At 38.7% G+C, this 129,560-nt stretch overlaps 7 protein-coding genes and 1 long non-coding RNA gene across 10 annotated transcripts; 5 read left to right on the top strand and 3 right to left on the bottom strand.

The window, feature by feature from the left end:
- Positions 1 to 27,352: 27,352 nt before the first annotated feature.
- On the bottom strand, positions 27,353 to 42,268 carry tmem59l (transmembrane protein 59-like). The gene is made up of 8 exons (XM_056256370.1): positions 41,963 to 42,268; positions 39,735 to 39,840; positions 36,855 to 36,949; positions 36,619 to 36,771; positions 29,985 to 30,093; positions 29,671 to 29,785; positions 27,994 to 28,111; positions 27,353 to 27,763 (listed from the first exon to the last, which is right to left on the bottom strand). Exons 1-8 carry the CDS (start codon positions 42,125 to 42,127, stop codon positions 27,605 to 27,607), a joined length of 1,020 nt encoding a protein of 339 aa, XP_056112345.1. The 5' UTR covers positions 42,128 to 42,268; the 3' UTR covers positions 27,353 to 27,604.
- Positions 42,269 to 43,186: 918 nt separating this feature from the next.
- Positions 43,187 to 51,528, top strand: crlf1b (cytokine receptor-like factor 1b). Its single transcript, XM_056256367.1, has 8 exons — positions 43,187 to 43,516; positions 44,823 to 45,101; positions 45,193 to 45,322; positions 45,424 to 45,590; positions 46,367 to 46,524; positions 48,558 to 48,726; positions 50,344 to 50,522; positions 51,085 to 51,528. The coding sequence occupies exons 1-8, from the start codon at positions 43,387 to 43,389 to the stop codon at positions 51,106 to 51,108; spliced, it is 1,236 nt and encodes a 411-aa protein (XP_056112342.1). The 5' UTR covers positions 43,187 to 43,386; the 3' UTR covers positions 51,109 to 51,528.
- Positions 51,529 to 51,994: 466 nt separating this feature from the next.
- Positions 51,995 to 53,282, top strand: LOC130089183 (uncharacterized). Its single transcript, XR_008807544.1, has 2 exons — positions 51,995 to 52,186; positions 52,953 to 53,282. It is a non-coding gene; the product is annotated as an uncharacterized LOC130089183 (long non-coding RNA).
- Positions 53,283 to 53,367: 85 nt separating this feature from the next.
- On the bottom strand, positions 53,368 to 63,552 carry rex1bd (required for excision 1-B domain containing). Its single transcript, XM_056256371.1, has 5 exons — positions 63,415 to 63,552; positions 61,507 to 61,589; positions 54,286 to 54,490; positions 53,703 to 53,791; positions 53,368 to 53,494 (listed from the first exon to the last, which is right to left on the bottom strand). Exons 1-5 carry the CDS (start codon positions 63,415 to 63,417, stop codon positions 53,422 to 53,424), a joined length of 453 nt encoding a protein of 150 aa, XP_056112346.1. The 5' UTR covers positions 63,418 to 63,552; the 3' UTR covers positions 53,368 to 53,421.
- Positions 63,553 to 64,838: 1,286 nt separating this feature from the next.
- On the top strand, positions 64,839 to 101,014 carry cpamd8 (C3 and PZP like alpha-2-macroglobulin domain containing 8). Its single transcript, XM_056256360.1, has 43 exons — positions 64,839 to 65,351; positions 68,854 to 69,005; positions 69,358 to 69,380; positions 69,454 to 69,619; positions 70,155 to 70,207; positions 70,610 to 70,627; positions 71,264 to 71,318; positions 71,504 to 71,617; positions 71,825 to 71,909; positions 71,990 to 72,098; positions 72,559 to 72,786; positions 72,893 to 73,063; positions 74,693 to 74,821; positions 74,912 to 75,107; positions 75,956 to 76,131; positions 76,268 to 76,417; positions 76,503 to 76,661; positions 76,752 to 76,894; positions 76,998 to 77,060; positions 78,036 to 78,267; positions 79,240 to 79,393; positions 80,331 to 80,470; positions 82,312 to 82,363; positions 82,483 to 82,781; positions 83,994 to 84,219; positions 84,330 to 84,506; positions 84,644 to 84,725; positions 87,503 to 87,659; positions 88,030 to 88,104; positions 89,152 to 89,317; positions 89,401 to 89,487; positions 89,572 to 89,708; positions 90,013 to 90,168; positions 90,425 to 90,487; positions 91,117 to 91,364; positions 91,471 to 91,558; positions 93,801 to 93,875; positions 94,050 to 94,155; positions 94,327 to 94,437; positions 94,524 to 94,736; positions 97,408 to 97,482; positions 99,683 to 99,875; positions 99,995 to 101,014. Coding segments are annotated over exons 1-43 (5,592 nt in total). The 5' UTR covers positions 64,839 to 65,262; the 3' UTR covers positions 99,996 to 101,014.
- Positions 101,015 to 102,142: 1,128 nt separating this feature from the next.
- cimap1d (CIMAP1 family member D) lies at positions 102,143 to 107,051 on the top strand. Its single transcript, XM_056256364.1, has 4 exons — positions 102,143 to 102,383; positions 103,817 to 103,927; positions 105,509 to 105,622; positions 105,769 to 107,051. The coding sequence occupies exons 1-4, from the start codon at positions 102,335 to 102,337 to the stop codon at positions 106,245 to 106,247; spliced, it is 753 nt and encodes a 250-aa protein (XP_056112339.1). The 5' UTR covers positions 102,143 to 102,334; the 3' UTR covers positions 106,248 to 107,051.
- A 194-nt stretch (positions 107,052 to 107,245) lies between these two features.
- cks2 (CDC28 protein kinase regulatory subunit 2) lies at positions 107,246 to 108,470 on the bottom strand. The gene is made up of 3 exons (XM_056256366.1): positions 108,294 to 108,470; positions 107,900 to 108,027; positions 107,246 to 107,716 (listed from the first exon to the last, which is right to left on the bottom strand). The coding sequence occupies exons 1-3, from the start codon at positions 108,356 to 108,358 to the stop codon at positions 107,673 to 107,675; spliced, it is 237 nt and encodes a 78-aa protein (XP_056112341.1). The 5' UTR covers positions 108,359 to 108,470; the 3' UTR covers positions 107,246 to 107,672.
- Positions 108,471 to 110,734: 2,264 nt separating this feature from the next.
- On the top strand, positions 110,735 to 125,929 carry shc2 (SHC (Src homology 2 domain containing) transforming protein 2). Of its 3 annotated transcripts, none has more exons than XM_056256362.1 (14): positions 110,735 to 110,910; positions 114,460 to 114,690; positions 118,376 to 118,446; positions 120,654 to 120,714; positions 120,812 to 120,931; positions 122,002 to 122,055; positions 122,173 to 122,224; positions 122,511 to 122,637; positions 123,715 to 123,892; positions 124,348 to 124,438; positions 124,594 to 124,761; positions 124,860 to 125,149; positions 125,536 to 125,689; positions 125,771 to 125,929. In XM_056256362.1, exons 1-13 carry the CDS (start codon positions 110,860 to 110,862, stop codon positions 125,662 to 125,664), a joined length of 1,623 nt encoding a protein of 540 aa, XP_056112337.1. In that variant the 5' UTR covers positions 110,735 to 110,859; the 3' UTR covers positions 125,665 to 125,689; positions 125,771 to 125,929. The 3 variants fall into 3 exon arrangements, with proteins under 3 accessions (XP_056112337.1, XP_056112338.1, XP_056112336.1); XM_056256363.1 differs by lacking the exon at positions 110,735 to 110,910 and adding an exon at positions 112,522 to 112,692; XM_056256361.1 differs by lacking the exon at positions 110,735 to 110,910 and having other exon boundaries at positions 113,420 to 114,690.
- Positions 125,930 to 129,560: the final 3,631 nt, after the last annotated feature.

Below are 129,560 nucleotides of genomic sequence, written 5' to 3'. Positions count from 1 at the left end.
ATAAGCTAAGAACTAGCTCCCATCTAACCCACAATAGTCACATGCTAACCTCTTAATGTTTTAGTTTGATTATAGATGATCCCAAGTAAAAGTTTAACTTAGCCATTACTTTGTTAGAAATCTAGTTCTGTTAGAAACGTTGTATGTGTTGTTCTTGGCCGAGTTTTGGGGTTAGATCTGCCTTCTTCACCATTGAAATACTTGCCAAAATGGCATCCTCAAATAAATTTCTGCACAATTTCTGGGTTTCAAGTTTCACAGGTTTTTATCAGCACTCCTGGAAATCCATGTTTACAAGTCACCAGCTACTGCAGCACTTACGAGGAAAAACTTGTCTTTAGTTTCTGAGGTTCGTGGCACTGAATCTTTCAAAGAAATTCAATAGTTTCATTTAAGACACTTGGTAGTAAGTAAACAAGATATAGCTTGTTGATTCAAGTCTGGATTCTGATAAGTGTCATGTAAAAAGCAAATCGTGATTAGTAATTTACATGTCAGTCAGAGAGCTGTTTCCTGTATAAGTGGGCGGTTCTTGGCCAGAACAAGATGTTATGCTGATACTCAAGAATCTGGCTTCATATGGCTTTGAGGAACATGCTTCTGCGATCACTGGTCAAATTCATCAAACACTAAAGTTGTGGTTAGCTTTGCATGTACATAAGCTCGATTCCGAAGCAACTAGTTGCATGTCCCTGTGGATTCATACATTCGTGTTTGACAATATGATTTTCAGTTCATATTTCTACTTATTTTTAGGCAGTTGTGGCCTAATAGTTAGAGAGTCGGATTTGTATCCAGAAGGTCACAGGTTCAATTCTCAATAAATTAACATGTAGGTGGGGGGAGTGAGACAGCGCTCTCAATACCCATGGCTGAGTGCCTTTTCAGCAAGGCATCTAACCCCTGATCGCTCCACGGGTGCCGCGGTGAACGTGATTTCACCAAGTACCACATGTTCCTGGATCAACATCGTTGTTGATCCTGGATCAACTTTCCAATCAACCAATCAGATTTGAGGGACAAGTTTACAGTTTATGTCAAGTTTAGGCTTAGAACCAGGGTTAAGTACTTAAACATCAGTGTCATTCACCTTTCATTACCCTCTGATTTTAGGGAAAAGTTATGGGTAGGGATTGGGTAAGGACTACATTTTGGGACAGGAATGTTGATCCAGGATCAACAAAATATGTTGATCCAGGACCATGTCTTACTTGGCAAAATCACGGTGACCCGGGTGCCGCAGCATATGGCTGCCCAATGCTCTGGGTGTCTGTGTGTTCACTACTCACTACTCCTAATGTATGTGCACTAACTTGGATGGGTTACATGCAGAGGACAAATTCCGAGTATGGTTTACCGTAATTGGCCTTCACGTCATGTTACTTTTTAACTTCATTGCACTGCCTGGTGTACCTTTATTGTAGGTCCTGTGCTAAATTCTCAGAGGAGTCTACAATAGGGATGCACCGAATCCAGGATTCGGTTTCGGATTCGACCGAATATTGGGCTTTTTAACAGGGTTCGGTTTCTGCTGAACCTTAGAATTTTTTTCCACCGAACCCTAGGCTTGCACTACGCGCGCTACGTCGATGTCACGCTGCCGTTGATTACGGGAAGGTGTTTCCCTTAGGCTTGTTCAACTTGAACCGGCGCTGCACAGACCGATTGGTGAATGACATCAGAGTATATCATCAGTATGACATCAGAGCGAATAGAGAGCAGACGGCTCCTTATGCTTTTGAAATGCTCTCGCGGTACTTTGATGTCATAAACCGATCGGTCTGTACAGCGCCGGTTCAAGTCAACCAAGCCTGTAGTGTTACGCGTTGTGTCAGGAAGAAAACAGACTCACGGAGGCGACTGGCATCTCACAACTCGCACTTTATTCCCCAATCGAACTCGTGTAACTGTCTGTCACACGTTCTACCGTCACAACGTTACTTAACAAAATAAGATAAAAATGAGCATCAAACAGAAATAACTCGCATACATGGGGTGTTTCGAGGCGCACGGCACATACAATACAGACTGCAGACAGTTCAATAGGGAGCGCGCAGCTCTTAAAGGGGACACATCTTATTTCCACTCGTTACAGTAGGTGGACCGTTTTAATGCAGTAGGCTGTGAGAAAGTGAAAATGTAACTTTTGAGCAGAAAAAGTGTTGTTTGGCAGTACTTTGAGTCAAAAGAAGGCAATTCAAGACATGTCGAGCTACATGTTCAATTTGCAATGCCAATTTGTCTCATGGTGGCAAGGACTCTAAACAATACACATCATCGCCGCTGTTAAAATGCATAATGTTGCTTATTCTTTTTCTTTCTTTCTTTTTTAACAGTTAAAATAAAATAAAATGAATTAATGTGTTTACTTTGTTAATGGACTGAGGAGAGTAGGATTCGGTATTTGGTTTCGGATTCGGCAGAATCTTAACCAGTGGATTTGGTATTCGGCCGAACCCCACAAATCTGGATTCGGTGCATCCCTAGTCTACAATTTGGTTACCTAATTTCATAATCCCCTTGTCGGGTTGAAGTGTTTATCAGGCCAGGCTCAGCAAAAAGTTATATTGAAGGCATGTAATGGCTGCAAATGACAATTGGCACTCCCTGCATTTCTTGTGATCAGGCATGATTTTCATCTTAATTCCTTGCCTTAATTACACAATGTTATAATTATAGTCTTGTTTATTTTAGCAGGTTTGGTGATGTGTGTATGCAGAGCACTTGACCTCCCAAATAGACACAGAGTTCCCAATCCTAATACATGTAGTACTTTTCAGTAGTGGAAATAGTCGAGGTTCTTCGGGGGGACCCTAGTTTGGGGCATATGTTATATTTTTAAACCATAGATGCAGAAAGTCCCACTATATTTATGAATGAAATCTGCATAGTGTTTAGAGGCTATTATCTGGATAAAATTTGGAAATCTTCCACATTTTGAACTGGACCCCCAACCCTAAAAATTCAGTCCCTGGACTCAGTCCTGAGTCCCCTCCCCATTTCCAGCCCTGAAATCCCAGACATCCTGCCTCAATAATTGTCACTCAGATGTTGGTATATTATGAAAATCCCATTCGACAATTTGACTATAGGCAATTCAGAAAGAGTCAGTGTCGCTTCAGTTCTCTCATCAATATTTGCAGAGGAATTGCAGAGATCATGTTGTACCTGTTGAAAGACACATATATCAATATCTGTGTGTAAAGCTTTGCCTCTGTTGAAATGAGGCACTTGACTTTGACACTGTAGGATTCAAGGATGGACCTTGTGTTTGATGAATGTTCTTCTTCCAGTTTAACCTGTTCAGGACAGGAGTCATTGCTCAGAAAGTTGAGTTCTGAATGCTCTATTTGCCCTTGTCTCAACATGCAAGTCAAACATCAAGAAAGTTACTTGTCTTGCATACGATTTAGACCCAAAATATAGAGACATCTGTTTAGTCAAATGAAAGATTCAAAACCATTGTAATACATACAATAATATTAAACTAGTTATTTATTATTTGAAATTTTTATAATATAATGTGTAGCCCATTATCTATTTATTTATTCTGAATTAAAAAAAAGAGTGTTGTTTGCCAATGGAAACCTTGACTCTATAGTGTCAGGGTGTTTCCAGGTTTTCTAGGTGTTTGCTAGGGCATCGCTATGTGGTGACTAGGGTGTTCTGGGTAGTTATTAATGTATTCTGGATGATTGCTAGGTGTTATGGGTTGTTGCTAGATCATTTCTAGATGATTACTAGGATGTTCTGGGTATAGCAAAGTCCCTTTAAGGTGGCCATATTTGGCGGCCATCTTTGAAACGCCTCTTGGGCAGCTATTTCAGTCATGCAACTGCAGCTCTTACTGTATCTCTTTAAATGGGGAAACTTCCAATTCTCCGAAGCTGTTCACCAAGCTTACGAATAAATTTCATATTTGAAATCACCAATGAAATCAACTGTCTCATACATTTTGTTTCTCAAAATCATGACAAAAAAACCCCACAAAAACAAATCATGACCAAAAAAAAACTATTTTTGTCAGGCTGGTCCAGCCAAAGTCCTAAGTGCTTTTCTCAGAACACTGACTGTTTCTATAGCAACTGGCCCTTCTAATGGCAGCTGCAGTGATGAGATGACTTTACCAATCAGTGATTGGCTCTTTTATTTAGAAGGCGGGACTTATTCCACCATATTGTGGGTTGCACTTTCTCCCATTCATAGTAACATGAGTGCACCGTCTTTCTATATATAAAGTCTTTGGTAGTAGCCAGCATGTTCTGGGTGGTTGCAAAGGTGTTGCTATGTAGTTGCTAGGGTGTTCTGAGTGGTTGCTAAGGCATTACCAGGTGGTTGTTAGGGTACTCAGGGTTGTTGCTAAGGCATTCCTAGCTGGTTGTTAGGGTGTTCTGGGTGGTGCTTGGGTATTTTTGGTGGTTACTAGGACAATGTAACTACTAAAGTGCTCTGGGTGGTTGCTAAGGCATTGCCAGGTTGTTGTTGGGGAACTCTGGGTCAGTACCAGATGAGTTGCATGCTAAATTTTTATACTTAAAAGTTATAATTTACATATTGCATACTGAACTAATTGTTTTAATTCACCAAAATCTTTCCCTTTAGTTGACACTGTCATGGTACATTTTAGAAATTGTGAAAAACGCTTAATTATTCTCACCCTCCAGCTAAGACAAGAATATCAATGGGTTGTGAACTTGTCCAAAAACCAGTCTTCCTTGAGAGAGGAATAGAAAAGAGTATATTTATACTGCTTACTTTCACAGCATCAGGAGACAAGGACGGAGGTGGTTACACATTAGCGGGCTCCTAATTAATGCAAAATTTGAAGGTGGGGGAGGAGCTAGGGTAATTAGGGATTAAACAGGGGTTGTTATGTTGTTCCTATTTGATGGGATTATTTACACACCAGGTTTTAATCACCGCCGTCCAGATGTCATTGAAGACACAACCTTTAGCCATAGCCGAGTGGTTGTTGGAAGCAGACCTCTCAACCAAACCCTTTCTAATTACCTCATTTGGCCTTTCCTCTCCGGAGCTGTTCTCAGGTTTTAGTGTGTATGTGGTTCAGTGAGTTGGCTTCATTTCTCCAATGCTTGTTTGTTTTTAACACCTGCACGTTTTCTCAAAGGAGTGCTGATTGCGGTTGGATTGGTCTTGTACTTGTAAGCTGGACTACACTACAATGACTTTTCTATTTATAAAAGCTTGAGAAACATTGCAATGAAGTTGGTTGGCATGCTGACAAATGCATAAATGTCAGATCTGTCTCATAATTGATCAAAAATGACAATCATCTACAGTATTTAAGACATCTCACTTGAAAATACCTTTCATACATAACAGGGATGCAAGTGCTGATACGTCGGTAAGTTGATAATAATCGACATAACCAGTCTTGTTGTACTGAGTACTGACTACATTCAGTATCTAATTGATATTTGACTGTTTTTGAATACTCAACTGTATGTTGCAGTTTTGTGAGCGGTATGAACAAACGGTGGGTGGTCCGTATCATCTACAGGCGGGACGCCCAACCTATCCAATGTACTGAGTGGTTCTCTAGAAGTCCATTGTACTTCAATACCATGCTGTCGAACCTGTCTGTAGCTGCTTCTGTTTGTCAATATTTGCATGTAGGATGATGTTGCCAGCAACGCCCCCCCCCCCCCCCCCCCACCCCCACATCCCATCCCCCGCCCTCCTCCTTTCTCTCCACTGTATCGCATGTGTCAGTGAGGAGCTAATCCGCACAGTCTATTTGCCCCCTTGTTTTGTTTGGTTTCTAATTTCGCCGCTGTTGGAAAATTACACATAATTGCAGCCTACAAATGCTAATGCTCCCCCCCTTTCTTATTCACCCTACATCTTCACTGCTAACAGCCCCCCACCCCCCACTGCCTGTCTCTTCTCCTCTGCAGCCAGTAATTGTTAGTGTTGAAGAAATTCTTCATCCTATCCAAACACACTCGAAAACAGAACACTATAATACACTGATTGACAGTGAGTGGACATTGTAGGTTAATTTAGTTGTTGACGCAGCAAAACCACAATGTATTCACTGTAAGAGACCGAATAAAGGGAGATGCATATGTCGTCTAGGTGGAATCTCATGCACCTCACCGCACACTGGTGAGAAATGGCAATTTGAAATGGATAGTTCACCTAAAATTGACTGAAAAAACCTGGATGACTTTAGTTCTTCTGTGGATTACAAAAGGAGATATTTTGTACAGTGTTCACACTGCTGTTTTACATGCATGTCAAAAAACAGAACAACAAAAGCATCCAATAAAGTAGGTCATTATTCTAACTTAATAAAAAGTGTCTCACCTCAGAAAAATGAACTTTCCTGTCCTCTCAGACATTATCTGTGCTCGTAGCGTGCGTGCACGCGCAAATGTGGAGGCGTGCGCTGTATATCACTTCACTATAGTATATAAAGAGCTAAATAAATTACGAGCATGGAACATCGTAGTTATGTTGTCAATTAATGAAATTACCAAAAAGTGCCAATAAATTAGGTAACTTGACTTCATGTGATAGCTAGGAAGGATTTGCATGCAGGTATGTTTATTCTATTCATCAGGAGCAGTTTCCATACGTTTTCTTAACAGTTCATGTTAGTATTGTGTATTTCCTAAATTGTGAATTTAGGATAAAATTTCCTTAATTTGTTATTCGTTGGAATCTTTTTTGTAATTATCAAATCTCACTAGTGCTTGCACATATTCAAAACTTTTCATTTTACTTTTAATACATTTTAATGTGGGCCAATGTAAAATTTAGCTTGTTAAACTTAGCTTATATTAATGCATTTTTTTCTCTCACAAAAATTAGTTTGAGATCACAGAGTATTTGGTGCACCCCCTGCAGTATCACAGCAGACCCCCTATGGGTCGCAGACCCCCTGTTGAAGACCATTGGTCTATGATATTTTGGGCCCTAGATATCTCACTGACTCATGCATATTTTTCAACTTGGCATCACAATGGCTTTGATGTCAAGAATAATAAATTATGACCCATTAAGCTTGAATATATTGAACTAGTACTAATACTATTTGAGAGCTACAGCAGAGCCATTAACATTATATAAAAAAAGAGCAGTGTAAACGTTCTTCGAAACTTGTCCTTTTTTGTTCTCCAAAAGAAAGTCAGATTATAGAAGGGAGACTTAATGATGACAGAATTTTCATTTTTGTGTGAACTATCCCTTTAATTCACATAGATCCACAGGTCTAGATTCACATTAATAGGTTTTATAAATGAGAATACTGAAATTAAGCGCAAGACACATGGAAACATGGCCTTGGAAAAGAGCGGTTTTTAAAAGTGAGGTGTTGTGGGAGTTGAGTGAGGCCGAGAGATAGAGCGAGACAGTGAGGGAGGGCATAAAGAGGTCATGAAAGTGGTTATGAAAGCTGTTGTGACCTAATCTTCAGTGTTTATGGCTTTTTCAGTTGCAGAGATGCAGGCTGAAATTAGAGTGGGTGATGCCACAGAAGCACAGCAGAGACGACGGCAGACAAGAAGTAACTGCAGTTCACCGTCCCTCTTACTCCTACTGAATTAAATCACAAAACTTATTTTAAACAACGGCTGCATTACATTTCATTGCCTGCCTATTTAAACACTGTAATTTATGCAGAATAACCTTAGCAAAAGCTTAAATTTCAGATTGACACCAGGGTAGACCTCATGATATCAGGTATGGTGCGTTATAACAGCATGTTTTTACATTGCTTTAAAGGGATAGTTCACTTTGAAATTAATTTTTGATATGTTTTAGCTTACCTCAAGGGCATCCAAGATGTAGTTGTCTTTGTTTCCGCAGTAGTTTCAATTTTGATATTTTTAGGTCAAACCGTTCTAGTCTGTCAGTCATATAATGCAGGTCTATGGTCACCACCTCAAAGAGCATGTACAGAGAAGTCCAAATTAAACATGATTTAATGACTCGTAAATATAAGTACACATTGATGGCCTAAGACACGAAACGAGCGGTTTGTGTGAGAAAACGAACAGTATTTATATCGTTTTTTCCTCTTGTAACCACAGGCACTTCCAAGTGATCTGAGGGCGCGGGCGCTTCGGTCTGTGCGTTACAAGAATTTCAAAGTGAACTATCCCTTTAACTCATCAAATTAAGTTAAGCACATTTCAACTTTTTTTATAAGTTATACAAGATTCAACTAATTTTTAAAGTCAGTTTAATGCATTTTAAGTTGAAATGACTTAAGCATCCATGTTGATTGTACTTAAAAGTTTAAGGCAGCAACTTTTTTTTTATACAGTGTTGGCGATGTACCTTTTCTATAAAAAATACAGCAATGTTTTTAACTGTACTTCTACAGAATGATGAATAAAGAATGTGCTTCAGGTGTGTTTTTGCTTTTTTATGTTTTTAATCAATTTATGAAGGTGCTGTAACCTGAGTCGTTATATATTCTATCGCAATTATACCATATTATCGTACTTTGTACATGAAACTCATCTAGTTTTATTGTAAATAGAAAAAAATAGTCAATGTTTCATCCATTGCGTCTGCCATGTTTTCAAACTGATGCCCCCAACTCAGAAACTCGGGCCTCAAAGAAAATCAAAAGTTTCCCTCTTGTAGATACTACATTGTGGTGCTGTTCATGTGCGTTAACGATACAATCTTTCTGACATGACTTGAACACACCATTAGTTAAAACACAGCCATGAACTGATTTGTTACTTGCTAATCAGTTGCAGCTGGTATTATGGGAGGAGCATTCTCATTCTTTGAGAGCCTCTGATTGGACAAAATCGTTTTAGTGGAACATGTGTCATCAATGTTTTTGGTCCATTTCTAGGAAGAGAAAAAAATGTGTATTTTTGCTAAATTTATTTTGTCGTACTGACTCGTACACTAGCATATGGATATTGCAAAAAATACTTCTTAAGGTTTTAATTGTTTTTTTTTTGTTTTTTTTTTTACTTATTTTCCAATAAAATATCAAAAAATTCTTGCTCGATCTGTCTGCTGCTTTTGACACAGTTAACCACCAGATCCTCCTGTCAATCCTCAAGACGAAGGTCATCTCAGGAGCCGCACTCCAATGGTTCAAGGCTTACCTCTCAGGGTAGGTCCAGGGTGTCGTGGAGAGGTGAGGTGTCTAAGTCGCAACATCTAGCTACTGGAGTGCCTCAGGGCTCAGTGCTTAGACCACTTCTCTTCTCATTTACTTGTCATCACTAGGATCTGACATTCAGAAACATGTTTTTTCTTATCACTGCTATGCTGATGACATACAACTCATGCCTCTCATTCCAGCCAGATGATAGGACAGTAGCTGCTCGCATCTCAGCCTGCCTGACAGACATTTCTTGCTGGACGAAGAACCACCACCTTCAACTCAACCTTACAAAGACAGAACTGCTTGTGGTCTCGGCCAACTAAACACGTCATCCCCATTTCTCCATTCAGCTAGGCTTGTCAACCATAACTCCATCCAGGACAGCCAGGAACCTTGGAGTTGAGATTGATGATCAGTTGAACTTCACAGACCACATTGCAAGAACTGCCCGGTCCTGCAGATTTGCCTTATACAACATTAGGAGGATCAGACCCTTTCCATCAGAGCATGCTACACAACTCCTTGTCCAAGCTCTTGTTCTATTCAGACTGGACTATTGTAATGCTCTCTTGGCAGGCCTTCTAGCATGCAATGTCAAACCTCTGCAACTGATCCAGAATGCTGCAGCTAGAGTGGTCTTTAACAAGCCAAAGAGAGCGCAAGTCACACCTCTCTTCATAAACTTGCACTGGTTGCCAAATGCCGCTCGAATCGAATTCAAGGCACTGATGTTTGCCTTCAGAACAACCACTGGCTCTGCACCCCTATACCTAAACTCATTACTTCAGAACTACATGTCATCCAGAAGCTTGCGTACTGCAAGTGAACGGCACCCTTTGGTGTCATCCCAAAGAGGCACAAAATCACTTTCACGGACCTTTACCTTGACTACATGTTCCAGGCTGGTGGAATGACCTGCCTATCTCAACCTGAGCTGCTGAGTCTCCAGACATTTTCAAGAAACTGCTGAAGACACATCTTTTTCAACAACACTTGACCCATTAATACTAACACTTACTATTTAAAAAACAACAACCTTGCTACATGTACTGTGCTGGACAAACTGGGAATAGTCACGGCACTACATTGTTGCCCTACTGTCGGTTTGATTGCTTCTATTGCTCTCCTCATTTGTAAGTCGCTGTAAAAAGTAAATGTAAAATCTTTTAAACAAGATAAATTTACTTGAGAAGCAACACTGCATAAGATATAACACTAGCTTGGTCTGGGGGTTGGTAAGATTTTTTTTAAAGAATTCTCTTATACCCACCAAGGCTGCTTTTATTAGATTAAAAATGCAGTAAAACATTTATATTGTGAAATATTATTAAAAATGAAAAGAACTGTTTTCTATTTGAATATATTTTATGGCAAAGCTGAATTTTCAGCATCATTACTCTACTATTTAACTATTGCCTAATATTATTCAATACTCCACATCAGGGGCGTGGTAGCGGGGGGAAAAGGGGTACCGAAGGCCGAAGGGGTACCCGAGGCAGGGGGGGGGCCCTTAGAAGTCGCCGAGCTCAAGTCAAAAGTCCGCTCATACCCAAAATTTGGTACTACACCCCTGCTCCACATGGCTTAGGTAGTTGAGATCAGCAGAAAAGGAAAGTTGTTTTAAAGGTGTAGAGAATAAGATCAAGAAAATGTTATAAGTTAAACAGTGTCATATATTGATGTACCTACTGAAACAAGGTGCTTTCACAATGAAATTACCATCCATTCTTTTAAATTAAGTCATGCATATACTAAGATTATGAATAAGAGTAGCAGAATCGCATCTGCCTGTCTGGGGTTTCACTCAGCACTCGAACGCACCGTCGTTACGAACTAATCAAAAGCAGGTATTGCTAAGAGCAACAAGAAAAAGCCTATTCGTGCATGAAAAAAGTCCCACCACATTGTGGCGGACCATGCATGCCATTTCGGTGATGTAGATAGATGGAACAGGGCCTCTCCGACTTTGGAGCTGTCGGGGGAAGCAGAAAAAGAAACGATATTCTGTGACGAGTACAAGCTCATCTGGTTTTCTCGCATCAAATAGTTGATTTTTGAGCATTTCGGATGGGGACAAACAAACTAGACTGCGCAGCTTTATGGCGAATATATGGTAGATGACATTTGCGGCTTGATTGCACGGTGAGAAATGCCAGTGCAGGAATTTTCCTGTCTCTTTCTGTGGCGTATTGTCATCACATCTCGTCTTAGCGTGTTGCATTGTTGACTGTGTTTTCGTGGGTCAGGCCAGCTAACAAGATCTGCCTGTTCCCTTCCAAGGGCCTCAACACCCCTAAAACTGCGCATACAAACACACACACACACACACAACCCTCCCCCACTGCGAGCAGAGGAGGCATGTGGACAAACCGCAGGCAGGGAGAGGTACACAGGGCCAGGGCTATACTCTCCCTGATTACTGCAGGAAAAACACCATTGCCAAGCCGTTTCTCTCGCTTGCTCTCTCTCAAACTGCTGTCTTGCACAGATACGTGCACATTCAGCCTGTTGTTTTCACGCAAAACACACAACAACACTGACAGACACGTAATTGGGCACATACATATGCTTACCCAACAGGCTACCGGTATACACACACACACAAACACACACACACACAGACGCACCCACACAGAGATGTTCATTATTTCTCCAGAAACACACACACACAAACATTCGCTTGCACATAGTTCTTCAGTGACGTCCGCCACACACACCCTCCTCTCTGACATACTACTGCGGCTCTCTCACACATACACACACACACACACCTTCACACACTCTTAAACCCATAATACACTCAGACTCCTGTGAGATTCCCACACACACGGAAACGAGCTTCTTTTGTCAAATACTCACTCTTGCACGTTCACACTCAAACACATACACACAACGACACCTTTTTTTTCTTTTTTTCTAAGATTATCTTTCTTAGTATTTTTGTCTTGTTTGCCAGTACAAATATCTACTCATTCTTAAATAAAAAAAATATATATTTACTTGAGAAGCAAAATGATTAAAATTGTAATTCTTGTTAATGTATATATACTGTCAGAATTAAGATCAGAATTAAGTGAGCTTATGCTTAAAACACACACAAAAATGTCAATGGGAAAACGATATTATTTTCTGACACAAATGGCAGATATTTTTTCTTGTTTAAAACAAGGCTTAATATCTTTTGTCATTTTGCTTCTCAAGTAAATGTATCTTGATTTAAAGTCGGCATGACATGGAAGTTGGGATAGTATTTTGTACTCTATTGTGATGTATATCCAAGTGAAACGACTTCACGAACAAGAAAAAATATAGGGCGGGACTTGATTTGATTGGATGGTTGGATTGTTGTGGTTTGCTATTGGTCGATCTCATGTGATTGACAGGTTGTCCAACCCGATCTCACGGCAATTTGAACGTATTTAATGAGGTGGCTAATTTGTATGAATTGTACGACATCACTCGTACGAATTCGTAAGTTTTTTCAGAAGCGTCATCAGGAAGGACCACCCCTAACCCCGCCCCTAAACCTACCGATCACTGGGGTGTAGACAAATCGTACGAATTCGAATTTATTTGCCACTTTGTAAAATACATACGAATTACTGTGAGATTGCTTGGGTTGTCCTGCACCCGTGCCAGTAAACATGTCATCAGAGAAGAGAAGAGAAGAGAAGAGAAGAGAAGAGAAGAGAAGAGAAGAGAAGAGAAGAGAAGAGAAGAGAAGAGAAGAAGTTATTGATACAAAAGGGAGGGGAAGTTATTTTGATTAAATATTATGAGGCACATGAATTTAAAAAAAATGATGTGCATGGATAAATCATTTATAATAAATACTGCAATATCCCATAAAAACAAGAACTGTCCATTATGATTTCATGCGACTTGAAGAGACATGAAGTGTAAATTGTAGCAGCTATATGGACTCTGATGTAACTATGTATTTACTTTTGTCTTGATTTTGGAAGGAAATCTGTGGAATTGATTTAAACATGGTAAATAGCATTTTCAAATTAGGCAAAACATATATATTAATATGTCGCATTAGCAGCAGTTGCTCATTAACACAATACATCTTCATAAAGCGTTATGTCCTCCTTAGCATGCTTCCCACATACATATCCATGCCTGTTTACATATGCATGTAAATATCATATGTAAATCAGGAAATGCGTATATATATATGCACAAGGTGTGTTACACTGGGAATTACTGTCTGCTGAGTTTTCAGCCCTTAATAGCCTTAATCGTTTTCTTCCCCAGGACTTTTTATATATATTCAGTCTTGTTTGGCATAAAAGAAGATGATGAGCCTTCTTTTACGTTTTTGAATTCCCCAAATTTCTTGTCCTCCTGAAAGCTTCATGAAGGCTTGTTCTTCATCGCCATCTCAGAAGGATACCACACTTTTACGGGCTTCATTTATTTTCAGAGGAAGGAAAGTCCTGAATTCATGGTCTTAAATTTTGTTTTTGCTTTTTTTATACTTTCAAAGACTTCAAAGTTTCACAGCTGGAGTTATGAATTGGGAAGTGTGGCTCAAAGCATTAATTGCTAAAAAAAAGCTCATTTAACACATAAACATGTATAAGTTATATTCACTTCAAAAGTGACAGAGCACTCATAAAGACTATTAAAGAATAGAGTACATTTTTAACATTTCTTAAAACATTAGAGACACAAATTCCACGATTTTGTTGTGAGAACTACTAGATATTTTTTGATAAACTATTATCTAATATATACAAATAACTCAGCATGGAAATTAGCTATATTAAAACACCTTGAATGTATATTTGTTTCCTCAACCCCTTTTACCAATTCTGGTGTAATGTTTTTTTATTTAAATTATTATTAGTATCATTATTAAATTTACATTTTATTTAGATTTATAAAAAGAATACAGCTTAATTTTGACTAAGCCTGGCAGGCTCTTGTAATTTGCACTCTAATCACAGAAAGTGCCATTAATTGCTCATTTAACTCATAAACATTATAAATTATATTGACTTCAAAAGTGACAACCACAAAGACCCATAAAAAATATTGCCATCAATGAACAACAAATCCGTTTTCCTCCTCCTCCCATCCATTTTGTGCAATCAACACATCAGAGCAAGCTGTGGCTATGACAAGGATGATCCATTTAAAGACAACCGAGGCCCAATTGATTATCGTCTCATTGTCCAGGTCCCAAATAATAAGATTTGGCTCAATTAGGGTCCTTTCAAGGTGCGAAAGCAGAGTGAAGAGGCTAGTAGCGCCGGAGGCAGCTAATCCACACGGCTCTCGGACTGAGCGCAGTGGATTATACCCACTGCTGCTGTTTATCCTGCTCATACAGCAGCCATCCGCACCACAGACACCTCCTCAAGAGATAACATCTGATCTGGGCAGAGCCAATGTGTGTGTGTGTGTGTGTGTGTGTGTGTGTGTGAGGAGAGTCTGACAAACAGCAGGACTCAGGTTTCTTCTAGGACTCATCGCAGCCTATATGTCTGGATCCTTGAATGTTTTTGTTTTAGTGTTCATGTAGTATAGAGTTATAGCACTAGTGATACCAAGGCCGTGCACTGATAAAAATTATTTTGTGGTGAAGTAAATACTACAGAAAAAAACAGTGTGATTTACATAAAAAGTATTAAAAAAGAATTTAAAAAAAAAACTAGGTAAATTCTATATTAGTACTCAATTGAAGCGTGTAGAAATGAAAGCGTAAATTATAAAATTAAGTCAAATTACTCAACTTTTCTGACAATGGTGTTTCCATCATGCACTGGGGCTTGAATAATTAATAAGGTTGATTTTTCACTGTTTTCCAGCTGTATTTACACTGTTTTTTCATTGCTTTTGTTGTTAGGTTTAGTAACTTGCCATTTTGTGACATTTGGAGTTCATTTTCTACTCAAAATGACAAATTCACACAATATCTATTGTATTAATTATACTGGTGTTTATTAGTAAAAAAGTGTGGCTTAATTCAAAGTTTTATTATTTGAGTGAAATATATTGCAAAAGAAACTTGAACTAAATAGATATTACTCAACCTTATAATACCCAAGTTACAATTACTTATTTTCTTTGTTACTTACATTAAACTTAGTTAAGTAGAGTTGACTTTAATTCCATGTGTGAAATTTACTTAAAAAATATGCATGCAAAAACTTGCCATAAGTACATTTTACTTATTATTATTATTTTTTTTCAGTGTGGGATTCCCAGAGAAAACAAATACTGACTGAATGTGAGGGATTTCCAAGTGATTTTTGCTTGGATTTTGCTGTCATAGATGAACTTCTGGTTCAAGGTGTGCAACAAAAAAAAAACAGAGTATAGCCAAATCGGAGCTATGGTCGCTTTAAGCTTTCTGTGAAGTTTTTGTGTTATGAACAATTCAGTGACACAATCTCACAAATTTGAGTTCAAGAACAATGAAAATTGCTCCTTTTTTTATTCATAAAATGACATTTTCATTACTGTATTCTATGCAATAGAGTATATATATTTATTAACAAATGAAACCGTATTGCAAAGTGTTAACAATGTAGAAAAAGAAAGAATTGACGATTGACATGTTTTACATAACATTTAAAGTTGTCTTGAAGTTTTCTGGATTTTATGTGAGTTGTTATGCTCAAGATATGTCTTCAGGGATCTTGTAATTTGTTCACCTCGCATGTGCTCTTTTTTGTAGTATGTGTTCTGCTACGACAACAACATGACAGAAGACAGGAAAGATTGTGTAACGTGAGCTGTACAGCAATTTTGGTAGTCTGTCAGTCGTGTAGTGAGGGCACGGCCTTAGTTGCATTGGATAAAAGCGTCTGCCAAATAAATAAATGTAAATGGATGTTACATGAGCCGCAAGGACTGTGCTGAGGCTGATGGGATTAGATGCTCTTGATTGAGTCTTATACCTCTACTTGAACTCTTTTCAGTTGGTCCTACTAAGGAAATTACACCTACATCAAGGTTCATGCGGACACATACAGCGTGTGTGTTTGTCCTAGAACAAAGCCTACAAATATACACAACTGACTTCCCTGTAGGGGTTTTTGTCCAGTTAATTGTGGTTGAACTAGCCTGGCTGGCTAAACATGTTTAAGTAAATTAATTTCCACAAATATAATGGCACATTTAAACCAGTTGATAAAATATTTTTGGCTAATATGTTAATCATACAACATTTGTACTGTTAGCAAAATTAAGACATATTTAAAACCAATCTCATTCCTGTCGTTGAAACTGACAAAAACATTGCCCTTTTTACTTTCACTATCCAGCATATTTAAATTATCAGCTGGAAAACTGCAACGTCGGATGTTCAGTTATTCCAATATACAACGACACATAGGGTATTTGAAAAAGAATACAGTTAACCGTTTTTTGCTAATTCCACTGGGGTGCCTCAGGGCTCAGTGCTTGGACCACTTCTCTTCTCCAACATGCCATCACAAGGATCTGACATTCAGAAACATTCCTACCACTGCTGCTGATGACATACAATGCTCTCATTCCAGCCGGATGATAGGACAGTAGCTGCTCGCATCTTAGCCTGCCTGACAGACACATCTTGCTGGATGAAGAACCATCACCTTCAACTCAACCTTGGCAAGATAGAACTGCTTGTGGTTTCGTCCAACCCAACACTTAATCACAACGTCTCAATTCAGCTAGGCTTATCAACCATAACTCCTTCCAGCCACATTGCTTGAACTGCCCAGTCCTGCAGATTTGACTAAGATTCATAAATGAATGACTCTCATGAGCTGGCTCTATTTAGTAAATCAAACACACACAGCGCAACCAGTTTAGTCAGACTCCAGTATGACTCCTCAAAAGCCTCTTTGTATGTCGGAATGTCATAGTTTGATAAGTCTGTCAACCTCTTGTCCAAACCTCTACTCTTGACACAGCAGAAGTGAACTCATCCCAGCCTGGTTGGGTTGGGGTTTTCAGGGGAATGGGGGCCCTCTTTACTTTTACGGCCTGTGTTGCAGGCCTATGGAGATATGGTTTCATTTTCCCGGAGCGGGACAGATCCTGCAGGCCCCAATGCTGGCAGCAGCTTTTATTTGATGTGGACGTCTCGTGTTGGGTTTCAGCACCAGCTAAACATATGATCTTCATTACAGGCTGGAGCAAGAACGGATGGTGGTTGCTGACTGGTGATGCTGGACACATAGATTTGGAGTGAGGCGTTAATACAGACCACACGGACATCCGCTGCCAGGCTGGGGGTAAAAGTCAGCAGCTAAATCTGACATCAAACATGTATAGTCTCTTCAGCGAAATCTGAGATGCAGTTTTATCTAGGAGCTGAAATGTACCGTGAGATATCTGACAGGGTTTTGTAAAGATGAGGCGTGTGGCGTATAGGTCATTAAAATCTCACCATTTATCACCACTGTACACTGGGATTGCACAGTTCTTGCTAAAAAAAAAGACATCACAGAAATGTGATAAATAACAAAACTAAACAAAAACGCATTTCCATGCAAAAAGTCTAACTGAATTATCCATGGATCTTTGTCTGGGAGCAGTACAGATCGCACAGGATATCCAAGATTCAGGTATCGGCAGATTTATCCAGATTAACCTTGATATATAAGAGATGCCTGGCGCAGAGATTACCGATGCAATTTATGTAACAAGTGCAACTGATCAACTTGTGTGAACTGATGTAGAGTTCACTTGTGCCAGTTGCAAAGTCTCCTCTTTGTGTTATTTTTCCAATACGAATTCATGTTCGAGATCAGGGGTGTCCAATCATGTTCCTGGAGATACCATCTGTAATTATCAAGTGCCCCTGAAGATCTTTATTAGTGGTTCAGTTGTGTTTGATCAGGGTTGGAGCTGAACTTTGCAGGAAGGTAATCTCCAGGAACAGGATTGGGCACCCCTGTTCAAAATCGATTTGATGGTTTCAGGTAAAAGGCAAATGCATTAGGATTTATCTTACATTACCAACAATAAAACATACCATAATATTTTGTGTATGTGTGTGAATTAGGGATGTGCGATATATTGGCCTTCATATTGGTATCGGCCGATTTATGTTAATTGTTAATGTTATCGGCCAGATAAAATTTGTCTGATATCTTAAAGCCGATAAATAATAGATTATTTCCTTCAGCTGAGACACTTCAGATGCACACTGTTTGCCATTATGGTTTTGAATTGCTTGAAATATGATTGTAATCACTTCAAAAAAGGAAAATACAGTTAAGTGCAACATGTACAGTGCAAGTTTGTCATACGGGCTACATAAAATTATAATGAGAACACTATAATTGTGTGCTTGGCACATGGCTTTTAATGGTGAGACTTTTGTTTTTGCAATCAGGCTCTCAAAAATTATAGAAAAATTTGGATTTAGATTTGTCGGCCAATATATCGGTTAACGGCTTTCAAATATAAAGAAATATCGGTTATCAGTATTGGCTAAAATGTTCATATCGGTGTATACATATACAGAGGTGGGTAGTAACGAAGTACATTTACTTCGTTACATTTACTTGAGTATTTTTTTGGAAATTTTTTACTTTTAAGAGTAGATTTAATTGTGGGTACTTTTACTTTAACTCGAGTACATTTCTAATGAAAAAACGGTACTTTTACTTCGTTACGTTGGGCGACGTTCCTCTCGTTACTTTATTTTAATGCAATATGTTGTTAAAAGCGTAGTTTATTCTAAGCGCGCGCTCTCTCTTTTTTTCTGGGCATGAGCGATGCTCAATTCACAAATGAATCACTCTTTTGAGTCGATTCTGCTCAAAGACTTCATCAAACAAGTTGGGCAGATCTGTCTAAATCGGTTCGCGAATCAGTTCGAATGATCTGTTCAGTTTCCTGCACGCACTGAATCATCTCGGAGTCGTAACAGGAAGATTACATCAACATCAAGATTACATCAAGAGCGTTGTATGAAGTGGCAGTCCACAGTCTACAGTACAGTCTAGAAAGTAAATCTGCAAATGCATCATATTTTTTTGCCAGCGATGAAGATCTTTATTAGTTGAACATCTTCGTATGTTACTTCGTAAGCTGTCTGTGAATGAATTATTCCACACGACGATACATTCGATTTCATTTCATTCAGGTAATACATTTTACAACCAAACAGATTATTACGCCATATAGCACTACTACAAAGTATGACATTTCCCTTTTTTTGGACATATACATTAATTTATACATTAAATAAGCTATCGTCCAGTTTATGAATGTGTGTACACACACAATGTGTGTATTGCGCAGTGACGTGCGAACTCGACTTGAAAACGAATGCCTTTGCCTGCCTTATTAGACACAGTTAACCAGTTTAAAGATGCTTTCACAAATATAGCCTACATTTAAATACATTTTGGAGAACAGACAGAAGAAGATCCGTACATTTGATCGTTGGTTGTGTTTGGCATGACATGACGGCGGGCACATGTGCAGAGTTTTAACACTTTCTAATCTGTGTCAATGGTTCCCACCCCTTTACATGAATGCAAAACTCCATAGAGTCACTTTATTCCGACATTGTCTAATAATCCAAATGTAGTTGTATAAGTTATTATACTATTATACAAACCAAAGGACAGGCAATGGTTTTCGGGCTATAGATATAATATACAGAAATAATGTTTGTCTCTTCTGTTTTTGTTGCAAAGATGGCTTATCTAATTATGATCATTTTAGTCATTAAAATAAAAAAATATCTAAATAATGTCATGTTATATATATATATATATATATATATATATAGGCCTATGTGATCCAAAGTAACTAGTAACTAACTACTTGAGTAGTTTTTTCATTGGATACTTTTTTACTCTTACTCAAGTAACTTTTAAGATTATTACTTTTACTTTTACTTTGAGGAAATATTTCTATAAGTACTTGTACTTTTACTTGAGTACAGTTTTTGGATACTCTACCCACCTCTGTACATATAGCCTATATATCTCTCTGCCTCTCTCTGAAACTTCATCCACTTGTGTCGCTGTTGGACAGCGTTACTTTATAAAAATGAGCTATTCCTACATTATTCGATCTCATATGTAGTTTTTGTTTCATTTTTTGCACTGTCAATTATTTTATAAATTGATTTCTTCTCATTTTTGAGCCTCCTCTGAGAAAACAGCCCAGGTTAAATGAAAGTCATTTGGGTTAAGAATGACGGAATTCACAAAGATATGGTACCTCAAATGTTATTATATTCAAAAGAACACAATAACATTTGAAGGGTCATCAATTCAGTAAATTATGGGAATTCTTAAGATTAACCACATTTAAAATCTGTCATACCCAGAAGGTTTGTTTTATTGAGCCTATAATAGTGTGACTCTCTGTTTTATTGTCTAGGCCTTAGCATCTATTGTTCCCCCTCCGTTTGAGATTCAAAATATTTAGATCTCACATTTCCATAATATGATGGGACAGGAACATTCACATTTATTGCGTCTTTATCCTAAGTCCATTCTCTCCGTAAAATCATAACGGCACAGTATTTTATAACGCTCCCTTATCAGCTTCGGGGTTTAGTTATTTACTTTAAAATGGACTAATTTCTTATTCTAGCGGAGGGGGGAACGGCTGCTGACTTGAACAGCTGCTTCATGACCCAAAAAACTGTCAGTCTTTCCCTGGAATAAATTGTGGACTGTTCCATTTTCGACGGAGGGGGAGCGACTATGTGGAGAAAAACATGCGGAGGGGAAAACAGCGTTAATTACGTCAGGATTTGTTTTCTGAAACAAAATACGCATAACACACGTTTTTAAATACATATCTGATTGATTAGAGTAAGTATAAGGATGATGTTTGAACGATTAAAAGTTTATATTTGTGTGTGTTTACCTTAGCCTTTTCTCGCTCCGATTCGGGTAGGCTCATAGTAGAATCAATTCACAGAGAGGGGAGCTTGAAACCGTCCGCTCGTGCCCGCGCTCTGAGTTTGGTGAGCGGCGTGTTGGGTATCTCGGAGCTGAACTCTGGGTGTAAGATGTATGATAAGCTGTCCATCTCCAGGAGACATATTCATTTGTTTAAATGTTTCTAACATGAACGTACGCTTGAGAGTGAAAGAAACAGGCGTTGCGCGCGCATTTGTTTTGTTACGGAAATTAAAACATTCTTCGCGTTCTTTAAGTTAACTTACATCTTAAAGTTTCTCTTCAAGTCTGTCTGCTCTCAGGGCTTTAAAACGTTTATTTGTCTTTACCGCACCGTTGTCAGGTGTATAAAAGCAAACATTACTGTGTTAATTTTCTTCCTCAGGTCTGATTCACTTGGTTAATTTGATTGACAGGCGTCAAGTATTACTCATGCAACTCCTTTGTGACGTCACGCGCCGTTAAACTCATGAATTATGTATATTATACATATTTATGACATTGAAAGGGTGATATTGGATGTGTACTTTGTTTTAGTTTATTTTAAAATCACCAGATTTGTGCAGCCATTAACTGTCAAATTCATACAATAAACATTTTATATATTTCAAATAGCCTATTTATATTTTAATATTTATTGATTCAATGAAATATAGCCTACTTCAGCTTGAAAATATTTGCTCCTTGCTAAAGGGAGACAATTTCATTACAGAAAATTTTAATATGTTTTAATTCATAGAAGTGGAGTGACTATTACACACAAAATGTCCATCCAGACATTTTGATGTAAAAATTCCCATGTGTTTTGACACACGACTATTTAATACTTAATGTCTTTTTCCTTATTTTTGCTGTCTGCTAACAGATATACATTAAATAGTGTGAAATGAGGGCTGGCAATTCTCGCATATAGATGTTCATTTTTTTATTATTGAATCTTATTGTTTATTATTGCTATGCTACCTACACAGTAGGCTACATAACATAAAAGCGAGACCAAACAAATACACAAACATTTCAACGTCATACCTTATGCATATTTGGTTGCCCATAAATGACCACATTTGTAAAACATCCAGAAAGCACCTACTTATGCATACATGAGATGATTATGGAAAATAGGCGATATCACATTCATACCACTTAGTTTCTCTCACTGTTTTTCTCTCTTTCATTATTCTGTTCATTTCTACAGGCATGGCTATTTTCACAGGGCCCCGTGTGTGTGCAGCGGCTTTGGCTCTTCAATGCACTGCAGGCTGACTTTACCAGCAGGCTGGGACTGATAAGGAAGTCGTATATGGTTGAAGCGGAGTTCTCGCCCAAAGACAGTCTCTCGGTCTCTCTCCACACCTCAGAACTTCAGCTCGGCTCCACTGCGCCCCCTGTGACCACACATCTGAAGTGCAGGCAAAGCTTTGAACTGTGACACACGACTTGATTGACTTGTTAGTCACACTATACTTATTTTGAGGTATTACGGGTAAGCACGTCATACCGGCGTCACTTACAGGTTAGTGATAAGAATCAATGACATGGAATGAAAGTAATAAAATGATGTCCGTATGAACAAACTGTGGTTCTACAAAAAAAAATTGGTGTGTTTCTTCATACAGGTTTGGAACAACATGAGGGCGAGTAAATGCCAGTATTTTCATTTTAGCTGAACCATACTTTTATTTCTGCAACACTGGGATTACGGACCCCCATATTCCCTCCCACTGTAAAAATTCTCATCTAGATTAATTCTCATCGGATACCCAGGTGTGGTGAGCCACTGTTATTCAGAACCCAGCGCAGGTCTTCGTCAAGCGCAATGCACTGTGGGATAGGGCTCGGTCTGTGCGTAGGGGGGACAAACAGAGCAGAACAGGGTTCATGTAGGGTTGTTATAAGCTTTGTGCGTTAGCATTGAGTCAGATGCTTCGGGAACTGACCGTGTGAGTCATACACAAACAAATCTATCTTTAGTTGGGTTTCTGTAGTCCCCTAGCAAGCCTATTGTGTGGCATCGCAGTCCCGTCGACTATGTTAATGTTTGCACAGCCGCACAATGGTCTATCTGATAACATCATCTGCTACCTATCAGGTTAATACTAAACTGAGGTGACTAGATGGACCAGATCATGAGTAAAAGAGCAAGACTGAGGGAAGAAGAGAGTCGTAAGATTAATATGTGAATAAAAGGAATATGGTTCACCTAAAAAAAATTAATAATTATGATCTAATAAATCATTTTGTCATCTTTAAAGGCCCGTTCACACCACAGACGATAACGATAGTTTTCAAAATCTTTCTAAATTTAAAAGAAAAGCACCACACTACAAAGATAATAGCACAGAGGAACGATATAGAGTGCAACAGTGCCTGCTTTTTTTTCTATTAATTTTTCCTATAAGGATTATAAGAAAGTCTTTGTTAAACCATTATAAGCCATGAACCAAGCCAACCAGCTACGAGGTAAATCATAAAATTACAAACTTTGATTTGACGCGAAAAAGTATTAAGTACTGTGTAACTTTAGTGAGGGAAAGAACGGCAATCCCATGAAGCATTGCGAACTGCATAATCAAATTAAAAACGATGGAGAAACACACACACAAATATATGCTAATTCACCCTACATGAACCCTGTTCTGAACCCCTATACAGATATTTAAGTATTTTAAGACCGTAGGGAGATCGACTCGATTACATCATTTGCGGTGTTTCATGGGAGTGGGCGGAGCTAAAGAGCTCTTTTGGCATTGAACTTTGTTCGACTCTCTGATTGGTGGAATTTTCTGTACAGCATCATGGGTAATCTAGTTTCTCGACACACAATCCGCTGTTCAACACGATTACTTTAAAAAAATAAGTTGAAATAATGCGGGCTGACACAGAATAACTAACATATTTGGAAAGCAGCTACACTTAATTTCTATTCCAATGAATAAATTGAGTCTACGAGTTTGGAACGACATTAGGGTGACTACATAAGTTTAATTTTTTGGGTGAACTTTCGCTTTAAAGGAGAACTCCGGCGCAAAATGAACCTTTGGTCTAATTACACATTGTTACCTAATCAACCGTTATCTGAGATTTGTTTTCATGAGTATCGAATGTAAATAATTTTATCTCTAAAAACAGTTTAGCCTATAAAGCTAGTATAACGCTAGTATATTGGGCATAGTGTAATGACAAATAAAAATCGCTTGTTAATACCACTAACAAGGCTCAAAATAGCCCCACACTAACACGGTAGCATAATGAGGGTCCCTACCTTCAAACCGAAGCATTGAGAACTTTGTCAGTGTCCAGACAGTTTAATAAGAAGATATTTTATACATACAGTCAACTTCGCGTATACAGGCAGAAGCCATCTTTGAAAAGCAGTCTCTACCAGTTGATCTACGAACGCCGATCCAAGTGCGCTGGTGAGATGTGAACGAGCTATGAGTTGTGATAAGGTGAGCGCGAACAGCAGGCTTGGATCGGCGTTCATAGATCGACTGGTAGAGACTGCTTTTCAAAGATGGCTTCTGTCTGTATACGCGAAGTTGACTGTATGTTTAACATATCTTCTTATTAAACTGTCTGGACACTGACAAAGTTCTCAATGCTTCGGTTTGAAGGTAGGGACCCTCATTATGCTACCGTGGGGCTATTTTGAGCCTTGTTAGTGGTATTAACAAGCCATTTTTATTTGTCATTACACTATGCCCAACATACTAGCGTTATACTAGCTTTATAGGCTAAACTGTTTTTAGAGATAAAACTATTTACATTCGATAATCATGAAAACAAATCTCAGATAACGGTTGACTAGGTAACAATGTGTAATTAGACCAAAGGTTCATTTTGCGCCGGAGTTCTCCTTTAAATATGTACACAACAGAAAGGAAAAGACCATGCATTGACTTATTTAGGTATTCAACTTTTTCCACCAGCTCATTTCCATGTTCTAAACAAAAAATACAATTCTTGATTCTGATTGGGCACTCCAATTATTCGCTGTCGTCCATGACAACGTATATCAGCGCAAAGTCGGCGCTATCACGCGGACTCAACTCGCGCGATTTTCATGTAGCCTACATCGTAATTGTTTGTGGAGGTAAGATTATAATATGTAAATTCAATTCAACATGTAATGTTAGAGTATTTAATTATAATGTCAACAGACGTGCAATAAATGGGATAAAGTGCAGTCAGCTGGTCATTAACGCAAAATAAACATCGACAGTAATCTCTCTCCGCGGTATACCTCACTTACCATATTATGCACTTTTTCATATCTGTTGTATTTCATCATCAATACACAGACGACTTGTATGGATGAGGATCCATAGCACCAGGTGGGAAACGTTCTATCACAGCCGATAGGCACATGAAAGTGTGTGTGTGTATGTGACAGGGTGTGAAGGAAGTTATTTTTGAAGAACAGTCTGCTGGACATCTCGCTGACCTTCACAGGTTTGCACCTGCTTCACAGCACAGGTGGTTTGCTTTTGAAAAATACCTGCAAAAGGTAAGAGATGCAGTAGCTTTTTGTGCTGTAAAAGTCATACACCTCAGAGAAGCAGAGTCATAAACGGGGTTTGACGCTATATACATTATGCCGGGGTGAAATTGAGGGTATACAACCATATATTAATTTAAAATACATCTGTTTGCATGTAATAAAGGAACCCCCAGGCGTCTACACTAATCTCTATGTGAAAGTGCGCTATCTAGTGAGCATAGTGGGAATGTACACTTTTGCTCCATGTAATGCCAGTTATAATCCACAGCCATTCGTTTTGAAGTAGCCTACAGCTCTCTAGCGCCCCCGTGTGGTGTCTGATGTATAATTACAATTACAATGTATCTGGTTGCAGTGGATTGGGAAACACTTTTTCTTGCTATATGTAGTCACTAAAATTGTTATAATTACGTTATCTAATATTACCTGGCCTATAATGACATGCATATAGTACTATATTTCCCCAACGAAATCTACAAATACGCATGATGAAACATTAAGTTAAACTTTAGCTTTGGTTTAAGTTATTTTAATATTGTCAATTTATTTGAGATCAATTTGAACAGGATCTTGACCCACACCAGATTAATTACAACATGAAAACACTTTATTTGTTCAATATTATGGCGTATCGTATGGGAAACTGTTCAAAAGAGAGAAAAGGATATTACGGACTTGTATTTCATACAGTAATGATGAACCAGTAGATATTAAATGGCTTATTAAGGTATCGCACCTCTTGACTTAGTAATCTATGGTCATAATTACAATGCCTACTGAACATTAAGCAAAAACACAAAGATCACAAGCATACAGCAGTTTGTTTCCAAAATAGATGGGACGATATATTCAATGTCTCGTAGCGTACTAGCATGCACTGTGGCTGGGCTTAAATGGGGGAAAAAATAGCAGCACAAGACAAATAGTGCCATGAAAACTCCTCAATTCTACAGCCTAGTTTACAAAAGATATTTGTCAAAGCCTGGTGTTATTCATTCAAAACCCCCAACTGGTTTTCCCAATAGGCCAGGCAGAGATGGAGAATATAAGGGGAAAGGCATTGGAATAATACAACAATTCACATTCGGTCTGAACAGCAAGCGTTTTCCTCTCTACAACAGTTTACATTGGGAATGAATTTACAATTACGCATCATCAAATCCATGAGCTAAACGAGAGATGAAAGACTACAGGCGTTATATGCTGTTGCTTTAAGCTTTGAATAAATACATAAATAAATAAATACACATCATGCTTTTATGACGTGAATGTGAGTAGTTTAGTCAGGCTTAGTATGGATGCATAACTATGCAAATGAAAATCGCCCTCAAAATACCTGCCTGCGTACAAAATATCCTGGTTTTTTATTTACCTGTACAATTGAACAAAATCCTAATTTAGCTCTTCAAATTACAGGCATTCACAATCTGTAAAGTAATTAAGAGTCCTTGTCAGTTTGATTACATATTAGCTCAAAGGACGCATTCATGTTTTGTAAACATCGTTACGAAACCAGATCATTCGCTAATTGGCCGCATTTGATTTTTCTTTTGCTCGTTTCACATGAAAGTGAGAATCAACGAGTGCGACTCTCCAACGGATCACCTTCAAAGCTTCTCATCCAGTTTAAATGCTGCGCTAATTAATAACAGGGACTGGCGCTTTGAAAATATTCATCTCTAAACTGAATGTTCATCGGAGTATCTAAACGCTGGCCAAAGCTTGACAAATAACCCTGCTCTTCTTTTGAGGTTCTGAGCCCCCTGTGTTAATACTGTGCGTTTTTCAAGAATTCCATAAGAACGTATCACAACAGCAATAAGAAACTTGCTGCGAAGTTGTTCGTGAGCTCAAACGTTACTAGTGTATGTATATATTAGTCAACAATGCGTTAGTACATTATGTGAACAAGCACCTATACTACGATTCCATGAGGTTTTGAGAATTCAGTGGAGACTAGTATTCAGACAGGACGTACGTCGTAAACGATATAATAAATGGCGTCATGCATTTTTTTATTTATTTAGAAAAACAATGCAACTTTCCCTTAAATTGCGAGAAATAGCTCTGGAGATGAGTTAAACCCTAGTCTTCAAAGTATCGACCTCCTCTGTGCTTTTAAAGAGATGTTTTGCTGAGGTCGACCTTGACCGGGAGCGGCCCCGCCTCCTTGATCTCCTCCGATTGGCCGATTGTCATCGCGATCACTGGCGTCAAGTGGTAGGGGTTCACCTTCTGGGTGTCATCCATGAACTCTTTATCTCCATTGATGCTAAGCTGGAAGTATAACATTGATTATTGACATTTCATTTTTCTATTCAATTCAAATATTAAAGTACTTTATACTTTATAGTAGCCACACTCTTGAAGGAGTTCCCATGTGTGCTGGATACTTGTTGGCTGCTTTTCTTTCACGATTTGCTCCAACTTTTCTATTTAAAGAAATGCTCTCACATCAGCTGCCTTATATTTTGCTGGTAGTGTGTGTTTGATGAATGAACAGGTACCTGAGTCTTGATGTGCTGCTCGGGTGCCGTGACAAGACTGGCACAGCTCAGCCACAGCATCACCATGATGGACAGGAAGAGGCACGCAGCTAAAATCCAACGCGGCAGTCCTGAGCGCCTAGGGCACAGAAAGGGTAAGAAGTAACACACTGATGTATACATCCATTAAGACATTACAACACTTAAAAAAGCTCAGATCATGTTAAAAAATCTATTTAAAAGTGTATCAAGGCTTTTTTATATACTAAAAAATGTGTGTGTGTGTGTGTGTGTGTGTATATATATATATATTATATATATATATATATATATAAAACATTAAAAATGTAAAATATATAAATTAAAAGTATATTATTTAAAAGGTGCTCTATGTAACTTTTCTACTAAAATGAATCCTTTTTTTATTGCCTGTGTGTGAAGGGGTTGTAATCACACATTAAAATGATCCACTTGTCGAGTTTTGCTATTACCTCTGAAGGCCAGTATTCCTATTTCTATGTGAAGTCTCCGGGTCGGATTTACCGCGAAATCCAACGGATGTGACGTGCATGCGCGCTCCCGAGCCTCTCTCCTTATATACAGTCGGTCAGGGAGTTACGTCCGGTTAAAGGCGCACGTTTTTCGGCTTATATCTCAGTCAATCTTTGATCAATATTCCCAAGACTCTAATCGTTCGTAGTGCTGGACGGGGCCTTTTGAACGAGCCCACCCCCGAGGTCCAACTCGCCCAGCTCCCCGAGTTATAGCCGCTCGAAATCGGGGGTCCCAGCGAACGGCGATCCGGTAGGGGGCATCCCCGAGGCCCGCCACTCTAGCGTTCGGGCAAGGGTTCCCCTGGGACCTCCTCCCTCGAATTTGAGCTCTCTGGGTCTTTGCGTTCCAGAGATACGAGCGATTTTCTTCTGAGATCGTGATGTCACCGGCGTCCGCAATTTTGCAGCGCGCCCGATGGTTTTCTGCTAATATCTCCGCGAAAACACCACCAAAAACTATGGAACTTATATGGTTCTTTTCAGCTCGACTAGATGGTCCCAACGAGCTCGGTGCTCGCCGAATCCGTCTAGTATTCGCCGAGATATTTGCGTAATATACGGTATTGTCTATGAGTTCGAGCACGAGCGCTCTTGTAAAATTTGGTTGCAATCTGAAACATCACCACTAGAGGCCGCTAAAAGTTACATAGAGCACCTTTAAATATATTTATATAAATATATCAATTTAAATATGTAAATAAATGTATTTACATATTTATTTTTAACTTACATACACACACACACACGTGTGTATATAAAATGTAGTTAATGATTAAATTATATAAATTGCATTTATTAAAGTAGGTACATAAATGAAAAAATATACATACACAAAAGTATATTAAATTATATATAAAATAGTTTATATATTAATATATATTTTGTACAAATGAATTATATATGTATACAATATAAATAATTCATCTGTGTATAATACATTAAAATATATAAATTAAATGTAAAAATGAATGTACATTTAAAATATACATTGACAACAACTTTTATTTAATACATACAATAGTAATGATAATATGCATGCATACATACACAACACATTAACATTATTAAAACATTTTACTGTGACATAACCAAACTATTACCAAAATGCAACTGCTGGATTGATAAAAGCCCCTCTGACACACACCTTGACATGCAGCCCAGGAAGTCGTGCTCAGCAGCTGGATCCTCGACATGTTGGCTGACATGCTTTCCTTTCACCCCAGGTTTTGCCGCATTCCTCTCCCCATGTGACCTCCCACCTGGAAGGATGCAGAGGCAGCGCTTTCAGCATGCGGACATTGATTTTATGACCCTCAAGCTCCGGACAAACTAGAGCCAGCGCTGCACAGGATGTGTCGCAAATGAAAGTCAAAGCTCAAGCTCTGGTCCTTGAATGAGCTTTCAGAGGAAAAAGGAAAGCTGTCAGCAGCCATCTGGGGTGAAAGCGGTCACTCTTACCAGTATGTGGCCGCTGTGTGTGGGAGTTGACTTGGGGCCAGGGTTTGTCAACCACGTTGGAGCGCGGGGCTTGTAACTCAGGCAAGGAGTACTCGATCTCTGGCTGGCTCTGGGAGAATCAACAAACACACTGTCAAGGGCAGGAAACGGTATTAAGGGATTTACTCCGCAGAAAGGCTTCTGAATGAAACTGTTGGGTTTGTGACCGTTTTGTTGTGGTGAGGTTTTCAACACAATCATGCACAGGCTGGCAAAGCAGAAAATTTTTTTTGCAGAGTGACATACAAAACCTGTGATTCTTACAAACATACAGATGATGAATAGCACGGTTAAAAATGATGATGTAGAGGGCAGGTTTCAAAAACTGCTAGTGCAGCTCCTGTATGCGCCTGTATCATGTGGACAGCTAGAATTGGCAAAAAAAGATTCCCAAAAGGCAAAATTTGAAAAAAGAAAGACCTGACACCAGGCTGATTTGATTACGTAAATTGCAACATTTTATGGAACTGGGCGGTTCCTGTTTATATGGTAACTGCACCAGTTAAATTAAAATAAAATATATCAATTCGCCTTTGGCTAAGCCACACCCTAGAATGTAGATTGACCAATCACAGCGCAGCCAAGAACGAGCTCCCACAGAGGTCCGACACTTTTTCACAGCGCTCCATTGACTTTAACACAGGCGTCTCATAGTTTTGGTCTCGGCAGGCTATTACCGTCGTAGTTTTATCAAAAATATGGTTAAACGTTGTGCCTGGGGCATTTGTAACACAGATACGCGTTTCCCAGAGAGGTTGGAGGGGGGTGTCCGTTTTTTTCCCTTCCCAAACCGAAGTCAAATCCTGACAAGTGTCGTCTAGCACACCCTGCTAATAAATACAACGTTATACTCGCGTAGTCCGTTTGCTTTGTAATAACGATTATAGAAGTGAATAGAGACCTACCCAGCTTTGCATGAACAGTGTTGCTCCTTGATATTGTTAGTCCCAGCCTCCGTCTCGATTACTAGGATATGCGGTGGTTCATTTTTTGACTGTGACCGGTATGCTTTTGCCTCTATTTGGATGCCTTGTTGTTCCTTGCGTTTCACCTGTATGTCGTGAATATAGCCTTCGAACGTATATTGCAGCCCCTTTTGCCTACTTCTATCGGACACTTTATTTGCTGCTTTATAAAAGTTTGATAAAATTTCAGCAGGAAGAGCTGTCACAGCATAAGCCATGTTGATACCAGAGCCCAGATGAAGTTTGTTTGTCGGACGTAGCAACAGTAACTAAGGGGGGGGTGGGGCTTATCCAAAGGCGAATTATATTTATTTAATATATATAATATATAAATTATAAATAAAATATATTAAATGCATTTTAAATATTATAATCTACAACGGTGTTCTCACCAGCATTGACAAGTAGCACACAGGAATAGATACATTTACTTGGTTTCTATTTTTGTTTGCGTTGCACTTGGTAGCCCCGTCCACAGTGGAATCTGATTGGTCCAATCCTGCTCAACATATAATGCCTCTGAATATGGTTGTGTCATTTGCACATAATTTGTACTTTCACAGACAAATTACTTCCCACTTGACTGTTGTCACGTTGCACCTGGTAAGAACTTGGTGTAAGAAGGTCAAGTCGACATTTCGGGTTTGTTTGATGCCACCAAGATTCTTTAAAAGCTATTGTCAGCTGCTTCCAGTTCGAGAAACCACGCTGGAGCACCACGTCAACGAAGTCTCTCTTTCCACCGTCAAATACATGTCCGCCTGGCGGCGCTAAGCCATGCTGGTCAAACCGAGCACTAGACGGCAACTCTGACGAGAGCGAAGGGACAACTTGACTAGAATAAGAGCTTTTAAGAGGCCACTTTCAAACATAATCCAAAGGAAGTGGATTTGAAATCTGTCTCATTAGTCTACGACTGGACGTGTTCCTTTCTGCCCCTCCATCTCGCCCTGTATGTGTAAATTAGCACATGTTTTTTTAAGACTATGTTTCTTTAGTAGCCCCTTGAGATCTTATTAAAGAGAGATTTTTGCTCTCTTCCACTGAATTCTTCTAAAACGGGCTCAGCAGAGCAGACCTCTGAGATAACCTCTCCAGGGAGGCTCATATGAACCACCAAAATGACCAGAGAGAGGGAAACACATGATTTTTCATGTCAGAGTCGCGGTAGGCGTGAACGTGAGGAACTGTTTGGAGTGTCATGTTATTTCTATGGTCTGATAGTCTTTAACTGGAGGCAGAAGGGGTACATTGGAATTGTACATTTTACATATGTATAAATGACTGGTGTGTCCAATCCTAATTTCTAAAGATTAAAGGAATAGTTCAGACAAAATGGAAATCTTGTCATCATTTACTCACCCTCATCTTGTTCTAAAGCCATATGACTTTCTTTTGTGGGGAGAAAATCTGAAGTCTGTTTTCTGTATTCTTTTTTATGCAATTACAGTGAATTACAGGAATTATAGGGAATGAAGCATTCAGGCTTCAAAAGGGTAAAAGCATCATAAAAAAAAAATCCCCATATGACTTGAGTACTCAATTTTTGGAGACGTTGCATTGTTGGAGAAATTAAATAAGCTTTGTAGTAACTTTGTCACACATCTGTTTAAACCATGTTGCATATTTTGCAGAGAGCATGAACCACCTCATATAAATGGTAATGGAAGCACAATATATCTGCCACCATATCGGTATCGGCCGATATATGTTCATTTTTAATGTTATTGTTATCGGCCACGATAAGAAAATTTGGCCGATGTATTATAGCCAATAAATAATGAATTATTTCCTTCAGCTGAGACACTTCAGATGCACACTGTTCGCCATTATGGTTTTGAATTACTTGAAATATGATTGTAATCACTTCAAAAAAAGGAAAATACAGTTAAGTGCAACATGTGCAGCGCAAGTCTATCATATAGGCTACATAAAATTATAATTGTGCGCTTGGCACATGGCTTTTAATGGTGAGACTTTTTTTGTAATCAGGCTCTCCGAAACTATATACAAATTTGGATTTAGATTTATCGGCCAATATATTATCAATATACAAGAGGTTATCGGCTTTCAAACATAAAGAATGATTGGTTATCGATATCGTCCAAAATGTTCATATTGGTGCATCCCACCTCAATTGAACAAGAAACGGCTTCTAACCACAAGTCGAGAGCTTTTCGATGTAGTTTGCGAATGTTTGTTGGAACTATGTATCAGAATTTGTGACCATAGGTGGCTTTTGGGAAACGCTCCCAAGATTGGTTTCGTGAACAGGATCAACCAATTCACTGAAAAGATTACGGGCTCCAAAAGAATTGTTTTATACACTCATATGGATTTTTAACAACATGAAGGTGAGTACAGAATTTTATATTTTGGCGAACTAATTCTTTACATAGACATGAAAAATCCTGAGTCTCGCAGTTGCGTTAATTGAAAGGGATGCTGTCAAAACGATTGAATCCAGATGTCCGCAAGGGATGAGAATCAAAGGGGGAAAAATGAACATCTGAGGAAGTTAATGTTGACTGGCCACAGACCAATGGAATCTTGCCATTAGTGAAAGCGGTCTGATGTGCATCTGTCACGCATTACCGCAGAACTCGCCAAAGGTGATCAATGCAGCTTACGAGACTGCCAAGAAGACGAGGCAGAGATTGTTGACTTCATAGTAAACAATCCCATTTCCCTTATTAGGAATTTGCTTGCTTTCTCCAAACTTGTCTTTTCGCATGTAGCGGCCGTCCACATTGAACTAGCACCGAATTTAAACAAGATGGCCGACCTCCGTCCAAACAAATTAATTGCACCAATCAGTGGCTATTCAGCAAACGAGTCGTGTTTACCCTTCAGCTCAGTGGAAATAGTCTGATTCCTGTTGATTACCTCATCAAAACCCTGGACAGAACGGACAAACATAAAGCCCAGACTGCAGTATAACCAATGTCAAATGTCGGCCTGATACTGATGTGAAACTAGGCTGGAGATCATAATGTAGATCTGAGGAATGGGGGATTTAATACAAATGCTAATATCTGGGTTACAACAAGATAAGGTTGGTGGGACAATCTGTAAATGTTAAAATATATTTCAATACTAGCCACAAAACGTAAAAAAAACCTCTTACTAACCTTTTCTGTATAAAGTTAATTAAGTTTTACATATAAACCCTAAAATGACCAATTCTTCTGTTAAAACCTGTGTATTTTTTGAGCTGCATTTTTTAAGTAAGTGCTTTCAAAAAAATTATAAGCTTCACATTTCTGCTAGCCCCATTCACTTCCATCGTAAGTGCCTCAATATAACCTCAATTGTTGCTTTTTTAAAGAAAAAGAAAAAGGAAGAGAGAGAAATTCTGTTGATTGAGCTTAACTTGTACAGACTCCCTTTAATAAAATGTCCAAAAAATAGCATAGTGCTACTCCAATTCGCAAACACATTGCCTGTTCTTGAATAGTTCAGAATAAATGTGGCTAAAAATACTGGTTATGGTTTTATTTGGCTGTTGATGTATTCCCGCTTTGGCTGTTGATGTATTCCCGCAAATGTTCAAATGAATACTATTCTACCATTACAGATATTCCGAAAAGTTCCAGAGAAGTCACGGAGCGCTGGAAGAACTTCAGACATCAAATCAAAGAGCCGAATAAGCAGGTTCATATAGAATTTGACACCAATGCTTCTTACTAGGGATTGGATTTTTTCAAACTTCAGGGAAATTTGTGCAGTGCTGTGGGAAGCGCTTTCTGAAGTGCAAGAATTCCCTCCAGACCTCTCTTCGAAGATACGTTTTATTAGTTCCTCACAAAAATCAAACAGATTAGAACATAAATCTCGACTTTCAAAATCCAGCACACCCAAAGTTCTGTTTTCATGCCGTGCTATTTATATTCCAGTTGTGCGGTGGTTCACGTAACTGTGAAAACGGCATCATCCGGGCCAAATGCACACCACAGCAGGTCTGTTGAAAAACAATCCGTTTTTATTTCTCTGTTTAGACGCCCGAGGCAAAAAGCCCATCGTTAGTGCTCCACTTCCTCCAGAAATTGAGTCTCCCTATTTCTACAAAGGTCTAATTCCATATGCTTGATTTAATGGATTGGTAGCGAGATGCTACCGCTTAAACCTTGGGTTTTCACCCTCTGTGCAATCTCTGGCCAGTGTCAGTCCTTCACTTGGGCTGGCCATCTTCCAGCTGACCGCTAAATACAGGCCAGGCCTGCCGCAGGACGGCTGTGGAGGTTTTCTCTCGCCTCTTCTCCCGTCACGGCCGTTAAATGCACAATCATCAAGGCTGCGACTAAACTGAAAAAGCTTGTAATGTTTTAGGTGAAGCTTAGCGATTTTCTCTTGGTTGTCTAATTATTGTAGTTGGTTTAGAAACAGCAGGGAACTCACAAAAACATGCTAGGCTATGGATAAAGTTGGATGACCTCCAGGGAGAATAAGGTTTCTGATTAAACATCTTTGAAGAACCAGTCCCCTGCGCTCATATGATCCCAATACTGCACTAATGTGACCGCAACCTTTGTAAAACATACCAGATCTTGAAACCAAGAGCATATGAGAATCACTAGTGGAATCTTCTACACCAGTGATTCTCAACTGGAGGGCTGCAACCCAAAATGGGTCACAGGTTTGATCCGATAGGGAAAAAAACACAACGCTAAATGCAAATAATAAAACTCAAAACATTTGAAATGGAGCAGAAAATGCTTCCCAGATATTTTGTTGCAGATATCAGACGTTGAGTGCATGGCTTGTTTATCCTTAATTTATTAGTTTTGTGAACGCCAAGAACATGAAACCCTTGAAATTCAAAGACATTTAGAAAGCATTTGAAAGAATTGGGTCTATGTCAGGTTAATAATTAAATATTGACTAATTAATGTGTTTGAAATATTATTAAATAGTTTAATTAGTAGTAGTATTAATACTTAGTATATATACGGTACATAGTAGGTTTACGTTTCATTAAGTAACATTCAATATTTTAAGTTTCAATAAATATTCATTATTATTATTATATTTTCTTATTAATCATATTAATATTTTTTTTTAATAAAAGCCTGCTTTCATCAAAACAAAAATGATTTTTTTTAATTAATACAAATTAAAAAAAATTTTTTTGCAACTTTGTGATTGGTATTTAATTTCTCAAAGAGTATTGTATTTATCATAATTTATCATAAACTCATAAAAGTATAGGTTATTTTAAGCAATACCAAAATTACCTTTTTATTTTGAGGTGTAAACTGCAGTGTTGTTATTGTTGATTAAAATGAATACTATTTTTGTTAACTGAAATCGAATCAAATAGAAATATTAGATGAAAAACTTAAACCAAAAAACAAACTTGAATGAAAATTAGAAATGGTGCATTAGCAAATAACTTAAACAAGTTTAAGTGTTAAATTTCTAAGTACTTAATTTCAATACAAAATAACAATAACAATTAACATGTAGGCTATGTAAAAATACTAATAAATGTACATTTTCTATTTTCAGGAATTTTTTTGTTGAATTTAGTTAAATAAACAATAGGGTCCAATGTACAATCTTGGCTCATTAGCAAAACCAGTTGAGAACCACAACATCAGGTCTACTCAGAAGAGCAGAGATGGACTAACCTGGAACACAACGACCTTCCCATCATCAGCCTGCAGGTAGAAGGTCCAGGTGGAAGAAATGAAGCTCTGGGCGGAACTGACGATGTCATTGCACCAGCTGGACACGGCATCCATCACAGAGATGGGCTTGGGCCGGTTGGTCAGAGCCTTGAGCTGCAGATCAAGCCGAGGGAGCGATTTGATAGAGATGTCAAAACATCAGCGCAATCCCAAAAGGAAACAACCGAGAGTCTTACCTTTCTCCGTTTGATCTCCGGCTCAGCGGGTTGGCTGGCACACCCTGTGCTGCACGCCTCCTGCTCCAGCAGTTTACTGTAGGCCTCCTGGCATGCTGCGCACACACACACACACAAACGATACCTGTCAGGCGGCTCCATCTCCATTCAACCCTCCCCACGGTCAAGCAGTCATCAATATCAACAAACATCTGAGCAGCAGCCGCCCGCTCCAGAAAGCGCAGGATTGATTTTCAATAAAACAGCTTCCCTCATGCCTAGCAGCTTCCCACAGACAGCTCTGTTTGCCACTAGCACACAATACCATCTCCAGATAAAAATGAGTCCTATCAGCCTGTCTGCACACTCTATAGTATATGTCCTTGGGCTATGCGGCGCTTCATTCCCAAACATTAGCCGTGTCAAATGTTCATGAACGGTTACGCATTTAAAACAAAAGCTTTTCTTGCTTTCAATTTAGTACTAGCAGTCTGATATCTCTTACTGGTTCTTAAGCTGAGTTCAATTCCTCCAGTGAGGTTTGAACTTATAAGTACTGGAAACTCAATTATGACATGCGTTCAAGAGATTTCGGTCAGAAAAGTAGACTTAAGGTGCGGTCAAATTTACCATTGTTTGGCAGATTTTTGCCATTTCAAGATGAATCCCCACCAATTGAAAACTGCTTGGTTTGAAAGTGACTTCTGTCACTGTGCGAGTTGTGCTTTACTACCGACAATAGACAATGGACCTTTTTTGTCTGCGAACTTTCGCTAATGTGATCTCGCCTTTAGAGGGATAGTTCACTTTGAAATACATTTTTGATATGTTTTAGCTTACCTCAAGGGCATCCAAGATGTAGGTGTCTTTGTTTCCGCAGTAGTTTCAATTTTGATATTTTTAGGTCAAACCGTTCTTGTCTGTCAGTCATATAATGCAGGTCTATGGTCACCACCTCAAAGAGCATGCACAGAGAAGTCCAAATTAAACATGATTTAATGACTCGTAAATGTAAGTACACATTGATGGCCTAAGACACGAAACGAGCGGTTTGTGTGAGAAAACGAACAGTATTTATATCGTTTTTACCTCTTGTAACCACAGCCACGTCCAAGTGATCTGAGGGCGCGGGCGCTTCGGTCTGTGCGTTACAAGAGGTAAAAACGATATAAATACTGTTCGTTTTCTCACACAAACCGCTCGTTTCGTGTCTTAGTCCATCAATGTGTACTTACATTTACGAGTCATTAAATCATGTTTAATTTGGACTTCTCTGTGCATGCTCTTTGAGGTGGTGACCATAGACCTGCATTATATGACTGACAGACAAGAACGGTTTGACCTAAAAATATCCAAATTGAAACTTCTGCAGAAATAAAGACACCTACATCTTGGATGCCCTTGAGGTAAGCTAAAACATACCAAAAATGTATTTCAAAGTGAACTATCCCTTTAAGCAGCATTCAAGTCCTCCAGGGAAGTTTGTACATACAAGCACTGGAATTGGAATTACGACACGAGTTCAAAAGATTTCGGTCATATCCCATAATTTACTCACCCTCAAGACATCCTAGGTGTATATGATTTTCTTCTTACAGCCTAAACACATTTGGAGTTATCCTGGCTCTTCCAAGCTTTATAATGGGAGTGAATAGTGACTGATTTTGAAGCCCAAAAAGTACACCCACCCATCATAAAAGTAATCCATCCGGCTCCAGGGGGTTAATAAAGGCCTTCTGAAGAGAAGCGATTTGTTTTTGTACTTTATAAACTATAATGACTGGCTTCTGGTAACGGCCGTACACGAGTCGGGTTACGGCCGAAGAGTGAACTCTGACCCGACGGATAATGTATTGAAAAACACTGAAGCACAGAGGATAGAGCAAAACAAAACACCGGTCACAAATTAGAAGTCTAAAGCAAGATTTTTTTTTTAAAGAGAAATGTCAGAGGAGCTTGAGTTTGTTGCTCAGCCCTATTTGTTTGAACCGCGAGAGGCGTTAAAGCTTTCGCTACTCCTACATCATCCGCCAGAACCCGACTCTCTCGTGAACGGACGTTACAGGAAACTATTGATTACAGTTTATAAAGTTATAATTATGGATATTTTTCTTACAACAACGCATCAATTCGCATTTAGAAGGCCTTTATTAACCCCCTGGAGTCATATGGATTACTTTTATGATGGATGGATATGCTTTTTTTGGGCTTCAAAATATCAGTTACTATTCACTTCCATTATATATAAAGCTTGGAAGACCCTGGATATTTTTTTTCCCCATATAACTCTGATTGTGTTTGGCTTAAAGAAGAAAATCATATACACCTAGGATGGCTTAAGGGCGAGTAAATTTGGGGATAATTGTCATTTTTGGTTTAACTAACCCTTTAAGGTGATTCATACATTGCTACACTATTGACCTTTTTTTTACTGCAAAATTTCACTAATGTGACTGCATCTTAAATAGGTCATTTGAAAATGTAGCTTAGAAAGCTACAAAGCTAAAGGTCATTTGAAATAGTTAGCTACCGTACAAGCTGCTAACAAAAAGCTGAAATTAGGCTACTTATAAATGAATAAAATAACTATCCAATGATGTCATTTATAAGTTAAGCATAGTCATTTTTTGCTAGCACATAATGACCGATTGAATGAATGAATCTCAGAGTGACAACATCAAACTTGCCCAGGTACATTTATATAAATACAACATCAAATGTACATAACTGAGTCCAAATCATAGTGCAGGAGTTGAGTCAGTAAATCATTTGTTTTTAAATCTCTTACTGTCAAAACAAACCAATTCACTAGAATGATCTGAACGTTCCAATGCTGTGGTTAAGTTAATATCGTTGCTACATTCAGCTACTTCCCAAAACTGGTCAAAATAGGTCGTGTACCTCCCTGGCACTCTTCCTTGCTGGTATTGATGCCTGCATTTCCATTCACAAACTGGCAGATGGAGTAGAGCCGACAGCCACGGTGACAGGCATTCATGATGGAGTCCTGTAGGGACAAGGTAAAAGCTTCATTCAGAATGAATCCTTTTGTACGGTAATATATGTAATTCCAAGAATCGCTTTAATTGATGTTCGGATGTTTTTATACAGAGGGACATTGTAGATGTATGGAGGTGCTGTCAAAGGACCTTTTATGCAAAATCCATCTTGAGATCCTCAAAATCATTATGCAAGATGTGACATGCCAACGATTTTCTAAATAGTACGCCAGAATGGAGGATTGATTGTGGGTGGCGATAGCAGAGCACTGGTTGAGTTTTGAAGATGGAAGGGCAAAGTAAGATGATTCAAACCCACGCAAGGTTGACTCATGACTTTTAGAGTTACAGGAGTCACCTGACCCTGCAGTGACCTCCTTCAGTGAGCCACAATATTAAAGGTTACTCCAGAATTGACAGGGAGCTGAACAATATTTATATATATATATATATACACACACACACATACTATATATATCGCACAGTTGATGCTAACTGCTGAGGTGAATGCAAGGTATGGATTTTAATTCATCTTTGTGACTCAAATATTTGAATCCGTTCTCTAAAGGAGGTTGGTTCACTGATTCGTTCAGTGAATCTTTTTTACAAGTTGCACTGATTTGTGGCATGAGCGAGTCCTCAAATCATTCAAAGTGATTCGTTAAAAAAAACAGCGAGACACTCCTGAAAGAGAGTGATTCATTCACTTCGAAGATTTGGCCGTTCATTTACACGACAACAGCGTTTTGGTAGCCTGAAAATGCTAACTTTTAAAAACGGGATTAAAAGTGAAAGATTTTGAAAACGATACCGTTATCGTCTCGGTGTAAACTACAAAAACACGAATTTGTGAAAACAGTGACGTGATGTGCATTACGTGTTCAATCGATAGCCGCGTAGTGTTTCTTTGCAAAGTGACATCGCCAACTGCTGGCCTGGAGGGCAGGCATAATACAGCATTTTTAGTCATTAATTTTTAGCATTTTTTGCATCCGGGTGTAAGGTGATTGTTTTGACAACGTTGTCATTTGTAAGCGAAAAACCCAAAGAAAAAACTTCTCTGTTTTTAGTACATCGTTGTCGTGTAAACGTACCCATTTTTTTTTTACTAATTATCCTCAAAAGCATTTCTTTTTATTAAATCAAAAAGACTTCTGAATCAGTCGGAACAGTTATTGAATTGCAAGTAATTACTTTCGTTATATCCTGCTTGAAATTATGACCTTCAGTGTCATCAGTGGGATTTAATGAAAATGAATGAATGAAAGTTACAGTTAAAGGTCCACTTTTAAAGTCATTTAAAGTCTATTTAACAGACCTTTTCCAGTATTATTTGTTATATCTGTTCTGTTGAAATCTGAAATTATCTCGTTGTTTTTTAAGGCAGTAAAGACAACTTGAGTTGATGAGAATTAGAATCGTTCGCATCCCTTCTCATCCCTACAAACGAACCTCCACTAGTGCAAAGTGATGCAGGCTGCAGGGAAAATAAGGATTCCATCTCAGTTTCTCAATATTTAAATCTAAACGAATGTAGGCCTAATTGAATGACGACGCACACCACGGATATCGAGCAAATTTCAACCCACGTCTTTACGGGCCATCATCAAACAATGGACTGAATGGAGATGTGCTCGCGTGTTCGGCGAGAATTCTATTGCCGCGTTCCGTTTGGCGCATTTAATGCTTGCCGTTTAAACGCATCCGAATGACAGTTCCGGCCAGACAGCGCCTGTGTCTACATATTGACCGTTAAAATCCATGCGTCATAAAGTATCATTCTCGGCCTGTTCTTGGTGGATACAAAGTAACGTTTCCATGCGGTGACAAAAACTAGGACACAGAAATCCATGAATCGATTAAGAATTGGCTCGGGGTGCTGCCAAATTATGCTCCATTTTTGCGCAGTGTCTTTGCGCAGAACAGTTTTGTGTCAAAATGAAGGTTTGGTTTAGCCTAATCTCGCACGTTGCCTATAGTAATTTTCAATTGCAAAACGATTTTATTTATCCACATTTGCAAATGGCTGCGGCTCTGATGAACCACTAGTAAATGCAAATTAATATTAAATGTATTTTTTCCCACAGGCCGTTACAACATACTGCTGAGCATCTGGTACATGGCACTTACTTTGGCGGGGCTTTTGTTTTTGATGGACATCTGGCATTGTTTTTTGCAGTAATTGATATCGCCCAGTTGATTGTCAAACAGATCAGATGATGCCGCCGCCAACGCCACCAGAATCAGAGAGACGAGCGCGGGAACGCCGCGCACCCTGCCGCCGAACTGGAGCATCTTTTATTCGCAGGATTCGGTGCACTGGCGCGTCTGCGGTCGGTTCGGAGCGTCTCGACCTGTCCCTGCCGTTGCTGCTGCTTCGGTTCGGGCTCTATCAGCCTCGGCGATCTCGTGCCTTTGATGCGCCGTGTCGTCACTCCTCACATCATCACGCACGCGCTGCGCGTCTCCGTCCAATGCATTGCATTGCAGTAGATCGGGAGTGGATAGAAAGAATATAGCATATCCTACAGGGGAAAATATTTATAGTTTTATTATTATTCCAAATAAAAGCAACCACACAAATGTTTCATTTCTACATCATGAAATAATAAATTGACATGAGCAAAGAAACTGAAATAATAATAAAAATATATGGAACAATATGGGGATTTAACTTCTTAAAATTGAATTTTAGATTATTTTTAGTATTATTAACACACACACACACACACACACATATACATATATATATAAATGACAAAATGTTACATTTTAATTTAAAAATAATTTTCATTTTAAAAATCATTTTAATTATAATTGCCTGATAAAATGTTATTTGACTTGAGCTATACTATAAAAAAGTTGCTGCCTTGAATTTTTAAGTCAATTCAACTTAAATTACATTAAACTGACTTAAAATGAGTTTATAAAAAAGTTGAAAATTGCTTAACTTATTAAAACTTATGTTGTCATAACTTATTGATCATATAATTTGTGTGATCTGTGACCAGGAATAAACACATACTTACCCTAACTTTTCAATAATCTATCCAATAAACAAAATACATGTTCTAAGAAAATATCAGTTCATTTCCTAACTATTCAGCAATTACACAATTCAAATTGAACCAGCATGGGTGTGGATTTGCGCTTTATAAAAAACAGCCCATAATAAACTATGCATTGCAGATAAAAAAATATGGCCTTGTGTTTGTGCAAATAATGAATACGTGAGGAATAGCCGACACTTTTGGAAAGGGTTTATTTCGTTATTTTCTGTCGTGGCCAACTTAGCATTCGAGTAAAGAAAACACTGGCTGCAGATGCCCTAATAATGACTTGTGTTTGTGTGGTAATACATGGGAGGAGCTTCAGAAGAATCAACTTTTTCAGCTTTTGAGGCGTTCACTATATTGATTCTTCTCTAAAATTGAGAGTGAATGTGAATCTGAGCGTCCTCTCCGCATAATGGTGCTTTTCAGAACCAGCAATGATTTTCACGAAGCTTTCTGGTGATTAAGGCTTTTATTTTTCTGCAGTTTATGTGAAGGAGAATGGATTATTGGTACGCGCGCTCCCATCAGCATGACAAGAATCGAGTTGAGAGCGCGCGCGACAGACAAATGACAATTTCAGTCATTATGTTGTTTTTTGTTGCGCTTCTTCCATATGCACTCACAGCACGTAAGTACAATTTCATATCTATTTCAAGTTTATTTTGAATTAAAGCCATTTGAGAAGTCTACAAACTTCATCTTCATTTAAAGGTTATTGAGGCGTTTATGATGTTTTCATTTTCATCTCTACTTAAGAATGTCAAATTAGTGGTCATATTCTCCTTAGTTTTGACTAAAATACTACAGTTAAGGAAGAATTGTTGCCTTTAACAATGGCAATTATCCACTTTCATCAAGTAAATACTGAAATGTTCTTAAAGCTTTTCATACTGTTTGAAGGCGACCCTAATCGTTTAACTTGCATTTGGAAGAAACGGTAGTTACCAAGGTAAATTCGTGCAAAAAGACGCTATATTAAGATAATAACAAAACATATCTCTGTTAGAATAACGCAGTATTCTCTAATAAACAAGAAAATACGGTAACATATATATCGTGTTATTCACACACTGTAAAAAATATTGTTGGTTTAACTTAAAAAAGTAAGTTACCTGCTTGCCTTAAAATTGTTAGATAATTGCATTTAAAAAAAAAGTTAATACAATGAAGGAGATTGATTAAATAAATAGAATCTCAAAATTATATGTTATTTGAACCACATTAATTATCTAAGGTGATTTGACAAAATATAAAAAGTTGTGAAAACAAATCATGAAAATAATTTTTTACCGTTCAAAACAGCTCGTCCTTGAGTGCAATATTGCTTTTATAAAACAGTTGCCTCGTTTGTTTTTTAAAACAAATTCAGTAATGTATGCATCCTTCAGATAGAAGACAATAAAATGATGATATGCAACAAAAATAATCTGCTACATTCTGTTTTGACGAAACAAAAGCGTTAGAAACTGTGTCCTAAATTGAATATAAATGTGAATATAGTTGTTCAATCACCAGTTTCATTGGCCAGTATTTCCAAACTATGCTCAAGGAGAAAAAAAGTGTCCAATAAGTACTATAGTTTTAGATTAACAATTCAGTCTTGTTTCCTAACTCTTCAATGTTCCTTAGAGTCCAATGGCACGTTAAAGAGCTTGTCCGCCTCCCACCAGGAGCAGAAATGATCCACATCAACACTTGTTCTCCCTGAAGGCCAGAAGTAGTAGCTTTTCAAACCCAGCCATTGTTCCCTCTGAACATTTATCTTTAACATGAATAAATATGAGCTCTGTGGACACACAAGACGAATATTTACAAGATGGAAAACCACTTAAGATGCTGAAAAATGACCTTGTGCAACCTTTCCAACTGGCGGTCATAAATCCAGTTGTAAAAATTGCTGGAATCATGAAGTCTTCTCTTCTTCTGACCCCCAGACTTGGCTGTCATATCCCCCCAGGATCCAGTGCTTTGCATCGGCTCGAGCTTGACTGCAGTGTGTACTGTTAGTGCCGAGCTGGAAATAACAGCTAGGTCCTTGTACTGGACGCTGAATGGGAGACGCTTGGCCAGAAACACTTACAGAGTCCTGAGCCCAACCGAATCAAGCGTCACACTTCATCAACTCAATGGCTCCTTGCAGCAGTCAGGAGACAACCTGGTTTGCCACCGAAGCAACGGAGAAGTGTTGGCCGGATCGTGTATTTATGTTGGCTGTGAGTGTGTGAACAAGTTTTGGTGTTTTTTTGGTATGTGTTTTTGAATTTTCATGCCGTCCTCTTCTTTTTGTTTTAATTTGATGTACAGCACCCCCTGAGAAACCCGTCAACCTGACATGCTGGTCACGAAACACCAAAGATCTCAGCTGCAGATGGAGTCCAGGGAGTCAAGGAGAAACGTTCATCAATACCAAATACGTCCTCAAGTACAAACTAAAGTGAGATTCTGAGACCAAAAAACGTCATACTTTTCCAGATTTTTTTTTTTGTGCAAGAATCCCTTTCAGCATGCAACTTTTCCATTTTAACGTCCATCTAGATGGTACGGTAAAGAGAAAGACTGCGAGGACTACACGGGACAGCCGTATATGTGCTACGTTCCACGCGACCTTGCCATTTTTACACCATATGAAGTCTGGGTGGATGCGTCCAATCAGCTTGGCTCTGCCACTTCTGATGTGGTCACCTTAGACATTTTAGATGTAGGTAAGTAGCACTAAAATATGCTTGTTTGATGGAAAAATAGATGTTGGGATCAAGGTCACTTGGGATTACGTTTCCCAACTCACACATAGATGCACAAAACCATATGAACGTCTCGCATATGGCGCGCACACTCGTCTGAGAGAATAGATTTTTACAGACTGTAAAAGCACTTTCCAACAGCTGAAACATTTCCAAAAGGCATCTTGTGAAAATAGAAGTTTGAAGGTCAATGGGCAACTGAAAGTCTGTTGGCAATTGGTTAAAATGTATTATTTGACAAATTACTTTTTTGACATACCAATGAATTAATCGAATTAATCACAATTAAATTACTTCCATCATTCAGCTATTTTTGCAGAGAAAAGCAAAGATATAGCATTACTACACCAACTTCAAGCCCTCATTTCCTCATCTTCTAAAACAATAAGCTCTGGAATTCTCCATGATTGGCTTTGGCCTAAAGGCGAGCTTGATTAAAAAACGTATCAGTGGAGCACGTCCAATCGCAAACATCAATGGAAATGGGAGATTACATTTGCAGCGGCAAAATATCATCTAGCTAATGAGCAGCGATCAAGGTTTATTGGGAGATTCAATTACAAGCAGCTACATATTTTTCAACTCTTTGAAGGGATCTTTCCCTTCCAAGAGTTAAAAACTTGCTGCTTGTAATAGTTTAATGTATAGTTTGATGGTTACCATCTTTTGTTGGGTCTAATCAACAGTTCTGAAGCAAACTTTTCACAGTGTTAGATAATGCAAACATCTTTGTTCAGTAACTACAGATCCGCCTCCTGATGTCCTTGTGAGCCGCGTTGGAGAGCTGGAAGATCAGTTAAGTGTTTGTTGGGGCAGTCCTCCTGCCCTGAAAGACTACCTGTTTCAGGCCAAGTATCAGATACGATACCGTGTGGAGGAGAGCGACGAATGGAAGGTATGGCTGGAAGGGTTTTGTCCAACGGTCTCCAATCCTGCTCCTGGAGTGCCAACGTCCTGCTGAGTTTAGCTCCAACATGCCCCAACACACCTGCCTGGAAGTTTCTGGTAATCCAAGGTGTGTTTAATTGGGGTTGAAGCTAAACTCTGCACTATTGAAAATAATGGTTTCAAGTATTCATAGCGATGCCATAGATCAGGGGTTCTCAACGCTGGCCCTCGAGGTCCTGCAGAGTTTTGCTCCAACCCTATTCAAACAGACCTGAACAAGCAACTCAAGGTCTTCAGGATTACTAGAAGGTTATAGGCATTAGGCTAGTATTTGAATATTTCAGTGAACAGTTCTTAAAGGAACCATTTGATGAGGTCATGGAGCTCCAGACTTCCAGAGGGGAGGGTGGGGTTGGTGGGGTAGGTGGCTCCCGCTTGGCACCCTTTTGCCCCCTCCTCGACAATAGCCCGAAGGTCCGTTTTTGGACCATCTTTGCTCCAACTAGAGATCCGTTAGGGCCAACGAGCCTGACTGTGCCTGGGTGTGAAGAACATTTTAATAATCTAAAGAAGCTTTTTGCACTATATTGAATCTTTTGTGCAAAGGTTCAATAGATGTTAAAGGTTCTTCATGAAAGCATTGATGCCAACAAAAGAACCTTTATTTTTAAGAGTGTGGAGCAGGACTGGACAGTCCTGGGTTAGTCCAACAGAAAAATAAATTTAAAGCAGTGTTGTCCAATCCTGTTCCACCTTCCAGCATCTGAAATCATGCACTTCCCTTCCATATAGTAGGGGAAAAAATGATGTGATCAAAGAAATATGTCCAAATTCACAGTACTCATTAAAAAGTAGGCAAAAAGTACCCGGATGACCTACTACTTCCGGCGGGATTCTGAAGTGTCCATATGATAGACACTTTGAGGCCACGGGAGAGGATTTGTGAATGGCGGTGAAGCAATTGACACTGGTAGGTCATTTACGAGTTTAAAATTAATATTAAACTGGTAGTTTAAAATTACGAGTTTACACATTATAATTACAAGTTCTACAAGCACTTGAAGGCTTTTAACAGTTCAGAATCATTACTGTAATTACGACATTTAGGACCTTTAGGATCACTAGAAACTTCCAAGCAGGTGTTGGAGCTAAACTCTACAGGAAAGTGGCCCTCCAGGAGCAGGATAGGACACCCCTGATTTTAAGGTATAGTTCACCCCAAAATGAATATTCTGTTATTATTTAGGGTCCGTTTACACAACACTTTTTTAAACTAAAAACATCCAACTTTTATGCATTTTGGCCGTTCATTTAGACAACAACAAAATAACAAAAGTGCAAGTTTTTGAAAACAGTAGTGTTTCTTTACTAAGTGACATCGCCAACGACTGGCCTGGCATGAATAATACAGCAATTTGATTCGTTTTTGGGGATCTGTGTGAATTGGGATCATTTTGACGTTTGTCGTCTGTAGTCAAAAACACAAAGGAAAAACGTTTCCGTATTTAGTGCATCATTGTCATGTAAACGTACCCTAAATCAGCCTCATGTGATTCCAGAGGTTTCTTTGTTCTGCGAAATTATTGATTTGCGAAATTATTTGAGGAATCTCCTGGCCACTTTTCCTAACCCCTAAATGACATACTGACTCATAAAGGTAGTCCATATGACTCATGCATTATATAGTCTTGAGAAGTAACAAGATAGCTTTGTTTGAGTGAATGATTCGATCACTAATCTGATTGATCTGGTTCTCAGGTTCAACTCACTGACTCAATGATCCAGCAGTTAACAGCTCACTGGAAAGGAAATTTATCAGTAAATTACGACTGTAATTTCAATCTGTTCTTCACAGAAACCTTTAGAAGTTAGTCATATGGACCACTATTATGATAGCTTTGCACAAGAAAGTTATACAGGTTTGGAACGACATAAAGGGGAAAAACTTATGACAGAATTCACATTTGTGGGTGAACAGCTTTACCCAAATCGTCCCCAATATAATGTCTAGTGTGCAAACTTAATTGTATTTCCCCTCAGGTGATAGATGATGCTGGGAACCAAACGTCATGTCGGTTAGCGGGTCTCAGAGCCGGCACTGTGTATTTTGTCCAAGTACGCTGCAACCCAGTGGGCATCTATGGATCGAAGAAGGCAGGTATCTGGAGCGACTGGAGCCACTCGACCGCTGCGTCAACACCTGGCATTGGTGAGTTACAGCAAAATTCATAGCAGCAATTCAACGTCCCTTTACTTCACATTAGGCTTCTGCATCATGCGCTAATTAGATTCAAACCATATGTAAACACTGAAAAAAACATCAAGCTACTTGATAGGGATCTCTCATAAGCAGATTCAAAAGACTTCAGTAAAATGTCAAAGCGCTTTAGGGGACAATTGATGAATTCTTTGAGCTTGTCTCAGATTGATAAATTAAAAAAGTCTTAGAGCATGTTCAGATTAAAGGGGCGGTCGATCTGAAACTTAGTGGAAACAGATTCGGTTCATAAGAAATGATGTTACATGTCTTGCATTAAAGAGAGGATGTTATTAACCTCTGTTTTATGCCAAGCAATATGAGTTATGGCAAGTCTGAGCTCCTCTTCCTGCATTCTGTTTAATGCTCATTAGCAGAGAGATGGTAAATAGCCTATTATTCATGGGAATGTGCACATCGCTCAGGGCCACACTATACAATCGACAGCATTTAAGCAACTGTCGTCAGCTGGGGTTGAATTTAACAAATGTTTTACAAATGGTTCACATATAAAATATGTACACTTTAATGCAATAAAATACCAAATAATGGGTGCTAGATAGAGCTGGTGATATACTGAATATTCACAATATATTCGGGAGGAATTTTGTGGAATTTCAATGTCGTGGATATCACCTTTAAGTTTCCTATAAAAAGATTGTGTCATCAGACTTGTTTCACAATCCTTCCTTTTCTTTTATAAAAGCATTATAGCATTATATTTTTTTAAAGAGTTGGTAAGTCAGATTCATTTTCATGAATCAGTTCAAACAGTCTAATTCATGAATCATTAATAATGAATCAATTCCAAACCAGTGTTGTAATTGATATGAATTAAATGTATTAATATTAAATGATTTATTTAAATAATAATTAATTAAAATAAAGCTAGAATCAAAAAATTAGATGCAAAGCAAAAGTTAGAAATTATATATATATATATAAAAAATACTAATAACTATTATAATAGTATATAAATAATAATAATAAAAAAACTAATCACTGATAATTTTTTTTTCCATTTTTTAATGTATTACATATAATATGTTGAAATAAAAATGTATGTAGGTAAACATTGATTTTTTTTTTTTTACTATGCAATGATAATGGTGCAATATAAATTAAAAACAGGAGAAAAAAAATTAATGATTTATAAATATATCAAGATTAGGGATTCACCAATATAAAAATTCAGACTTTTACTGATAAGCTGATAATTATTTTGGTCATTTATTGGCCATAAAAATAAAGTTAGAATTCTATACCATTTTTGTCTAAATTCAAAATAAAACAGTAAAAACTAAAATTAATCATTTTAAATTCTACAATTGTATTTAGGAATCACAACATTATAATGAACAGTATGAAATATTATATATATTATATTCTTTTTGATAACTGATATATCATGCATCCCAAAATGAATTCTGTCAAAATGTTGCAAAATAGTAAACATTTTTATAATTGCCCAGTCCAATATATACGAGTTTGAATTTGTAGTTGAACATTTACAGTTATGATTTTTTGTAACTGCTCTCTTTAATGTCATTTTCATTTCCATTTGCCCAGCAGAAAGGTCCCATAGTTGCGATTCGAAGCCCAGCGAGCACAACTCAACGCTACGAAAGGAGCTCAAGCAGTTTTTCGGCTGGATGCGCAAACACTCTTACGGCTGTACGGACGTCAGCATCAAACTCTACGACCAATGGCGCGTCTGGCTGCAGAAAGCCCAGAAAACACACGACCAGGTCAGTAAGGACAAAGCGTACCCTCTATTGCGACGCATATCATGAGGGCAAATCATCACTCTCGGTACACATGAAATACAGCCACATTTAGTGGTTTTATGTGACCCACACAAAAGAGAACCAAAATATCCGTTTACGCTTTTGATCAATAGACTCGCATTTGATTGCGTTTGCTAATGGCGGAGCATCATATAATCTTCAGACGGTTACCACAACAGACGGCAACAGCCAGTCAAAGTAATCAGCCGGAATGCTAATAAATTCCTTTTAGGTTAGACTGTGCAGCAAAGCTTCAGCTGCGATCCAACCGAGCACGAAAAGTCTTGTGTGGCGTACGAGAATGCTATCCGACATCCGCTGCACGCTCTCTGAACCGATTCAGTGGTTACTGTTGCTCTGGCACTGACGACTGTTGGGAAACTTAGGCCGCTTCATTAGTCACACTGTCCTTTGAAGAACACGATATAACTGCCACAAGAATGGCTGGTACCAATTACGCTTCTCTGTCCCTATATATCAACTCATCACATTCACTTGTAAATGCCATTGTCTTGCCTTTCAGGTACTACAAAGCGGTAAATCATAGTGAAACTCTAAAGAAGGCTTGGGAGAGTTTGCGGGGGCCTGCGACAACAAGGTTTTTATCACTCTCCAGTGCTTGGGACGTTTCATCTGGATGAGCCAAGACTCTCTGAAGGAATCCGCAAGGAGACTGTAGTTTGGCGACATGATCTACTGCATCTCCTGCTATAGTCCCCGTCAAATACGTCAAAGGAAGTGCTTTTGTCTCAGACATGTTATTTATAAGGGCATTAAAGCATAAAGAAAGACTCAAAATGACGAAAGAGAGCATTAAATGTTGATAATGGGAGACTGTCATTCTCATTTCTCATCTCCCTATTGACCTGTCATCCAAAAAAGGACCTTTACAACTACACTGTAAAAAGTGAACAGTTGACTTAACTAATAGAAAAGTGAGGAAACCCGTTGCCTTAAAATTAAGTAAATAAACTTGAACAAATTAAGTTCTGTGGACTTGTCAAGTAACTTCTAACTTAATTTTAACACATTAAGTAACACAACTTAATTTTTTCAATTACGCATGAAGTTTATTTTTTCAAGTTCAGTTGAAGTTAAGTTGAAGAAAAAGATCTTTTAAATATTTCTCTCTTAAAGGGAAAGTTTACTAAAAAAGTGGTCGCACTATACAACAAGATCTCATTTGTTAACATTAGTTAATGCTTTAACATGAACTAGCAATGAGTATTATATTCTTCAAGAATTTATGAACCTTTGTTTGTTAGTTAATAAATTCATGTTCTGTGCATTAACTAATGTTATAGATACAACTTTTGATCTTAATGTATTAGTAAATGTTAAGATTAATAAATGCTGTCAAATTGCTGTTAACTATTGTTCATTGTTAGTTCATGATAACTAGTCAGCTAAAAGGGGCTTTCGCACCAGGTAGTACTAGTTATAGGAACTTGCCACCAGGGCAGTCCCTCGAGAACTAAATGTTAGGGTCATTTTCATGGTTGCATTCGCACCGTCAACAGGAACTCTGCAGTGACGTAAGCTGGCCGTCATTTAAACGTAGCATTCAACAACGGGAGGATGGAGGATGCCGTGATCGATTGAGAAATGCCTGGACTTCGGTGTCAGTCAATCAATCGCTGTTTTCCATGTTCGTGGAATTAGTTCATAAGTATATCTAAATTGTGTGTTTACACAGCTTTTTTAAAATGGCGGACGTCAGTGTTTCGTATGGCATGCGTTCGGCCAATCAGCGTACACTTACGTCACTGGTAGTTCCTATTTTGGTGGATTAGATCCTACTCTGAAGTATGAGTTAATTTAGTCCTATTACTAAAATCGTTTCTAGTTCCTGTGGTGCGAACACACCAAAAAGTGGGTACTTTCGCCAATAGTTATAGCAACTATGAAAACGCTTCTCCAGTGTGAAAGTCCCCAATGTTAACAAATGAAACCTTATTGTAAAGTGTTACCAAAAAAAGTTAATGAGGACTGGTTCTGCCAAGCTCGAAGATTAAAAAGGCCCTATAAAAGTATCATAAATCAGACTTGTGCTTTATAATCCAAGGCTTCTGGAGTCAGATGATAGTGTTATGTGACGAACAGATCACAAGTCGTTATTCACTGATAAGCATTACCTTTAATCCACCTTAAATCTAGTTCATGGGATAATTAGCGATCTGAATGAATCGTTCTTCGCTGGTCCAGTTTATGGAACTTATCTGAATGATTCAGTTAAAATGACTAAAATAACTGTTCCTCACACAAAACTATCATAAGTCTTCAGAAGACTTGGAATATCATCACATGGACCACTTTATGGTGCTTTTGTGTCCTTTTTTGAAACTTGAACACCTTCACATAAGGAATAAAGGCATACAGGTTTGACATAAGGGTGACTGAATAATGACAAACTTTTTATTTCAGTGTACTGTCCCTTTAATTGGTAAACACATTAAAAGTTTAGATCATTTAAGTGTAAATTGTAATGCATTTTCATGTAAATACTGTATCATTATGTAAAAAATAGTTTTGTCTGTATAAATGTCTTAAAAATATTTAAGGAATGTTCATATATTTTGTACCACACTATTATTATGCATATGATCATGAACAATATTTGAACAATGTTTTACACTTTCAATGAACTTTTGTTGGTTTAACAAACAAAATGTCAAGCTATTTCGAACATAAAAGAAATAAAATAAAAGATGCCAAACTCTATTTAATAAATATATGATTTGCAAAGCCTGCAGCACCAATGCAGTCTATCTTTAAAGCGCCCAAGACAGCGATTGATACCTTAGATGGAAAGTTCATAGAGGATCTGAATCCATCTCTGTCTCCTGAGACGGACTACATCTCACTCCGGCTCCTCCGAGTCATACTTGAAGTCTTGCAGAATCTCACTCAAAGCGGCCGTATTCTTTATTGTACTGACAGAGATGGAGCGAAACAGAAAGAGTATTTTTATTTGGATGTTTACAACAATAATAGGTTTTTATCATGAACTTGATATACAAAGTACATCAAAACCACCAGGATGAAACATTACTTAGTAATGTACTACACCTAACACTGGTTGCCAGTCTTTTTTTTTTTTCAATTTATTTGACATTTGTGTGTAGGAAACGTTGCACTTACTCCTGTTTGATCTCATGGACTTTCTCCTGGAAATCCTCATCTTCTGGGTGATCTTGGGCATTCTGCTTGGCCAACTGTAACTTAGCTGTCTGAAAAGACATCAATATAAATAAACATTAGGAATAGTACTTACAGAACTGATACATTCGGTTCAATACTATTTTAATTTTATGCAATAAATTTAGAGGAGCAGAATCATTTCAGTACATGCTAATTGGCTGACGCAGAAGTTGTGCAGGATAAAATGTTTTATCCTTAGTAAATATGCTTGACAGTGCACATCTTAGAATGGCTTCTTATGCATAAAAGATCAATACACTGACTGAAATGCTGTATCCCATGATGCAATGCACTCAACTTTCCATTTCCAAAGTGATGAATCAATTTCCAGCTATATTGTTTAATGTCTATGCTCACTCATTTTATCCGTCTGCCAAAAGTTACACAAATATGGAATTAAAAGCAAATTAGAATGATTTATTTATTGTTGAGATGATAACTGGATATCAAGCAGTGCACGTTTATATGTAGTATTAGCCAAAGTTTTTTTTTAAAACAATACAGTCTTGTGAAAAGTGCCCACCAGCTCTAGCTTTTCTTTCTCTTTAATCTGCAGTTTCTCAATGTGCTCTGAAAGGTCCGGCCGGTCGAAGTCTTGGTGCAGTTGCTCTTTAATCTTCAGAACTTCTTTGGAAATGCCACAGAATGCTTTGGTTATCTCATGTACCAGCTGTTTGTAGTGCTCGAAGTCATAGTGGGGCCCCGTCCTTAAATACGCCTCATGACCCCTGAGAACAACAACTGCATTACCTCAAAATACCCCTGATAGACAGACAGACAGACTGATAGATAGACAGACAGATATACAGTTGATAGATAGACAGACAGACAGACAGATATACTGTTGATAGACAGATAGACAGACAGACAGACAGACAGATAGATAGATATACTGTATACAGACAGACAGATAGATAGGTATACTGTTGATAGACAGACAGACAGATATACTGTTGATAGACAGACAGACAGATAGATATACTGTTGATAGACAGACAGACAGACAGACAGACAGACAGACAGACAGATAGATAGATAGATAGATAGATATACTGTATACAGACAGACAGATAGATAGATATACTGTTGATAGACAGTTGATAGACAGACAGACAGACTGATAGATAGATAGACAGACAGACAGATAGATAGATAGATATACTGTTGATAGACAGACAGACAGATAGATAGATAGATATACTCTTGATAGACAGACAGACAGACTGATAGATAGATAGACAGATAGATATACAGTTGATAGACAGACAGACAGACAGACTGATAGATAGATAGACAGACAGTTGATATACTGTTGATAGACAGACAGACAGATAGATAGATAGATAGATAGATAGATAGATATACTGTTGATAGACAGACAGACAGACAGACTGATAGATAGATAGACAGACAGACAATAGATATACAGTTGATAGACAGACAGACAGATAGATACACTGTTGATAGACAGACAGATAGATAGATAGATAGATATACTGTTGATAGCAGATAGACAGACAGATAGATATACTGTTGATAGACAGACAGATAGATAGATAGATAGATAGATAGATAGATAGATATACTGTTGATGACAGACACAGACAGACAGATAGATATACTGTTGATAGACAGATTGACAGACAGATAGATAGATATACTGTTGATAGACAGACAGATAGATATACTGTTGATAGACAGACAGACAGACTGATAGATAGACAGACAGATAGATATACAGTTGATAGACAGACAGACAGATAGATAGATATACTGTTGATAGACAGACAGACAGACAGACAGATAGATAGATAGATATACTGTTGATAGACAGACAGATAGATAGATAGATATACTGTTGATAGACAGACACAGACAGACAGATAGATATACTGTTGATAGACAGAATGACAGACAGATAGATAGATATACTGTTGATAGACAGACATATAGATATACTGTTGATAGACAGACAGACAGACAGATAGATAGATAGATAGATAGATAGACTGTTGATAGACAGACACAGACAGACAGATAGATATACTGTTGATAGACAGACAGACAGATAGATATACTGTTGATAGACAGATTGACAGGCAGACATATAGACAGATAGATATACTGTTGATAGACAGACAGATAGATATACTGTTGATAGACAGACAGACAGACAGACAGATAGGTAGATAGATAGACAGACAGATAGATATACAGTTGATAGACAGACAGACAGACTGATAGATAGATAGACAGACAGACAGATAGATAGATATACTGTTGATAGACAGACAGACAGATAGATAGATAGATATACTGTTGATAGACAGACAGATAGATAGATAGATAGATAGATATACAGTTGATAGACAGACAGACAGACTGATAGATAGATAGACAGACAGATAGATATACAGTTGATAGACAGACAGACAGATAGATATACTGTTGATAGACAGACAGACAGATAGATAGATAGATAGATAGATAGATAGATATACTGTTGATAGCAGATAGACAGACAGATAGATAGATATACTGTTGATAGACAGACAGATAGATAGATAGATAGATAGATATACTGTTGATAGACAGACACAGACAGACAGATAGATATACTGTTGATAGACAGATTGACAGACAGATAGATAGATATACTGTTGATAGACAGACAGATAGATATACTGTTGATAGACAGACAGACAGACAGACTGATAGATAGATAGATAGACAGACAGATAGATATACAGTTGATAGACAGACAGATAGATAGATATACTGTTGATAGACAGACAGACAGACTGATAAATAGATAGACAGACAGATAGATATACAGTTGATAGACAAGACAGATAGATAGATAGATATACTGTTGATAGCAGATAGACAGACAGATAGATAGATAGATATACTGTTGATAGACAGACAGATAGATAGATAGATAGATATACTGTTGATAGACAGACACAGACAGACAGATAGATATACTGTTGATAAACAGATTGACAGACAGATAGATAGATATACTGTTGATAGACAGACAGATAGATATACTGTTGATAGACAGACAGACAGACAGACAGACAGACAGACAGATAGATAGATAGATAGATAGTTGATAGACAGACACAGACAGACAGATAGATATACTGTTGATAGACAGACAGACAGATAGATATACTGTTGATAGACAGACAGACAGACAGACAGATAGATTGATAGATAGACTGTATACAGACAGACAGATAGATAGATATACTGTTGATAAGACAGACAGACAGACAGACAGACAGATAGATAGATAGATAGACAGATAGATATACAGTTGATAGACAGACAGACAGACAGACTGATAGATAGATAGACAGACAGACAGATAGATAGATAGATATACTGTTGATAGACAGACAGACAGACAGACAGATAGATAGATAGATAGATAGATAGATAGATAGATATACTGTTGATAGACAGACAGACAGACTGATAGATAGATAGACAGACAGATAGATATACAGTTGATAGACAGACAGACAGACAGACTGATAGATAGATAGACAGACAGTTGATATACTTTTGATAGACAGACAGACAGATAGATAGATAGATAGATAGATATACTGTTGATAGACAGACAGACAGACTGATAGATAGATAGACAGACAATAGATATACAGTTGATAGACAGACAGACAGATAGATATACTGTTGATAGACAGACAGATAGATAGATAGATATACTGTTGATAGCAGATAGACAGACAGATAGATATACAGTTGATAGACAGACAGACAGACAGACTGATAGATAGATAGACAGACAGTTGATATACTTTTGATAGACAGACAGACAGATAGATAGATAGATAGATAGATAGATATACTGTTGATAGACAGACAGACAGACTGATAGATAGATAGACAGACAATAGATATACAGTTGATAGACAGACAGACAGATAGATATACTGTTGATAGACAGACAGATAGATAGATATACTGTTGATAGCAGATAGACAGACAGATAGATAGATATACTGTTGATAGACAGACAGATAGATAGATAGATATACTGTTGATAGACAGACACAGACAGACAGATAGATATACTGTTGATAGACAGATTGACAGACAGATAGATAGATATACTGTTGATAGACAGACAGATAGATATACTGTTGATAGACAGACAGACAGACTGATAGATAGATAGACAGACAGATAGATATACAGTTGATAGACAGACAGACAGATAGATAGATATACTGTTGATAGACAGACAGATAGATAGATAGATAGATACACTCACCGGCCACTTTATTAGGTACACCTGTCCAACTGCTCGTTAACACTTAATTTCTAAGCAGCCAATCACATGGCGGCAACTCAGTGCATTTAGGCATGTAGACATGGTCAAGACAATCTCCTGCAGTTCAAACCGAGCATCAGTATGGGGAAGAAAGGTGATTTGAGTGACTTTGAACTTGGCATGATTGTTGGTGCCAGAAGGGCTGGTCTGAGTATTTCAGAAACTGCTAATCTACTGGGATTTTCACGCACAACCATCTCTAGGGTTTACAGAGAATGGTCCGAAAAAGAAAAAACATCCAGTGAGCGGCAGTTCTGTGGGCGGAAATGCCTTGTTGATGCCAGAGGTCAGAGGAGAATGGCCAGACTGGTTCGAGCTGATAGAAGGGCAACAGTGACTGAAATAACCACTCGTTACAACCGAGGTATGCAGCAAAGCATTTGTGAAGCCACAACACGCACAACCTTGAGGCGGATGGGCTACAACAGCAGAAGACTCCACCGGGTACCACTCATCTCCACTACAAATAGGAAAAAGAGGCTACAATTTGCAAGAGCTCACCAAAATTGAACAGTTGAAGACTGGAAAAATGTTGCCTGGTCTGATGAGTCTCGATTTCTGTTGAGACATTCAGATGTTAGAGTCAGAATTTGGCGTAAACAGAATGAGAACATGGAACCATCATGCCTTGTTACCACTGTGCAGGCTGGTGGTGGTGGTGTAATGGTGTGGGGGATGTTTTCCTGGCACACTTTAGGCCCCTTAGTGCCAATTGGGCATCGTTTAAATGCCACGGCCTACCTGAGCATTGTTTCTGACCATGTCCATCCCTTTATGGCCACCATGTACCCATCCTCTGATGGCTACTTCCACCATGTCACAAAGCTCTAATCATTTCAAATTGGTTTCTTGAACATGACAATGAGTTCACTGTACTAAAATGGCCTCCACAGTCACCAGATCTCAACCCAATAGAGCATCTTTGGGATGTGGTGGAACGGGAGATTCGCATCATGGATGTGCAGCCGACAAATCTGCGGCAACTGTGTGATGCCATCATGTCAATATGGACCAAACTCCCTGAGGAATGCTTCCAGCACCTTGTTGAATCTATGCCACGAAGAATTGAGGCAGTTCTGAAGGCAAAAGGGGGTCCAACCCGTTACTAGCATGGGGTACCTAATAAAGTGGCCGGTGAGTGTATACTGTTGATAGACAGACACAGACAGACAGATAGATATACTGTTGATAGACAGATTGACAGATAGATAGATAGATATACTGTTGATAGACAGACAGATAGATATACTGTTGATACATAGATAGATAGATAGATAGATAGATAGATAGATAGATAGATAGATAGATAGATAGATAGATAGATAGACTGTTGATAGACAGACACAGACAGACAGATAGATATACTGTTGATAGACAGACAGACAGATAGATATACTGTTGATAGACAGATTGACAGACAGACATATAGATAGATAGATATACTGTTGATAGACAGACAGATAGGCATACTGTTGATAGACAGACATACAGACAGACAGATAGGTAGATAGATAGATAGACAGACAGATAGATATACAGTTGATAGACAGACAGACAGACAGACTGATAGATAGACAGACAGACAGATAGATAGATAGATAGATAGATATACTGTTGATAGACAGACAGATAGATAGATAGATAGATAGATATACAGTTGATAGAAAGACAGACAGACTGATAGATAGATAGACAGACAGATAGATATACAGTTGATAGACAGACAGACAGCTAGATATACTGTTAATAGACAGACAGACAGATAGATAGATAGATATACTGTTGATAGCAGATAGACAGACAGATAGATAGATATACTGTTGATAGACAGACAGATAGATAGATAGATAGATAGATATACTGTTGATAGACAGACACAGACAGACAGATAGATATACTGTTGATAGACAGATTGACAGACAGATAGATAGATATACTGTTGATAGACAGACAGATAGATATACTGTTGATAGACAGACAGACAGACTGATAGATAGATAGACAGACAGATAGATATACAGTTGATAGACAGACAGACAGATAGATATACTGTTGATAGACAGACAGACAGACTGATAGATAGATAGACAGACAGATATACAGTTGATAGACAGACAGATAGATAGATAGATATACTGTTGATAGCAGATAGACAGACAGATAGATAGATAGATATACTGTTGATAGACAGACAGATAGATAGATAGATAGATAGATAGATAGATATACTGTTGATAGACAGACACAGACAGACAGATAGATATACAGTTGATAGACAGACAGACAGACAGACTGATAGATAGACAGACAGACAGACAGACAGATAGATAGATAGATAGATAGATAGATAGATAGATAGATAGATAGATAGATAGATAGATAGATAGATATACTGTTGATAGACAGACAGATAGATAGATAGATAGATATACAGTTGATAGAAAGACAGACAGACTGATAGATAGATAGACAGACAGATAGATATACAGTTGATAGACAGACAGACAGCTAGATATACTGTTAATAGACAGACAGACAGATAGATAGATAGATATACTGTTGATAGCAGATAGACAGACAGATAGATAGATATACTGTTGATAGACAGACAGATAGATAGATAGATAGATAGATATACTGTTGATAGACAGACACAGACAGACAGATAGATATACTGTTGATAGACAGATTGACAGACAGATAGATAGATATACTGTTGATAGACAGACAGATAGATATACTGTTGATAGACAGACAGACAGACTGATAGATAGATAGACAGACAGATAGATATACAGTTGATAGACAGACAGACAGATAGATATACTGTTGATAGACAGACAGACAGACTGATAGATAGATAGACAGACAGATATACAGTTGATAGACAGACAGATAGATAGATAGATATACTGTTGATAGCAGATAGACAGACAGATAGATAGATAGATATACTGTTGATAGACAGACAGATAGATAGATAGATAGATAGATATACAGTTGATAGACAGACAGACAGATAGATATACTGTTGATAGACAGACAGACAGACAGATAGATATACTGTTGATAGACAGATTGACAGACAGATAGATAGATATACTGTTGATAGACAGACAGATAGATATACTGTTGATAGACAGACAGACAGACAGACAGACAGATAGATAGATAGATAGATAGATAGACTGTTGATAGACAGACACAGACAGACAGATATACTGTTGATAGACAGACAGACAGACAGATAGATATACTGTTGATAGACAGACAGATAGATATACTGTTGATAGACAGACAGACAGACAGACAGACAGACAGACAGACAGACAGATAGATAGATAGATAGATAGATAGATAGATAGATAGACTGACTCCTCAAATAGTTTGTATGCCTCCACACGCTCAGCTTGAAGAACATAAAATCTTCTGACCAAATTTTTTAAATCTGTAGGTGCCTTTAAAAAATGAAAGATGCATAATAAAGTTAGAACAGACACAACTCACAAACATCAAAAAGACTTTAAGAAGAATATAAATCCCTTATTATATATATATATATATAGGCCATTAAACTGAATTGGTTCAGAGTTGAAAACATCTTGAATTATTTATTTTTTTCCACAAATTTTGTATGTATGCAAATTGTATAATATCCAAGGAACACATTTCTAGTAATTGTGCAGTTAATTCTCATATTGTATTCATTTATATTTCAGAAAGTTTGGGAATATTTTTCCTCGCCCCAAATCTGTCCCTACCGAAACAATAATAAATAATAAAATAAGAAGGCTTATATTGACCTATTAAGATTTTGTTTGCATCTACCTTGTAAATAATTTTTTTTTTTGCTATTTTATTAAAAAGTTTTCACAGGTAAATCAATAACAATTACAATTTTAACAATATTTTAAGTGCAATTTATGAGATTTGTTGTATTTTGAATCCAATCTTTCTTTGTAAAAGTCAAAGTTTATCATAATGATTTCTAAGTTAAGGATTCGTTAGTTTGGATATACATCGAACACCATAATAATATCTTAGTTGATAATTCAATATACTTTCTTTTGATAAAACATCCCATGTTTCGGTAGTGACAGTAATGTTTTGGTCGCGACCACATCACATTACAGAATTTTAAGTCACATACTAAAACACTAATGATTTGCATAATAAAAAAAATACTAAAACACTAATGATTTGCATAACTGTACTTTCATTTTTTAAAATCTTTTCTAAAAAACGATCATGTCTTCCCTTTTGTCACTACCAAAACAATTGTCACATCTGAAACTTTACCATGCACGTTTCGGTCGTGACTGTTTCGGTACGGTAGTGACAATTTTAGATACTTTTGAGCTCAAAGATGCTAATCAGCACATGGTTGGCTAGCACAGTTCTGAAAAAGTTGCACACACACAAAAACTACATTTTATGGAATAACACCCAAAGAAGTTCGCTTAATTGCAGAAAAAGGTGTTTGGTAGTGACATTCCTTAAAGTTACACACGGATTTTCAGACTTTTTAACACATTTACCTCAAAATGAAGGGCCCTATAACTACTCACTATGTAACTATGAGAGAGAGACACAGGAATATTAAAAAAACCAAAAAAAAAACCAATGGGCTAAAACATACACTGTATCAGAAGTGACATAAAAATGTGGCATACGTTTTTTTAACATAAAGTTTCATGATTTACAAAGAAAATATAAAATAAATATTTTTTTAAATCAAATATATATATAAATAAACATGGAAAATTGCAAAAATTATTTCAATATAATTTTCATAAGTTGAAATTTAGGAGTTAGGATTCAGGACAGCCACCTCCCAAATGAAAGTACCCAATAAATTATGATTTTATTATATATATTAAGCTTACTGATATTTTAAATATTTTTGTGGGATTCAATAGATTTTTTTTTGGTTGTGGGACAGTTTGAACCAATTCTGTAGAATGGCCAATATATCTATATATATAATATCTATATGTGTGTGTGTGTGTGTGTGTGTGTGTGTACCATATTACCATGGTAAATCTTCAAAACATGGTAATAATCAGTGATATAATTAGAATGTATTTATATACAGTATGTTGTAGTATTCATTTGTTAATACAAACTTTAATATTAATTTATTTACATGTAATATTCGTCTTCTGAACATACATTTGTTTCTGTATAGACTAGCGTTAGCAATTTCACGACTGTGTATATTTCTGGTCATTTCCTATTCCTGAATCTGATTATATGATACAGGCTGAATATTCAATAACTTACCATGATGCTGAAACTGCTTTGAGTGTTTTCGTTGCTTAGCTGAGATATCTAATCTACTCTCTCGCGCAACATGTGTATCGTCTCGTCTAGTCACGCTGTGGCATCACTTCCTGTTTAGGTTCGCGGACGACAACGTCATCAAGTGACGTAGCCGCGATGCTGGCGTACTGGGCCATAAAACTGAAAACGTATTATTTTGATATGTGGTTAATTTTAACTTGTCATATGTACACTCCTATTTATTTTCCTTTCTTTCTTATTTTTATTTAAGTACCATTTTTTCTTTCCTTTTTTTACATTATTGTGTTGTTACCCATTTGGTTTATGACTTTTAGCACAATGTAGCCTACTAATTCTGTCATCATTTACTCACCCTTAAGTTGCTCCAAACCTGTATTAATTTCTTTGTTATGTGGAACATAAAAGAAGATATTTGTAGAAGATGTTTGCAGGGTTCTCAAGTTTTGTCAAAAGCTTGGAGTGAGATCACATGCGGTTAGGGGAGGAGCCCCAACGGAGCCCCGCCCCCACCCCCCAATTTTACCCAACCAGCACAAATTGAAATTATAACAATTGGTAAATCTGATAAATGACAGAGCAATTCATCACATCAAATATACTCTTTAATGTTATATTTCAAAATTAAAAATATACAAAAATTACAAAAATATAACATATTGCTCCAAACAGTTTGGAAAAACAAATCTTTTTGCATTTTGAATGTGTCTAGTCGAAATGGTATAATGATTTATTGTGTGGTGGGACATTGTGAACAAATGGACATATTAGAGTATTAAGGTGTGTGTGTGTGTGTGTGTGTGTGTGTGTGTGTGTGTGTGTGTGTGTGTGTGTGTGTGTGTGTGTGTGTGTGTGTACAAGAGTACACACTCCAGCTTATGAGGGTGAGTAAATGACTATAAATGTATATTTATAAAAGTATATTTAAAATTCTATTTGTTATGCACAATAGTCTATATATTTCTTCTCCGTGTTAAATCCATTTAATAGATATTTATGTTCTAAAATAGGAAATTGAATACCGTTTTTTCATTGGGCCTATATAAAAAATACACAAAACGGTACATCAACACAAAAGCTCATTTTAAATGTCTAGTGCTAAAGCGCCACTAGGGGGCCCCGATGTCCTATATTTTCCCACCATTAATGTGCTTGCTTCCATATTAAAACGAATTCACGTCAGGTTAAAGTTTTACATTTTAACTACAGACTTTTTTATGTAAATAAATAGATATTTAAGATCTTTAATTTTATAATTATATTTATCACAGGCATCAAATAAATTTAACATTACACGACTAAAACGTTCGGATCTTTTCAGTCTCATTCAATCGGACCTGTAAAGCTTCCAATCCGCGTTGAGGGACAGTGCAGTCTTGTCTCTACTAGCTCAGAGGGGCTCTGTTTGTTAGACTTGTTCTGACACACCACTGAATGAGACAAAAGCCTGGAGAGTTCAAAGGGGCAAAAGCAGCCTGCCCTGTTACATTAGGCTGTGGAGCTCAGCTCAATGGATCTGATGTGCACTAAATACCGTGCTACACAAGGGGTGGGGTGGATGGAGATAAGTTTTAATGCTGAAATATGAGCAATCGGAACTAAGGCGGATAAATAAGGCACGCCAAGAGGGATTGTCTTTACGCGTGGAGAGGAGTTCAAAAATCAGTTCCACGGACACAACACTGGGAATTGGAATAAAAACGCAGCACGCGCTCCACCGGAGGCTCGTGCTTTCCCCTCGTGGATGCTTAAGTTTGCACTCGAAATAGTAATTATATATTTGTGGAATATACGTATTGTGGACTCATTTCAAAACAAACGAGGGACAAAATGAGAGTGTTGCATGTGCACCACAATTCCTGGACTCTGTGGACTGTGTTCATGTGTGTTATGAGTGGAGTTCATTCACAAGAAAGACAGTAAGTATGTTTGTAGCGCTATTTGATGGATGATATAAACCGCTTTTTCATTTCAAGCATGCATGTTTTGATAAGACTTCAGTCAGGTGATAACTCACCAGTATGATTCGGATTGTCGCGCGCATGTGGAAATGTTTGTGCATCAACAACAAATAAACTCAGCAGCACAGCTGTTTATGTGTGTGGACGTTACAAACAAATTACATATAACCCGTTACAAAAATGTTCATGGTCACCATAGTTGTTACCAAAATACTATAGTCACTGCATTTACTAGTATAACACACCGTGGTAAACTAATATGGGATCCTCTTCAAGGAAGCTTTCTTGTACTTACCTAGATACTAGAGTTTTGGGTAACTTTTTATTTTACAGTGTCCTTGTTACATAATGTTATATGTACTTGGCATAGTAATAACAGTAAATTATGCATAATTACATGCAACTAACCCTCAACCAAACCCTAATCCTACCATAACCCTATAGTAAGGACATGTTAATTAATATTACTCAGTACTTAAATATATAATTACACTGTAACACTTGACACCTTAAAATAAACAGTAACAGAGTTTTGTTGTAACAGTAACTGCTGTTTTGATAGAAACTAAGGTTGCCATGGGACATTTTTGTCAACTCCCAAGTGATGTTCTTTCAAAACAGGTCATAGTTATGTTTTATACATTGCAGGCATTTAAAGTTGGTTATGTCATTGTCTTCATTCCCACTATTAGTATAATTAAGAAGTAGTTCACTCCATTATCAGCTTCAATGCTGCCTTGCTGTACTGATCTTTACATTAGACCCAGTTTATTCTACTCAAATTCTTCTGAGGAACAACCTTCAGAACAAACTTCAGTTCACTTTCCCAAGGCTATATTAGAAGATTGTGGTCTATATACCTATAAAGATTATTCAGTGGTTGAGCAAAGCATATTTATCTTGTCAGGAAACGTTTTCATTGTATGGTTCTTGGGTCTACTTGGTTATTTGGATAAAGCTGTTGATGATTGTGATTTTTGCCAAGTTGGTTGTTCATTTTTATTAGTCCTGGAACCAGATTTCTGTAACAATCCGCATAACCATATAAGTTCTCAGCAACTACCAAGTCCCAAGCATAATTCTAACCCTAAACTTAAGTCAAATGATTGGTTGACAGGAATGTTGTTGGGTTAATTGACCCAGAAACTACAGAAGTCCACAAACTTCTTCATCCTTCATACCAGGGTTGGGCAGAGCTTAGTGCCAGTGTCTGTACCTGTTACACGTGGTTGTGCCAAGTATTTCGAACACCAGAGAAAGAGGTCAAAAACCAGCTTGACCTCTTTGACAAAGAGCTACATTCTCTCGAGTCAGCCTGTGGCTGTTCTTTCCCTCAACAAGAGAGTGCTATCATGTAAACACTGAATAGGTCTATGCCCACCGCACACATGAGACCATTGTAAGATAGGAAGGTGAGGATCAAATGCAGTCAATTCCGCATAGATGCCTTGGAAGGGATTTTCTCATGCCTTGAGACTTAAATTGCCTCTGGCCTCGCTGAACCGTAATGCCAATCACCTGATATCTCACACTCAGGCAGGCTATTAAACTCAAGGACACTGAGTTACCCGGGTTTATTTGGGCATGTAATGGGTCAGAGTCACCTTCCCAATGTTTCTCATCATTTAAGGTCACTTGAACCAAATTTGCAGTAGTCTAGACAATTTGGATTCAGAAGAGATGAATTAGGTTAATGTCGCTTAATTGTGTAATAATGTTCCCCTACACTTGTCATGATGTGTGTTTGAAAAAAGCCCTAATAGTTTTTATTACATTGACCCCTAAAATTGGATTTGTGAAGCCCTGTGACTTTTTTTCTTAGAGAAAAGGCCTACACATCAAACATCGAAAGAAATCACCAACAAATGGTCTAATCATTGCAGAGATTGAAACTAATATTTGTCAGATTGAACTAAGAATGTACTAAAAGTGGTGGACTCACACTGCTTTCAAAGGCAATGTTTCTATTTAATATATTCTTTAAATAGTCTTTTCTAGCTCAGAATATGCGGCAAAACAAGTGTGTCTGAAATTGCCCCCGATACCCTCATTCACTATTATTAGTTTACTAATATAGTCCACTTAAAGGGTTAGTTCATCCAAAAATGAAAATTATTCCATAATTTACACTCCCTCAAGACATCCTAGGTGTATAGGACATTCTTCTTTCAGCCATTTTGAATCCCAAAAAAGCGTATTCAATTTCATCCATCATAAAAGTAATCCATACGGCTTCAGTGGGTTAATAAAGGCCTTCTGAAGCGAACCGATGCGTTGTTGTAAGAAAAATATCCATATTTATAACTTTATAAACTATAATCACTGGCTTCCGGTAACGGTCGTACATGAGTCTAGTTCCGGCGGAAAAAAAAGTGAACTCTAAACTAACCCTTTAAAGAAGTTGAAAATAAGTTGGTGAATTCAGACACAAAGTGCTCCAAAATAGCTTCCACTTTTGTTTGTGATTTCTGTTTAATAGTAATAAACGCAGTGCTCATCTGGTAAGCTCCAATAGTTATGATTAATGAAACTAGAAACTGAGGGGGGGAAAACACGGAAGTGACTATAACCGGAAGAGTCCATTCTCTAGCCGCTGAGTTTACTGTACATTGTTTGTACATTTTGTTTTTGCAGTGCAGTGGGATTAAATGAGTGCACTCTTAAGGCTGATTTATACTTCTGCGTCGGACCAACGCCGGAGCCTCTACGCTATAGACTACGCGTTGGTTTTAATTTATACTTCTGCGTCGTTGTCCGCGTCGATGCACGCAGAGGGAACATGTTAAACCCGAGGGAGCGGTTCCGGCAGACCAATCACAGCGCTTGCGTCCGCGTAGAATTGACGCTTTGTTACATTTTTGGAGAGGTGCACGTCAGGGTACGCCGAAGGGTACGCGCGCTACACACAGCCTACGACGTAGCTACGGCGGGAGGTCGACGCAGAAGTATAAATTGGGCTTAAGGGGTGAGACACACACAACCCAGGTCATGGTCCTGCAAGTTCCGTTAGGAGCCCCTTGCCGTCCCTAGTCCCTTTTTGTAATTTAAGCCACAAGGCGAATTTGACAAATAAGGAAACATTTGGTAGACTAAATTGGGTAGTCATGACTCATGGCCCTAATGATCAGCCCTGGCGACGAATATTCACCTTACGGACGAATTAAAAAACGTACTATTGTTCTGAAATGTGTTATTTCGAGATCAGTCATAAGGTTCCGCCATTCTCATAACATCTAACTTGGGCAACAAAGAATCACAAAACACTTGCCAGTTTATGTTTAAACATGATATTTGTTTTATGTTTTCCCAAGTGGTAAGGTTCGGGATGCTTGTTTGCTTGATTTGTGTGCCCTATGATGTGGGATTCAGATGTACGCTCTAGTCTAGACTAAACAAAGTGTTAGCATAATTGCTACCTGGAGTCTTGTGGTAGAAGTCTCTCCCGTCCTTTGATTCACAGGGGTTACCTGATTGCCGCGCCATCTGTGTTCCGTGCCGGTGTGGAAGAGGCCGTGAGCGTGACCATCTTCAATGCAGTAGAAGACACACGAGTGCAACTGCAGCTCAGCGTTAAGGGCGAGATCGTGGCACATAGCCATGGCACTGTACGAGGTGAGGGTTACGTTGGGGAATTTACTTGCTTGCTCAATTTAGCATCTAAACGTAACGTCTGTGGTGCCAAGAGCTTGGGTCTTAAATATGTCATTTAAATTTTAACAACTAAAGTATAGTTTTCACCATGAAAAAAACAAACAAACATACCAAGAGCTTCTTTTGCAATATCTTGACGTACCAAAGGTGAATTCCCTTGGTTCAATACTTAAGCCTCATTTTCATTTGTGAGAAATTATATATGGCTTAAGGTTTTGTTCAATAAAGCCCCTTATATATCACAATAAATTCATGTTTTGATTCAGAAATCTGTGCTTGTGCAGGTTTCACTTAATTTTTTTTCTCATTTCAGATAAAGCCACCATCAAAATAAAGGTGAGCAAATCACATCAGCCAATTCTTCTGAGCTTAGTGTGACATTTATGCCTAATAACCACAATGTTCCCAGGTGCCATCAGATCTCAGAGGACAGGCACATCTGAAGGTTTGGGGGAACCGTCAGCTCAATGAGGGTGGCTACATCTTTCACAACCACACCACTGTGACGGTGGACAGCAAAGGCTCAACTGTTTTCATCCAGACTGACAAGCCAGTTTATAAGCCCCTGCAGAAAGGTCTCTACATTCACCTAACACAAATGGGTTACTTATGACACTAACTGTGTTTGTAATGCTAAATATCTCAATGCAGTCGATCCTGGCTATGTTACTGTCGTACTACATACTATACACTGTATACTTCCTAAAAATAATATGTGCATATATTATGCTGTGGTAAACATTCCAAACACTGCTTTCACATGGCACCTGCACAATTTCAAATTGTGCCAAAACTCTTATGTTTCAAAAACTTCAAAAATCGTTCAAAAACGATATTTCTTCCAATGCATGCATGACAATAGAAATGAAAGGATTGAGTGTATTGCGGGATACAGTATTTTACGAAGTATGGTTTGCTGTATACAGCAGAATTTGAGTGTTTTGTATTTTGTGCATACAGAAAATGTGCATATTTTACATCCTGCATGCTGCAAAAATAGCATAGAAATTAGCATGCTATTCCGAGCTTGGTCGGTGTCACAAATAGCTTTGAGAAAGAAGCAAGTTGAATTTGAATTAATTTCTGTTTGTTTCTTTCTCTCCCCTCTAGTTCTTATAAATGTCTATGCTGTCACGCCAAACCTAAGGCCAACCAATGAAAAGGTAAAGTCCTGAAATGACATGCTAAATTACGCTTTGTAGTAGAGGAGCATTGTCCTTTTTAGCACTAACAACATTTATTTAGTGTCTAAAGGCTTATCCTGCAAGCATTTCCAGAAAGGGGCAAAAGGTAGCTTAGCTGTATGCCCCTCATACACAAACAAACATGCAAATTACAGAAACACATTCACCAGAGCCAAGTTGAAATCAAGCTTTTTTCCAAAAGCGGCTCCAGCTGTAATGTGTGGACAGCATCTTTTTTGAAAATTGCTAAAGGTTGGCCGCTGGTAAAACTTCTCTCAGATGCAGGATTGATTGAAATCTTGATGGGGCTAATGTAGCTGTAGTTATGTGTTATATGTGTCGTCCTCATCCCTCTAATCACTTCCTTGTTTTGTTTTACAGATTGACGCTTACATAGTGGTGAGTGGAGCCCATGGGGTGGACACTGCTGTGGTTGGAGTGTTTCTTTCCCAGCAGGGTCCATGTTGCACAGCTATAGAGCTTGACAACTGGTCGCCGGTGTTGGGTTCGACCCTGGAGCAGACGCTTGTGGGCGACTAGAGAGATAAAAGAGAGCGAGTCTTCCTGGGGCATTTCCCCCCGCTGCTCTGTGCTTAGCTTCCATCTTTTTCCCACATGCTGCTTGGTCTTTGAAGCGTCTCTGGGGCAAACACTGTTGCTTAGTTCCAGAAAATTCTTCTGAAAGCTGTGCAAATGGCCAAAGGGGGAGCAGAAAAAATGTTTGCTATGTATACGATGCTTCATGTTTATGTTAGTTTGGCACCGTCGGCCTCTGGCTCTCGCTGGAGGAAGTTTCAGTTGGGGTGTGTGTAGTTTTGTCTTGATTGACGGGCTCCTGGAGTGTTGGCCCTTTGAGTCAGGGCAAGGTCAGTTTGTTTAAAAGCATCATTGGATTTGAAACGTGTTTTCTTAAGCTTGTTTCTTTGCTGCCTTTTTACGAGTGTAAAGTGGCCTCCAGATTTAAGCCAAGCAAATAAGTAAGAAAAAGACTATTTTAACCACATAGCGTTGAAGATTACCACTTTGTTTACCCAGGACCCCAGAGGATCACGCATTGTCCATTGGAAAGATCTGAAGTCTGTTTGTTGTGGTAAGAACTCTTACTGTCTTGTTCCTATGGCTGTAATCAGGCTGTTGTATTTTGTTATCATGTTGTAATCATTGCATCACACTGTAAAACTTTAGTGTATGACAGACAGTCATGATACATAATAAGCTTTGATCGCTATGATATATTTATAGTGCTGATATTTTAATGTCACTATTGTCTCTTAGGAATTGTCAATATGAGCTTTCCACTATCAGACCAACCAGTCTTTGGGGAATGGTTAGTTTTCATGGAGATGCAAGGCCACACGTACAACAAGTCATTTGAGGTGCAAAAGTATGGTAAGCAGTGTTGATCCTTTTACAAGAAAAGATTTAGATAATTGTAACACAACATCGTAAATAGTCTCTAAAAGATGGAGAATCAATAAAATTCTGTAAAGCATGAATTCAAAAAATGCTATTATTTGACTAAATTTGCAGTTTCAGTCAGAGTAAAATGGATAGAAATTAATGAATATGATTGATTTTGGTCTTCTTCTTGAACAGTCATGCCCAAGTTTGAGCTCATCATTGAACCCCCTCCCTACATCCGAGACCTCAATTCATGTGAACAGGTCACAGTCAAGGCAAGGTAAGAGGAATCTACCTGTCATCTTAAACAAGTAGTTTTGCAATGGCTTCTAATATCTCAATAACCCTGCCATCTCCCAGGTACACCTTTGGAAAGCCAGTGTCAGGCAAATTAACAGTTAATATGACAATCAATGGAGTAGGCTACTACAGACATGAAGTTGGCCACCCGGTGGTGAAATCAATGGAGGTGAGCACATAATAAAGTATTTCCCTGATGAAAAGACCAGTACACTTAACTTGCTCAAACAGTAAAACTTCTTTGGTTGACCACCTTTAACAGCAAAGTTTTGCAAATATAGCTGCACTGGTCTACCAGTGCCTTGTTTTAAATGCAAGTTGGGGTCATATAGACTGTCGACCAGTTGTCCACTATGAAGTCCAAACCAGTGCAAGCTCTGCAAAAGGGCACGTTGCTTGCATATGTTATCCACCAAGGCGTAATGGCACAACTCCTTGAGATAGCTTCCACTCTTGTGGACTTCATGGACAAGACTGCAAGTCGAGATCAAAAGCATCAGTTAAGACGTGGGCTGGGTAGACTAGTACCTAACCAGCATTAATCAACTTGTTCAAGTTAGTCTTTTAAACGGAGTCCAATAGACCAAAAGGAGCAACTCTCTGTAACCAGTTTCTTTTCTTTTACATAGATCAAAGGCTCAGCCACTTTCAGCCTCTGTGTAAAGGACATGATGCCCTTAGAAGTTACAGACCATTTCCGAGGCACAGTGAACATGTGGGTGACAGTGAGCAGTGTGGACGGTGGGCGGCAGACCATATTTGACGATTCTACGCCAGTCCACAAGCAACTTATTGACATCAAGTACTCCAAAGATACTCGCAAGCAGTTCAAACCTGGTCTGCCCTACAAGGGGATGGTGAGAGGAGAATCAGTCTTCTGTTGGAAAGCAGATAATGTTTCCTTTTATCCTTTTTACTAATCAATCCTAATTTGGAATGATCGTTTTTCACCACTGACCCCAGATTGAGGTGACCTATCCGGACGGGAGCCCAGCGGAAGGAGTGCAAGTGCGGGTTAAGGCCGAACTCACCCTGAAGGACAACGTCTACACCAGCGAACTGGTCTCACGCAATGGCAAAGCCACTTTCGAGATCCCCTCCATCCCCACGGCTGCCCAGTACGTCTGGCTGGAGGTCAGTGGGAGGGATGTGGAGATGTAGCGGAAACTTCTTTTGAAGGTGGTTTAACCTGGTGCAGGGGTAGCCAACCCTGCTACTGGAGAGCTACCTTGCTGCAGACTTTAGTACCAACTCTGCTCCAACAGACCTGCCTGTGATTGTCAAGTAATCTTGAACACCTTTAATAGCTGGTGTAAGTGTATTGGATTAGGGTTGAAGCTAAACTCTGCAGGTTTTTAGCCCTCCAGGAGCAGGGTTGGCTACCCCTAACCTAGTGATTAAGGGGGTATGATAGTACTAACCCTGAAAAGTTGTAGGTTCAAACCCTGCAAAGGGTGATGCATGACTATTACCATTGTTCAGGAAGGTTGCTCAAGTGCTAATGGGACTATGCCTCTAATGTCACTTTCACACTAGGGGCCCTATCTTGCACCCAGCGCAATTGACTTTGTACACCGACGCATGTATCATTCGTATTTTGCACCCGTGCAAAGCGGACTTTTCCCTCCACAGACGCACGCCGGCAAACTAGGGAATGAACTTGCGCTCCCTGGGCGGTTCAGCGCAAAAAAGGAGGCGCGTTCCGGCGCAAACAATCCCTGGTGCTATTTTGCAGTTCCAGAAAACAATTGCGCCACTGACCAGAAAAAACCTAGTCTAAAGTCAGTGGCGCGTTGCGCATACATTCTGATGCTGATGCGCGTACAAAATAGATGCTATTTTAAGCGCGCATGCTTGGCCATAATACAGAGTGTGAACAACGCGCATACACTGTAGATGATTCTCTCATCTACACAGATGCATTTTACTTTTTGCAAATGATAAATTATTATAAGGAAAAATATTAAAACACGAGGGAAATCATTGTTGTGTCCATGACGATGGGAAAAATAAGCATAAAGCTTACACATTTACCCAAATTATTATATGCATGTTTAACCGAAGCTAATTTGGGTGGGTTTGTCCCATCCCCAATGTCACTTCTCTTTCTTTTACGGCCCTGACGAGAACATCGATCTCCTCGGCTGTGAACCGATTCTGAAGCGCGCCTGGTAAATGCGCCGTTATAATAGTTTTGCGCCATGGAACAAGCGCACCTCGTTCATCATGCTCTTAAAGGGAATGTGATATGACGCTCTTATTGGTTTGTTTCCCGTTACGCCCAAACCACACCTATGAATAATGAAGCTACTTCAGACCAACCCCTTTTAGATTTGCGTCGAGCGCAAAAGTCATTTATCCCGCCGGTTAAATAGCAACAGCGCCGAGATCCGCCCACAAAGTTACTTGCGCTTGACACTTGCGTTTTAGATCGTTAAAATAGGGCCCTTTATGTTTTGGTCTAAACTGGGTTTTATTTACCATAAAGGTTTGCTTGATCAGTGAGAAGGCCGTCTTACAGGTAAATACAAAATACATTCTTGGATCTGTGTAAATCTAAAACGGTCTGTAGTTTGGTGCCTGTGAACTACAGTATGGTTCGTGGTTGATAAGAAGGCTATCTGAAAGAGAACTACTATTGATTGTTTATTTTGCATAGCTGTTCACCAAAAGTTTGGTAGAAGCACCAAGCAGAGTTCAAATGAAACACACAGTGCCCTACATTTCTAACTTCATTTGAATTTTTTCTCTCTTTGATTGCAGTCAAAAGTGACTGCCATTGATGGCAGGCCTGCAGGAGACCAGTATCTCCCCAACTATCTGTCCATCAGTAGCTGGTATTCTCCGAGCAAGTGCCACATCCAGCTTCTAAGTCCCCATGCTCCTCTTATGGTAAGAGACATTGCCAATATCATTAGTGGTGATTGCTAAGATATACACAAGTATTTTATAAGTTTAAACAACCTTTAATCATGTGTCTAGATTGGAAAAGAAGCAGAGATCTCCTTGAAGTCCACCTGTCCCTGTAACTTCACCTTGCACTATGAGATCGCCTCTCGTGGGAATATCGTGCAGTCTGGTCAGAGGCATACCAAGAGCATGGCCCACCGTGAAAAGAGAGCTACCATCACCTTTGACACGAACATTCACACCACTGCCAAACCACCACAAGACACAGGTCAGTTTTATTGCAATAACTGCAATCAGCCTTTGTTCAATTTATTAACTTAATGGTAACGCTTCCTTTTACAGTACAGTACTTACGTGTACTTACAGTGTACTTACCTAGAAAGTACTGGCTAATATAAGGTAAGTACATGGGTTAGGGGTAGGTTCAGGGTTAGTACCTAGTTTTTACCCAGTAATTATAGTTACTATAATAAGTACATAGTAAGTACATGGGTAACAGGACTGTAAAAGGAACTTAATAATAGGCCTTTTTGTCCTTAAAAATAAAATCAGTGTCATTTCTATCACATGTAAAGTTATGTATTGTATTAACATTCTGTAATTGATTTTGGTCACTCTTTTAAAGATAATTCCATAGCTAAAATGTATGAATTTTATGCATGCATTATATGTATTATATGTATCAGTTTTATGCAAATACAATTTTTATTATCAAATATTTCCACTTTTTTGCATAAAGTTGAAAATGACAAACAAAAATATTCTGTTCACGTGTGATTTTTACATTTATGTGACAACCATAGTTTTTGAAAAATGTATGTATATCATTTTCACCCAGTATGTTTGAAACGCTTTTTATTTCACCTTTTTTGACTTTCTTCTTTTTTAACATGTTATTGATTATTTTATAATGGACTGTTATTTCCATTTCTGTTACTTTCTGTTTTCTGTTCTGTGTACTAAGAATTATGTTGCATCTTTTCATAACAAAATGTTTTGGAACATGAATTAATCAATTAATGAAGCTTACTTATACCTCATAAAGGCACTATTGTTCCTCTTGTTTTTTTCCTCCCCATTTTTTTCTGTCCATCTTTATGTCCTCTGTCTGCCCAGACTCTGGTGTGTCCTCTTCTCAGGCGGAAACAGACAGCTGCGTGTCAGTTCTGCATTTCAATGTGACTCCTGCCATGGCCCCTCTCAGTCGCCTACTGGTCTACTATGTTCGGGAAAATGGAGAGGGTGTGAGTGACAGTCTGCAACTTCCTGTGCAGCCCCGCTTCGAAAATGAGGTGGGTTGAGTCGCTCACTAATTGTTATTCTGGCGTATAATTTATTAAAGGGACAGTTCACCCAAAAAAATAAAGTTCTGTCATTATTTACCCACCCTCATATCGTTTCAAACTCATATGACTTCCTTGTCTTTAGGTCTCTTTGTCTTTGTCCACAAATGAGTCGATGCCAGGCAGTCCGGTCAGTCTGAAGGTCAGAGCAGAGAGTGGCTCATGTGTATGTGTAGCTTCTGTGGACAAAAGCATGTACCTTCTCAAACCAGGCTTCCAGCTCACACCTGAGAAGGTCAGTCCTCATCTGAAGCTTCAAATATACCACCAATAGCTTGGACGTTGTCTTAACTAGGTTTGCTGGGTTTATTGGTTTGCAGGTGTTCAAGGAACTGGCTGACTTTGATGTATCTGATGCCTTTGGGATACCCAAAGATGAGGGACATTTTTGGTGGCCAGGCTTGTCGTCGCGAAGACGACGCTCCTCAGTGTTTCCATGGCACTGGGACATCACTAAAGATGCCCGTTTTGCTTTTACGGTGAGGACATCACTGTCTCCACTTTTTTAGAAAATATAAACCTCTAGTTTAGATATCAAATGCTAATATGTCCATGCAATTGTGTTGAAGGAGACGGGGCTGGTGGTGATGACAGACATGGTGAGTCTCAATCACAGGCAGAGTGGAGGGATGTATACGGACGAGGCCGTGCCTGCTTTCCAACCGCACACCTCCACCCTGGTGGCAGCTATGCACTCCCGATCTGGGACACGGTACACATGCTCACAGTGTCTGAAATTATAAGGTTAATCTCAAATTCCATTGTCTCTAAGTTCAGTAAGAGAATTGTTTCTTATGTCAGTGTGTGTTTTTCAGGGCAGAGAACCGCAGACGTACATTCTTCCCAGAAACATGGATATGGCATTGCTTTAACGTCAGGTAGTGAAATATTACTTTGGTTAACTCGCATTTCTAGATTTTAGATGCATGCAGAAACATACTGAGTACAATACAGCTACAAAATGTGGGGTTAAAAAGATGTTTTTTAAAGAGACAAAAGTGACAGTAAAGACATTTATAATGTTCCAAATGACTTCTATTTCAAATAAATGGTGGTATTTTAAGCTTTCTATTCATAAAAGAATCCTGAAAAAAAAAACATTATGGTTTCCGCAAAAATATTAAAATCCTTTCCTCTCATGTCGTTTCAAACCTGCAAGACTTTCGTTCATCTACGAAACACAAATGAAGATATTTTAAAGGAAATATGAGAGCTTTCTATCCCTCCATTAAAAGTCCACACAACTACCACTTTGACGCTTCAAAAACATTTCTGAAGAGACAAGATCGCTTTATGATGAACAGATTTAATTTAGGCTTTTATTCACATATAAACATTCATCAACTCACACATAAGTTGTGGTAAAAGGAAGCTCAATCATGCTTGCTTGACGTGCGAGAACCAATGAGGTTCATTGATTCTCGTGTTACGCAGCACGTTTGAGTTTCTGCAAGAACCAATGAGGTTTGTTCTCGCGCTTCAAGCTAATATGATTGAGCTTTTGTTTATGTTCCTTGATCAATGTTATTATGTGAATAAAGACTAAATTCAATCTGTTCATCATATAAAAAAATCCAGTCTCTTCAAAAATGGACTAAACCGCTCGATTCGTTTGGATTAGTTTTAAGATCTCTTTATGAACTTTTTTATACATTTAATATTTTTAGATTACCGTGTTAAAAAAGAGAGAGTGGCCAACCTAGGATGGTCTGAATGTAGGCCTTTTCTATGATAAGTTGCGCTCACCTCAGCATGCTTCTCTTTGGGAAGCCAACTGGTGCGATACATGAGACCCACAGGATGCTCATATACACATATACATACTTTTGACTAATTTTAACTTTTATTTACAGCAGTGTTACTGGTGAGGCTGAGTTACGTTTGGATGTCCCCGATTCCATCACCACATGGGTGACGAGGGCTATTGGTCTGTCTGCGGAGAAGGGTCTGGGTCTGGCTCAGACTGCTGAACTGCGCACATTTAAGCCCTTCTTCATCGACTTCACCCTGCCGTACAGCGTTGTCCGTGGTGAACAAACCAAAGTCCCGCTGACAGTGTATAACTACCTTCCTACATGTGCTGAGGTGTGTGTGCGCGCGCATGTGGTTTTACACAGATCTTGTTAAAACTGATCAATATTTGTCACAATCAGATAACAGAAAAAGATGAAAGTTTCATATACCTCGTTTCCACCAAAAAAGAACTGGTTCGGAACTGGTGCTGGTTCAAAGTTGGTTCAACTTGCGAACCTTCTCAGAACCTGTTTGTTTTTCCACTGACTAAAGAGCCTAGCGAACGACATCGCTACGTCACTGTGTACTTCGCCATACGTCTTAGCTTTCCCATTCCCGTCGTGTTGTTGGTCACAATAACCCCGCCCCCCCCCCCCCCCCCAGCCCCCAACGTACGCATGACGTGGTAAAAGAACGGTTCTAGTCCAGCAAAGAGTTGGTGCCGCTTTAGAACCAATTTTCCTGGCCGAGAACCGGTTCTTTGGCTGTCGAAATACAAAGAACTGGTTCGCGAGTAGGCACCGACTCGGAACCGGCTCTTAAAATGCTTTGGTGGAAAAGGGGTAATAGAGAATTGGGGCCAATAAGGAACCACCCAACACACTCTAGCAACCATAAAACAACAACAACTCAGAACATCTTAGCAACTGAATAGTAACACTTTGGCATCATGGCAACAAGTTTTGCACAGACAAGCACCTTTTACAAGACACTTACATGACTTTGATACACTACCATGGTTTCTGCCTTCATATCATGTGGATTCAAATATTATTTAGTATCAGCTTATTTTTGACTTGAGGTATGTGCAGAGAAAAGATTTGCAGCAGTTTTTGGCGCTGAGGGGTTTAGAGTTGAATCCTTGAGGAACGATGGGAGCCCATGAGTTAGGCAGCATGGAAAATGTGCAATGCACCTCAAAAATTCCCTAGAATCCTTTAGGAGCCCTTGGGAGTTCATGCCGTATTTTTGAAAATGCGGGCAGCATGTGTTTGTGCAATACGGAGAAACTCCATGACTTATTTGTACGCTCATTCTCCGTAGGTCCATGTGACAGTGTCAGTGCCCAAAGGGATCAAGTTTGTGGGTCACCCAGGGAAACACCATCTTACCCGGAAAAAGTGTGTGGCGCCTGGGGAGGCCACGCCCACTTTTATAGTTCTGCTCTTTTCTGAACTGATATCCGCCAACATCACAGGTTAGTCCATTAAATACTTCAGCAATGCCCCTACAGGTGGGTAAATCAACTACTTTAAAGAAACAGCAAACTAAATCAGAACAATTACGTGAGGTGCATCTTGGGATAATTTTTTAAAACGTATTAAAGGAGTTAACCTGTATGCTGGACATGTTTCTGCCTTCATATCATGTGGGTTTGAAGCCCTTAGACCAAGACATTTCGGATCATGAGAATCAAATCTGGTCGCTTTTTACTGGTAGTGTATAAATCTTGGGTTTGCTACGTGTTTGACAAGAAGTGTGTATTTATTCTCACTGTAGTTTACAGAAGGTTTATTATTACAAGACATTGCAAACATTCTTGGGAATATTAATCAATCGTTGTCACATTCTGACTCTTTGGCTTGTTTCAGTCTGCAATTTTTTTAATGTAGTGCCATTTCAGCCTTAGCAAAGCACAGTTGCCAAATAAAACCTTTGTCATTGACTTATGTAATGACCCGTGCTGGAGAATAGCTATGTTCTTTTTGGGCTATCAGATGAGGAAAAGTACATAAGGGCATAGTGGTGGGGGTCTTTTCCATCCATCTCTATGGTGTGTCAATGAATTTGTAGGTCAGTGCTAGCCAATGTCCTAGTCCCCCTGGCTCCAAGTCCTTCCTTCTCACTACACACATACAAAGGGGTTTTGCTGGCAAGCAGCCATTCTGCTGCAAAGCCATGTGTGTATCCTATTATCCCCAGGCCATCAGGGTCTCGGAAGACATTACGGGTTTGTTAAAAAAAAGGGAAGAAAGCATGCTGCCGGAAGTCTCACATGTGTGCACTTGTATATATTTGTGCATGTATACTTTGCCAAACAGAAACTTTTCCCCTTTTATGCACCCACAATGCAAATAAAGCATTTTCTTCATTGAGTTGTTCTCTGTCATTTCCCATATTTGTTTCCATGGCAGTTCGTGCCGTGGCCTACAGTGAGCCAAGTTGTTGCTCTGATGGGCTGCAGTCCAGCAAAGCAGGCAAAGTGGGTGAGGAACAGGAGGACAGGAGAAGCCCCGCAGGCATGGACTATGTTCGCAGGAGCGTGCTGGTAGAGGTGGGGACCCTGAGTCTTATTGTCGCTATATGTTGTGTTGCAAACAGGTGTTTTAGTGAGTGTTATATACAGGTCCTTCTCAAAAAATTTGCATATTGTGATAAAGTTCATTATTTTAGATTCATTGCACACCAACTGAAATATTTCAGGTCTTTTATTGTTTTAATACTGATGATTTTGGCATACAGCTCATGAAAACCCAAAATTCCTGTCTCAAAAAATTAGCATATTTCATCCGACCAATAAAAGAAGTGTTTTTAATAAAAAAAAAAAGTCAACCTTCAAATAATTATGTTCAGTTATGCACTCAATAGTCAATACTTGGTCGGGAATCCTTTTGCAGAAATGACTGCTTCAATGCGGCGTGGCATGGAGGCAATCAGCCTGTGGCACTGCTGATGTGTTATGGAGGCCCAGGATGCTTCGATAGCGGCCTTAAGCTCATCCAGAGTGTTGGGTCTTGCGTCTCTCAACTTTCTCTTCACAATATCCCACAGATTCTCTATGGGGTTCAGGTCAGGAGAGTTGGCAGGCCAATTGAGCACAGTAATACCATGGTCAGTAAACCATTTACCAGTGGTTTTGGCACTGTGAGCAGGTGCCAGGTCGTGCTGAAAAATGAAATCTTCATCTCCATAAAGCTTTTCAGCAGATGGAAGCATGAAGTGCTCCAAAATCTCCTGATAGCTAGCTGCATTGACCCTGCCCTTGATAAAACAGAGTGCACCAACACCAGCAGCTGACATGGCACCCCAGACCATCACTGACTGTGGGTACTTGACACTGGACTTCAGGCATTTTGGCATTTCCTTCTCCCCAGTCTTCCTCCAGACTCTGGCACCTTGATTTCCGAATGATATGCAAAACTGAGCAACAGTCCAGTGCAGCTTCTCTGTAGCCCAGGTCAGGCGCTTCTGCCGCTGTTTCTGGTTCAAAAGTGGCTCGACCTGGGGAATGCGGCACCTGTAGCCCATTTCCTGCACACGCCTGTGCACGGTGGCTCTGGATGTTTCTACTCCAGACTCAGTCCACTGCTTCCGCAGGTCCCCCAAGGTCTGGAATCGGTCCTTCTCCACAATCTTCCTCAGGGTCCGGTCACCTCTTCTCGTTGTGCAGCGTTTTTTGCCACACTTTTTCCTTCCCACAGACTTCCAACTGAGGTGCCTTGATGCAGCACTCTGGGAACAGCCTATTTGTTCAGAAATTTCTTTCTGTCTTACCCTCTTGCTTGAGGGTGTCAATGATGGCCTTCTGGACAGCAGTCAGGTCGGCAGTCTTACCCGTGATTGCGGTTTTGAGTAATGAAACAGGCTGGGAGTTTTTAAAAGCCTCAGGAATCTTTTGCAGGTGTTTAGAGTTAATTAGTTGATTCAGATGATTAGGTTAATAGCTTGTTTAGAGACCCTTTTCATGATATGCAAATTTTTTTTTGAGACAGGAATTTTGGGTTTTCATGAGCTGTATGCCAAAATCATCAGTATTAAAACAATAAAAGACCTGAAATATTTTAGTTGGTGTGCAATGAATCTAAAATATATGAAAGTTGAATTTTTATCATTACATTATGGAAAATAATTAACTTTATCACAATATGCTAATTTTTTGAGAAGGACCTGTACCTCTTCTGGTACTTTTTGAATGTACTGATTGATTGGACGAGCACAGTATAATTTGCACTGGAGATCACTTATCTGTTTTTGCGGTATTCCAGACCAGAGTATGTGAGCGGTACAAAGTTTAAAAAGGAGTGTGCAGAGGAGTTATGTGATTTTTGCTTGGAGCACAGAGTGTGTTTTTTTTGTATTTTGCTTAAATATCCCTCTCTTTTTGTTTTTCCGTAGCCTGAAGGTTTGCCTAGAGAATACACGTATAGCGTCTTTTTCTGTCCAAACGGTAAACAAGTGTTTCCTGTTCTTTATTAATTCTTTAATTTGTTCACACTGATAGTATTAGTTGCTTGCTTCAAAAATGGGAAATTTATTCTCCAATATTTCTACCCTCACATTTCGCAGAACGCATCCACATCTCCACACCCAACAAGTACGAGTATCAATACGTGAAGAAGCCAGCCAAAGTTGCACACGTTCAAGTGGCCATCAAAAGCCATAATGACGCCCACATTGCCCTCTCACCAAGCGCACATGACAGTACGGAAATGGTGGAGATTGTGCTGGGTGGAAGGCAAAACTCACGCTCCTGGATCTCACAGGGTAAGATGGGAGAGCCTGTAGCCAGCGCCCCAACGCCAGCAATCCTATCCTGGGATGAATTCCGAAGCTTTTGGATCAGCTGGAGAGGTGGGGGGGTGCAGGTAAGTTGAAAGCATTAGGAGTTGCCGTTTTTGATTTGATGGCTACCATATAGAGGGTAGTTCAGGATGTGACTTTAGGCCAAATTATAGGAGGTTATAAGCAGATTTACAAATTACCTGATTTTATGACCACAAGGGGTCGCTTCCATCAAATTGAGCCAGTATGTTCAGATCATGGCGATAGTGGCGCTTACCAAGTTTCGCTTTGGTACGAAAAAGTTTTGGACCATCACACACTTCCAGTTGACTTTGTTAGAACATAATTCAGTAACAGTTATGATTATCATAAATCCATTTTGTTAGGCTTGTTCATTGATGAAATGATGAGATGAAAGTGAAAATTGGATGGAGGGACTACAATTCTAGCTTGTTACTAAAAAAGTACACTATTTTCAGAACCGCTCCGCTGTTCTGAAAATGTAGTTGTGTTAGTAGTGTTTCTGTTTGTTTTGTTGAGCTCCCTAGCACTGCATACTAATGAGGTCATATTCTACTGGCTAATGTCACTGCAAAGACGCTGTGATTTATGACTACTGCCTAGCTCTTACTGGAACAAAAAGATTCAGATCCGACACTGAAGTTACTCTGCTTCACTTGTAAATTACTTGCACATAGCAGGGGCTATATTTGTTTTGATATTGTGATCTATTTTCATTGTAGCATAAGTCATATTCCATTTTAGATGGTCTAATGACAAACTCTTTTCAATACCAAGGTAGTCTCTTTATGGGAGATTCCAAACTGGGTCTATGTAGTCTTAATGTGATGTGCTTAGCTATTGCCAAGGGTTGGCAATTGTTTTTTATGAGCTCCCTGTGCCTGTTTAATGCAGTGTTCATCAAACTGCTTTTTGAGTAGAACTTAATTGGTTTCCATGTTATTATCGAATTAAAGTGTAGTCATACTTGCTTAGTTTCCTGTGAATGAATGCATACAAATCTCCACCACGTCATGCGCAGATCAGTTCATTGTTTTGCAAGGGTGTTTCCGAAAAAAGAAAAAAAAAATCGGAAAGAGGCTTTAATTTCACAAGATTTACAAGCAGACACAAAACACATGCAAAGTGCTTCTCAGTTTGGATTTGATCTTTAGCTAGCTGGTGTCCAAAACCCTTGTGAAACTATCGAAAAAAGACCAGAACAACTTGGCCTAGCTTGGTGATCAGCTAATAACTATAGTCTGGTTACATAATCCTTTCTTGTACGGTAAAAGGTTGGCCATGGCCTAGAGCCCTCCAGTGAGACCCTGATCATGCAGTGGGCCGGACCACTCCCTGCTCATGTGCGGCATATTGGCTTCTCCACTGGCTGGGGTTCCGTAGGTGAGTTTAGGATCTGGCGCAAAGAAGATGCAGACGAGAACCACAATGAGGCCTTCACTCTAGGAGTCCCACACAACGTGGTGCCAGGCTCAGAGAGAGCCACCGCAGCCATGATTGGTGAGGATGAATTCTTAGTGTATCCAACCAACAGAACACACCAAAACTTCACATTAAAGTTTGTTAGGTGGCATGTATAATTACTGTAGTGACAATCTTTTGTGTCCTAGGTGATGTCATGGGGCCCACCCTCAATAACCTTGACAAGCTCCTCCGACTTCCCTTTGGTTGTGGGGAGCAGAACATGATCCACTTCGCTCCCAATGTCTTTGTGCTCAAGTACCTTCAGAAAACCCATCAGCTTAGCCCAGAGGTGGAGACAGAGGCCACCGACTACCTACTGCAAGGTACAAGGCAGAACATGCCTTCATTCTTAAATGCGTCTTCTTGATTATTAATCTTCTGAAGAATTATTTAAAAGTGATTGAAGATCTGTGCAAACGCAGTGCAAACAATGCCTTGGGTCTTCCAATGTACCTGGCAGGTTATCAGAGGCAACTGACATACAAGAGGCAGGATGGTTCCTACAGTGCCTTTGGGGAAAGAGATTCCTCCGGAAGCATGTGGTAAGCCTCTACTGTGTGAAGTCTATACATGCCATGTCTGCTAATAAGTTGGCTTTAATTACAATAGTGTAAGCCATTGGTTCTAGTATGTCCTTTATTTAACCCCTCATCTCCAGTAAGAGAAAGGTGAACTTCACAAACATTCCATGTTTAATTATTTTTTCATATATTGACACCATGATACTCTGATTTATGGAAAGCTAAACCTCAGATTGAAAGTATATGATGTTTGTGTTCCCTAAAAACACAAAGAAATGCATTGTCCTCATGATATATATTTGTTTAGCACAAAAATTGAAGTGAGTCATTTAAGAATGGTTGTCATACTTTTAATAGAGCTATGGATTGTAAAATTTCGAGCTGACTGTACCCTGGAGCCTTATTAACAAACTACTAATAAGCTCCTGGACTCCAGTCACTGGAGTACAGATTTATTGGTTGTTTTGGGGGATTTCTTCCCGTGGTCTAGAGCAGCCATAATTAACTATGCCCTCTGTGAGGTCAAAACCCCCTACCCCCACTATATTGCCGGCTACACCGTCGGACACATGGGAGCCCGAGTTACAGAAAAATGAAGTTAGCCTCAGCTATTGGAGTCACTAAAAGTAGGGCACATGCCTGATACCTGTACCCCTTTTTCTTGTATAAACTTGCATGACTACTAGTCAACTAGTCAATTTTAACTAGTCATCTAAAAACGTACTTGACTGGCCTCCAGCATAATGTTTATATTGTAAATTACCCACCATACTCCTTGTTACCACAGCAGTGTTAGCTGTTTTTGGAAAATTAAATTATGCATTGACATAGCGTGTGTGAGTGGAGAAAATGTCCATGCAGGTGAGAAACAAATTTAGGTAAGAATGAATTGAGAAACCCTGACACCACTGAGAGTTCTGCATTAAGTAGTTGATTTGATGGGGGATTCCATTTTAAAGCTGTTGGGACATGATCCAATGGGAATGTCAAAGCCTCTCTTAGATTGTACATTCGTCTGAGACTGTTTACAAGTCCAAAACAACCTCGCTTTTGTTTCTGGTCCAGTTTCAGCTATTAGCACAGATCATTTATTGCCAGGTGAACAGCAGCTCCAGAGCTGGGCTAATATTTCCCAGCTTGGGCTGAATGATAGGACAGGAAATTGTGGTTCCTAATGAAAAGATTGGCCTTAATGGTGCAGCAAGTATTTAATGTCCCCATCAGCGCCTTGGTGCCCTAGTAATGCCAAGGCCTTCAAACCTAATCTGCTTCAGTGGAAAGAGCAGCTAATGTTCTGGAACACAGCGGAATTTTTTATTTATAAATGCCTGTTCAGCTTTAGCAGTGTTTCGTAATGTGTGTGGATGTCTTCGAAAGTGGAGGAAAGATGTTTAGACCTTGGACCAGACCTGGCAACCCATCCTCTGGCATCACTCGCTGGCATCAGCATGTCTGGATCCAATGTGAGCCACATGCGGCAGTAATCTACTCTACATCCCCCAGTAACCCCCAGCAATCCCACAAACTCATGTAAGGTTGCTCTAGAACCTGAAAGACTTTCTCCCATGGACCACTTATGGAGAAATGTTGAATATACTGGCGACACGGAAAAGTGAAAAGAGATCCAGACTGATGAGGTCAACAACAATTTCTGTGGACATGGATAGAAATAAAACCCAGTTTTATACTATGAAGGTCAAATTCTGTTGTTGAAATTTTGGGCTGCCTTAAAACCACATTCAAAAATGATATGCTTAAGGTTAGTAGCTCTTCACCTCGAGTTTGTTATTGAATGCTTGAAGTGGTTCAACACAGATGTTTCCGGATCATTTTAAGAGCCCTGTTTGCCTTGAGAGTCCTGGCAGTGGTTTCCGAGCATTCCAAAGTATTAGGTAAGGTGACTTCTTACAAGGATCACATTGTGAGAAAGGCACCTTGCAAACTTCTGATTAAATGTCTTGTGCAAGCCTAACTAGAAGAATCAGGGGTGTCCCCTTCACTTTTCTGCTCTTTAAATCATCTGAACACTTTCTAGAAACTTTCCCTTGGGTCAGGCAGTTAAAGACTCTGACACGGTATTACTTAACATTATAAAAATTCCTGAAGGCTCAATGCTCCAGTCTTACGACCTCTCTTGGGGAACATAACATTCAAGGCCAGGCCTGCAAGGACTCTGTAGTGTTGTTTGGGTGTTTGTCTTGACATCCCTACAGCTCATGCCTTTGGAAAAACTCGATGATTGTTTATTTATTGACCTTTATTTTAAGTGAAGTCACTTGTATCATCATCTGGCTGCTTCCAGGAATGCTGTCATGACATGCCATGTTGAGTTAAAACAAATCAGAACATGGTTTACATGTTTGTAGAGCCTTGGTTCATTTGACTCACCGAGCTGAAAGCATTTACAAGGCAAAATCACTCAGCATTTCCATTAGCTGTTTCTTACACTTATAAAAGTTCATCGTTGCTGTGATGTTTTCAGTAGCTTTCAGTTTATGGATGTATGTATTCCTGCATGCAGAAACATACTTGATTTGGAATTCTCTAATAAAATCGACTTTGTTCACATCCACACTCTATGTATTAACTGTGTCGCTTGACTTACAGGCAAGTGTTTGAGTAAGTTTGACAGGCCAAGAAAGAAAGTAGTTATGGACAAAGACAGTGGACAATTTTTGGTCAATGTCAATTGTCATACCTTATGAGACTGATTTCAAACTCCTTACAAGTTGCCTAGAATGAACTTGTAACTTGTTTAAGACATCAGTGTTAGTATCTGTTACCTCTTGGTCCTCCAGGTTGACTGCATTCGTACTGAAATCGTTTGCTCAGTCACGTGGCTTCATCTTCATTGATCCTGAAGAATTACGTTCAGCCAAATCCTGGCTGATCACTCATCAAAAGAACGAAGGATTGTTCCCAGCAATGGGCCGGATCCTCAACAAAGACCTGCAGGTACATAAATGGAGACTACTTATTGTTCAATTCTGAGAAATTTAGACTACCTTTGAGATTTCAGTGACATGGGTGAACTAGGAAAGGTCCATATGGAATTCTATGCAGCGGTGCTCTGGCCCACTGAATTCGTAAAAGTTTATCCAAAAGACCTTATACAAAAAGGATAGCTTAGACCAAGATATGTTTACACTTGATACAGATCCTTTCTAGAAGAACTATTTAAAAAACTGTTTAGTTGTCTCAGAACATTGTATAATTAAGCCAGTAGCCTTTAGGTTTACAAGTTCTCGTCAAACTGAGGAAGCTTGGATAGAGGTGTTATTTATCATCACTCTGGTGAAAGTTGCTCTGTCCAATTCCTTTTAAGGGTGGGATTCATGGAAAGATCGCCTTGACTGCGTATGTGGTGGCAGCTCTTATGGAAACTGGGATTACAACCGAGGTGAGAGATCTTCCACATCTTGTTTACCCTGTATCCCATTAAACTACCTCTCAGTGAGGTCTCTTCGACAACCTTTTCACACAAATTTCCGGGATCCGTGTTAAGAGGGCATTCCTGCTTCGTAAGATGATGGGTGTGCTGGCAGAGAATCAACAGTATTTCTTTCAGCCTTGTGATAAGTAATCTAATATGGAAGCTTGCTGTCTAAATCTAAAGATGTATGATAAGAACATGCAGAGACAATGGAATTCTTTTGAAATGTTCACCCTGCTTACATTCCTTTCTTCAAACTTAAGAGATTTGACAGTTCCATTAAATGCACCATGACCGTGTTGCAAATTCTTTACATTGCCCAGCTAATGCATACATTTATGTTCATTGTCATTAAAAATGCAACTTGTTAACAAAAAAGAACTAAAATTGTAGGGCTGTCAAAGGCAACATGTTTGCATGCAATTAATTGGAACCAATTAGACCTGCATGATGGTGTCAATCATGATTTAAATATTTTAATTGTTTGACAGCCCAAATTTGAGTAGGTTCAGTCATTTGTACAATCTGAGTTTTCATTAACGAAACAGCACCTCATAACTTCCCGCTAAAGATTAGAGCCAAGTCTTTCCCACCTGCCCTCTGACATTTGGCTTTGGTAATGTGTGGCATTGTACTCTTCGAAGTACAGAAAAAAATATTAACTTCAAAGATCCACATCTCTCACTCTCAAATCGACTTGATGAAAAGAATACCAGTCAGATTAGCGTGCATGCCTGCTCAGGGCTAGCGTCCAGGTTCCATGAGAAAAAGGACATATGGTAAAGATAAAAGTCAGTCTGCTGATGCTAAGCAGATGAAAGATCATTAGCGAGGTTGTAGATTTCTTAGGAATGAAGGATTTAAATGGATTTGTACTGAAGGTATTTTGAAATTTAGCACAAGAAACACCTGTTAGCAGTGTAAAAGCGAAGCGATGTCTTAACATATTTTAGGAATCTTTCTCTATTTACTATCTTCAGCCAATGAATTGTTCTGAATGGTGCTTTTATTCAGGAGGAAAAGGTTGCAGTTGCTAAAGCAAAGGCGTTTTTGGAGAGCAACACATACTCTGCTGACGACCCGTATACTACTGCTCTGTCCGCATATGCACTCACTTTACTTCGCAGTCCATATGCTCCATTGGCTTTGAAGCGACTTAACCACATGGCCATCACCCAAGGTAATTTATCAAGGTGTCTTAAAAGATAGTTATTGGTTGCAATTAGCATGTTGTTGATTCCAATTGTTTTGCTATCTTTGCAGATGGTTTCACTCATTGGAGTCTTACTGGAAGCACTGTAACTGATGAGGACACATTCATGGGCTTCAGCGATGGCCTCTCCCAATCAGGTATCTGTCTATCAATCAATCCATCAATCAATTAGCTCACAAACGATATTCAATTTATCAAACTTGCTTTCTCTGCTTTTTTAGTTGTGTCAGCTGAAGTTGAGATGACGGCTTATGGTCTACTCACCTACACGCTTCTGGGTGACGTGGCATCGGCCCTACCTGTAGTTAAATGGCTGTCCAAACAAAGGAATGCCCTGGGAGGTTTTTCCTCAACTCAGGTGACAAATACGTTTTTCGGTCCTTGTTATTGGCCTACATTATGTTTGTACTACTTCTATTTATTGTGCAGCATGTATACAATCCACAAATTTTCTGTTTGCCCCCAACAATCTACTACATTTGCTAAAGTGTGCAAATGATGTATCCCACAATGCAATGCATTCAATCCAACAATGGTTGTATTTGTAACAGCATACTGCTCTTTTGGATACAATAAGTAATACACTAGAGTGCACAAACATAGTTTAGGTTAATTGTGCATTATTAAACTTGGGTTCTTTTCTTTTTTTTATTCAAATACAGGATACTTGTGTGGCATTGCAAGCCCTGTCTGAATATGCCATCCTGTCATATGTGGGTGGGGTCAATCTCACCATATCTCTGGCTTCCACTAATCTGGATTTCCAAGAAACTTTTGAGCTTCAATGGGACAATAAGAAGATTCTTCAAAAAGCTGTGGTAAAAATCATCCACAAACACTACTGACATCTCTACATTCTACTGTCAGAGAGGTATTTTCAGTGAGGGCCTGAACTTGATACGCCCCTCCTCTCAGCATCTGCTTGGCACATCACCCCATTTTGTGATTAGCAGTGTCAGTTTAAATGCGTGTAATTTTGATGTTGGACAGGGGCCAGTCGGTTAATGTATTTGCTTATGCTTGTGCCGGTAATCTGATTGATAAGTCTTGCATTTTCTCTCTCTCTTTGTTCAGATACCCAGCATTCCAACAGGACTGTTTGTCAGCGCTAAAGGAGAAGGCTGCTGTCTAATGCAGGTACTGTTTCTGGCAAACTCAAGACCACATTCTCTCTACGGATAAACGGTTGTACTCTTCGTCCTCCTCCTCCTCTTCTAGAGGCGAATCCCTCCGCCAGCTCTCTTTTTCCAGGGGAAATTCAGTACTAATGTTCACATTCCTAACATTATAATGGAAAGATCTGGTAAAATTGAAGTAATTGTATGCCAGGGGTATGTTCTTTCTCCTGTAATCTACCCCTAGATAGGATGGTCTACTCAAATATTTTTGGTACGATGTCCCTTTGAAACAATAGACTCATTCTAGGCCACAGAACAGCTCGAACCACATTAGCACCTTAACGTTCTGTTCTCAGGTTGTTTGGATGAAAAGAGTCAAGTTTTAAGATTATCTTTTATCTGTGAGCGAACAAATAGTTTGTAACAAAATCCCTTACACTACACTTTTGGCACGTAGATAACACAATTTGTGCTACAGACATGAATGAAACCTCAAATTTTGTGTCTCGTTTTTAGGAGACCAGGTGTACGACGTTACTCCTGGTTGTCCATAAAAATTCATATACAAAAAAAACCTAATTTGAATGTAAATGGGGTGCCAGGCAAAGACATCATGGGGATTCATCATATGCTTGTCTACATCTCCAGATTGATGTATCCTACAATGTGCCTGATCCAGTGGCTAAGCCAGCCTTTCAGCTGAAAGTCGACCTCAAGGAACCCAGACAGGAACAGCACATCTTGCCTTCCTCTCGACACATGTCTTCTCGCTCCCGTTCTCGTGATGATAACCGATCAGAGCTGAGTCGCAAGCGAAGGGCTCCTGTAGATGACGAGGACCCCGCGGCCCACAAAGATCACCTGGACTACAGTGTTACTTTGGAGGTTTGCACCAGGTAACAACGTCGACAAAAGGATTTGATGCATTTTTAAGTGTATTTAGAGATTGATTCTAGATTTTAGAAGTATGTTTACAGTCCAACTCCCCCTGTACTTCCTCAGGTGGCTGCATGCTGGCTCATCCAACATGGCTGTCCTAGAAGTCCCTCTGTTATCTGGCTTCCGTGCGGATGTTGAAAGTTTGGAGAGGGTAAGATTTCTCTCTCTCTTTTTTTTATTGTTCTGTATTATCTTAATCTATCCTAATCTATTGTATCTTTATTATATTAACTTCCCATCCTTTGTCACACTCACATTTCACATTATTTAAGGTAGCTAATAAAGACACAAGATTGACAAGGTGTCCCTATAATAGGACAGTGCATCTCTCTCGCTCTTTTTCCCTTTCTCTCTCCTTCTCTGCATGTGTCCTCTTGGCAGATGGACAGAGTTTACATCTGGAGGCCATTTCAAAGGAGGCAGTATGGCGCGGAATTTATCAGTCTTTCACTCTCTCACGAACACACACATAAACATAAACACACACAGAAGAATGGGCATTCATATTTGGGTTGTCCAATAAAATAAAAACATTAAATTATATATAAAATAAATATATTTGTAAATTTAATTAATACATTTTATTAAAATTGTATTGACATAATTATATTCTTTATAAAGTCCAGAAAATATCAGAATTATTATATATTAACTGGACTTTATGTAGGATATAATAATAATAATAATAATAATGGCCGTTATGTTTTTGTTTTATTGACACTTCTGGCATATAATTAACATGAATATAATTTATATTTATTAAAAGTATATTTTATAACTGCATTACATGCTGAGGATGAAGACAGTTATATGTGTGTGTTTTGTAAATATTATTGGTTCATAAAGGTTTCTGGCACAATCATATGTGAGGGTTATGCAGCTCCAGCTGGGCTTACAGACCCTCCACAGGGTCCACAACAGTGGCCTAGAACAGGAAATGCTCGGGGGGTCAACCAGCCCCACCTCCTCCTCCAGCTGGGGGTATGTGGGTAAATGGAGGTTGGTTTAGGTCACCACTGTTGTCCCCAGTCAACTGATTGTCCCTCATTAGTCATGTTATAGGTCCCAGGCCTCATGTCCTCCACGCTAGTAAACCGATGCTACCTCTGGAGCCGTATAACGTGAGCTGACTCGACGCTCACCGCGGTGGAACGTGTCTCATTAGCGCCATTAGCCAGTAACGAGCTGGCTTTACACAGCCACCTCTGGCTGGCCCTATGTTTATTGCACGACCCCGGCTGTTCACATTCCTCGTTTCGCTATGGGAAACGAGATTGCTTACACCGTCACGTCTCATTGTTTTAATTTATAGTAAGGGGGAGGACATGCTTGGAAGATTGTTTGCTTCTCATATATTCCACAGTGAAAATCAATACTTTTTACAATGAACAGTGCTATAAATGTCGCAATTACGACAACGATCTTTGGTCCGCAAAGCATCAAGTTTCCTTTTTTAGATTTTTATTTTGGCAACATTAACAAGCAAGGCTTTCTCTGACATCATGCTCTCTGCTGTGGCTTTTGGACAAATGAAATCACTCTTGGTCATTTATTTGGGGCTGTAGTCATACTGTGTATGTTTGTGTATGCGTGTTTATGTTCGAATGTGTCCTTGTGGCGCCAGCTCACATTGGGCCCCTCATAAACTGTGTCCAAGTGCTCGCCACCTTTCTCTTTCTCACTCACACACACACATAGGATGTTAGAATGCATTTGGGAGGAAGCAGTGTACAGATACTCACATACTGAGTGCATGACATGAGAAGCAAAATTGAGCAATTCAACTTTATGCAAATTTGGAGTGACATTAGTGTGATAGCTAGCAGGTTTGAGAAGATATACAGTATGAAGGTAAAGAGATGGACCACTTGTATGAAAGGAAGAATCACAACGCATAATATAGTGGCTAATCTATCCACATTATTTTTCAATGCGGACGTATGCTTTTTACTGAAAATGTGCGAGACTTCCGATTCATTAGCCGCTAATAGGTAAATAACTAGAAGAAATATAAAGTGCAGTAAACTTTTGGGTGTTGTGATTACAACACTCAAATGAACCATTCATATTTTTGGTAGGTTTAGTTTATTTTTATTATACAACTGATGGTACCTACATAGAAAGTGACTGAGACATTTTTTCCCCCTCATTTCTCCCTTTAACGTAGCTAGCTAAATGCTAGCTTGTTTTGGAGAATCTTAGTTTATGCCCAAAACTTATCTGGCTAACCAAGTTAGCCACTTTCATAAAATAGCTTACATGGGTATTATTGTCCTTGTAATGAGTGTACTGTAAGACAAACCCATTTGTTAAATGGCACATTAGCTTTAGCTTTGAAGTTAGCATTGTTTACAGTGCTAAATAATCATTCTTTCTAATAATCTTGTTCCCAGCTGCTGTTGGATAAGCGAGTGGGGCTAAAGAGGTATGAAGTAGACGGAAGGAAGGTTCTTTTCTACTTTGACGAGGTGGGTTAATGTTGCGTAATGACAGCTTGGTGTAGCGCTAGCTGCACATTTACACAATTTGAGAGCTGTATGTTAAAAACTTGAGGTTCAAGTTTCATATAACTCCAGGTGTTTTGTCAGGGGGGCGTATTAAAGAATTGTTGTAAAATCCCCTGGTCTCTTGTCTTTCCACAGATTCCCAGTCAGTGTATGACCTGTGTGGCTTTCAACGCCGTGAGGGAGTATATTGTGGGCAAGACAGCTCCAGTGCCAGTGAAAGTCTATGACTATTATGAACCAGGTAGGTTTGGACAATCCTACTGCATACAAAAGAGTACCGTTGTAGTACCATAGTACAAAAAAAATGGTGATTTTGTTTTTTTTAGATGGTAATACCATTGTACTTTGGTATACGAATATGGTAATCTATTATTATGAATATGGTAATCACATTTTGATTGACTTTGTACAGCATTTGAAGCCACTCGTTTCTACAACGTGAGCGAGAGCAGCCCACTAGCGCGAGAACTGTGTGACGGCACCACATGTAATGAAGTGGAAAGCTCCAGCAATCATTGGACAGGTCAGTACATCTTTGTCTTCTAGTAGATCTTCTTCTAATAGCACATACTGTACTTGACACTTAAAGACTATTTCACCACCCCCCAGGCTTTGTGCAAGGCAGCCAGTGCAATAACATCTTTGACTGTCCGGAGGAGGAACACTACGAGCGCTGTACATGTTATCGTGACTGCGGATATGACGGCGAGCCAGTGTGTGGTTCTGACGGCCAGATCTACCAGAATCAGTGTCAGATGGAGGTGTCCGCTTGCAGAAACAGCACACGGATAGAACAGATGCCCTTCAGCCACTGCCCACAGAGTAAGTTCTGCAACCTCCCTGTGAATTTATAGCCTAGACGTGTCTGCAAGATATGAAATCCCTTGTGCATCTTAAGGAGCCCAAGGTTTTGGAAAGCTGTATCGTTTTTGCCAAGATTTATGCCATGTGATCTCGAACCAGGTGCTACCCTCTCCAGACACTCTTAGATGAAGTCATGCTCATTGCATAATTAGAGACATGTTTTTTCCTTCCTTTTAAGAGGTTCATTTGCAGGACTTTCAGAAACACACAGGCACTGACATGTGCAAGGAAAACCGCAGATGTTTCGGCCAAACAAACCTTCGACCTGGGGGATGGATTCAAGCAAATCTTCTTAAGAAAGGAGCTCGGAAATTTAAGATAAATTGCAAGAAATTTGGAATAATAATAAGTGCCACTCTTGGAAACTCTCTCAAATATTTACTCAAGAACATATTTTTCTAAATATTATACTTAACAAGAAAATGACAGGCTTCGGTGTTACAGTATCTGATTGTATGGCGGTTCTTGCTGAAGACTCGCTGTTCAACTCAATGCAATGACGTCTTTTTGCACTCCCTGCAAATTATATAATAATATTTTCGGCGTGACTGGCTTGTTGGGAGTCCAGCACTCAGAGTCAGGGATTTCTAATGTGCCACGTATTTTAAAATGGAGTCACAAAATGGAGTGTACTGTTGCATTAGCACTGTAATGCTTAACATTTGAAACAACCCAATAAGTTCATTAATGGCATACCTTTGCTTACTGATTTAAGACAAATTAGAGGTTATCCTAACTTTAAGAGGGTATTTATGATGATTTTTAAGAACATTCTTTTCAGGAATTCAAATGATTTTTATGTTGTCTTTAGCACAATCTTAAGAAAAAATATAAGAAATGACTTTGGGCATTAAAATATTCTTAACTTCATTCTTAAGTTAAAATAAGAAGAAAATAGCAGGTAAGAAAAAGGTTTTGTGAATCCGGTCCCTGGTTCGGATCACCGTAATGTGGATCAGAGGTTCCAAAGCATCATATTGGTCTTCTGTTGAGATTTTGTATCTTGCCACTTGACATCTGTTTTTTGTTGTTGTTTTTTCCATATCATAGGCGAGATTAAAGCCTCATCCACTTACGCATCAAAGACTATCAAAGTGTTTTCAGTGCTTTGCAATTATCCATGTCCAGACTGGCCCGATTCAAGGAATCAAACCCCTGTTTTCGCATACTGAGAAAGACTGAGGTGTGTGTACCTGCTTGGAGAGGGTAGGAACAGCTGTTCAGGTGCTGCATTTGCGGATGATATAAACAAACACATACATACTCTCATACACACCAGTATATGGTGTATTACAGGGTTCTCCAAATGACAGAGTGCTTTTGTCCGAGGCCCTTTAACAGTGAAAAGAAAGGGGGGGCAGAGGGTTAGAAAAATCCTGTCACATTCCTTTCCGACGCGCGGACCAACAACAAAGGGGCTTTCTTGTTTTACAGAGGACCGCCATCAGGAAGGGGACACAAAAAAGGTTACGCGGGAAATCTGTGCCAATGTGGTAGGCCGCGGTACAGTGTAGGGCTTCGCGATTGTTTTATTTGCAGGTCCCCTGATTTTGATCAAGAGAATGGTGTTCGAAGTTTTAGGAGCTGTGCAATGCAGGGTATATACCCTAAATCAGAATTAGTTTTGGTCTAAGTTTAGGTCGTTGTCTTTTTAATCTTAGTCTACTTAAGATACACTTACACAAGTATACTTAATTAACTTTATATATTTGGGGTTTCGCTTCAATATTAAAAGTTCTTAGAAGTCTCACATTTTTCTATATTAAAATGTTGAATGTAAGCAAGATTCTAAATATTGTGATTGTTTTCAAGATTTTTTTTTTATTTGGCACCAACTTTCCTAAAGATTGTGTCATTAGATTAATTTTAAGATTGTTGGTGATGTTTTAAAAAATTCAGATGTCTTATTGTCGGCCAGTGTGATTTATTTTTGTGAATCATACAAATTGTCTGTTTCAAATAATTAATTCAAAATTATTTAGTGATTTCAGTTGAGCATCATTTAAACAATTCCTAGAAGTCTCTACATCGCATTTTTTTATATAGTAAAATGTTTTTTAAAAAATGCATAAGTAAAATTATTTAAAATTATTTAACTGGTTCGTTTTAAGTAACATGAATATTGTAATTATTAAAAAAATAAAAATTTGGCATCAAGATTTTTTATAGATTGCGTCATTAAATTAAATAAATTAATCTTTTGACTAAAAAAACATTCTAGAAGTCTCCATCACATTTTTCATATTAAAATGTTTTAGTAAAAATATACATGTGTAAATATTGATTTTTATTATCATTTATTGTTAAATTGGTTCATATGAATTTATATAATATAGTGGAAAACGTGAGAAAATTAACATGGGGTAATTTAAAGCTTATTTTTGTGTTTTATTTCATACATTTAATTATTTTGGATCTACTTGAAAACAAAGACTGTTTGGTTGAAAAGAATTTCTCAATGTCATACATCAAAATATAAAGCCTAGTGGCATCACAAGTGCAAACAAATGATTCTAGACCTGGAACTGGAAACCAGAACACTGAGCAAATAATGTATCTAATTAATGTAAAGTATTGCAATGAACATAAATGAACATGACTTGTTTACGTATGTATTGTCATCTTCCAGTGGGGGAGGCCGTAGTAGAGCGAGAACATGCTACAGGAGAAGAACCAGAACAGGAACCTATACTCATTCCTGCAGGTATCATCCTCTCCTCTTCCTACTTTTCTTTGAACACATCTGCGTCAGCGCCCTGCAGGTGTGAGCGTGTGCCACACATGGGCAGGTGTTGAAGAGTTCAACAATCAGAAGCTACATGCAAAGAAGCTTATGCGTGCACAGGCCTGAATATCGGCCCAGACTACATTAATGCTCGGATAATTCGCATCCCAGCCTCCTGTCGCTCAACTCGCACCCTCCTGTATAGGGTTTGGCCTTTTCAAATACCATTAACTGCGAGCAAAAGCTAGCTTGGTTTGATTTGAAATCATTCATCAGAACTCAAAACTTAAATATTTCCAAATAGCCCCTGGAACCTGCTTAAGTGTTCCCAGGTTGGAGATCAATACTGTACTACAGTATCTTTAGCAGGATTTATATCCCTCATATTCTTCACTTTAATAACCTCATTGGACAGATTGTAACATGAAATTGCACTATGAATAGAATTAACAATTAATTCAAGATATATTCTCTGAAACTAAGTCTTCACAATATTGCTTCTCAAGAAAATGTATCTTGTTTATCTATTTTTATTGGAAAACAGGACAGAAGTACATTATTTTTGTAGTGTATTACCCTCAATGGTCGTAATTTGATGATGAAAAACATTACAACCATTTAAGTAGCACAATTAGTTCTTATGGCAAATTAGAAGTGCTCATGAGGTGTGTGTGTGTGTGTGTGTGTGTGTGTGTGTGTGTGTGTGTGTGTGTGTGTGTGTGTGTGTGTGTGTGTGTGTGTGTGTGTGTGTGTGTGTGTGTGTGTGTGTGTGTGTGTGTGTGTGTGTGTGTGTGTGTGTGTGTGTGTGTGTGTGTGTGTGTGTGTGTGTGTGTGTGTGTGTGTGTGTGTGTGTGTGTGTGTGTGGGTATGTGTGTCTGTGTCCTCTGGAAAACTCCCAGGACTGATTAGACTGTCTCTTGTAGAGCTGTTAAGACTTGCCCTGTGTTGTGTTTGGGCTGAGAAAATGTGTCTATAGGGCTGTGGTTGTTGGGGTTCCTCAAGGTTATGGTTTTGGCCCGCTTTTATTTTAAGTTTCCTTTACCTGGATGCACCTGTTTAAATGTTTGCAAGAATTTAGTGGGGTTTTTTTCTTGAGGTAATTACCAGGTTTGTTTGTCTATTAATGCTTGAGGTGACTCTTGGATTTGTCATTTGTAAATATGTTTGGGAAAACTCAGATTTTCAAGCCACATCACCTGCGTAGCAGAAATATGTGTTTTGGAAATCTGTGAGAGCGTTTTCTAGACACAGATTTAGCTTAGTCTTAGATCGAAAATGTTCTTTGAAGCACAGACATGATTCTCTGAGAATATGTCTAACCCTAACAAAATCTCAAAAAGATTTGAAAAAAAAAAACAGATATGCATGTCAAATAATTTACATTTATTTTACTTTTCAGTTACCTTAGTTTTAGGTATGTGTATGAATTGTATATTATTTTCAAAGGAAAACATGGAAATGAGTAGCCTTTAATTTCAGGTGTAATTCCAAACCGCAAGGAAGACATTTATTATCCTTGATGATTAAGTGGTGCTGAGCAGCTGTGTTGACAAAAGTCTCTAAACTGGGATTTGACTTTTTTTTCTTCTTTTTTTCTTTTTTTTTTAGGGATTTGACTTTGTTTTTTTAAACATTCTCTGTGGAAAGATAAATTAGTTAAGATACCCAAGCTATGAATTCCTAACATTAGAGATACATTTAAACACTTGATCTATTAAAATACAGTATAGGACAGTAATAGAATCAGCTTGAGTTGCTGCTTTATATATATATATATATATATATATATATATATATATATATATATATATATATATATATATATATACACACACGGTATATGCAAGGATCACCCCCTACTGGCCATTTTGTGCATGCATTTCTTTTTCTCAGTCATCTTTGAGTGGCAATAGATATTTGCTAGCTGCAGTTATTTATTATATTATTTTTATTAATAACTGTTAAAATATAAATTTAACTGCAAAAACATGTTTTTAGGAAAAAGAAAAGCGGCCCAAAAACATACACTTGAGGAACACCACAGCCATAATAAAGGATTAAAAAAAAATTGTAATCTTGATTTCCAGAAAAAAAGAATATCCCTGAAACAAATCAAACAATGCTTTTGTCAAAGACAGCAAATTGTTCTGCAACGGGATTGACTGCTTTTATTTCATAGGAGGGGAGGAGCCAGGTTCTATGGCTGAAGTGTCCTACTATTCTTACGAGTACGACCCTGACACGGACAGCTTTTCACCAGAGAGTGAGGAGAAGTTAGTGCCAATAGAAGAGGAAGAAGAGGCGGAAGACACCGCACAACTTCTGGGTGGACATATCCTCACAGTGGACACAAAGGACTCACCTGAGCGATGGTGAAATACAATGCATGTATTGCTGTCACTTTAAGAACTTTTTCATCCAAGAAATGTACAACATAATTTACGTTTATATTAAACAACTTTTGTCTGTTTCTCTGCCTCCTTTGCAACAGAGACCATTGGCCACCAGCAGCAAATGCGAGAGCTCCACATTGTACATTCTCTGTGAATATGTTTGTGTGAAAGAAGGGCTGGAAAAGAGAGGTGCCCCCAGCAAGATGACAGCTCTGCGTGTGTATGTGTGTGTTTGGGAAAGAGAAATAATATCAGTACACTCTGTTTTTAAATTAATTTCCAGAGCTCTTTACGTTTAGTGATGGTATGACGTCTCCCTCTATTCCTCTTGTAATCTAGTTTTAATAGTCCAGTATTTATGTTTGTAAGTATAATTCACCTAAGAATCAAATATTTTTATTGTTTTTGTTTTCTATCTGTGGTATTTATTTGTAGCTAGTGCCTTTGTTCGTATGGTTCATTTTTTTTATTTTCTCACTTCCATGGTCAGATCCTCCCTTCTTTCTGAACACAATCTACTTGTGTGGTTTTACACCCCGTTAAAATGTGCTATGATTGAAAGTGCACTTCCAGAGCAGGACTTTCTTACGAAATTGTGTGTTAAGGTGTGTAGCTACTATTTTTACTTTTTGATGTCTGGTTTATTCCCCTAAGAGGAGACTGCAGCTGATAAATAAGCTTCTTTCCCAGTCTACCCTATGCTAAATTAGTCTTTGAATCAGAGAAAATCAACTCTGATACATAAACTGGAATATGATTTGTACAGAATATAAGCTATTTTGTCTAAACTGCAATACTAAATCAAAATCGGTAGGCCCATGCAAAATATGCACCCGCATAACTTCAAACAAAATGCCTCTGTGATCATTAAGTTAATTAAATATATTGGTAAATTTGATTATGCATTCAGGTGTCAATAAGAATGTATTACTCTCAAAGGCCTGTTTAACATACTTTACTTCTCTATCTATGCAGAAAATGCATTCGCAAAGTGGCCTATGTGAATTTTGAAAATCATTGTACATTTTAATGGACCTAAGATGAATTTAACCTTCAATGATATCAAATACAACACATACAACAAAAAGTCAACGAGAATAAACTTTATATGCAATCTGTATTGTGTGAAAGCTTTCTTTTGCTATGCGTGAATTCCAATTTGTATACTGCCCGTTCTATATAATATGCAAAATTAGGATTAGTGAATACCAAATCATAGTATGTTGAAAATAATATCTCAGCTTGACTATTTTGTGTGGATTTTCAAAATAGGCTAACATTGCTCACAATCTGTTATTACAGGATTTTTTGTGTGTGTGTGTAATGGTTCTTGTATGTGTAAAGCCCGAAGTTTACTTCAACTGTACACATACACTAAGCATTTGCTTGTTTAAACTAGAGTATCTTTTAATCCCCACAAAACAAAACCCCTGGTTAACCGCTTCAGCTTCTTCAAAGCTCTCTGAAACTTGTTTAAAGGTCCCGGCAACACATCGACCCGATGTGTTTCTGCGTCTGCTGGGTCAGCTTGTGAGAGTTTGTCTATGTTGGCATCCATCTCCAGTTACCACAGCATCAGACGGCACTGTTAATGTTTAATGTTTGTTTGCTGGTCGGTGGACATGTTCACCTAACTTCCCTCCAACTTCTTGTGATTTTTAAAAGCATTCCCAGAATTGTATACAACGCATTTCAGTTGGATAGGAAAATGGTGGTACATACTCTTTTAGATGTTTCTTCAGATGTTCCTAGCTTCTCAGTTGCTGAGGGCCCTGTCTATGCAGCTTTGCAGGGGGGCCCCCAGCGGCTGGTCTCCCTGGCGACCCAAGCTTGATGATGGTTTGTCTCTGCTCTGATGAACAGAGAAAAGCATGAAAGAGAAACGGTAAGTGAGGGGAGGGATAACTGGAGATAGTGTTACATGTCAATGAATTCAAGTGATGACACCTTTGTGCTTCTGTCTCTCAAACGCATTTGTATATTTAATGGGTTTGGCAGCCCCTGATTGAGTCAGTCAGGTTGAATGAAGATTACTCCAAAGCATCAGTTTTCCACTTGGGTGGCTTCGGTTTTGGCTTTGGTGGACGGTTGAGAACTTGACTGAACTTGTCCAATTCAAGAGAGGTCAGAAAGCAGAATTTCCAACTGATTTAGTGAAGCTAGGAAGATGAAAATGAAGAGGTCCTCGGCTACTACCATCACCTCAGCTTTGACGATATTGTGAAGATCTTCACCTAAGTTACTTTTGGGTTTTTGCAGCTCGGAACAACTGATACTGACGTGAATGTTAATTCCTCCTTGAGCTCTGTTAGCTTACATTTTATGGAAAAGTTGGCATAGAGATTTGATAGTAAGTAGGTCTCTGTCCAATTCTGCAGCTAGCAGACAATATATTTCTTGAAGTAAATGGTTAAACAGTCCCAAATGCGATCGTGACTATGAGTGAAACGGAGAGGAAGCGTCCGGTCATTGCTGGTAGAGAAAAAGGTGAGCTGTTATGAATATTTGTAAATACTAAGTGCTATGCAACAATCGTACCTTCAATGTGAAAAAAATGTGTTTGTAGGAAATATTAGCATGAATGCTGCCTCTTGTCCAATAAAATTGGTGAACCGACGTTCCAGCACTGGGACTTCACAGCAGCGTCATCTGTGATTTTTAACGGGAATAAAAGCGAGGCTGTGAGGGAAAGACATAGGCTAGGGCTACATCTCTTCAGTGGGTTATTCTATTATGTAATGTTTTATTTCTTGTTATATATATATATATATATATTTATTGTTCTGCTTACGAAACACTTTAAAAACATCTTTCCAAGACATTTAGGCAAAAAAACTCCATGATGTGAAAAATTACAAGTGATTTAGGAGCTTTATACAGGTTTTTACAGCGTATGCCATTGAAAACCCTATAATTATATAATCTTAAAAATCCTATAATCTATCCCTCACTTTCATTGGTCGTGGCGCTGCTCTGAATAAGGGATTTTGCAGCGGTTCTTTCTGCAAACTACATCGTTAATGCCACTAGGTGTCACTCTTTATGAGTGAATCATTAAATCATTTAGTCAACCGATTCGTTAAACAAACTGGTTCATTCATAAAGGTGTGCTGCTGCTAGGAGACCCGTGAACTTGGAACTATTTTCATTGGCGGAGCAAAAATAGACAAATTGGCAGCATATTGCGTCCAAATACATTAGGCTACAGTACTCAATATTAACTTATTGTTTATTGAAAATAAAGTAACTCTTGTTTTTGTTGTATTGTTTAAATATGTTTTTAAAAAGTGAATAAAAACATCACAATAGCTTTAAACGCAATAATTTTGGTTGACCTAAGGGTTCTTCTCACTGTTGTGTAGTTTGTAAAGCTGCTTAGGGAAAATTGAGCTGCTAATTGATATTGACCTTTTTTCTTTCTTTAAAAAAAAATGTTACTATAGCAAACATAGTGATGTATTTTGTAACAAATATTATGCTTCCAATGTTATTATGTCCCCATCAAATTCTCATTTAAATGGAGAGGAGTTACTGTTTCACACTTTCAGGGAGGTTAAGATAACTGTGCCCAGGCCTGAAAAAACATGCTGAAGTAAATGTGAAAGAATGTGCTGTGCTTCCAGTAGCCCTTCTCATGCACACAAACATTTGTGGGCTGATGTCATGGCATTCCCCTGGTAGTATCAGAGAAGATATAGCCAAAGGCATTGTCTGTCTTCCACTCCAGGAAAAACCATCACGCCACTGCGATGAGCTCACATTCCTGCTGGGCTGCATCTAAAGGGTGTGAATCTCCCTAACAGATTCTGTCACAACTGCCTGCCAAAAAATGCATCACTAAATATTTCTGATTACTTGCACAAGTAGGGCTGTGCATATGTTGTGCACACATGACATGTGTTTTCCAATCTTGTCTACAGGGCCAGGGCCTGGTCGATACATCCTTCCACCGGCTATCGGCTTTGTAGGCCACGATTTTACCAAGTCAACGAGTCCTGCCTTCTCTTTCCATGGCAGGATGAGTAACAACAGTGAGTTTGTAATGACTTAGCCGGTGAAATAATTTGCAGTGAAATAAATTAGTTCAACGGAGAATAATGCAAATATAAATGGAACTCTACAGTATTTTTCTATAAAAATCCTTTTAGCTGATTTTTACAACGAGGAACATTTGCAAATCATCCATGTTAACATTTTCATTTAAAGGGATAGTTCACCCAAAAATGAAAATCTGTTCATCATATAAAGCGATTGTGTCTCTTAAGAAAATTTAGACTAAACCACTCGATTCATATGGATTATTTTTATGATCTATTTGTGAATTTTTAGAAGCATCAAAGTGGTAGTTGCGTAGTTGTCTATGGAGGGAGAGAAAGCTCTCATATTTCATCAAAAATATCTTCATTTGTGCTCCGAAGATGAACGATAGAATTACGGGTTTGGAACGACATGAGGGTGAGTAATGAATGTGTGACTGAACTATCCCTTTAAATCATTTAGTTCAAAATCCTGTATTTTGCTAATGTCACCACAAGAGGGAGACAGCTGCTGGACATTTCCATTGCTTATCATTAGCACCGACCTAATTTATTTTATTCATATTATATAATTTTATTTCACATTATTATTTTAAAGAATAGGGTATGATGCTGCTACATTTTGCCTCAAGGCAGCTTTTTCTTGCTCCAGATTATATTCAAAATATTATTATTTATCCTTTTATTTTATAGTGATCAGTAAGCAAACACACACACGCATATAGTAAATTATGCTTGTTTTAATTTAAAATCATGTCATAAAGGAAGTTAGTGAAAGGCATTTTACCCCGTATTGCATATACTTTAAGAATTGAAATATTACAAATTTAAATACATACCTCAGATGGTGCACCACTTTGTATGTTTTTTTCTTATTCACTTTGGGCACCTCTTAACTTTTTAAAATTATTTTTGCATTACAGTATATTACAGTATGTTGTACATCTTGGATCTGTGATATTTTGTGACATTCTAGATTTAATATTTTTAGGCATTAGCTATAAAATTCTGCAACATTTTATTGCATGTGATAAAATTAAAAGGGTCTTGTAACCTACATGTAGCATATTTAACTAAATAATTGCATATACCATAAAAACATCCCAGCTGGCATTTTAACGTCGAGTCACGGTTGAATCAACGTCAGGTGCCAGTGTTGGATAACCGTTGAATTTTGTTTAGATTTTGCAAATCATATTGCAAATTGGATTTTGGAACAACGTTATTTTTTCTACTGATATATTTCAACAAAATGTTTAAAAGTCATGGTTGTAAAAATAATGTTGATTTGACGAACAACTCAATTTTTTTTTATATTTCTATGTTGAATCCGTAGTGAGTCAACAACACAACTTCAACTATTTGGTGTTCAACGTTGTTTTAATGTTGAATTAATGTTTTTTCATAAACTGACATTATTTCAACCACATTTAAACGTTTAATGTCAGCCGAATGCCAGCTGGGATGTGTATTACAGTTTACTTTCATATTCAGCTACACGAATACTGTGATGTAAAGTGTGACATTTTCTTTCCTAAGTGATGTAATGCTGTTTATTCTGCTTTGATCGTACAGTGCATAGCATTGACTGTAGTCCAGGGCCTAAATATCATATTGATGCCAAACTGACTCGCTTTGGAAGGGACGGCACTCCCGCCTATTCCATACATGGCAGGATGGAAAATCGAGGTAAGTCGGTTATTCAATGTGTCATTTGTTGAAACGGTTAGTGATATACTGGTCGACTGATCCACTTCATGTCGAAACCACCAGGAAACACTTAGCTGGAATGGACTGAGTTTGACAGTTACCCTTGTTGTATCTGACAATTGCAGGAGGAACCTTCTCCACCCCTGGACCAGGAGCATACAGCCCTGAGAAAGCCCCTCTGTGCAGCACCCATCGCAAACCACCGTCCCACACCATGGGCTGCCGCACTCAGTATCGCACCGTGGACACCGTGCCCGCCCCCAACAAATACACCCTCCCTTCTCTCATGGGCTCCCACATCCTGACCAAAACATCCAGTGCCAGTTACACCATCTCTGGGAGATGCACATCTGGAGGTCCGGCCGAGGACTTATCCAAGACTCCAGGTCCTGGTAGATATAACCGCACAGATCCCAGTGTCTACCTCCCGAGGCAGCCTGCGTTCTCTATGTTGGGCAGACACGCTGCTGCGAGGGAGTCCACACTTGTACCAGGTCCTGGAAGTCATAACCCAGAGAAAGTGACAGTGCACAAGCCCAGACCTCCTGCTTTCTCATTAGGGGTCAGGCACTCAGAGTTTGTGACCCCTTTAGTGGTAGATTAGTAGTATAGACCATTTTGGTGTTTTGTGGGCGGAGCCTACCTGGTGGCAGAAAGCAAGTGTGGGGTCTCTGCTGGTTGGAGTAATGGGCGTGGAGAAAGGTATTTCTAATTGTTGCGAAAGCTGTCTGTCAGGGTTTCGGGTGGGTTAGGGTTAAGTTTCTGTTGTCGCAATTCACCTTTCGGTACGCCCATTACTCTGACCAGCAGCTATCCCTGTTTTGCAGAACAGGAAGCTGTAGGAACTGTGGAAGCAAGCCACGGAATAAAAATATTAAAAAGGTAATTGCGAGTTTATATCTCACAATTCTGACTTTTTCTTGCAATTCCGAGTTTATATCGCAATTCTGAGAAGAAAACATCAAATTCATGCTTTGATAGTAGGCTAATCATCACAGGTTTCATCAGTTCAGTCTGTCCCGTTTAATGGCTTGCAACTATAAACAGCTTCAAAAATTAAGAACATCTTTTTTTGGCATTCCGAATTCATGCATTTTTCCTCTTTTTGCATGGATCTTGTCCATTTTCTTCCTTGTAACCAGTTTTTCTGCTACCACAACATGTGCGCAACTGTAGTGATGCAACTGTGCCGTCTACTTCAAAAATGGTCTAATTTGAAGGCTGTATATGTAAATACTACTTTTCCTGACTTTTCATCCAAATTTCATCGCATTCTTAAAAATGTTTGATATTTTTCATACAGTGATCTCTGATGTTGGAAATATTCAGCATTCTCACACCATTTGACCAATGAATTTCCAAGAATGTTCCTGGTTACTTTTCCACACACTAAATAAAATTGCTGATATTTTTCATTCTTGGATATATATTAAAAGATTTTTTTTAAATATTTGATTTTGTGTATATATTATCAGCTAGATTTTTTGTATAGTGTGAAAAAAACATTTTCTATAGTATCCGCTGTCGCTTTACATGAACAAATATTGATTGTTATGTCATTATTTAATGTCACGTAACACTGATTACAAATGAGGATGCGAGTGAGCTAATAAAAATAATATTTATTGATTTGTCAACAACAATTGAAGAACAAACAAATGTTGACTGCTCAAAATACAAGGTGGAGATGTTAACAAAAGCAGTTCAGCAACGAAAAGCATTGTAGTGTACAACAAAAACTATTCCTTCTATTCACGACTGGGGCGATTACTTGACCTGAAACACCATCCAACTTATTTTACATGACTTCAGTGTAGATCTAAAGAAAACACTTTGGAGGAGGCAGCCAATTCCCCCCGGGCTCCTGCTGCCATCGGTTCTCCGAATGAAAGGGGGAGGAGGAGTAACATTTCATTACCACTGATCTGCAAATAATAAAACTTATATACAAATCACAACTTCTGGAAAGAAATGCACTTATGGTCAGATCCAACCATGTAGTTTATCTTCCGATGATAATCTTGAAATTTCATTCCTTGGGAAGCGGTCTTCGGAATAGCAGAATGTGAGGCTCTGTATAAAAAGAGTGGAATCATGGTTTTGGAGAATAATGGGCAGCGTTTGCTGATAGTTGGCTCAATTTCACCCACCACACCTAAAATGTGTCTCAAAATATGAGAGCTGCCAACCTAGACAGTAATTAAGCTGTCAAAGTAGGTTTTAAAACACAGTCCTGGTCCACAGGTAAGTACTAACCTGGTTTATGGATCATGTAATGGATCCAGCCCTGACTTTGCTGGACTCCCAGTCCTCTCCATTCCTCCTCTGACATTAAGTGGGAGGACGGCACCAGCTTGGAAAGCTGCTTGGGAAGCATAACATGTCTATGTGGAAGGAGAGGGACAGTAGTATGTTATTTTGACTGACATATTTTGAGTATGACTAAACAGCTTTTTAAAAAGTTTTTCACGCAATATAACTCAGCAATGACGACAAAACCCGGAAAAAACGTTTTAAACAAACAGTTTTCAATCATTTGCGGATGTTTTTAATATGAAACAGCCAAATGACATAACAGCCATCATGAAGTATCACGTCACCTCGAAACTGAAGTAAACAATTAAGTGAAAAAACGAGTGAAATTCCTCACCTGTACTCGTATTCCTCGTCGGAATACTTGTCGGAATAGTAAATCTGCTTTTTCGTTGAAGACATTTTGGGTAAATGTTAATTTCAGGCAAAATCCAATGTGAAATGCCGGAAAAACTCGCGGACGGTCGTCACAGAGTGTCAATGTTTTCCTGTAAAGGGCGCCGCTTCGGGTTTGAACTCAAACGGTCCCTCGCGCGCCTCTGATAGGTTGAGGGAGTCACTCGCCGTTTAGGCTCCGCCCCCTTCGCGCGCGCCTGCGTTTGATTGACAGGTGTGCACGCGTGAAGAAGACGTGTTGGTCTGGTAAAGTGTGCAAAACACTCAAAATGATTTATTTAGTCAGTGCCATATGTATTCTTCTTGTGTTATGTCTGAAAGCATCTCTTGAGATCTTCTATACAGGACAATGTTTTGTAGGACTTTTTTTTTTTTTTTTACTCGTTAGTCGTTTCAGGCGTGTGAAAGTAAGTAGAAGTGTGATACAGAAGTGTGAAACCCAATGATGGCATGTATGCTGTTTATGTAGACTACACAGTAATTTACTTTGATGACCTTATATGATATGATTTGACAGTGGTAATGCGTGTTAACCTTCTCTTTACGCCCAAAAGTCTTTGACAGCATTTTAATTTTTTTCCTGTCAGATGATCAAAAGATGGCAAATGATAGTCTCCTCCTTAGTTCACCATTATCCCGTGTGTTTTAGATTTACACATCAATTATTACACAACATTTTTCAAATATATTGTAAACCAATGTATTTTAAATTTACATTTCAATACAATTTTCTACAGATTTTCTATAGAAAGTAATTTCGCCCGTCCCTCAAAAAATCTTATGTTTACAATGGAGGTCAATGGAGGAATAAACTACAATACACACTGTTTTGAGTACAGCCACAATACTGTTTGAGCTGTTTTAACTTGCACTGACATTTCTTAAAATATATCAGAGCCATTGTTTTGTCCTATTTTTTACAGTCTATGGTTTTGTCTCAAGATGCACCAGTAATGTTGCAAATTGCAACTGCAAGCTACTTAAATGTCCAAATTTAACTAAGGCCTAATCTAAGTGAAACCACTGTGAAACCATGCTGGCCTATATCTGTTAAAATCAGACAAGTGTGATAACTTGGTGTAACTAACTCTTGTCATGACCATTTAAAGCTCTGATACGATGTGGAACGATGCTTGAAAGATATGATGTGACTTAACTATCCACAAAATACAGTTTACAAAGAGCAAAACGCCCACAGGAATTACATTGGTAACACATAACTAAAAGTTCATCCACCTAGAAAAGCTTAAAAGTATCATTTCCTCGCTTGCCTGGCTTATGCTACTCCAAGCTATGTCTGAACTTTGTATTTTGAGCACTTCTAGCGTTGCTTTTGCCTCTTCACGATGACTCGCTTGGTTTAGTCCTCAGTTGTAAGTCGCTTTGGATAAAAGCGTCTGCTAAATGACTAAATGTAAATGTAAAATGTAAATTTAAGCAACTTCTGTATAAAAGAAGTGCGTGCTTTAACAAAAATACAAGCATCGCATTTTTCCAACAAGTAGTTAATTCACAGAATCAAAGAATTTCTTAATAATGTATCAAGCTTTGTTCTTAGATAATGGTTCTCTTTTTGAACATTTGAAAATATAAAAAAGGACACATTTTAGATTGAGTTGTTTGAGGTGGCCGAGGTTTGCCCCATTTTTTCTTCTTTAGTTTGTTGTCGTCTCTGTTTTTTCAGATGCTTTAACGTTTAATGTCAGGGCTGCTGTTTTGACCACAGTGTTCCTGTGACCTTTTTAACAAGCGCATATCGTTTCAGTACACAATGAAGTATACAGCCAAGCGAAGAAGGCATCAGAAAGTCTCTTTATTGTTTGTCTTTCACTCCTCAATGCGTTAGTCATCAGTTTAAATGACAAATGATTTGCTCTTTGTGTGGTGCAGTAATATACATAGTGTATTTTTAATGCCATGTTGTGCAGAACACACTTTTTTTTCAATTGTATTCCTTTTTATGCTGTACTCTATTGTTGTTTTAGAAAACGACTCAAGCTTGCTAGAACTTTTAACTAAAGGTTAACCTCAGTGACTCTTTTGTTAATGAATTACACGGTTTCCGTTTTACAAGTAACGCGTAGTAACTTTTGTTCAAGCTATGAATTCGAATGAGGAATGCTTTTGTGCATATATTACCGATACAATATTTAGCAAAGTCTGCTTGTTAGAATTTAAATATGGTTTTTATAGATACTTACTCAGACACACTGAGGTGCCACCTTTCGACAACTCTTAGCAGCATCTACCATTAGTAAGTTAAGTTGTTTAAGCATTTTAACAAATTACAAGACTCTTGTGTTAAAATGCATAATACATCAGTAACATGATTGGGCATGTCATTGCAGGAGGTGTGTTTTTGTGATGCTGTGGGTTCCTGAACAAGGACACATGGTTCTAGTCTGTGTTGGTTTGAGTGGTTTCTCTCACCCTTCGGGCTCAAACTTCACATCTGTTGACTCTTATGTGCCGTTACCCTTCCTCTACATTCAAACACATAAGTTTGCATGTGTTTTTGGTGCTTGTGTGCGTTGCAACCTACAGCAGCACTAGATTTGGTGAGTGATGATCGTCTTTCATGTATATATTTAATCTTTCTCTACATGAATATATTTAGTAATAGCATTTTGTGATATATTGCTACAAATGCTTTAAGAGGATGTGGTAAATGCCTGCCATGTGGAGGATGTATTTTTATTTGGTGGTATTTTCTTAAGAATGTAAATATTAAAATGGCACATTCACCCACGTTGACCACAATTTGATGTTTAATGTCATGATAATGTGTTTGAGCAGATAAGGTTAATGAACTCGCAGTGCATGTCACCTGCTGTCTGGCATTGATCTATTTATGTACATGTGACTTTTACTCAGTTGGAATATTTTTATCAGATTTAAAAGTAGTACTTGATTTTCCACGTTGGCACAAAATAATGTAGTAAATATGCGTTTTTTCCACTACATTCATGATTAATGTCGTCACATCTAGTGAAAACTGCTGTAATCAATGATTATCTTTGTCTCAACATTTGGGTAAAATGACCTTGTTTGTAAGTACAGCGGTCAAACATGTTCTAGTGCTGGGCTTTTCTGGACCAGAGAGAATAAGTGGAAATCCCTTGTTTTGTGTTATATAAAAATTGAGTGGCCTAACATATAATAAAATGTGTTTAGTACCATATTAATGTACAGTTGCTCTCACAAGTTTACAAATCCCACTTTTTACATGCATTTACAAAAAAAAAAAAAAAAAAAAAATCACTCAGAAAGGCATTTATATAAAACATTTAAAAAAAAAATCTAATTAAAAAAGAAATAGTAAAAAAGTATATAAAATAATTTGTTGATTTCAACTCTGAATGGTTGAGGCGGCAACGCACAATATTAAAAACCGAGGGCATGTAAACTTTTCAACAGGATGATATTATGTATAAATTAAATTTTATTTTCTCTGGTTTATGTAAATGTCCGTTATGTCAAAATTATTTTTATGATCCCACTTATTTAAAAAAAAAAATGCATCTTGCAGTCTGAGATCACACAGTAGCCCTCGGTGCATTGTTGATTTTAGTGTGACAATTCACGATAATTTCCTTAATTAAGGGAATGGTGACATGAGGGTAAATATGAAGGATGGGTCCGATTCCTCCAGAACTGAGCATTCATGGCTCCCTGAGGAGAAGGGGACATTGAATGAGTGATGTAGTCTTGTTTTCTAATTTTCCCGCTTTTCTGCACTCTTTTGTGGTTTTGCTTTTAGCAAAGATATTGATCCAGACTGTGACCCTTGCACATGCACTCTCACTAATTGCAAATGGTCCCGGTGACCCCATTCTTGAAGCCAAAATTACCCCAGCTAGGCGTGCAATGCATGTGACAAATGGAAAAACAACAAAATCTCTGCGCAACACCTTGGAGAGGTTACCCAAGAGCTGTTGATTTTGGAAAATTAAAAAAAGCCATTTGTGAGTCATGAAGCAAGCATGAGGCTTTGTCAACACCACAAAACTTAGGTTTCCACCAAAATAGTCTGCACACATAGGCAACGTTAACGGAACATAGAGTATTTTAAGTGCTTCCTGTTTATTTGGCCTCGTGGAGTCTTTGCGTTTACTTTTTGGGCAGTTGCGAAAAAAGTGACGTCAGTGCAGAGGGAAGAGACTATTTGTCAAACAGGCACCACGTCTTGCGCAAGTCCTGTAAATGTGACAACTCAGATGTTTTCTTGACTTCGACAGCAAGAGAAGAGCAGAGAAAGTCTCAACAATCGTTATATTATCCATACTGCAGCAATATGAAGAACACAGTTTGGATGGAGAAGCAAGTAATGCTGTTGTGAGGTATGCTGTTTTATTCTATATTAACTGGTGTAAAAGATGCCTTGATGTCTTGAGTACTCGTATGTGTGCACTCTGTGTAACAAGCTACTTAGATATTATACTGTTGGCCTTGGTGTTTTGCTCTAATTGTTTGCTCTAATTTGCATTAATCATGGGCGTCTATAAATCTTAGAGAAAGCTACCACTATCATTCCAGTTCATCTCAATGGTAATTGCTTAACTGGTAAAGTCCCAAGCCTTTTACTAGTGACTATCCTGATCTGTGACATACTGTAAAAGGCAGCAGATGAGTAAAAATATAAGTCCATTTCGTGTTTTTTAAGAGGTAGTTCAACTGAAAAAGATTATTATTTTTCATCTTCATTTACTAACCCTTATGTTTCTTCTCTGGAACACAAAATAAGATTTTTTGAAAAGTGTTGGGGCCCAAACAACATTGGACCCCACTGACTTTCCTTGAAAAAAAAACTAACACGGAGATATTTTCATTTGTAGGTGAAAATTAGGTACTGGCAAAACATCTACTATAATATAACAAATTATTATCAATAACTAGACATGGTGAAAAAAGTTTTTGCTGCCAAATGGTGTAGTTGCAATATTCTCCAGCAGGGGCTAACTGTCCTATGCTAACCTTGTTCCCATGAAATGAACAGTGAAGTCAGTAATTTATGCACTACTAGCATCCCCAAACAAAACTGGAAAAAACAACTGTTATTTCTCGGCTGAACTCACGTCAGTGTTGTCGAGTTGGGCTAGTTGTCGGGATGCTCAAAAAAAGTGATGTTTTGATAGCGCCACAGTATTTACATCTTTCAGAGGGATAGGGGAAAGTATTGTAGCATTCAAAACGACACACATCACCTTTAGCTAATCCTGCAGGACTGAATGGCTTTGTACGTGTCAGTGTAGGATAAGTGCAAGATGCTGTAAGGAGGTGCTCAGGCAGATGTGTATTAGCTAATGTTGTCTGGGTTGGGCAGGGCTAATAGACAGACCATAACACTATGACATCATCAAGAGAGTGGGGGCAAGCTGGGCTGAGAGAGAGAGAGAGAGAGGGAATGAAGAAGAGAGGGAGGGATTAAGCAAGCCACAGTAAGGGACAGAGAAACTGTCAGAAAGCAGAGAGAGAGAGAGAGAGAGAGGACGCAGGGCTAGACTCAGTCCGCACAGAACCTTGTGGATTTCTCCTTTTCTTCCATTGCATCTTTCCTTTCCCCTTTCCCTTGCCATCCCCCCTTCCCCTCCCTCTTCCCCCCACTGTCCTCTCCGCTCTGGACCGCTCCTCCGGGCATGCTACTTAAGCCCAAGTATGGCCGCTTCCGGAACGACTCTGTGACCTCCTCCGACGACCTGATGCAGAGCCTAGCCATGAGCGGGAAGATGGTGGCCACGTCGGTGGCCTCCTCGTCCGCGCCTGGCTTGGAGCTGCCGCCCCTGGAGACCGCTGCCCTTCCTCCGCCTTCGGCCCAGGTGCTGGCCGACTCACCCGGGCTGGACGCCGAGCAGGACGGGACCACCACCTTCTGCATGCTCATTCCCAAGATGCCCCAATGGAAGTTTTCCAACTCGTTGCTCAGCCGTAGCCCGTCCAATAGCAGCTCCGGCTCCAATTCCAGCAAGGAATCCAGCAGGGCGCCTCCAACCGATAGTTCCCCTGCTACGGCCTTCGGAGGGGCGACCGCCCCCAGTGGTCCTGTTGCAAGTCTTGCAGCTGTGTTCAACTCCTGTGACCCTGTTTGTGTGGGTCCCTGTTCCCTACAGGCCGCCAGGAGGCAGAGGGCAAGTCCAAGAGAGTCCAGTGCAGGGGCCGCCGAGGGGAGTCCAGGTGGATCTGGGAGCTTCAGGACCGGGATGAACCGGAGGAACAGGGTGGAGGGAATATGGCTGGGAGATAACTTTACCCAGAAGGGCAGCTTCATCAATAAGCCCTCGCAGGGGTGGTTGCACCCAGACAAAAAGATCAGCAGTACAGGAGCTTCGTACATTGTCAGGGTGAGTCCCCTGCTTATCATCTTGAAATCTCAATATGCTTTCCGCCTAATGTTATTTTGCAGGTCTGCAGCGTTGTCTATATATGCTGCTTTGTGGTGTTATCGATAATCATTCATTTACATTCATTGCACCATCTGATGCAGCTCTGAAGACGCGGAGAGAGATTTGACTCCCCTTGCAGCTTACAAACAACTGCAACATCTTGTCCTTTCAAAAGCTGAGTTCAGGCAAAACTGCTTATGATATGAGAACAATGGGGTTCTGTTCACTGCGGTGTATTGGTTATGTCAGGGTGCAATTGCCTAAGGAGGAATATATAATTTAATCCAGATATATTGCTTTGTGTGGTACTGCGTCAGAGCAGGGGGCAGGCATGGATAAACAAACTGCAGATGTAAACAACTAAACTAGAACTGAAGGGAGGTGGAGGGTGGCTTATTGTTTATGGCTCAAGATGAGTTCAAAATTTATATTTGATCCCAGGATGGACATTTGAGCAATTCCCAAATTTCCATTTTGGGATCAATACGGGTTTATATGCATGCGTTTTCTCTTAGGAATAGTAATGAAATTGCGATTACAATTAGCATAGCATTAGCAAATTTGAGTTCTTTAAGCTCATGTTCAATAAACATTGAAAACGTATTTGATTTATTGTTTACTTAGTTTGTAATGTTAAAGTAGACAAATCCTGTTAGATAAAACATAGTCGGCGAAGCAGTGTATGCTAACCAATAACAGTTGGGTAGATGCTGTGGATATAAGTCAATATCTTCAGCTCTGGGCTGCATCTTGGTCAATCAAGGGTTATAAATGTTGGCAGACTATTTGACGTCAATGACAGTGATCCTCTCTCAACCCAGTTTCTCACCCCTCCGCCTCTGCACTCATCCACCCCACACCGTGTGTTGCAACCACACGGCCCTCTCTCCAACAACCCAGACTGGGCCTGCGCACGCTCCTTAATTGCATTACACAGGCACCATTCATTCGTTTATTCACTTACGTTTAATCACAGTCATTTGTATCACATGTGTAGCAGAGGAAACAGGCATGGAGGGGGGCAGTTAGCCAAATAACACTATGGCATGTTGGTATACCATAAATAAAGGGATTTTAGTTTGGCTAAGACTATGCTAAAACTAAAGCTACGCAAAAGCATGTCATTCTTTTTATTATAATCTGCATTTCCGTGGGTGAATAGGAAGTTGTTTTAAACTTAGACTAGTTTGTGTTATTCCTAGATGACAAAATTTCTAAGAACAAAATATTACAAGGAATAGAAATTTAAAAGCAGTGCACATATTTATTACTCTCACCCTCATATAGGAAAGATACTACTATAGGAAGTATAAACCTCACTGGTCATTTTCTCTAGTGCAAACATTTTCTGGGCAACCCCCCTCTGTTATAAATAATAGTGTGTGTGCGTGTGTATATATATATATGTCTTGCTTCCTTTCTTTCTCAAAGAGTGTGCTAAAGTAACGCTCTCCTTACAGCAAAATCTGCAGTTTGCTATCATCAAAACAGTAGTCTATAATTTGTTCCCATGAAATTAAATTAGGACAAGATCAAAAAATGTCTACCTTCACTGCTGACACACCAGCTACAATGCATGTGACATCACTGAATGATGTTTTTCACTTGTTCTGCCACTATGAAGACATGTATGTGTATATTTATATATATAATTGCAGATTTTGCTGTATGGAGTGCATTAATTTATCACACCACTTGTTGGCCGACAATGAGGTCTTTGAGAGAGAGAGAGAGGAAGCAAAAGAGATGCTGTAAAAGAAAAGGAAGAAGATTCATTACACTGATTGAACACTTCCCGCTGCTGACTAATGTAGTTAAGATGTCTGCAATTGCTTGCTTAGATATAAATGAGCCGGTGTCAAGACATGCTCATAAAAAATAAAAATAAAAAAAAACTTAAAGGGACAGTACACCCAAAAATGACAAATCTCATTTTCTCTGCCTCCAAGTCTGACTGTCTTTCATTTGTGGATTACAAACAAAGACATTTTGAATACATCTCAATGTTGTTTTGGACCCCCCTGACTTTCATTATATTGGCAAATAGCTCTTCAAAATATCTTATTTTTGTGTTCCACAGAAGAAAGACAGTCACACAGGTTTAGAACGACATGAGGGTGAGTACATCTGAGATTTTTCAGTTTTGTGTGTACTCTCCCTTTAAGAGAAAAGGAGTAATTGCAGAAAACATGAATGCAATGTTAGAGGGACTGATTTATATTCATAGAGAACATTTTTTTAAGGTCATAATCAGTTCTTTGGGACTTCCCCAATGCACACTTGTACAGTATTTGTTGAAGAAGCAAACACAGAGGATGCTGATTTCAAGAACAACATCAAAAAACTATTGTCTTAAAGATATACTTCACCCAAAAAATGAAAATTCTGTCATTATTTACACACCCTCATGTTGTTCCAAGCCTGCATGACTTTTTCTGTTCTATGGAACAAAGAAAAGTGTTTTTTTTTTCATCCATAAACTGGACATCAGTGGGCTCCAGTGTTGTTTTGTTCCCAGCATTTTTCAAAATATCTTCTTTTGTGTTCTGCAGAAGAAAGTCATACAGCATACAGAATAAATTATGACAGACTTCTCCTGATTGGGTGAACTGTCCCTTTAAGCTGGAGATTTACTCCATCTTAAGTTTCTAACTGTCATATCTAGGGAAACCACTTTGACTCAACCATAGGCCACATGATCTGTGCTTTGGGTCGAGGTAGGCGTATGCCTCCGAAATCCTTTACCCAGCCTAAGACAACAAAAATGATCTGATTACTTTCTACAATCATCCGTAACCACAAACTCCTTTATTCAGACATATGTCGCACTGTCAGTGTGGGGGTGGGCATCTTGTGATATGTTCCTGTGACCCTTTTGAACGCATTAGTGACTAACTGCCGAATAGATATTCCCCTACACCTTCATCAGAGCACTTTCCACGTCCCAGAAGGGCCAGACTGCAGTAATACCTCTTATCCAGTCCACCCCCACCGGTCATGATGTGGTTATTGCCGTCAATCTCCTCACACTTCGCGGTAATTACCTTCCCCAGCACGGCTATTATGTCGTCTTTTTCAGAACCGCCGAGAACAAGCTGTCTTTCTGAAATTATACGTTTAGTATTTATCTGTGATTATGCGGCGTTAGGCTAAAGACGCATATGCACCCTGCTGCCATTATTGTGCAGTTAAACCATCCTTGTGTGTGTATGTGTGTGTGTGTGTGTGTGTGTGAGAGAGAGAGAGAGAGAGAGAGAGAGAGAGAGAGAGAGAGAGAGAGAGAGAGAGAGAGAGAGAGAGAGAGAGAGAGAGAGAGAGAGAGAGAGAGAGAGGAGAGAGAGGAGAGAGAGAGAGAGAGAGAGAGAGAGAGAGAGAGAGAGAGAGAGAGAGAGAGAGAGAGAGAGAGAGAGAGAGAGAGAGAGAGAGAGAGAGAGAGAGAGAGAGAGAGAGAGAGAGAGAGAGAGAGAGAGAGAGAGAGAGAATTGTTGCTTTGGTTTTCAGCATCTACATCATGGACTACATCATAGATACATATTTCCATGAAGCAATTATGACCTCTGGGAAATGAAAACTAATTAAGTATAATGAAAGTAATGTGTGTCATTTTGTGCTCTCATTTTTTTTTTTTTTTTTTTTTTTGCAGTACATGGGCTGCATTGAGGTTCTAAAATCGATGAGATCTTTGGACTTCAGCACAAGGACACACGTCACCAGGTAAAGTGTTTTTTATTTGGATGTTACTGAACCTACACCTTTTTTTAAGCACAAACTTTTGTACACAAATACCTCACCCTCCATGATTTTGTTTTGTTTATTGTTATTTTTTATGTGTATTATTTTCTTTGTTTTGTTTATTTATTAGTTTTTTTTGTTTATTTGTTTTTTTCCCTCTCATTTGTTTTAATCAAAAATACGTTACTTTCCATGTGTTGCTTTGTTTTGTTTTTGCTGAGCCAAAATAAATTCCTTGATTGATGTAACTAATAAGGTTGTATTTATTTTATTATTATTGTTATTTTATTTCTATATTTGAGATTACGCCATCCATGTTTTGTTTAGTTTTTGTATTATTTTATTCATCTTTTTATTTTGGAAATTTCTCATGTTTCAAATCATAACCTCACTCTCCATGCTTAGTTTAGTGTAGATTAGTTTGGTGTATATATATATATGTGTGTGTGTGTGTGTGTACTATATATAGTATATTAGTGCTGTCAAATTGATTAATCGCATCTAGCAATAAAGTTTGTAAATTTATGTGTGTAGATGCGATTCATTTAATTGCAATTAATCGATTTGACAGCACTAATATACGTATATATATATATATATACAGTATGTGTTATATTTTACCTTACCCTCCATGTTTTTAGCTTGTTTATTTTTTTGCTGAAACAAGTTCCTTGATTTAACTCGTTTTTTAAATTTATTTTATTATATATTTTTTTTATTATATTATTTACATTTGAGTGATATATTTCACATGTAAGCAATATATTATCACTTAGCGGTTCACTTTTTGTGTGCCAAACCATGTTTGAACGTACGTAAGTGTGCGCGCTTGCATTAGGTCTTAGGTGTATATTTATTTACATGTGTGCAAGCATGTACATTCTTGTAGGGGGTGACGGGGCGGAGCTCCAGATTCCCGAGGGCAACAGTGGAGTCCCTCTCCCTGCCCTTGCTCATCGATCAGCAGAAACCCGAACCCCATGGCCCACAGTGGACTAAAGTGCAGATAGCACAGGCGAGATGGAGACGGAGTGATATAGCCATGTATTATTAACGACTCCAACTAATGACTGTGGAGGCCCTCTGGGGCCCAAGATGATGCAGATTGCATGGGGTGGAGTTAGAGTTGATAAACAAGGATGACTGGAGAAGAGTGATTGTTTTGAGTAGAGAGTGGCAGTCTGTTATGACATTATAATGGTTATAATGGGAATGCTTGGAACAGGCTGCATATTTAGCCAGAATCTATTTTGCAGCAGAAACGAACGGCTTGTAAATCAGCTGATTTGCGGTGCTCCGGGGAAAGAGGGAGTGTGGGTGGGCTCTCTCATTTGTCATTGTCATGGAGTGTGGCCTAGAAGCCATTTCCATAAGAACAAAGAGGCAAAACACACAGGCGTGAACATTATTAATTATAATAAACATTATTATTATAATCTTGCAACACAAAACACACCAATGGAAATTGTCACAATCACACTTTGCAATGCTTATCCTATAACATTTATTGAAAAAAAATTCCCTGAAATGTCCTTTGCTGGGGCAGTTGGGACTTTTAAATTATTAATGGGCTATTTGATAGCATGCTGGTGTTTCCAAGTCACTCCGTCCACTGTTGACCTCACAACCCATGATGCCCCTCTGCCAAACTCTTCACAGCTATTGAAATTGTTTCACAAATTACACTTTTTTTGTTTTATTAGTCGTATTAAGGCACCCATCACTACTGTGAGTTTTGGTATTTTCTCATTTGAGAACAATTTTACAATTTGTGGTGTTTTGTTTTTGCGTTTTGCTTGTTTTTTATTTTGTTTTTATTTATTTAAAAAAAATTGTTTGGTTTGTTTCCGTTTTGTTGAGCTGAAATAATTTCCTTGATTGATTTAACTCGGGTGTTTTGTTTTATTAATTTGTTTTATTTTATTTTATTATTTTATTTTTTAGGTTGTGCCCTCCATGATTTATTGTTTCGCTTTGTTCTGTTGATTTTTTAACACTGACAATACACTTGCAATATTTGAATAAGCTTTATTCTTAGGTTCAGACACATGCCTTATTTATTTTCACTCAGCGGTTGCACTGAAACAGAAGGGAAATGTTTTTTGTGGGTTTTCTGGGTATGTGAGATCTGGTAATACCTCTCTAATAGTGCTCTTTCTCTTTGTGTGTGTGTGTGTGTGTAAACACAGGGAGGCCATCAACAGGCTGTGTGAAGTTGTACCCGGAGGAAAAGCTGCCTGGAAGAAGAAAGTAAGAGCAAATTGCATTTTTGGCCCCCTTTTTTTATTAAGCACAAATCTAAGAAGATTTAGTGATATCGAAAAACTTGTTTTGCTGCCCATTTTAGACCACCAACAAAACCCTCCAGTCTATCATGGGGAAGAGTAACCTACGTTTCGCTGGAATGAGCATCGGCGTCAACATCTCCATTGATGGCTTGAGTCTACTCGTCCCCACCACGCGACAGGTCGACCCTCTAGACAGGATAACCCCTTAAATCATATCAGCCTCACCCCTCAACCGATTTATCACAACATTAACATTCCTATACGGTGTTGAGGAGTTACAGTAACTCTACAAAACTACATTTTTCAGTGGCATAGATATAATAAGCAAACATTTCAAAACTGTGTTTTCTTACTTGTGTAACTTTGGAAAGTTTGATTCAGTTTAGTGAATCAGTTATGTTAATGAACAGATTCAGATTTGTTTCAAGTTCCTGTGCAGTACTGTAGTAAAATAATACTATTCTTTTCTATGTTTTGACTGAATTGCTTAAATTAGATTAAATTAAATTAAAATTAAATTGAATTAAAAATGTAATTAAAGTGCTTAAAGTTTTCCATTTTTCCTAGTTATATACATTTGTTGGTTAAAGTCTGACCAATTGAGTTAATTCAACTAAACGTAAAAAAAAAACAAATTTAGGGCTCTGATTAAATTATATATTATATCTGTCACGAACTGCTCTGAGACACGAAGGTTGAGGATCCAAATGCAGTTTTATTGAAAGGGTAATCCACAATCGTAGTCGAAAACAGGCAAAGGTCATAAACACCGGGTAATCAGTCCAAACAATAACAGGGTCAAAGGGGCACAGGCAAAAACAGAGGAAACCGGACAGAAGATCAAAAACCAAGATAAACAAAACCATGAGAATGCTCGCAATTGCAGTGTGACACTAAACAAGACTTTGCAGATAATGAATGAGAAAACCAGTCTTATAGTGGTTGAGCTAAACAAGATAATGAGACACAGGTGAATGTGATAATGGATGAAGAGTCCGGGGAGGGAGTTATGGGAGATGCAGTTTGTGAGGGAATGACAATAGTCTGATGTGGAGTGGCTCTCAAGGGCACTCCAGCTGGTGACTGTTACAATATCATTTGATAGTTATTTATTTAAATAGATATTGCCCCTTTAAGCTTTGCATACTTTTCCCCAACACTGTTTGTTTATTTATTTATTTTATTATAATTTTTTATTAATACAATTTGAATTGATGCAGACATCACACTTTTTCATCTCTTTATGTAGGTGATTGCCCATCACCCCATGCAGTCCATATCTTTCGCCTCTGGTGGAGACTCGGTAAGACCTCTAAAATACATGTTTACTGTTCAAGGCCTCTTCTTACAGCTCATATCATTTCTCTTTACATTTAAAACTGTAACTTGATTCCGACTCTGATTTCATCGTGTATTGCAGGATACACCCGATTACGTCGCCTATGTGGCCAAAGACCCTGTCAATCAAAGAGGTATTTTTATTATATTTTTACTAATATATATAAATAAATATATATATTATTTTATTGTGTATGCATATTATGCTCAAAAGAAAAATATGTGTTATTAGAGTTATGGTCTGCAGTTGGCACATGTTGAGCTATGGTGCTTGTTTGGGAAAAATGGGTTTGATCCCAGCTCGCGTCGTGTCCCCAATTCTATTTCCCATTGATTTTCCTTCACTTTTGTTTGTGTCACTGATTATTTTGGCTAGATTTCTCACATGTGCATAATGTTACCTTGTTCTCATCCCTCTAGCGTGTCACATCCTGGAGTGCTCTGAAGGTCTTGCCCAGAATGTGATCAGTACCATCGGCCAGGCCTTCGAACTGCAGTTCAAACAGTATCTACACAGCCCACCCAAAGCCATTCCCAGCATGGATAGGTGAGATTCACATAATTTCCCTTGAACCATGGGCCTTGTTTGTTTTGGGCTTTTGGATGCTTCAAAACATGACAATGACAGTAGTTCCTCTATCGTTTTTCTGCAGTCAATGTTAAACTTCAGCTCTGAACATTTTTCACAAGATTGAAACAGGATACACACGGCTTGTGTTTCATATAGCCATCCTGTTTTGAACCAGACCGTTATTTAAAGCTAAAATTATTTAAGGGGCTCTCAGAAACCACAAGCCTGCTCAGTGTCACATCAGTTATGGATCATTTCTTTCAATTTGTTCAATTATAAATCATTGTTGTTAAATGCTCTTTCTTGTGTTTAATATAAGTCTACTTCCCTATATAGACAGGATCCTACTGTGACTGAAATGGAACTGATGTCACTCATGTTTAACAGCACACATAGAAAACAACTCTGTGTGCTGTTAGCATGTTGCTAAGCTACATTAGCCCATTAGTCACTTCCGAATTCATGTGATCAACTTGAACTGCTAAATATAATGCGATATATTACATAATACATTTCCATATATGGAAAACTAGTGCGCTTATTTTTTCAAAAAAACTGCAATACTGCTATATATTAATGAATATTTTTAATATATATTTAATGAGTATTTATAAATGAAGACAAAAATATCATTACATGTAATATTCACAAAGTTTTATCCTTTATTGTGTACATATAATATTGCACATACATGTTCCCATATAAATGTGAATGTATGTTCACACATGTATATACACACACACATTCACGGAATGAGTTACGACAGATTTCTAGTTCCCAGCATGCTTTGCTTCTGACTGACTTCTGAAAGGAGAGCAAATGTAAAAATGATAAATCACAAGCATAAAAACATAAATCACAGACAAATTTGACTTAAAATAGTAATTTGTAAGCAGATACTAAATAAGCTTTTTTTTATTGGCACATTTCAGTACTAAATGGAAATATATTTATGATTTATATATTCAGATTGAATGAAATGTATAGTTACCTTTATGTTAATGCTAATATGTTAATGCACAAACATGCTAAATAGCTTTATTTAATGTTTAGGACTATACGAACAGAAGAGTCAGCGTGGGGGGAGGACGAGGAATCGTCTGAGCACGATTACTACAACAGCATCCCAGGGAAGGAGCCTCCCGTTGGGGGAGTGGTGGACTCTAGGCTCAGGCCTCCAGCGGGCCTACTGGGTCACGTCCACACACAACCACAGAGCAAAACCGCTCAGGTAAAACAATAGACTTTATTATTAATGGATGTGGAGTTAAATTCCTGCTTTGATATGTGTTATGAACAGCATGAAGTTCGTGGTTTGTGGAGAGAATAAACTAAAATTGGCCTTTCACTTCGTAAGTGGTATTAGCATAAAGCTAATTGCGTCAGGCAAATAAACGAATGAAAGCCTATATGCCATCTGCAAGAAATTAGCAATTCTTTAATTTTCGATGATTATTTTACATGACCTTTCGAAACCTTTGACCTCTTTAACCTGCCCTGTCAAACCAGCCATCATAATTTGCTATAAGTACCTTCTGCACTACAAAAAAATCTATTTTTTATACATTGAGAAGAAACATAGTGTATAAGACGTTTTATTAGAGGACACATATACATTATACAATGTATTATAATTTCTAATAAAAAAAAGAAGATAATTCTAGAATATAAAAATTATTCTTTCAGATGGGGTCACCAGCCAAAAGAGATGTTTGCAGCCTCCCTGCCGCCCACTTGTGTTATGAAGTGCACTGGGACACGGAGAACAGCAGCTCAAGTGAGACGCCTGGTGGTTAATTATCAGTATTGTTACTTTTGTGACGTTTTGTTGCTTTTTAACATATTAAAGGTGCTGGAAGTAACATGGTCCCATATTCCAATTTGTTTCCTTCTAACGGCGATGTTATTTAGTAACCAGTTTATTTTCTGTAGGTTTGACTTCCGATGGTTATCTGCGAGCAGACGGTCATCCTCACGGCAGCCGCGATTATGAGGAACACCTGTACGTAAACACCCAGAATCTGGACAACATGGAGGCTTCAATGGACGCCCAAAGAGGACGCAGACCCGAGAGCCCGAAGAAAGACATTTTTGATATGAGTGAGTCCACTGCAAATGAGTGAAATTGATTCATCTCAAGAAGAAAAATGCAAACAACTCACTTCATCCTACAAATTGTACTGTTCTTGACCTCACAGGGCCGTTTGAGGACGCCCTGCGTCTACATGAAGCCAGTGGAGTTTGCGTACTGGAGGACAAGTGGCCGAGTCCCCCACGGCGCCGGGCCCCCGTCGCACCCACAGAGGACCAGCTCCGGCGGGAGATGTGGTACCACGGACGCATGAGCCGCAGGGACGCAGAGAATCTGCTGGGCCGAGACGGGGACTTCCTGGTGCGGGACAGCGCCACTAACCCAGGCCAATATGTCCTGACTGGGATGCAGTGTGGGCTTCCCAAACATCTGCTGCTAGTGGATCCAGAAGGAGTGGTGAGTGACGCTTAAGGCTCAGTCAAACCAATTATGAAATCACTTAAAGGGATAGTTCACCCAAAAATGAATTAGCCCATGATTTACTCACCCTTAAGTTATACTAAGAGTATATGACTTTCTTCTTTCAAACAAATACAATCAGAGTTACATTAAGTCTAAGGGCAACTTATGCGAGTAATGCCATTCACTGCCCTTATAAAGCTTGGAAGAGCCAGGAAATGTTTTAATATAACTCCGATTGTATTCGTCTGAAAGAAGAATGTCATATGCACCTAGGATAACTTGAGGGTGAGTAAATCATGGGCTAATTTTCATTTTTGGGTGAACTATGCCTTTAAACCACATCTTATATGAACTTTGTTTTCATTGTTCGTTTCCATTAGGTTCGGACTAAAGACATGCTTTTTGAGAGCATCAGTCACCTGATCAACTACCACCTGACAAACAAGCTGCCAATCGTTGCAGCGGAGAGCGAGTTACACCTCCAGCAGGTGGTCTGCAGAAAGCACTGACCTCCATTTGAAGCCCGTATACATGGTGAGAGGTTTGCGGCATGTTCCTACAGACGATCAAAGCGTTTTGGTTGCGTTATTCACAGATTTTGTATTGTTTTTTCAGGGTTAAAGGCCATCCCCTGTGCCGCCAATCTAGAGGCCTCACACTTGCCTTAAACACAGACTGTGAGCTTCCACTGGGACTTGTGGGATATCCCTGTTCCCTAGGCACTGACCGCAAACAGCTTTCAGCATGCCCTGTTAAATCGACCCCTTCTTCAACAGAGAAGACCCCAACTGAGAGTTTGGCGTTGGGAAATAGTGCTCGTGAACATTGAGTTTCCCCAGCAGACTGTTCTTGGCATCGCCTGACAGAAATGTGAACTTATGAGAAACACATGAGACAAACCGTCTTATTCCCTTCCTTTTCACCCGTACAAGCGTTTGTCGTCCTTTCTAAATGTATTCGGTAACTGTGACTCTAATGTTCTCTGATGGTCACCTCTGAAACTCTGGACATCAGTGTGTTGTTGTGCTTACCAACAGTTTGCTCTCAGGATGCAGTATTTGTTAAGGACGTTATGTAAAGCTCAGTCGCTCTAATGCAGTCGTATCAAATGCACATGTTTAATTTATGAACTCAGGACCAAACGTTTGGGTCATGCTCATGTGATATTGCCCTTTTTTAAATGATAGCGTTCCAGACATGAATTATACTTCACAATTACGCATATTCCATTTCTCTTTTGTGTTTAGACACATCAACAAATGCCCACAATGCGCACGGTTTCATTTAAAGATGCATTCAGTAGTTTCTTTTGTGAAGAGCATCTGATTGACCACGTTGATAGATGGCAGTGCAGCATCTCACACCATTGTGGCTTTGGTATTTAAATTACACAAAGAACAGAGATGCTAACGCTAGCTAAAGAACTACTGAATGCACCTCATGTCAATTCTTTTTTTGTTAATCTGGACTCAAAAGTCATCCACAAGCTTTTTTTTCATACATTCCTATACATATTTTGTAATGTCCATCGTATTTCAACCTAAAAGCTGCTTTCTGGAGAAATGTAGTCGACAACCTGCCTTTATAAATGTCCAAATATTCTTGTTATATAAAAAGTGTTTGGCTCACTACAGTGTATGTATTAAGAACCACATTTTCTTCCATACGTCTTCCCACATTATCTGAAAATATTCCAGTGCCTTAAAAGTATTTATTTTTTTATTTCAAAAACATCTTACCACTTATTTATGGTTTATAATTTCTTTTTGCATCCCAGTTTCAGTTATAAAGCTCTTGCATAGAGAATGTCAGATGCAGAATTCGGAATAGCTAGCACACTGCTATTTCAGCCGACTTTAAGGTTGAGCTAGCATATTTCAGTTGGCACCTGCTGCTCTAGCCACACCATTTGGGTTAGAAAAGCATTTTATCCACTGACAGCAATTTAAAAGTAGCTGTAAGCAACATATAACGTTATAGGCTTAAATCACAAACATTTCAAACACACGGGAATCCCGTGCCGGCGGGGCAACTGACATTGAAATGAATGGGAATGCTAACGGCTAGCTTTCTCCAGGTGTAATAGACCTCCTTGCCAACAACAAAAACCACTTACTTTACTTTCTCAGGATATTGTTTCTCTATGCTGTGTTCCTCTAAAACCATTCTCAATAAAACTGAACAGGAAGGGGAAATTATAAAAAAAATGTTTGGTTTATTTTTAAAGGAACAGTACTCCCAAAAATGAATGTCATCCTTTAAAGGTGCAGTGTGTAACATTTTTGAGTATTTATTAACAGAAATGTAATATGACATCCATAACTATGTGTTCAGTGGTGTATAAAGAACTTACTTAATAAACCGTAATGTTTTTATTACCTTAGAATGAGGCATTTATATCTACATAGGCGCGGGAATCCCCTTCTATGAAGGTCGCCATATTGTGACGTCATGTTTCTACAGTAGCCGAACGCGAACAAACAGCGCTACAGAGCGCGTTTTGTCACTACCTTGAAAGAGAAGCCGCAGGAAGCTAGAAGAAGCTAGTCATAAACACCGTGAGTAGTGACTTTTCCCTTGTCAGTGGTGTAAATATGTAGTTGGATTGTTTCATGTAACTTAATTCTTCTCCCTCGCTGTGTTATGGCTTTGCTATGCGGGGATAAATGTGCTGGTTAAGTTCGTGAGACAGCTGATTAGTTGGCTACTCTTGTCATTGACCGTAAAACAGTTACAGGAATCACCAACCCGTCGATCTTGGAAGCATTTTAAGTTGATCGAGTCTCCAAAATCAGAGAAAAAAAAGCCTATTGTGTGTGTAGTAAGTGTGTCTAGGGATGCGGAGGCGCGCGCGCTGTTACAATCACGTCATTTTTGCCGCACGCACCTTTGGGCTCATGCGAATCAAGGGGGTAATCCATCGACCGGAAGTTGAAGCCGGCCGGGTGCTGCCATGTTGTAGCAGAACTTCACTTGCGTTAGCATTTCCATTGACTCCCATTCATTTTGGCGTCACTTTGACAGCGAATAACTTTACATCTGAGGCGTTTAAAGACTCCATTTGTCCATTATTTATTTCTAAAGAAACACGACAATGTATAAAGGGCTCCATTACCTTCTATGTTACATTATGGCCCCGTAGAAACAGATTTAGTAAAAATAGGCTAACGATTGCGTCATAACCACTCGACTCTCTGTCGCGCTGTACAGAAATTACCGTACGGACAGGAGGAGAAGCTCGCAGGCAATCGGGGGGACGTCCCGTCAAGGGAGAAGCCCATAGATAATGAGTCCATAAAAGCAACGGAATACTTACTCCTGCTCACTCACACCAAATAACTCTTTGCTCAAGTTCCCCGTCTCTGCAAGATTAACGTTGGCAATTTTCACGCACAGCTACTAGAAGATTCACGTCTGTCAGACAGGTTGCTCGCGTCATCAAGCTTAGTTTGAGTCGGTTTGAGTCTGCGCGTCAGGAACGGAAGTGCTCAAAAATCGCTAAAAATGGGCTTCAACTGTCTCAACTGAGTTCCAATGAGATGGCTCTGTCCACTTCTTATACTGTCTATGATGCGAACGCGTCAGGTTTAAGGCTTTACGCTTTAACGAGCTCAGCCACAGTAACAGCTCATATTAGCCAGCTAAACTTTTACTACCCTGTTAGAAAAATATATAGTTGCATATTTTCATGTGGTTCTTCTCCCTCTCTGTATTATGGGTTTGCTATGTGGGGAGAATGTGCTGGTTACGTTCGTGAGACAATCAGCTGATTACTATCATTATATTATGTATTAAGACCCTTGATCCTCACCTGAAACTTTATCCATGATGTGGTTTATAATGGACTGTGGTACAGAAACTTGGTTTACGCTGGCTATTCTCTGCTGTCTCAGACGACGATGTTTGTCCCGTTTTAGCCACCGTAGCTTCTTTGAAAGGGAGGGGTGAGCGGTGGGCTGAGCCCTTAGTGTAAACTCGCAACCGAACCGCTAGATGTCGCCAAAAATCACACACTGGACCTTTAAGAGATGTCTAAATATCCATACTTTGTATATACACTGTAGATACTACCGTTCAGAAGTGTGTGATAGGTAAGATTTTTTGAAGTCTCATGCTCACAAAGGCTGCATTTATTTGATCAAATATACAGTAAAAAAATAATAGTGAAATTTTGTATATATTTTAAAATATTTATTCCTGTGATGCAAAGCTGAATTTTTAGCATCTCTGCAACAGTGTTCAGTGTCACATGATCCTTCAGAAATGACGCTCAAGAAACATTTCTTATTATCAATGTTTAAAGTTATGCTACTTAATATTTTTGTAAAAAACTGTGATGCATTCTCTCCGGGATAATTCGATGAATAGAAAGTTAAAAAGAACAGCATTTATTTGAAACAGAAAT

This window comes from Rhinichthys klamathensis, unplaced genomic scaffold (genome assembly GCF_029890125.1).
Source record: "Rhinichthys klamathensis goyatoka isolate OS25496 unplaced genomic scaffold, OSU_Roscu_1.1 h1tg000127l_1, whole genome shotgun sequence".
NCBI classification, from domain to species: Eukaryota; Metazoa; Chordata; class Actinopteri; order Cypriniformes; family Leuciscidae; genus Rhinichthys; species Rhinichthys klamathensis.
Note: the sequence above shows the minus strand (reverse complement) of the source record. Positions and strands in the feature narration are given on the sequence as shown.

Bases quoted from the DNA above. Each gene is read 5' to 3' on its own strand.
- tmem59l (XM_056256370.1), bottom strand. From the start codon at position 42,127: ATGCTCCAGTTCGGCGGCAGGGTGCGCGGCGTTCCCGCGCTCGTCTCT. The intron at 36,950-39,734 runs GTACACGACCTA...GTGTGTGCGCAG, and splicing joins CAAGGAAGAGTGCCAGGGAG to CATGCCAGGAGGCCTACAGT. The intron at 36,772-36,854 runs GTAAGACTCTCG...CTTGATCTGCAG, and splicing joins CGGAGATCAAACGGAGAAAG to CTCAAGGCTCTGACCAACCG.
- crlf1b (XM_056256367.1), top strand. From the start codon at position 43,387: ATGGATTATTGGTACGCGCGCTCCCATCAGCATGACAAGAATCGAGTT. The intron at 45,323-45,423 runs GTGAGATTCTGA...ACGTCCATCTAG, and splicing joins GTCCTCAAGTACAAACTAAA to ATGGTACGGTAAAGAGAAAG. The intron at 50,523-51,084 runs GTCAGTAAGGAC...CTTGCCTTTCAG, and splicing joins CCCAGAAAACACACGACCAG to GTACTACAAAGCGGTAAATC.
- rex1bd (XM_056256371.1), bottom strand. The intron at 54,491-61,506 runs GTCAGTCTATCT...TGTTGTTCTCAG, and splicing joins GCATACAAACTATTTGAGGA to GGGTCATGAGGCGTATTTAA. The intron at 53,495-53,702 runs GTAAGTGCAACG...CATCTCTGTCAG, and splicing joins GTCCATGAGATCAAACAGGA to TACAATAAAGAATACGGCCG.
- cpamd8 (XM_056256360.1), top strand. From the start codon at position 65,263: ATGAGAGTGTTGCATGTGCACCACAATTCCTGGACTCTGTGGACTGTG. The intron at 84,220-84,329 runs GTGAGGATGAAT...TTTGTGTCCTAG, and splicing joins AGCCACCGCAGCCATGATTG to GTGATGTCATGGGGCCCACC. The intron at 94,737-97,407 runs GTAAGTTCTGCA...GTCATCTTCCAG, and splicing joins CTTCAGCCACTGCCCACAGA to TGGGGGAGGCCGTAGTAGAG.
- cimap1d (XM_056256364.1), top strand. From the start codon at position 102,335: ATGAGTGAAACGGAGAGGAAGCGTCCGGTCATTGCTGGTAGAGAAAAA. The intron at 102,384-103,816 runs GTGAGCTGTTAT...TCTTGTCTACAG, and splicing joins CATTGCTGGTAGAGAAAAAG to GGCCAGGGCCTGGTCGATAC. The intron at 103,928-105,508 runs GTGAGTTTGTAA...TTGATCGTACAG, and splicing joins TGGCAGGATGAGTAACAACA to TGCATAGCATTGACTGTAGT.
- cks2 (XM_056256366.1), bottom strand. From the start codon at position 108,358: ATGTCTTCAACGAAAAAGCAGATTTACTATTCCGACAAGTATTCCGAC. The intron at 108,028-108,293 runs GTGAGGAATTTC...CCTTCCACATAG, and splicing joins GACGAGGAATACGAGTACAG to ACATGTTATGCTTCCCAAGC. The intron at 107,717-107,899 runs GTTAGTACTTAC...CTTTTTATACAG, and splicing joins TTACATGATCCATAAACCAG to AGCCTCACATTCTGCTATTC.
- shc2 (XM_056256361.1), top strand. From the start codon at position 113,989: ATGCTACTTAAGCCCAAGTATGGCCGCTTCCGGAACGACTCTGTGACC. The intron at 118,447-120,653 runs GTAAAGTGTTTT...GTGTAAACACAG, and splicing joins ACAAGGACACACGTCACCAG to GGAGGCCATCAACAGGCTGT. The intron at 122,056-122,172 runs GTAAGACCTCTA...CGTGTATTGCAG, and splicing joins TCGCCTCTGGTGGAGACTCG to GATACACCCGATTACGTCGC.